Here is a 133,833-nt window from a genome sequence, read left to right as displayed (position 1 = left end):
ACCATTTGATATGATGTTGGAACACATGTCATATATCTATAAGGCTGCGTTTGTTTGCAAACATGGGGTGAGAACAAAAAAACATATGGGCGTCCCATGTGTAATGGGGTGAAGGAGAAAGAAAAGAAAAGATAAGAAATGGTTTTGTGGAAAAGTGATAGTCGTGGGTCTCACTTCTTACTTTTTCAAACTTTACCACAAAATATCACCAAATTGGGGTTTTAAAAGGCCTTGGGGTTGTAAAGTTAAAAAAACATATGGGCGTCCCATGTGTAGTGGGGTGAAGGAGAAAGAAAAGAAAAGAAATGGTTTTGTGGAAAAGTGATAGTGGTGGGTCCCACTTTTTACTTTTTCAAACTTTACTACAAAATATCACAAAATTTGGGTTTTAAAAGGCCTTGGGGTTGTAAAGTTGGGCGACCACCTCACCAAACAAGTTTATTTGATTCAAAAAAATTTGTCTCTCACTTTCTCACCCCAAGCAACTAAACAATATACATATTTAGAAAAAATAGAAGGAAAAAAAAAAAAAACACTTTTTTAGGGCCTGTTTGGTTACATGAATCCAGAGATTTGAAATCTCTGGATTCATGAATCTGAGAATTATACCCATTTGGTTGTAAAAATCTACAGATTCATGAAATCTAGAGATTCACTTTTTTACACTAAAAACGTGAATCTGTAGATTTATGGGTAAGGGTGAAATCCAAATATTTCAAAAAAGCTATACATTTGCACATTCACAAAAATCACGTCGATCAAATAGTTTTTTAGGATAAATCCACACATTTCATTCCACAACCAAACATCTAATTTTATAAATTATAACTCCATAGATTTGAAATTTATAGATTTAAAATCTCTAGATATTTGAAATCTCCATACTCATGTAACCAAACAGCCCCTTAAAGAATTTTCCCATCCCACCTTTATTATAACAAACAAACGCAACCTAAATAAATTGATGACAAATAAATGAACCTAATAAATTTATTCCATTTCCTTGTAGATATATGTCATGTGTTCCAATATCACATCAAATGGTTGAAATTCATTTATCAGTCAAATCAATCAACTATTTAACGTGATTTATAAATAAATTTCAACCATATGATGTGATGTTGGGACACATAGTACACATCTACAGGAAAATGGACTTAATATTGGTGTCCTCCATGTGATCAGATGGGACACCCACCAAAGTTTTACATATTTCTAGAAATCATCCACCATCCGGATGGTGCCAATTCGTTTACTAGAAGGCTTTAGTTACGTCCATTCAGGTCTATAGGATCCCAATCCAACGGCTAATTTAATCAAGGACCCCACAAATTTTTATTTATTTTTTTGTATAAACTCCACAACATTGAACTATATCATCTTCCTGTTAGGGAGGCACAAGCTATTGATTACAAATTATAGTGGCCCATAGGATTAGGTGACGTGTTTTTTTTTTTTTTTTTGGGCCCCACATAGTTTGTGGTTGTAAAGCTGTCAAAAAGCAAGGTTTAAAGTATCGATATCGAGTATCGTATCGGTCATGTGATTTTAAGGGACGTATCGTCCTGTATTGAGTATTGTATCGCTCTGACTAATGTATTTTAGTGTAATTCAATGGAGAGACGTATCGTATCGGTTGAGTCAAATATGGATACGTATTGGTAGTATCATATGGTATCGTGGGATACTTTAAACCTTTGTCAAAAGAGTACAGAGTGCTCCCATTAGGGGAGATGATCCACTCTCAAATATTCACATACGCATTCTTGCATTACCACAGAAGCATAGAAAAGAAAAAAAAAAAAAAAAAACATCTACGCATTCTTGGTGGGCTTGGGCTAGTCCATGATAGTGGCCCATAAATTATTGGGAACAAAAGGTAGTGAGGTATCGACATCAAAACAAGCAAATCAAGATAAACTCAGGTGGGCCTCATTTTAAGTAGCCCAGTGATTGTAACTGAGAGTCTTTGTTTCTGGTCGTTATGCGGAAGATGCCGCACAACTCTTAGAAGGTGACATGTAGATCTGTTAGGATCCAACAGTTGTAACTATAAGGGTGTAGGAGATCACACTAATTGGATTCTAGTGCAACTATATATCACCTTCCCAAAGCCGTGTGGGTATTTCTCTTATGCGACAACAAAAAGAAAAGTCACATTACGAACCACCTCATCTCCTTTTTCAACTACACCCAAGGAAGTAGTTTTATATGCTATGTATATCTATGATGGAGATTCGCCCTTGACTATAAGAGAATCCGAACTCTTGACCTCACATTACGAACCACCTCGTCGTTATGCGGAAGATGCTGCACAACTCTTAGAAGGTGACATGTAGATCTGTTAGGATCCAACAACTGTAACTATAAGGGTATAGGAGATCACAGTAATTGGATTCTAGTGCAACCATGTAAGGAGTTAGAGACATTGTTTTACTTATATGTAATTTGCGTATTAACTAGGTTGTAATCTTTTCAGATTGCCTCATAGCTATAAAGGCCTTAAATGGCCAGGTCCAGTCTCTAGACTGGCCAAGTCACAGGCTTAGTCCAGGAAATTATGAGGCTCTCTGCTAGTTTGGTTTATGTAAGATTTCGCTTTGTCCATAGATCTTATAACTATCTTGCTAATTTCTTAGCCCGTGGCTCTAAATAATTTCAGCTTAATCAAATTTGGTGGCAGCCCTCACCTTGTTTTGTAAACACTAATTTCCTTCCCTCTAGCATTAGCCTAGAGAGTTTAATATAAATTATTATTTGTTAAAAAAAAAAAAAAAAAATCTCGACCTCACACTAAGAGAAATTGATCTGACTTTAATTTGTTCATCCACCAATATTTTGTAATCCACTTTGTTGACTTTTAGCTATTTTTTGCCGTGGTCATCTTTTCTCATTATGGAATCGTACCCCCAATAAAATGCAAAAACAAAACCTATTGATATATGGACTTATTCTTATAGTCAAACTTATGGATATGGTCACCTTTTCACATCATATATAATGAAGAAAAAAAATATTAATTAGTTATAAATGAAAAAATACTATTATACGTTACTGTCTTCGAAATGTATTACCTTGAAGCACAAGCAATAAACAAGAGGACCAAGAAACATTCTATTTTTAGTTATTTTTTCTATTATCTTAAATCTCTAATTAGTTATTAATTGTGCCTGTCATTAACTAACTTTCTTTGACAAACTAGACCTTTTCTTACGTGACCCATTTATTGAGTCTAGATAACGTAGATTCTACTTTCTTGCCGACCATGTAAAATTGCAAAATTTCCCTTCAACACGCATGTATGCTTGAAGACTATTATCCATTCATAACACATAAGTGCCTTCTTTTCTTCTTCCAGGAAAAAATGCCTTTCTTCTGTACAGAAGAGTTACATAGTTTTAGATGATGTACATACCACAATACCATTTCATGATTTTCCAAGCTTAGAATATTCAACATAGGGGAAGTCAAAAATGGGAAGCTAAGTAACAACTAACTAATGTAAAGCCATTTAAGGTAAAGTTTATGGTTCAGTTAGTAAATTCATAAAGTATAGGGAATAAGGTCGTAATTAAGCTATAGTACAAAGTCATCCATAATTCTAATGAAAGGCAAAGTGGATATTACATATCTAAGCTTAACAGTCTCTTAAAACTATTAAAAGAGCCGTCGGGGGAGGGGGTGATGGTAATTTTATAAAGAGTATGGTTCGATTGATCATTATAAATTATAGTACATGAAAGAATGTTAATTATCCCTTAACATGCCAACCCATAAGCAACTCAAAAGAAATCCAACATTGATTTGGAAGTCATTGAAATAAACTGAAAATCACAGAAAAGATGAAGCATAGATCTACCGTGATAGATAAACTTGGTAAATTATGGTGCATGTCTGACAATTGAAAAAAACACTGTCTTGATACAATGAGAAAATAGTTATTTGACCATAAAAAATTAACTCAGTTGGCAATGACTATTGCATCCTAGTGGGAAGGTCAGGATTTAATCCTCTATAATGGTATATTGTATAATCTACATTCCCTATTCCCAGTAAATTAATGTAAACATACTTACCAAAAAAAAAAGGAAAAATTTTGACCGGATAGCAACTACTCAATGGGTGAATCAAATAGGCTCTCAGTTGGTACATGGTCGATCCAAAATGAAAAACCTGAGGTTCGTAACCAACAAAATGAAGAAAAAATTGGCACTGTGGAAGGCGGCGGCGAGCCTTTCCTTTGCAGGGAGGGGGGTACTACTACAGTATGTCCTTCAAGCGCAATCATTGTATCACATGCAATGCTTTAAGTTCCCAAGGACGTTGTGCAAAGAAATTGATTCCCTCTGCCATAAATTTTGGTTAGGGAATACAGCAAAGGAGAAGCAACTAACGCTAATCTCATGGGATCGATGCTGTCAACAAAAAGAGCAGGGTGGTTTGGGTTTTCAGAAAATGGAAGATATCAATAATGCATTGCTCCTAAAACAAGGATGGAGAATTCTCAAAAACTCTGACGCATTATGGGTGTAGATACTGAAGGCGAGATATTTCCCAAATACCACACCTTTCGATCCCAAGGTTTTGAAGAAAAAGGGCTCTTGGACTTGGAACAGCATCCGTGAAATCTTACCTACCCTCGAAAAAATGGTCTGGAGGAAAGTTGGAAATGGAAGGACTACATCATTTTGGTTTGATCCATGGATAAAATAACCAATGGATCAATCATATCTAACACCAAATACCGATCTGTGGGCAAGAAATGCGTCAGTTGAACAAGTGGCAGTCAACCATCAAAACAGGGAGTTAATCTTTCCTCAACCTTCCCAAGTTTATAGCATTTCCAATCTAGTTTTGAATAACGAACATGATGAGTGGGGGCTCTTATTTCTAGTAATGGGGAGTTCTCTGTCAAATTGGCAAGGAAATCCCCATTACAAAGAAGAGAATTGCCAGCAGCCCACTCTCTTACAAAATGGTGGTTCTTTTTTTGGAAACTCCCCCTTCATCCCAAATTTAAATTGTTTTTTTGGCTCCTGTTAAATACAGGGCTTCCAGTGAAAGAAATTCTCTCTAAATGGATACCAATGAATTCGATATGTGAGATGTGTGAAAAAAATGTGGAGTCTTTAGGGCATATTTTCATGTCCTGTGACTGGACAAAAAGAATATGGGCTGCTGGACCCTTAGGTTTAAGGACTGAAAGATTGACACAGGGGTCTATTATGGATTTCTGTAGCTCTTTTATTCTAAACCCTAGGTTTGGAAAAGACACACAGCAATGGATGGCATCGGTTTTCATAATAACATATTATTTTGTATGGAAAGAAAGGAATAATCAAATCTTTAATAAAGTCAGTCCCAATCCAAGCAGAGTGTTACACAACACAACTAGATGGACCCAAGACTTAAATTTATTTCTTCCTGATTACCAAGATGCCTCAAATAGTGAGACCAGTGTCATAAGTGATAAACCAAACACTTGTATTTGTAGAATTTTAACTAATATGAGTCAGTTGTCTTTCTTGATATGTGCAGGGGTACATAACACATATCTAAATAGCGTGGGATGGAGCACTGGCCTTTTTGCGAAAGGAAGACTAAGTTATGCTAGTACTGGAAGAATAGGGGAAAGAAAGGTAGACAAGGCCATACTAGTTGGGATCAAGGATGGGTTGGATCAAGCACAGAAAAGGAATATCTTACTGGATGAAATTTGGTGTGATGACAAGAATGTGCTACATCTTCTCTCATCACGGAATCACAACATTTGGCCAATAGCATATGTCCCCATTTTGGTTAACATAGTATGTAATATTAAAGACTCTCACCTTAGTGGGTGTAGCCAGCCAATGCTCCAACAATGGTTTAACCATATAGCATATGAATCTTCTGCACTAGACTATCACAACAGAGTGGTTGTAATAGATACAACCAAAATATGTAGTTGTTGCTTTAACTAATATAATATATTGCTTATTTAGCAAAAAAAACTTCAGTCATGCACATTAAATTCACTTGATGGTCGAGCGAGATTTCGGTCTATCAGATTTGAAATCTCGATCAAGATTTTGCTAATGGACCAAAGTGTTTTGCTTGACGATTCTGCGCTTGAGACTGTTTCATGATGGTTTTTGTTTTTGTCTTTTGTTGGTAATTAAAAAGAGGGGATGCAGTAGCAACAACCTAGCGTCCTCCCACTATGCAATATTCAGACTTTTTATTGAGTGCAAACTATGCAAACATTAGCCCTATGCACTACCAACGCAAGCACTGACCCCGTCAACGGTGCCCCACCGGAGGCCTAATATAGTTCATAGAGGCCGGTATGACTCATGCCCAGGCCAACGAGCACACAACTGTTCAATGCAAGAACAGAGGAGCAGAGGGGATTCGAATATGAGATATAAAGTTTACCAAACCACTTGAGAGTGAGTTTGGGACCACTAGACCACCACCCCTTATGGTTTTCATGACGGTTTTTTGATAAGGTAAACACGAGCATTTTGACCAAAGTACCCGACAACATATAAGAAATTGAAAAACAAAACTATACTAAACGTTAGCAGAGATTGCTTGCCGGATCGATAAATGTTCAATGATCTCACTTTCTCTTCCTTCCCAATGATGTTTGAATATTTAAAAAAAAAAAAATGTAGCATATCATTAATATTATACGAACAAGATTCCATTGAAATTTCACTAGTCACGTGACATGTTTGACTACACAACCAAATCCATCATAGATGGTTGTCATCAAAATATAATATAGTATCCAATGCTCCAACAAGTAAAGAAAATCCATAGAAGGTTAATAGTTACTTATTTTTCTTAACTTCATCTAATCTCGATTGTGATGATTCAAATAAAAAAATAAAAAAAAAAACTCTATTTGTTTAAGGCATACATTGCCCAACCGTGAAACTGTTTATAAAATATTTCATACTTTATTGAGATCCGTAAGTATTTGATCTCCTATTTTGTCTTTCGTTTCTTCCTATATTTGCATGTTAGTTTTATTTAAATCTTATTTCTTTTCGTATAGAAATAAAAGAAAGCAACATCGCATAGACAATTTTCTCTTCATAAGTAATTTCACTCTCCTTAATAAAAGAATTTTTTTTTAAATGGTCAAATTTTTAAAAATAATTTATTTAATAAAATTGTTTTAATTTTTTTGTTTTACTCAAATTAATTATATTTATTAAATTAATTATTAAATCTCAAATTTTGTGATAAATTTTTTGCCCAACTAATATTTCACTATTAAGTATTAACTACCTAAATTATCTTTGAGTATTTCATTACAGACAATGAAACCAATAAAGATAGGAAAGCTTAGAGCCATAAAAGATAATATGTTATCAGCCCTAGAATTGTCAAGAGACTGAAGAAATTTGTAACCGTCTCTCACAAGTTTTTTATACAAATGACTTGAAGGTAATATGGATAATTCATGGTAGAATTTTATTTAGGCAAAAAAATTACCATAATATTTGAAATTTGATAATTTAAAAAAACATATAATTTATCTATATATATATATTTAATTTTTTTTTTTTTAATTTGACCACGTGAGAAATTTTCCCTGATAATTGCCTTTAGAAATGAAAATAATGTTTGCTCGCACTTAACTAATACTTGTTTTAAATATCATCTAATATTTTTTTATTAATTTAATTAATTCTCAATAAATTTTCTATATGCTCAAGCATATTTTCCCTACTTTTCTTGAATGGTGAAAAATTAAATGTGGGAAATATTTGTCCATTATCGTTTGAAGTAATTATGGTCTTTAAGCTTACCAAAAAAAAAATTATGGTCTTTAAGCACCATAAAATTCTATTTAATTTAAGTCTTAAATATGGATATTAATAAATTTGATCCTTGACCAATAACCTTCAATGATGTAACACATCCAACATTTAGGACCCATTCCTTTTATTTCTTCCCATTCAAAGCTACATATATTTGTAAAATAATTATGTTTAATTTTACCAAAAAAAAAGAAGAAATAATTATGTTTAAGGAAATGAGAAACAGATCTAACGGTCGAAACTAAATTGATCATGATACATGCCCACAAGATAGTGATCAATATTCTCCCGAATCACACGTAAGATAAGATATAGATTTGATACCAACCCAATTCCAATAGTGATGTCGGGATAATATATGTTTTTCTTTGTGCAAACATGTAAATTTTGTTTTTGGAGAATAATTTTTTTTATATATTGGAGATGGAGGTAATGCTGATGTCTAATATAAAGCCCTAAAAGGGTTTGAACTCTGATCTCTTATTTCGAGTTGTTAGTTGCCCACGAAGTGGGCCACCTTGGGATTAAATATCTTAAACTTCTTTAACCAAAATTTTGACAAACTGATTTACTGCCGCCATATTTGTTTATGACGTCATCTCCTCGGCCCAGGAGGCCCATAGCGGCCCATCAAAGGCGCAAACATACCTGCTCCTAGGGAAACCAGAAAACGACAGAATTTAAAAATTCCAACATTTCGGAAGGCTATCAAATCCTTTCCGAAAGTGACAAGGGAACGGTCGCTTCGAGATCTCCACTTCGTATCAACGGTCCAGATTGCACCGCTTACACATGTCGGTCTGCATACGCTATCCAGTGTAACAACGACAGCTTTGTACGGTATGTGTTATACACACGCCGATACAAATGAAATACGTACACATGTGTAAATAGATACGCGTAGATAAATAAATCCAGAAACCTCTTTTTCTGGTAAATAAATCCAGAGACGCGTTCGTGGAAAGCAGCGCAGGCTCGCAGCCAATGACTATTCATGAGGGATAGTAGAAATTGTAAATGCTAGTGGGACCTACCAGTGGGGTCTACTTAATTTTCAATTTTCTTTTCTTTTCTTTTCTTCTTCTACTTCTACGGTCGATGTTTTCGCCTTTTTCTTCATTCTTTCTTTCATTCTCCCCTAAGCTCGTGATTTTGTCTACCTGGTCATTCTTTGTAGACACGGCGACGAATTTGGATTTCCTTTATTTTCGGGTAACGACCACTTAGAGCTTGTATCGCTGAAGACTACAGATAGTTGTTTAACTGTTGATCGGTTTATGTTTTTGGCATGCTTGTAGTAGAGGTAAATGTTTGTTTCTTTACTTCCATTTTAAGATTTCTCCTTTTTTTTAAGAAGATTTTGTTTTGGGTTTCTTGTGTTACATTCTGTCTTAGTGTTTAAGAACTGATCTGGGTATGGGTTTGTGGATCTCCTGTTGGGAATTAAGTTTCTGCATGGAACGTTTTATCCCATTTGATGAAGGTGTTTATACGTAGTTTGATATGAATCTAGCAGATTTTTCTGGGTCTTTAGTTTTTTAAATGATGGGACTTTCTGTGAGTTTGGTGGTTGGTTGATTGGTGGGCAGTGCTTTCTTATATTTCTTGCTTCGGAGAAAAGCATAGAGTATACTGGTTTTCACGAATTGTTGGGTGCCAATTGGTTAGTAATTATTTTAAAAAATTTATAGATATATATTTTATAGGGTACAGAACTCTAAGCTTCTAAGTTAAAATCTGATGAGATTTAGGTTATGAACCAAATATTTTAATTGGATTGGATTTTTGGATGATTTTCTTCATTAACGGATAAGGATCATCCTTGTTAAATTTCAGGAGCGCCCCCCCCCCCACAACACACACACCAAAAGAAGAAAAAAAAGAATTGTTAATTTCTGAAGTTTTACACTTATCTCTTTATTTTGATTTTTGAGAGGCCTATTATTTTTTTCATTCTGGTTTTGAATTTGAGTTGTGTCTAGTTTTGTGATATATTTTCAGGTTTTGAATTTTTGAATCTGGGAAGTAGATTTGATTTAACATCTTTTGAGTTTGGATTTCTTGTTTGCAATTTTGAATTTGAACTGGGAGAACACTAATTCTTTATATGAATGTTCTCTTTTCTACTGTCATATTCAGTATGCTGCTGCAGTTCTTAGTTTTAAATTTGAATTTCAGAGAATAGTTTTTTATTACTATGTTTCCTTGTCCTGTTATGATCCACCTTGAATCCCTTTTCTTCCTGCTTCTATTTTGGTATTGATTTTGGCTTCTGCTCGTGATTTTATTCTGAAAATAATTTCAAAGCCCTCCCATTTTTGTTACTGTACCTTCTGTTCAGGTTCACGACTTTATACAATAGGCAACTAGCTCTTGTCTATGTTGCATCTATTTTATTTAGTTTTATTTTTAGAAGTTTATGAATAGATTGTTATCTTAGTTTCATTTCTGAAGTTGAATATGTGGTTCTCCATTGCTGTTTGTGGGCTTGTTGGTTGGTTAGATAATTGAAAAGGAGCTGTGATTTTTACATTTTTTATTAACTTTTAGTTTTGCATGAGCTGATCAGGCGTCAAAGCTGGACCTTAATTGGGTGAGATTGATTTGCTGCACGCTGCTGGAATCAAATGCACAAAATGTGCCATGTTTGTGACGAGGAACTGACAGATTTGGATAACAGAGCAGATGATACGGAAAGTAAAGTAGTGAATTCATCTGTAATAGACAATGGAAACCCTGCCCGTTATTGTGAATTTCATTGTGAGAAGAATGTGAAAGACTCGTCAATGGCAAATGTGTGCAGTCCTTATGAAATACCAGTAATCAATCCAACAACTTTGATGTCAAGGACTGATAGTTTGGTCTCAAGCTGCAGTAATTCCTATTTCCCGTAATGTTTGTTGTGGCATTATTTTCATATATCATTATCTTCTAATATTTCTTTCCATCTTCTATCTGTTCAGGTGAGTTTTCTGTTGATATGAATATGAACAGAAGGTACTTTGCTTTTCTCTTTTTGCTTGCCAATCTGTTGTTCTGTTCATGGTTCAAGAGATATTTCCTGAATTGCCTACTTTGACATTTTGTTGTTTTACTTTGTATTTCCTTTGATAGGGAGGAAGGAGATGCTTGTGCTTCCCAGGGCAATCACTACTTGAGGCTAACCAAGAATATGGAGAATTTGAGCTTTTCAATTACATCAAACGAAATTGATGGACACAGTGTAAGAATGTCAGAAAACCATGAGGGAAGCAACAATAACACTAATACATGTAGCCTTGACCGAGGACCAACAAATGACGTCCAAATTATTGGAGCTGATGTTAATAGAGAAAGAATAGAGGATGTTAGTGAGGGCTCATCCCAATCATTTACAATATCAGAGGTAGGAAATGAGTCATCTCAATCTGTTGATATTGAATCAGATGCAGGTATCTGGGAGCCCCCCGAACCAGAAGATCTTGAGGATGAAGTGGAGGGCAGTGTGGCTAACAATGATGATGATGATGATGAATGTTATGGCACAAAATGGAGCCAGCCGAGTACTCTAAGTAGCTTTGGCAAAGAAGGCAGTGACAGCTTCAAATTCAAGGAAGAGCAGAAGAAGGCACTGATAGAGATGTTGAACAGAGATTTCAAGGACTTCATTGAGCGGCTTATTATATCCGAGGGCATTAACCTCTCTGAGGATCCTGGTGAAAGTTGGGTTGACATAGTTACCTCTTTATCTTGGGAAGCTGCATCGCTTGTGAAACCTGAGGCTATTGAGGCAAAAACCATGGATCCTGAATGCTTTGTGAAGGTGAAATGTCTGGCAACTGGTTCTCGGAGTCAAAGGTAGCCAACTGTATCCAGTGTTTTAAGTAAAATCTTTTAAATATTCATGGGAAGTGATCTCTTAGATAATGCGAGAAATAAATTCACTGATCTCGTATCTCTTTCTTAAATGATATGTTTATTGTTGGATGTCAATTTTCTGATGCTAGCATGTCTTTTTCCCTCAACTTCCCTCCCTTTTTGAATGTCTAAACTTTGGAAGTAACATTGTTTCTGCAGTCAAGTGATTAAAGGCTTGGTATTTAAAAAGCATGCTGCACATAAGCACATGCCAACCAGTTATAGGAATCCTAGATTGTTGCTGATCCAGGGCATGCTTGGACAGACTTCAAGTGGGTTATCATCATTTAATTCAATGGAGCAGGTAACTTGGTTTCCAATTGTGTTTCAAGCCTTGTCTTGAGGATGGTTGTGTGTGTGTGTGTGTTTTTTCTCCATCTAATTATTTTATTGCAAACAGGAGACAGGTAATCTCAAGTCTTTCCTTGATATGCTAGAGATGTGTCATCCAAATGTGGTCTTAGTGGAGAAATCTGTTCCTCGTGATGTGCAAGAATCTCTTCTTGCTAGAGGAATCACATTGGTTTATGATATGAAGCTTCATCGTTTGGAGAGAATTGCCCAATATACTGGTTCCCAGATTGTCTCTTGTACTGACAACTTGATGAACCTAAAACTGAGACAATGTGACTTTTTCCATTTTGAAAAGTTTGTGGAGGAATATGGTAGCTATGGTGAAGGCGGGAAAAAGCCAAGGAATACTTTAATGTTTCTAGAGGGCTGTCCGAGGCCTTTGGGCTGCACGGTGAGTATGGTTTCAATGCAAGCATCGATTCATTTGTTCTGGGGTCATTCTTCTCTGAATTTGGAAATTGTGAAATTTGGGGTTCTATGATAAATACAAATGGTTGAAGATTCTATATATGAGACAAGGCATTTTCTAGTATACACTAATAATTTATTTAAGCAGAATATTCTTGTTATGTCAGAAAATAAATTATCTGGAAAAAGAAGGCTGCCAGGATGCTTGCAGCTTGTGCCCAGCAGCAAGATGAATGTATCACCATTGTTGGACCTGTGGATGCTCTCATTGGTCCCCATGCTGGTGCTGGGTGAAGCAGACTGGCAGCGGTCCTCTCCCTTTAAAAGTTTTAGGTTATGATGATATTTGGGTTTATAATTTTTATAGATTTTTCGGTCTGGTGTGCAATTTATACAAGAGTGTTGTGAAAACGAAATGCTATATTTTTGCAAAAAATGAAAAAGGTCATATGGTGTGAAATATGATCCACATAGATAAGAATGTGGATGCCACAAACATTTGCACTAGATCAACATAAGAGTAAGACGGTCATTAACTTTATCATTTTGCTTCACCAGTGAAAACTGTTTCTTCACATCTGATCAAAGGAGCCTGAGTGACATTTATTGAACAATCAAATTATAATTTTCAGCCAGATGTTGATGCTCCCATGTAAACCCTGTTCTTGACACTTGTTGTAAACCTTATTATTGACACTGTGTTAATGCCCTATAACCCTCTGCACTTATAATCTTTATTTTGGCCTGATCCAGAACTGCCTGACATGCTTTTTTATTTTTTTAAATAAAATTTTTGGGAGAAGTGCTGTTGAACCTCATTTGACTGGCAAGTGCAATTGAGGCTCATGTTTGTGAGCTTGCACATCCTACTCATTTCTAAGATTTTATCATGTTCAATGTGAACTAAAATCCTTTTTTTCCCCCCTCAATCTTTTAGTCTCTCTGATTCAAATTGACTTTGTAGAATCAGAATGCTGAGTGATGGAGAAACAGTGAAATGGTGACCTTTACTTCACTCTCTGAGCAATCCAATGGTTTGGAAACCATGTTTGGATATGCTATGGACCCACTCAGGTGTTGGATGGCTAAAATATGGTAAATAAAGTCAGTTCTGCGAATATATTAGAGTTTACAAGGGGGCAAGCAGCAGGACCAGAAATACCAAAACTTAAAAGGCTAGTTGGTAGTAATCAGGAGGACATAGAAGGGGACTAAAATCATAGATGGAGGATAGACTAGGATTCTTGGAAATAAATTAGTTGAATGGATGTGTAGGCTTAGACAAAAGGAAATGGATATTTGGAAACTAAAGAAAAAGAGGGTTCTTGAAGATAGACAAATAGGTGAAAAGGAGGGAGAGGAGGGTTCTTTTTTTTGTTTGGGGGGGGGGGGGATAAAGGATACCTATTGGCAGAAACTTAAAGGGAGGTAGAAATCAGACCACTTCTGGGAAGAGAACTCACTCATGTAGCCATGGATCAGCATGAAACTATTAAATTTTCAAGCTGGACCGTAGGAGAAAACATTTTTGAATTACCATTGTATTAGTCATCTTTGCAATTTAATTTTAGGGTAATGCAAAGTCTGCTTTGATTTCAGTTTATATATCTTAATTGAAGGGGTTTGGCCAAACAAGGTTTGTAGGGATTTGGTCATCCGAAGGAGGGAAACAAGAATTGATGCTGGCTTTGCATGGAACTGCTATCAATAAGATAGAGTAGGAAAGAAGTTTTTACTGTAATCTTTTTGGGTTTGGGGCAGGGGGTATTTGCACACGATGTCAAATTTCGCCCACATCGGTCATCTTGGCGAAATCCCAAAAGATTTCCTTTTTGAGATTTTGACCCTTTAGTGTTTAGCCCAATTTGACGCCGATAAACACCATGGGAGTATTATTTTTGCCTAAAACCTAACCCAAAGTGGTATTCTTGATCGGCACATGCCCAGCTGTATGCGGGCGAACTGGAAGTCCATAACATGAATTTTAACCATTGTAAATATATATATGATGCAAGAGAACACTAAGATCTTTAGTAAAATGCAACAAAAAAGACAACAACTAAAATTTAATATACAAGTAGTCAAGTGTAGAAGTTAGTAGTAAGTAGTACTGTACTTGAATAGTATAAATTTATAAGTTATGTTCGAATGAATTACAAATTACAAATTTACAATCACATCACACCTATGACTAAGAATAAACTATTAGTAGCTGTTGTGCTGTGGTGGCTCCATCCCTGACCCTGGGAGCTCTACGAATAGTGGGCATACTCAACCCATGTCATTGAACTCATATAGTGGTCCATGTAGTTGCCCACTGCCCTTCTGTAAGTATTATCATCCACATGAAAGATCAACCCATCATAAAGAAAGTGTCATAAGGAAATGATTCTTATAGCCAGGTTTTGGCTTATGTTAAATCCATACCCATCTGACAACATTCTATCATGCATGTTGTAAAAATCTAGTTTGGAGAAGAATGGTTACCTTTGAGATGAAAAACAATGAGATCTGAGTAAAATGCTGCTAGATACATGCGATGCATGTGTTTACCGGCAAGAAACACACAAGAACAACTGGTAGATGTTGAAGATCGACTCAAATAGGGCAAAAATTACTCACCAAAGCTCAAAAGGAGTGGAATTTGCTTTTATTGGTGAGATTTTGACCAAAATCTCTCTAGATTTGAAACATCTTGCGAAGATTGAGAGTTGAAACTTCTTGCGAAGATTTCGTCCAATGGTTGAAATCTCGGAGAAAATCTCACTAGATTTCAAACTTCGCCAGCTATTTCGTTTCGCTGGTTATTGAAATGGCAAAATCTTGGTGAAATTTCGCAGAGATTTCGCAAAATTGAGTACCTTGTTTGCACATGCTTTGAAAGTGACTCCAAGAAAACCTCAATAATCTGTTAATCTCTACCCTGAAATTCATCCTTAACAGAAACAATATACCAGGCATATTGTTGTCTCATGGTGTCTTCTCTGTCTTTCTTCTAGCCGATGTGTCACTTGTTTGAGGCTTAGGCTTTGTTCTCTTTTTGGTTCTGTTTTCCCCCAGGAGGAGGGGATCTCCGTAGCCTCTTGTTCTTTGGTAATGAATTCTTTAATTCAGGAAAAAAGAAGAAAAAATTACAATAAAATAATAAAAGAAACTATTTAACTATGAAAAATTGAAGGACGGGAAAGTTACTGTTGCTGTGCAGAAGAACCTTTGGCAACAGCTCGTTTAGTTGAGAAATTTGAATAAAACCAGCTTATGTCAGGAACTTGAAAGATATCTTTGAAGATGCAAGCTTCAATTAGAACCTTTTAGGCTTCACACCACATTATGGTTACTGGCTTAAACATCAATGAACCACCCAGTATTCACATCATGGTTTGAGAATTTGCAGAGATCTCAGGACTATTGGTTTTTTATTTATTGCATCAGATATGAATTAAGAAGATGGGTTCAACTTGAGATCTCTGTAATATCTCATTATCTTGGCCATGTCTTAGTACTTGCTGCAATTGTGTGCTCCCACCAAAACCTAGCTTTGATTTTGTTGGAGGGCATTTTGGGCAACAGAAAAGAGTCGAGATTTAGCAACAGGCACTAAATCTTGAGCTGGGATCTTTAGTTGAAGAGTCCATAATGGACTCTTCCTCCCTTGTTTTTGAGTTCAATTGTAAGTCTGCACCTATTTATAAATATTAGAGATGTTTTGTTGGAGACTCTCACTTTATTGAGGCTCCTCTCAATCTCAATCTTCTTCCATTCTTTCCTCTGTTTTTCTGCAACTCTTCTCCTCCGTCTTCTTCATCTCGACCTTTCTCTCTTTACTTTTTATGCCATAATTTACAGATTTCAATAAAGAACAAGTACACCTGCTTGCTGAGATCACATCTCTCAGTCCGACTTCTGTAGTCTTGATGAACCATCTTGAATATAAGAATGTTTGTTACTTTTATTGTGGCTATTGCACCTTTTGATGTAGCCTCAATGAAATGAGGCCAAAACTGCCAAGACCTTTGGTCAGAGTTAACTCCAGGCTCCAAAAAGAATGAGTTAGGTCGTTAGGGTAGGTTTGGTTATGGCCTATGGGGTAGGCTTTGAGGTAAGGGGTTTGAACTTGTGACGGCCGGCGCTGAGGGTTTGATTCAAGTGTTGTAATAACATGTATTGGATGGTTGGGTTGAGTTCGAAGATTTTAGGATAGGTTTCAAGAAAATAGGGTAAATCCTTGATGGGATGAAATGGGGGAGGAAACTCTAATTGCTTCTGTTACCTGGTGAAATAGGATTAGAATTGGGTGAAACCCTCTTTTTTTCTCCTTTTTTTTTGGGATGAAGAAAAACTTTACTGAAACAAGAAAAAGGAATGTACAAAGGGACTTTGAGTCTAAGGTTCACTGGGTAGGTAATATCCTCCTAGTTTGGAAGGACTTTGGATGGTTGCATTGAAAGTTATGAAGTCTCTTGATTTTGGTGTTTCGAGATGTGGGTTCAAATCAAGGACTGCAATAACTAGGGTTTGGCTGGTCAGTTTTGGCTGCAATTAGATCCAAAGTTAAGGCATATGGTGGAGAAGGTTGGCAGAATCTTGATGGGTAGATTGGCAGAGATATAGGTCCTTGATCATGGATGGAAAGAAAGGATGGTATGGTGCCTGGGGATTGGGGATTGAGAACAGAATTAAGGTGATTATGATGGGGAACAGGTGCTGTAAGTTACCTGGACGGGGGAGCCTTGTGAATCTTTGGATTGAATGATGATGGAGTTTGTAGGCTGTGAGTTCAGCCACAGCAAAAATCCAGGCTTGATCTCATCATGGAACCTTAATTTTTCTTCACTCTTGGACCTTCTCCAACCAAATTGAACAAAACCAACTTGCAGCAGAAAAATGCCATATAAAGCACTCAGAAGTTCAAAGAGAGAGAGAATTATTTATTAATCTGAACTGCAGAACCTCCCATTGAATTTGGGGGTTCTACATATTATATCATGGAGGATTTCTAGTTGGGTTAGGACTTATAAAACAGGCTTAGACTAGGAATGAAAAACAGCAGCTGAGAGGTCTTTATAGTTAGACCTGTACAAGGACTTGCAGGCCCAAAGTCATGGGCTCCCTGATGCAGAATTGGCAGATATACAAGGAAGAGAAAAGCCCAATGGTCAAGCCCATCAAAGCCTAAAGATATGATCCAAAACAACCCATTGCTTGCATGGGCTAGGACTATTGTAGTGGGTTAAAATGAGCCTATGGTTTCATGGGCTTGGATTACTTTAGTGGAAGAAGACCAGCCCACATGTTTTGAACTAAGCCCAAGTCTAGCTTTGAAAAGTCAATAAAAGGAGCTAGTAGTGGGGTGTAGTGGGTGGATGTTTCCATTATTGTTTTGACTAGTGGTGTTGTGTAGTTGAGTTATTAATAGGTAGGTGGTGTTAGCTAGTGGTTGGATGTTACCATTAGTGTTTATGTCTCTTTAGAATGCTATATAAAGAGACTTATGTAAGAGGTGAAGACACAACTTATGAATTGAAATCAAATTGCTTGCTAGCATTCCTCCTCTTTGGAGAACCCTTGTGTTTGATCAAGGTAGGTTGGTGTTCGATCCAGTCGATCCACCTTGCGGTGTGAATCCCGGGTGTTACATGTTACATGTTACATTGTTATTGTCACTTTCTTCATTACAGTTTTGCCCCTATTTGAAGATCTATTCAGCCCGTTATAATACCATTCTAGTTTCAGCCCTCTTTCCCATCTAAACCTCGTTTCACTTTAAGTCCATCAAATTTGCAATTGTCTCCCTGTGAAAAGGTCCTATTTGGGTACTGTTTTGATCAATCAAATTGGTATCTACATTACTCCCTATTGAAATGAAAGACAGACTTAAATAAGCCTACTAAAATGACTAAATTGCCCTTATGGTTGGCTAAAGGTTAAACTTGCTGGCACAATCGAAGTTAGATACTAATGATAAAATGCTTAGTATGGAACAAGTTGCTTTTTGTAGCTTTAACCTTCCACTTGGGGTGGAACTTTGCTCCTATGTTACTCTTGTTTGGAAATTAATCCATGCACTAGAACTGCACACTTTCTTTTTGTCATTGCATTGCTATGCATGAATGAATGGTGGAGTGAGTGTGCTCCATGGGTAGGATTTCAGCTAGACAGGCTTCTGGGTTGGACACTGCCGAATAGTATCAATATGAGTTGCTTTTCCTAGCCTTAACCTTCCATTTGGGGTGGAACTTGGCTCCTGTGTTATTGTTGTTTGGAAATTGATTCATGCTTGAATTGCTCATTTTCCTTTTGTCATTTCATTGTCTATGCGTGTATGAGTGGTGGATTGAGTGTGTTCCATGGGTAGGATTTCAGCTAGATAGGCTTTTGGTTTGGACACTGCCAAATATTATCAAGATGAGTTGTTCATATGCACTGGCAATATGTGGGCCTGTGGGTCGAAGCTGGGAAGAGTCAATGTGCTCCATGAGATGTAGCTTTAAATGAACAAGGCCAATTCTTCCATGATCTTTTAAGAGAACCAACTCATACAGGATAAGTAGGTTTTGGTTTAGAGGAAGAAAGTTAGGTTAGAGCCATATGGGTAAAAGTGGTGTGCTCTTAAATGATGGCTGGGTTCCAAGGATATTAGCCTCAAATGGAACTTAGTAATATGAAATGAATATTTGAGAGACGGTGATGTAGGAGAAACCCTAGAAACTAGGGGACCTACAAAGTGGGCTGCTAGACTCTTAGAATTAAACACCTATTTTTGACAAATAGTAAAGAAAGGAATTTGCAGCACTTGAATCAATAGGGAAACAAGGGGATGGGGATCTTGGCACCATAACACTAAATTGAATGCAAGGATATTAAGAAACTTAAAGAAAAATAGAGCTGTCCTAATCAATATCAGATTTCTAACAAGGAATTCAATGTAAAAGGAGTCTTGGGAAGTTTTTGTTTTAAACAAAACTACTGCCAAAGAATAAATGAGAAATATTTTGGGAGAGATAATGTTACCTACTAATCCTGGCTGCAAAATAGGGGTTGGAAAGCATCTAGGAACAGAAATAAGAGAGAGAAAAAAATATTTTGAAGTAGTGGTGAATCCAAGGAAAGGAGAAAAGAATATTTTGAAGTAATGGTGTATCTGAGGAAAGAGAGTAGGTGATAAGATAGAGGGAGGGAAAGAAAAGAAACAAAGAGAAGGGAAGGGAGACTAACAAAAGAAAACTAGACTGCCGTATAAGGGAAAGAGGGAAGAAAAAAAGCAAAGGTTTTTTTTTCTGCAAGAAAATTATAACAACCGTGGGTTTGGAGAAGAAGAAGAAGATTTCCAGGAAAGAAACTAAGGTATTTTTTTTGAAAAAAAGAGAGTAGATCTTTGTAGAAGAGAGCGAGGGGAATTTTTCTAGTGGGAAACAAGGGTGAAAGGAGGAAATAGAGCTTACTTGGAGAGAGAGAGAGAGCAGCGTGAGCTTCTTTTCTAATTCTTTTTTTTTTTTCATTCATTGATTGCCAAAAACGAATTCCATACAAGGTTTAAATAAAAAAGTTGATCCCTCACAACCCTACATGTTTAATTCCCAAAATAACCCCAACTTAAGTTGTATATATAACCCAAACTCAAAATAATTCAAAATTGGGCCAAAATAGACTCTAGGCCCAGCCCATAAAGACTCAAACATGAAATTAAAATATTTCAATAGTAAACTACTACTCAACCCACTAAGACTAAGGAAAATAACATGACAAACTGCCTATGAGCAGTGTTTCTCATCGAACCATAGGATCCTAGCAATCCGATAACCTCCGAACTCATCATCCATCCACACAGATGCTGTTGTGAGATGATCTCTAAGTTGGCATCGCCGGTAAACTCGGAACTGCTCACTCATGTCCTCATCAGACGGGGAACTGGGGTCTTTAGCTGTTAGAATGCGTTGAAAGTTGGAAGGAATGTAGGTAACAATTTAGGAATAGGATTCCCGAAGTTTGGTTGGGTTTTGATGGTTATATTAGAAGATATGAAAAGGTTCTTGTCTTGGGGAGTTTTAAGGAGTATGAAAATTCAAGAAAGTATTTGTATCCTGAAGTTGGATGATCAAAATGGGTCATATTGGGATCTAAGGTCACTAAGGCTTGGGGATGATGTGCCTAAATGGTGAGTCATATTTAATGGTTAGATTGGTATAGATCTGACCTTGAATTTTGGGTGTCTTGGGAAGTCCAAATAAGATATGGAAGGGGGATGAGTTGTAGGCTGAAGGTACCTGGATGTGGGCCTTGTAGATGCTTGGATTGAATGGAGATGGAGTTGTAGGAGGACCCTAGTTCATGGGCCTTTTAATTACTTAATTGACAGATTAGTGAAGTACCCCTTGGATTGGGCAGAATTACAAAACTGCAACTGAAATTACTGATACTGAAGTACAAACTAAGTGTGGGAAAAATTAATGATTTGAAGTGCTGCTTGGCAGCAAGCCTTGGGGTTTCACTTGGGCTTCTGAGAGCAGAGCAGCAAGTCAAAGTGCCTTAATTTGGGCCTGGATCTGCACCACCATGGCCATGCTTTGTTATTTTGTGTAATTTTTTTTTTGAGGGGGGGGGGGGTAGGGGGAGGAGTGGTAGTCCAACATTGTTAGAGGAGTGTGTGGACCGGGCTTATGACCTTGGAAGTCCTCTTCCTGAAGTTAAGGCTCTTGGATTTGTCATCATCAATAAGTAACCTGTTTTGCTCTATCTGGATCTCACTTTTTTTAATTTGCTTTTTGGGAACTTGAGTAGCCCTTTACCTGATAATAGATGACCTTCGTTTCTTGCTTCCTTAGATCTTTTTCTCGTTTAAATGAAGTTCACATTCTGCAAATACCCTTCGTTGGAATTAAAAACATTCTGAGCAATCATGTTCCTGTTAATATGTTATCTTGTGTCTTTTTTTTCCTTGGTGGAATCTCATATATTATTTCTGATTGCAACCTACTGCTTCTGGACTAATTAATTACATTTGTAATTTGACATTGCAGATTTTGCTTAAGGGAGCTGCTAGTGATGAACTAAAGAAGATAAAATCTGTGGTCCAGTGTGCAGTTCTTGCAGCATATCATCTAATCTTGGAGACTTCTTTCCGTGTGGATCAAAGTGCCATGTTTCCTGTTTTTCACCATAAAGGCCTGGAAAATGAATGCTTGACAAATCAACAAGCTGTTGTTGGGTCTGAGAATTGCGAGGCCAAAGTTGGTCAGCGCTGTATGACTAATGGTCCCCTATTGGGTGAATTCCAAGAAAATTTTGTGCATGAAAGTTTGACTACGGATCCACAGGTGGTTTTGCAACACAATGATACTTCACCTGTCCCTAGTCCTAGCATCGTCATGTACAATCATGGTAGTGAGGAAAATGGGTTGACTAGTCATACTAAATCTGATAGTGATCTCCATCATCCTGAGACATGTTATGGGTCATTTTCTCCAACAATTCTTCCTGGGCCATTATTGCCGTCACTCTCAGCCTCTCTCAAGAAAGTTACTGGGGGTGGATATCCTCCTGTTTCCTCCTCTTCTGACCCATCCATCCCCACTTACCTTGGGTTGAATGCAAGACAGCAAGACACTCAGGATGCAACCATCTTGCCTAAGGTGACATCTCCTGAACAACTAGAGTTCTATCAGATGGAAGAAAAAAGTAGTGCCAGTGAAGTAATGCTACCTGATGGTGAAAAAGTTGAGTCCTTTTCAGCCCGCTATGAAGACGCTTTGGTTCAACCAAAAAATGATGCAAATGATGAAGGACAAAAGCAACAGAATGGAGCGATAACAGTTTTAGATGGTCGGAGCATCTTATTTTTGATGTCCAGTAGGAATATTTTAAAAGGAACTGTTTGTCAGCACAGCCAACTTTTTCGTATCAGCTTCTACAAGGGTTCTGATATGTCCCTTGGGCAATTTTTGCGCAATAAAATACTCAGTCAGGTTTATAAACCACACTTGGAACTGGTTTTCAAATGCACTGTTACATTGTAATATCTACTTTGAGATAGTTACTGAGTGAACTGTTGTATCATTTCAGAGGAATCAATGCTCAAAATGTGGTGAACCACCAGAAAATCATGTTTTGTGTTATGCTCATCATAATGGGAAGCTCACAGTACGGGTAAGACAGCTTTCTGGGGGATTGCAGCTGCCTGGAGAGTCAGAAGGCAAACTTTGGATGTGGACCCGCTGCTTAAAATGTAAACCTGAGAATGGAATCCTAAAACCTACACAGCGAGTGGTGATGTCCACTGCATCCCGTAGGCTATCTTTTGGGAAGTTTCTGGAGCTCTGCTTTTCAAATGACTCTGCTCCTAATATGCTGTCCAGCTGTGGGCATTCGTTGCACAATGACTCCTTGTTTTTCTACGGGTACAACAATAGCTTCATAATAATATTACATCCTATACTTTTTTTGGCTGTTTATAACTATGTTGTCTGTTGGAAATGTGCAGTTTGGGATCCAGGGTTGCGATGTTTAGATACTCTTCAATTGATATTTATGCTGCACATATGCCACCACAAACTCTGGAGTTCAACAACCCAGTTGGACAGGAATGGCTTCAGAAAGTAGCTGAGGATGTATGCTACTGTCTAACAAGAGCAGCTTAATTTTATTTGTTATTTTACGAACTCCTGTTTTCTAAGCTTCTCTTTTGAAACTTATTAAAAGTATCCCCCTTCTCCTCCTAATATTGTCATGTAGGTTCTTAGGAAAGGAGAGGCACTGTTTATGGAAGTCACAAACTTGTTAAAGAAGATAAGACCTGAATTTTCTTCCTCACTTTCAAACCAATCTTTCAACCTTGGAGGTTCAGTGAAGGACCTTTCTGAAGTCGAAAAGATGTTGATGCAAGAAAAATCTGATTTTGAGGTCAGTTGCTGTATTCATTGCAAATTTTGACACATTTTGTTTTATAGCAATTCGAGACTGCCAATTGGGCTTCTTGATTCTTTGAGTTTCCTTTCTTGACATTATTTTAGCGCAAGTGATTTCAAATTTAACAGAGATTATTGTCATCTGGTAAATAGATTTGCTGAGACTTAGTAGATATACTGGACAAATTAGTAGGTGTCTCTTTGTCCTTCCTGAGACAAAAGCATGGCAGCAAAAGTGAAGACATGCTTGCATTTGACTGTGTGGTTTTACTGGCTTTTATCAATTTAGAAGACTAAACTTCTGATTTCTGGTAAAATGATGTGATTATATGGTATATTGAGCCAGTTTCTGACATTGTAAGCACTTATTGTATCGCTTGAAAAGACCTTAAAACATTGAGAAGGAGGATTTACTGAGGTGGGGAAAAGAGGTGGCTGTGGGGTGGGGTTGGGGTGGGTTTGAACCACTAATTCACCAGTTAAACAGAACTAAGTTAATACAACTTTTAAAAAGGCTAACATTAAAGCTATTTTTGTAGTCTACTTAATTACCAATGTTTTAGGCCTATTAAGTTAGCCGTTACAAGTTAAACCCATGGGATCAAAGTCCTATAACATATATAACCCAACCCTATTTTATTTACTAAGAAGAGAAGCCTATTTGGTTATGAGTCTCCGTTGAAACTCCTATGCTGACCTAGCCAAATTAACTATTCATGGCAAATCCTGGTTATTGGCTTCTAGTTGGTCTTCTATCAATCTATAACTACATTATAGATGACAACGATCATTTTGAAGAAATTGTTGGTTGATCATGAAGGATTATTTTAAGTGATGGAAATTTATTTTAACTGATTGAAAACATTGGGATTATTATCCTATTAAGTTCTCCAATCCTAACTGGGCTGAATTTTGCCTTTGAGCCTGTTCCTTGGAGTGTCCACTAAAGGTTTCCAAGATGAGAAGAAAACCTTGGAGAATACATCCTTGAGATGGCCTTCCATATCTGGTTAGAAGATCTGGATTTGAGAAGATTCTGTTCCATCCGAATATGGAAGATACAGGCACCAAAAACTAATCTATCGACTATGTTGAAGTATGTCCAGTTGTCCACCATCAAGGAACCACTGCCATCGAACTCAGGGTCAAAGGGTAGAGGACGTCTATTTCAAGACCAAATGGTAGCAAGGGTGAGAAGTTAGAGGAGCTTAGTAAAGAGAGCAGATGAACAGATGGGGCATACTTTCGTCTGAGAGAGTAGAAGATGCAAGAGGGGGTTGGATTTGGTGATGAATGAGGGACTGGGTGGGGATCCACTGGGAGAGCTCTCCAGATAGTGAAGGATTACCTAGGATCATGGCCTTTGAACCAAAAAAGTTTGGCCCATAAGACTTTTGGGGAAGGGAATCTGATATGATGCCAACCTGAAAAAGGTAGAGATTAAGCCATTCTTAGAGGAGAGCCAGAGAGATTTAGCAATTTTATTATTATTTTTTTTTTTGGGGGAGGGGGTGTTTCCTACTTGAATCCGTTGTGACTTTTCTTGTGTGCTGCAACAATAGGAAGTGGTCTGTTGGGAGATCATTGGCCTGATTGGTTCTCGTGGTAGCCTATATTGCAATATCTTCTCTGTGGCTATAGGATGGTAGAATGGTCTAGGGTTCTGATTTTTGTATCTGATTCTTGATAGAGATATTCGGACTAAATGTAGCATATAATGTAGCCTTACAGATGTAAGGGCCAATAAACCAAGATTTGTGGATGTAACCACCTTTGGGCAAAACTAGGGTTTCCAAAGAGGATTGGCTGAGGCTTCTATGGTTTCTGTTTGGGCTCAGAATCAGATCAATCCTAGGGTTGTGCCTAGGATATGCTTACCAAGTTTTGGGGCTTTCTAATGGTTGAGTAGGGAGACATGGAATTCTGAATTCTAGCGTTAGGGTTTTGGGATTAGTGCATATGAAAGTAAGGTTTAGGCTGGACGGAAAGGGCTGCACTTAGGATTGAGGGGCTTATGGAGGTTATGTGATTGTGGATCTGTAGTTGGGAGGTTTTGATGGTGTTATTGGGAGAGATGGAATTTAGGGTTTGTGATGGTGGAGAAGGGATTCAATGGGGTAAGTTTTCAAATAGGGAAGAGGAAGAGGAGATTGGAGTAGCTTGTTGCCACTTGGGACACTGGAGTGCTGAAAGATGCTGTGGAGGAGCTAGAATGGCTTGAATTCAGGCTGAAATCCACAGCCTTAGGGTACCCTTGTTTGTCTTCATAATGGACCCAAATTCCAGGTTCTTTACCAAAGTTGGAGCACTGTTCTTGAAGGAACAGCAAAGCATATGCGAAACTGATCTGAAATAGCTTGAATATTGTTGATGTATATGTAAATTTGGTAGTTTTACTGTTCACGTGAACAGTAAAAACAGCTTTTACTGTTCACGTTACTGTTCACGTGAACAGTATTATACTATTGTTTTTATTATAGTTTCTATTTTTAATGTGAGAGTCTTGCTACATAAGTTTTGGGAGTTTTTAGAAAGCATAGTTTTTATTTTGGTGGTAGTTTCTATTTTCAGAACTTTCTATTTTAGGAGTTAGGAAGTTACTAAAGCTGTAATATTTTGTTTCCTTTTTCTAGAGGACAATTACTTGTCTCTCAAGTTGTATTAGATTCATTAGAAGCTATAAATAAAAGTGCTCTGTGATTCTAGACTTTCAAGCAAGAATCACAAGCCTCTTCTACTAGTTCTTCATCTCTCTTCTCTTCTTCTTCTTCTCTCTTTTCTTTGTTCAAGTTCAGCTGCTGTTTTGATTATTTAATGCTTGTTTTCTAACATGGCATCAGAGCAAGTTTAATCAACTTAGGGACCGTTTTCTCTCTCTTGGCTGCCCAGTTTTTTTTCTTCTTCTTTTTTCCCTTTTTCTTATCTAGGGTAGCCCCAACCTTCGCTGCAATAATTGTGCATGGCTGTCCTTCTTTAACTTTTAAAGCACCAAGTATCTATGTATTAATACTACAAAAAGGCCCTAAGCTTTCTGGGGATATGTCTACCTATTTGATTCAACTGAGGTTACTACTACCTTTTTTTTTTTGTGTGCAAATCTGAAGTTCAATCTGCACTATACTGATGTCTTGGGATTCCTCTTGATTCTTGCAAAGATATGCCCATAATTCGGATTGCAAGACCTAAGTATTGTCTTCCATTGTTTGTGCTATAAGTTTAGTTGCAAGTCGTATACTAGTACCCTATTTCATTGAATTTCTCTCTTCTGAAAAAATTCTGCTGCTACCGTCATGCTTTACTCCTACTTCCGTTGTTTATTTCAGAATCAAGTTTAGCTTTCTTTTTATCTAATACTTCTACAAAGACCTAAAGAACTACTTTTCCTTCATATCAAGATTTGTTAGAGTTTCACATCTAGCAGAAGTTTGTTACTATGGTCCAAGATCTGATATTATCTGCTACTGCAACTACTGTTATTGCACTTCTTCTGAGTGGATTGCTGCATCGACTACTGCAATTTTGAGATTCCAAGCTGGTTCAGTAATTTTCTCTTGATCTAATTTGCTCCTACCCTATTAAAGGGTTAGTGGTGGTCCATAATTCCCCCCCCCTTGGTGAACAAGACTTTGTCCTATGAGACGATTTTCTACTGCTTGATCAGCTTTATTGGTGAATAATACACTGCTCTGTGGCTGCTACTTTTCCTTCTTGGGTTTCTTTTGTGTTCATACTTAAGATGCTTGTCACTGGTCATCATTAATTGTCCACGTGTAATGCTACACGTGAGGGGGGAGAATGGTACTTTATTCTATATCTACTCAAGATGTGCTGATGGATATTATTTGTGAAGATCTTTGCCCTCAACTTATGGCATTCTACAACAATATCATTACCTATCTTTACCTATATTCCCCTTTTACCTACCTACTTGATTTGTAGTAATCCATACTACCTTACCTACTTGGTATGCAGTAACCTATACTGTCTTTTACCTTGCCTACTTGGTCCGCAATAACCAATATTGTCTTTTACCTTACCTACTTGATCCGCAGTAACCCATACTGTATTTTACCTACCTACTTGGTCCGTAGTAACCGATACTACCTTACCTACTTGGTCCGCAGTAACCCATACTGTCTTTTACCTTACCTACTTGGACCGCAGTAACCCATACTGTCTTTTACCTTACCTCTTGGTTCGCAGTAACCTATACTGTCTTTTACTTTACCTACTTGGTTCACAGTAACTCATACTGTCATTTACCTACCTATTTGGTTCGTAGTATCCCATACTACCTTACCAATTTGGTCCATAGTAATCAATATTGTCTTTTACCTACCCATACTTTGCCTGTTACTTGCCTTCTTGTGAAGCATTTATATGGACTTTGGAGTTACAATTTTGAAGATTTTTTTTTAAGTCGGTGTTGATTATCTCCTGGGTGAAGTTTTCTCAATGTTTATCGACATCTGCCATTGCTACACGATTCAAGATTGGTGCTACTTTTCAAGTTTATTCTTATTGTGCAAGCTGAAGTTTTCTTTGTGTACACTTCAGCTTGAGGGGGAGTGTTGAAGTATATGTAAATTTGGTAGTTTTACTGTTCATGTTACTGTTCACGTGAATAGTATTATACTATTGTTTTTATTATAGTTTCTATTTTTAATGTGGGAGTCTTGCTACATAAGTTTTGGGAGTTTTTAGAAAGTATTGTTTCTATTTTGGTGGTAGTTTCTATTTTCAGAACTTTCTATTTTAGGAGTTAGGAAGTTACTAAAGCTATAATATTTTGTTTCCTTTTTCTAGAGGACAATTACTTGTCTCTCAAGTTGTATTAGATTCATTAGAACTATATATAAAAGTGCTCTGTGATTCTAGACTTTCAAGCAAGAATCACAAGCCTCTTCTACTAGTTCTTCATCTCTCTTCTCTTCTTCTTCTTCTTCTCTCTTTTCTTTGTTCAAGTTCAGCTGCTGTTTTGATTATTTAATGCTTGTTTTCTAACAAATATTATTAATCTTATACTGGCGGATGATGATCCACAATGGCGGCTTCTATAGTAATACAATAAAGAAATCCTTATACAACTAGAAATCCTAAGTGGACTCTAACTAAATTGACTTAATCATAAACTAACTCTGACTGACTTGAACTGAAATTTGAAGCTAACTCTAGCTGAGTTGAACTGAAATTAGAAACTAACTTGGATTGAAATTATTAGTCCTAATTGGCCTGAGATTTTATAATTAAACCCTAACAAGGAGCCCGTCGTGGGGTACTAATCATAACCCTGACTGCTTAGAAAGGCTGAACTACCGTACTACCCCTGCCCAGCAGAAATTACTCTTTGTACTGCTGTGCAGCAACCCTAGGGTTTCCCTTGGGCCTTGGTCTTTCCCTTGGGTAGGTATTGAGACCGACGTCAGCATGGATCCCAATTAGATAATTAGTTTTACCAAAAGTTACATGAAAACAATAACCCCATCAAGTATTTGTGTTCGAGTATAAGCATCAAGAAGGATTCAATTTTTGTTCAACAATCTCCAAACTCTCAGGTCATACTGCAGAGTAAATGAATGTAATGTTTCTAAAAATCATATCTTTGAGCCATCTTTTTCATGTGGTATTTTAGGTGGGACCCATTTGACTTAGATTTGCATCACATGAACCTTTTGTTTTGGAACCCAAGATGCTACACTTGATGCTCACGCTCATGTTGGTGTCTTGAACTTTTGTCTGTACTTGTTACTTTAATAGTTCTAAATGCATAAAGTCATCAACTCTTTATTTTTGGTCATATCAAATATGGATTAAATAATGCTTGCCATTGCTCTTGTTTTTTGTAATAAAATCAGGAACTAGTTCAGAAGGCGCTTGATAAGGGTATCAACCTGGGGCAGGCTGCACATAAGCTTCTCAGCTTGAATTGTTTACTCTCTGAACTTCAGCTTGAATCATATGTATGGGATCAACGTTTGCGTTCTCTTACATTACCTTCTCGGGTAGTTAACAGTTATACAAAGGATAAAATAGCATGCGATGAAAGACAAAATCTGCAAATAGATGACACCTCTGGAGAAAGAATCATGGAAAATAATGCTTCACCCGTTGTTGAGGAAGGCTTAGATGCTGCTGCAGCTTGTGTTGCTCCAGTCAATATTCATATGTTCTCTGACTCCAAAAATGCCAGAAACTATGGTAGTGACCTTGAAGCCAAGCTGGAAACCAAATTTGAGGAAAGTTGTACCATGGTACATGAAATTCCAGTTGCAGAAGCCTCAGTATCTGAACCACTTAGTGAAGGTTTGGTAGATGGTCCTGGGATCCAAAACAGTACAGTTAATAGATCTGTTAATATTGAGGGTAATGGAACACCAGCTGATGGGAGTTCAAATCCTTTTGGTTCATCAAGTGATGATTTAAATGCGTCCACAGCAGGCAGAAAGTTGAGCGACTCTTTTCTAGGTCAAGACTGTTCCACTGTACCATCTTATTCCTCTTCTCCTCTTCCTCCAGCTGGTGATAATCCTCGAGAGTTAAACTGCCCCATTGCTGATCATCTACAGGTGGATCAAACTATTCTAGCTAAGCCAGATATATTAAGACATAGTGAGTCTGCTCCCAATATGGTTCCTAGACAGTCTGCTCCCAATGTGGTTCCTAATGGCACAATGGGTGAAATATCTGCGAAGTCTGGGTTTCGTTCTTTGTCTGAGAATTCAGGGTTGTCATACTTCGCTGATTCTGATGAATGGGTCTGGAATCCTTTTTCAGAAACTCGCAAGGCATTTCGGAAGGATATACACAGAGGTAACTCACAGAAATTTGGGTTCATCAATAACTACACCCCGGAACTCTTACCCTCAGTTAGAGAAATTATTTCCCAAGAAGAATTCAGGTGCCAAATTCCTCTTGGTACTGATGATAATATTGTGTCAGTCTATGAGGGTGAGCTCACCAGCATAATTGCCTACAGTCTTGCTTTCTTGCATGATCGAAATAGTTCAGCTGAAGAATTAGCTGAGGATACAAAAAAGGAGCAAGAAGATGCTGGTAAAATAGCTGAGAATATGCACAGCCTGGATTTTGAGGTCTCAGTTATTCCAACCAGTTCATTGGATCTAGAGGGACTCAATAGAAGTTTTTCATCAGAAGAATCATATAACTCTAGTTCTGATGGGTTGAATGTTGTGGATCCTTTGTCAAGTTCTGAGGGGCTTCATCCAGAGATCCCTGTTGGGGTTGGGAAACTACCTGGGAAGGGTAAATATTCGGTTGTTTGCTTGTATGCAAATCATTTCCGTTCTCTCCGAAGACGTTGCTGCCCATGTGAGCTTGATTATATTGCTTCTCTCAGCCGTTGTAAGAAGTGGGATGCCAAAGGTGGAAAGAGTAAATCATTCTTTGCTAAGACACTGGATGATAGATTTATTGTGAAGGAGATAAAAAAGACTGAATTCGATTCGTTTTTAAAGTTTGCGCCTGATTACTTTAATTACGTTAATCAATCTTTCAGTTCAGGGAACCAGACTTGCCTTGCCAAAATTCTGGGTATTTATCAGGTAAATTTTCTTTTACATCTATTCTAGATAGTTTTATGAACAAATCTTTGGTTTGTGTTGGTTGTCCTTCTCTTTATAAAGCTCTGAATTCCATTACAGGTCATCATTCGACAACCTAAGAGTGGGAAAGAGCTGAAACATAATCTTATGGTGATGGAGAACCTTACTTTTGGTCGAAACATAACACGCCTTTATGATCTTAAAGGTGCTTTGCATTCTCGACATACTCCAGCTGCTGAGGCCTCAGGAAATGTTCTTTTGGATCAGAACTTTGTTGAGGACATGATAATATCTCCTTTATATGTCAGCGGGGAGACTAAGCATCTATTGCAACGTGCAATTTGGAATGATACAAATTTCCTTACTGTAAGTTGCTCACCACCTCTTTTCAAATATTATTTAGTTTTGATTTTTGTTTATTTGTTTATTTATTTATTTTTGATAGTAACAGAAAGATCTACTTTTCTCTGATTTTGACAGTCAATTAATGTCATGGACTATTCTTTACTTGTGGGAGTGGATACTGAGCGTCATGAACTTGTATGTGGGATTATTGACTACCTGAGACAGTATACATGGGATAAACATCTTGAGACTTGGGTCAAGACTTCCCTCGTCGTACCCAAGAATGTGACACCTACTGTTATCTCCCCAAAAGAGTACAAGAAAAGATTCAGGAAGTTCATGAGTGCACACTTTTTGAGTCTCCCATATCACTGGACACCTGGATGTAGTTGCAAGGTTTCTGCTGGTAATAACAGTGATTCTTCTCAGTTGAGAAATGCAGAGCAGGGAGAAATCAAATAATTCAACCTCATGTCATTTACCCATTCTTGACTGTCCACCTCTCTGTTTTGAATGTTTTTAGAAACTGTACATAAATATGATTATTACAGCTGTATACCCCCCATGCCCCCTTGTTTTCTTCTGGGGACATCATTTCCTAGTAGCTGGGGTTGGTATCATCTTTTCAGATCTATTTAGTAATGTCATTCTTTCTTTCTAAATGTTAAGAGTTGTTCGAAGAAGGTTGTAAAAAGTATGAAGCAAATCAATGATAAGTTTTTTGTCTTCTGAAACAATGCAAAATTGAGTTTTCGTTTTCCTTTATGAGATTATGATTTTTTGGCCAATTTTGGCACCAACTAATGCAGGTTGAGGTTTTGGTGGTCATCTTCCTATACTTCTCATTCACTTTTCTTGCTCTGTGTGCTCATCAGTACTTGTAGATGTATGGACATGTAGCTCTTTTGTCCAGTTCCTTATTATAAAGGAAGGTTTGCCACGTGGACAGTGTGGGGGAAAAATCTGCAGAGTACTTGTCTCGAAGGAGTTATACATGTGGACCCACAATTTTGAAGTAATGAAAGATAAATGCTAGGGAAACCGCAAACGGACAGTGTAGCAATCTTTTTCTGGATTCTTAATATTTGATGATGGTTGGTTTTTGAAAATTGAAATGCTTCTTCCTTCAACTGAATTGAATAATTGCATTTTTTTAAAGGTTTTTATAGCCATCCATGATGTTTGGGGGTATATTAGATAATTATTGTTCTGCCAAAGTATGTCTGTCACTTCAGTTGAAATCCTCCATTATGTTGTCACTGTTTAGTGCTTTTGTAGGAATCTTAGTTTGCATTTGTAACAGATGAGCATTAGAAAGTTACATTTATTAGTTTCATTGCAGGTATCAGATCTTGTTGTTTGTATGGTTCTATTTTGCAAGAGGAACTTTTTGTATGATTACTTCCAACAATTAGATTCTAGTATTTTAACATAATTGCCAAATCTTTGACTGCCCTATCCAAATGGTACTGTCAGGTGTGAATAAAACTAAGCCCAGTCAAGAATATGGTGTCTGAATTCCATCTTATAACATCTGAATTAAAACTAGGCCTAGTGCATGTTGTGCGAATTCAGTCTTCACCCTGTTTGTCCAATTGTGTTCGTATATTTTGTAATGTTTTTGGATAGCATATCAAGGTCTGTATTGCTTAATAATCAGGTTTAATAAGTTTTCCAGCACTTGAACACATTACTGCATTTTATTTTGAACAGAAATAAGGAGAGTATTTAAGAGTGCTAAGATAAGTGATGGAAAGGCATGGAATATTAGTTGGTGTTAGCGTCGTATTCATCTCTTTTGAAATTTGAGGTTTTCATGTGGCAAAGATTTTTGTAGTTGAATTCTTATTTGTAGTTTTGTACTTAATGAATATACTTTTGAGTGGCTAACATGCTTGAAATAAGATGTTGCTTGGAAACCTGATCGGACATGGAAACACGCCCCTTATGGATTCAGACTCATTCCAGCTTGGGTGGGTAAGTACCCACCCATTTGTATGGCACACTGTTCAACCTGAACCAAGAAGTATCACAATTTTTGCCAGCCGTATCCTTCACAGAACAAGAGAAGCATCAGAGTTCACTTCAGACAGAAGCTGTACACTTTGGATAGCTGCTTGTATACTTCGGAGTTTATTCACATGCAAGCTGTATTTTATGTGATCTGTAAGTTTTTTTAGTAATATTTACAATTTATCCTAAGTTGACAGAGATATTTTATCTTTTATTAGATGTTGCTTTATTTTGCTCAGGTTGATATGACAAATTACCTTCTAGATACTAGTGTAAGCCCTACATTCAGTGATCATCAGGTACATAGCTAGTGACTTCCTTTATCTACTGAAACCAATCTATTGTGTCATGAATATGGTTATTTGCTTTTGTATTTTCAGTTGGAGTCTTATGCTGGAAGTCTATTCATGCGTAATATTTATTAGTTGTTTCTTAAATGGATATCTCAAGGGTAATTGTGCAAGCATTTGGACATATTCTCATCACAGGCAGAACTTCCATTTCTAGAACTTATACATTAATGTAAGAGCTGGCTTATTAGTGGTGTTTTCAGTCTCATTTTCTGGGTGAAATTTTGCTGGAAGGCCATTATGTGGAGCTTAATTTTCTAATTGTCAATATATGGTTTATTTATTTGCTTTACGTGGAGAACTGGATCCCAAAAAATATATGGAATATATGGTGGCAATTAAACTGTCATTTGTGGCATTTTCATTTTTTGTATTTTGTCACTGCATGCTATTACTAGAAATTTATGTCGATCTTAAATGTATTGTCTCTGAAATTTGTTTTGGTTTATGGTATTGCATGATTGCATCCAAGATTGTTAAAACATTATACTGTGAGTATGTGGAAATAGGTCAGCATCTTTTCTTTTTTATTTAGTTCATGGTTTTGTATTTATCTTTTGACAACATATGTTCTTTGAGTGGATTTATCTTGCAGTTTTGTCTAATTGGAAATGGCTACAGCTTCAGGGTACATGAACATAATATGTTGGAAAGTGAAATAATAAAAATTATTATTTGTCTGCGTTTCTATTAACAGTTATGAAGTATAATTGAAAGCCTTTATTGCAATTTATTCTTGCAAATTTGTGGGCAAAGAATTGAGGTAAGAGCAAGAATTAGATCTTCAGTCCAGACTGGCTCCATATACCTCTTATCTTGCAAAGCCAAGCAATCAAATGCAGTAGTTTCTTCTTTTCCTCATGACAAAATGTTTCATGCCTCTAGTGATATTTATTTTTCGTCTCTCTCTCGAACTTCTACTTTTCCTGGCCTCAACCATGTAGGGAAGAAGGTTGGCATTAAAGCAGGTTCTAGAATGAGAGCATATGGTGGGATAGAGTTCAGACTTGTCTAAGGTTAGTAAGTTCAAGAAGAGAAAATTATCTGCTAAGACTACAAACCTCATAAAGCCTCACTGGATGAATTGCAAAAATAATCACAACAACCTCTTCTTGATGAAAGGTATGACATGCTAGTACATTTGTTAGATTGGCATGATCTCATTCTCTGCTCTTGTTTGGTCCTTAAGAAACCATCTGGCAAGGATCAATAGCTCAAAGGTGCAAACCAGGATTTGTACCATGGTAATGGGTGGAATAAATCACCTGGTGGAGAATCCAGCAATCTTGTTAAGCAGCTATGGCAAATCAATTTCAAAGAATGTGTCGTTTCAACTTTCAAGTTTCAAGGAATTTCTCAGAAGAGCTTGTTATGTAGAAGACTACAAGGAAATGCTATCCTGCGATTCATAGAGATTGTATTTCATTGCTTTTCTTGGGGAAACTTTCTCAACCCCCACACATATTTTAGACCCTTTTGCCTTTAGTTAATTAGCTTAGGAAAAGGTTAGACATGCCTCCTGTTTTTGGTAAGCCAGTGGTATACAGCAATCTAAGGGCTGGACACAGAAGAACAAGGGTGTCTTTCCAAAGAGGGGAGAGAGAATGACACATTTTGGACACCCCTGCAGTGTGCCTCTTTTTCTTTTTTCTTTCTTTCTTTCTTTTTTTTTTTTTGAGGGGGGTGTTGTGGATTTGTCCTGATGATTCTTTTGGTACTTGTTTTGTAATACATGGTTCGCGTCACAGTAAAAATACATTCTGTTCTCTTTTTGGTTCTGTGTTTCTGTAAACAGTTCCTGTAGATTGTATTATTGTTGTGGTTATGTGGTATTTGAAAGCACTTGGCCAAACGAGTATTTTACAGAGAGCCGACAAGGAATTCCATTGATAACTGGCCGTGTTGATCATTTGGCACAACTCAATGAATTTAGTAGATCTTCTTAGGAGACCCCAGTGACCATAGATGATAGATCTAATACGAAGAGTAATTGATCAGACTAGTGGGTGTTCCTACAAACAAACACTAATGATATTCAAACTTATGCTTTATCGAGCATGTTATTTCATTTTAAAATTGATTTATTATGCAGCAGCAAATGCTACAGCAAGGGTAGTACTATGAAAAGGTTAAAACCTCAGCATTAATTGCTACTTCATTAATCTTACTGATTAGCTTACCGTTGTATTTGCTTCTCCGGAAGGTTGGTCAAGTAACACAAACAGAGCCCCATGTTCATCTGTTACAGGAGAACAAAAATAAGTTGCAGCAAAAAATTCATGCTTATTTGGGGGTAAGATGTTGTAGTTCCACCAACAAAAGGTGGTTCCCTTAATTCAATTGGTTTGAGGACTGAAAAAGCTTTCTGTAATCCATTTCCAGTAGGGTTAATCTACCATGGTGCATAATCCTTATCTTTATCCTCAACTTTTCAATTTAGTGTAAATCTCAGAAGCTTGTTTGTGAAAAGTGCCCCCTGCCACCCAATTCAGTCCCTTGATTCCCTGTCATTGCTTACCAGATTTCAGTTAACAGCCGTTCAATCCTTGAGCTGCATACAAGTTTTCCATTTTTTTGGTCAATTTTCTCTTTCAATCAATTTTATTTTCAAAGAAGATTCTAGGTTACGTGAATCTTGTTCATGAAGGTTTCTTACGTGGTTCCCGATCCTTCCACAAAGATTTAAAAAACATGGATTTACTGACCTGTTCTATGACGCAATTCAAAGTTTGAAGTTTTCTCTCTTGACGCATTAGACAACCTGTAGGAGGTTTACTACTATAAGTATGGAAAACGTATATAATATTCAAAGGCATTTGTGTCCAAAACAAGTAAAGCCAACCCTTCCATCAAATTCTATCTAGTATTTAGCTATTTTGATCAACTCAGCATTCAGATATCTAGTATTTAGATATTGAGATCAACTCAGAATTCAGATAAAGATGTCTCTGAAGACAAGAAGCAGGAGAGCAACTGCTGGAATTCCAGCAACAGCCAACTCATCGGATGGTGAAGAGATTAAGTCTCCAAAGTCTTCAAATGCTTCCCCATCTTCCCCTAGGCGGTTGCAACGAACCATCTCTGTGACTCTAGCAAGCACTGCAAAGTTAGCTAATCTCCTTCCTACAGGCACACTCATGGCCTTTCAACTTCTCATCCCAATCTTCACCAACAATGGCATCTGTGACTCTTCTGTAACCTGGTGTCTGACATTGTTGTTGTTAATTCTACTCTCAATGTCTTGCTTCCTCGCATGCTTCACAGACAGCTTCAAATCATTAGATGGGCAAGTTTATTATGGTATTGCTACATCAAAAGGCATGTGGCTCTTCGACTACTACCCAGAAGCCACGGATTCTAATGTTCCAGATCTCTCCAAGTATAAACTGAGGGCCACAGACTTCATCCATGGGGTCTTAACGGTCTTCGTGTTCATTTCCATTGCTTTGAGAGATAGGAACGTGTTGGGCTGCTTCTACCCACAGCCGAAATATGAGATGCAGCAAGTTCTGGATATAATACCTGTTGGTGTAGGGATCATCTGCAGTCTTCTGTTCATGGTTTTCCCCACAAGACGACGCGGTATGGGATTCCATACTGTAGCACATGACTAAAAGCTCTTCTCTGCAAGGAATCTACAGATGAAGATAGAACTTCCTGCGATAGCAATCTTTTTATTCTTTCTATTATTCTTTCTAAGATAGGAATCTCAGATATGATTCCCCATCTTATATTTTTCTTATGAAAGTAGTACAAGCAACAAAGGAACTAGAGAACAAAAAACTTTATCATGGTTGCAAACAGTTAACAACTTCAAACAATCCATACAAAAAATCGAGGAAGACTGTAAAAACTCAAATTTGATTGTTCTAAGAAAATCTGTGACCTAATGATACATCTTAATTTCTCTCTCTGCATTACAAGGAATCAAAATGAAAGACATTACCCTTGATGTCTCATGTACAATGACACCGAAGAGGGACTGATACACCTTTAGGTTTTCTCTTCTCTCGAATGATTGCTTCCTTAATCATTGGCACTTTATTGTGAATCATTTTCCAAATGTGGTTCACTGCACCATCCACAGGGATTGGGCCAACACCACCCAGATGGCCATTATCATACTCAAATATAGGCTGAACACGAGCCATATTGCGGCGGAATGTATCCCTCTGTCCTTTAGAGAAACTCTTTAGGTGGCGCACAAGCCAATTTGGTTGCAATGCTTCATTGACTGGTACAAAAATAGAAAAATCCATGTAATCCACCATGCCTTCAAAGGGGAGCTCAATATTGTCACTAACAATCACAGGAATACAGAGACTTTGGATGGCATCAAAAAGTCGGCATGAAGTGGGTGTATCACCAGCTGGGTTTAAGCAGAACTCTGAATTCCTCATCCCCTTTATTGACTGCTCCCTGCCAGTGGCATTAGGGAAACCTTCTTCCATGACAATACCAGGCTCATTAGCCAACAAGTCCCACAATTTTTCACGAACCAGGCCTCCCTGTAAAAAGAGTATGTCATTATTATGAAAACTATTAAAGAAAGCAGTAAAGCAAGAAGGCATCTTAGTGCTGATGGTTGTGACTGATATTAAATACCACATCCAAAACAAAAAGGCACGGTGCTTAGAGGAAAAGGTGGTGATTTATCTCTATACTAGATAAATGGTCAATCAACAGTTGAATCATGATAGTAGCACCCAATTTTTCTTTCTTTTTTCCTTCTTGGGAAAATAGTTATCCAATGTTCATTCAGAAATCTCTGTTAGTAGAGTTTGATGCTCATAGAATCTGATGTTCGTTTTAAAATCACTAGCAATGAATATGGGAAACTGTTTTTGTATTACTTGGCAAAATGCTGCCATCACTCATAAAAAATGGGAAATATTTCTAAATTACTTAATAAAAAATAGAGAAAAGTGGCATTGAATTCTACTAGGTTGCTTTAACAGAGATACTCTCCTCAAACAACCTTTACAATTTTCACCTCTATTTGATGCCAAGATCAAGGAAAATATTAGCAATAGAAAAAACAAAATGGTTGAATTGAACACTAACCCGGTGCCTATGTTTGGCTCCTTTGAAGTAAAGAAGTGTATGGCGAGCCTGATTTTCTGACAAGTACAGTCTAGGCAGTAGGTGAGTGTAGGGCACAATGACATCTTTAAGCAGCGAAACTTGGGTATGTTGTATCATATCAGAGACGTTCCCATTAGATGCCTTTGAATCAAGCCTGTACCAACCACCAAAATCGACCACCAAGAGAACTGCTGGAGCTATCTCAGCTCTAACATGCCACATCGCAACTGGGTCTGTCAAAGAATGCTTCAAGTTTTAACACAACCTGACAATTCAGAGATTGAATCATAAGGTACTAAAATTTACTTGATTTTTGGCCTTGATAAAGCCAGAATTTTTTTTATGTTCATCAACTATTGAAAAATATAAAACACCACACTTGATAAGGAAGATCATAATCCATGATTAATTACCAAAGACTAACAGACTAAATGCTCAAGGTATTCATATACATATTAAAGACAAAAAGAAGAAGAAGTTGCCATCGCAATTAAAAAGGAAACAGAAAAATAAGTTACAAGTCCTCAAAAGATGGAAATTTATCAATTTCAAAGCAATGGAAGCCTCTTCTAATATGGATGTAGGCTAAACCAAAAAAAGACCTTAAAGAAAAATAAAAGAAAAAGGCTTCCTCCTGTCTGGGGAGAAAAATAGAGCACAGAACCAAAATATATAAGAAATGAACTACATCAATGCTAAAACAGATAATAGGAAGTTCAGTTTATACAAAGTTTAGACCATCATAAAGCAACACTGTTGCACATGAGAAAGGAGTGGGAATAAGAGCAAGTCTGGATTAAAAACATAAAACTGAGTGCTATCCCAACTAAATGTGGTTGCCTAATCGGTCCTCATTCACCAATCATTACCATGGGCTGGGCATACCATAATTTTTCTTGCAGCTTATCAAGTACTGGAGCTACTCCCAAATCAACTTTGATATGATCATTTCTAATTATTTCCTACTAGTATTACCAAACATCCACCTCAACATCCTCTTCTCAGCTAACTGAATTTATATACATGACATCTCTTAACTCCAACATATTTCTACCATACATCATAGCTGGTTGTATCTCTCTACTTCATCTATCCTATTTTAGTTCTCTTTGCATCTTCATCTTCTGTTTCTCCTCCTTTGTTAATGATTAAGCTCATATACCAAAAATAATCACTCTGGGATCTCCCTCTCATCAATTGCCAATGCCTCACTTCTGTCCTAGTGTAACTAAAGTTGCACACCATATACTCTATTTTGTTCTACTTATCCTAAGTCTTTTGATTCCAAGATTGATTGATCATAATTTCACCTGGTGGTATCTCTACTTTTCTTTTATCCATGAAACAAACATGATCAGCAATAAAACATTTTTGCTCCAAATTAAAAAAAACAACGTAGCAACCTTTTCTTTAATTGATACATTAAGAATAGCAAAATTTTCAGGCAACTACGGCAGCCAACACTGGCAAAGATTTTTGAAATCAAGTTTAGCATCATGTGAAGGAATTCAAAGTTTAAGAACATCTTTTTGCACTGGATCAATACTTGCAAGGTTGAAGAGAAGAACAAGCATCCCTCAATAGACTCAACAAAAATGTAAGTCCCAGAGAAGAAGCTAGTCTCTTACAACTTACAAGTAATACCGGCACAATGTACTTCAAAGCAAATATATTCAACCTCAAATCTAAAATAATACTAATTAATAATTATGAAGGGGAAAGGAGAGTTGAAAGAAGAAGGAAAAAAATCTTTTCATGTTCTACGTTTTACAAGTTGCCACAGTTCTGATAAAGTACTGTTCCATGTACACAGCTCACATGTAAGTGTACCATCTATGGACGGAGTAGCAGCGAAATCTGGATCCAGAGAAGTTATATTTGATGTTTTAGAAGCATCATTAATAGCAGGCAAGTCATGCATGTGAAATAGAAAAAAGACAAGAAAGACAAAAGCATAACTAAGGAGTTCCCGTGGAACTATGAAGCAACAGATGAGTAAAAAGAACTATCTTTTGTCAGCTTTTAAAAACATAAAACTCGGATCAAAACAACGAACCTCATCACATGAATCAAGCTTAGGACCTCGGAAACGAGCTAACAGATAATACCAAAAAAACAAGGAATACACAAATTTGAGGGAACTGAACAATGGTTCAAGTGGATACGTCCTTCGTCAACAGAGCCTTCAGAAACACGAAACCCAAATAAAATCTACAATTCAGCTCACACAAAGCAAGGTTGCAACACTCAAGACTAACTAATAAACTTGTAATTCATAGATAGAGAGAAACATTTTATAAATCCAGAACAGAATGAACGCATCAAGTCACTGAACGTGTCTAGTTCGTAGAAGGCCTAAAATTAAATTTTAGAACAAGACATACCGGTTAAGACAAAGACATGATCTCTGCCGCCAGACCTTTTCCAAGCATCGGTACCACGAATCAAATCCACCACTTGCCTCTGCCTCTCGTAATCCTCATTTCCCGTTTTCTTTCTGAACACGCCCTTCGCCATACCCAACTGTATTTCTGCACTAAGGGTTGCAAAAAACGGCACAAATATGACATCAGCTTCTTCCACATTAAGAACTCGTCTCGCAAACGACCCACCTCTCAATTCCTCTGGTGTCATCAGATCACCCAAGATCCAGTACTCAGCACTATACTGCTTGATCAATGGACTCTCTGGGTATGGAGGAAACGGAAGCTTCCCTTTCGAAGAAAGCTCAGAGCGTAAATCGTTGTCGACATCGCTGCCCAGTCTGGAATCATCTTTCAAGGACCAGTATTTGTCTAACAAGCCATAATTAAACGACCTTGGGAGATCTGCAACGTAGACTTTCATGGATGGGTTGGAATTTGGGGGGATTTGATCAGAGGAAGTGACGGATGAAAGTGTAGTAAAGGATTGTTGATGGGTTGTTTGGAAGAGGAAGAAGAGGAAGATTGGTAGGACAAAGAGAATCGCCAAAAAGAGCAATACGGAAGGGACTGTACAAGGAAGAGTGTTCCACTTTAGAGCCATGCTCTCTCAGTCACTCGGTTTCCTTTCACCGCTAGTGTTATTTTATCAGGGAGAGATCGGAGGGAGAGATCGGAGAGAAGGGTATTTTCGTCATTCACATGTTCTTACGTGTCTAAGTCGTATCGGTTCCAACCATAATAAGTACAGGCACCGCAAGAGGTGGCGGTCTCAAGCTCACTCTTAAGCGGTTTGATAGCTCTTTTATGTCTTAGGTTTAAATCTCCTCTACTCCTTTGTTTCTCATATGGGCAATTATGTACTCTTTAGCCTGGGCATGGGGTCACTATTGACTTCTGTAGATTATACTAGGCCTCCGGTGATGGGGCAATGCTTGTGCTGGTGTATAGGTCAAACTAAGTGCAGGCGGTATTTGAATAAACGTTTGGATTCTCTACCATCGGGGTAAAGGATCTTAGAGTCTCCAGCTCTGCCCTCCATACATTTTTTCACCACACATTAGAGGTAGAATTCAGTTTTTAAGTGCTAATAAAATGAATCAGAATGAACACCAGTTAATTTGTGGCAGACCTCTACCCTAACCAGTAAACGATCCGGATTCCTGAATTTGGATTTTCTACCTTCAAAGATAGAAGATACTTCACCACACATTTAGTAGAGGACCCAATTCTGGACTCCTGAGATTGACCCACGGGAGATCCTTCCTGTCAACCTTATTCCGTGAATTAAAACTTCAGGCTTAATTTATATGAATAAATTGTGGGAATCCTTTTCAGTTACGCAGTTCTTTAAATGTTAACTTTTATCAGAAAAATAGTTTATTTTTGTTAACTTAAACTGCATGCCAAACGCAGCCTAATCTTTGAACATTCCAAATCACTCCAAAACAAACCTGCTACTGCCTTTCTGTTAATTCAAATCCATTGCTGAATTTCTACATGATCCCAAGCTCATTCCATGCACTAAAAACACAAGTGCCTTTCTGTTAATTCAAATCCATTGCTGAATTTCTACATGATCCCAAGCTCATTCCATGCACTAAAAACACAAGTAAGAGAGGCATTTTCCAAGGAAATTAAAAATAATGCTACAATGGATAAGTTGGTAAAGCTCACATATGAGACGTTCCAGTTGCAATTGTTGACCGGTGTTCTTTGTACATGTTTTCCTTAAATATAATAAAAACAAAAGTTGTTGGAAAACCCCATTTTCCTTTCATTGTAGAATGAAGAAATGCTAAAAATACAGGTACTCTACTTTTCCCTCTTGACAATATGTTCTTGAATTCTATGGCTGCAAAAATCCAAATATCTAATCTTCATACTCAAAAAGTGCTACCAACTCTTGCCTTTCTGTGGCATTTTTTGAGAAGCTCGTCTGTTAAAGACTGAACGGTTTGATTGAACTTATGAATTCCTTTGTTCAATCAGCCTCTGCATGATTATTCCCCTTGTGCGACCTTCTCCTTTTCCTTTTTCTCTTTCCAGTGGCATTTTCACCGTCCTTATTCCCCTGAAAGCAAATTTCAGGAATAGTGAGATAATCACCTAAATAGAATATGTCATGCAAACAAGAATCATTACGATATTTATTATTATGTCACGTGTTTGGGAAACACTTTCAGAATGTATGGGCAGAAAAAACTTTCATATCAATGACAAGGGTATGACCCTAACCTTTGGAATGCCATAATGGCCTTGATAGTATTTCAATTTTCTCCAATATCTAAACCTCAATCGTATTACACATCAAGCTTTAATCTCCTATGTTACATACCTAAATTCTTCTCAGTTTTTCAGTCTCAAGACATTTTGAAACTCATTCAATCATACACTTTTGATTCCCAGATTTATGAAGATAAGGAGATCAAACAGAGGTTAGTTCCCAAAACTCATATTTCATGATTTGTTATCATTTGAATGATATGAATTCCTCATCATTTGGATAACATGCCTGCTCTGTATTATCGTCTTAAAATAACATAGCTTGTGTAAATCTAATATAAACCAGACCTATTGAACCAATCCCTATTGGAATAATTTGTAGTGCATAATCAGAAACTAAACCAAATCGATTTAATCCACAACCAAGAGGAAAAGAGAAAAATAAGAATCAAAATCAAACAACCACAGTGCAACGATACTGCCCAAATATGAAGAACTTCTTCATAATCTCAAAACTAACCCAATAAGAAACTGAACCCAAACTAAACCGCTTATCACTTTGTTGGCTTGGTCTTGGTTTCATAGTACCACATCAATACTGGTCTAACCCAACCAAATCACATAACAAAAAGATCTTTATATGTATTCCATCTCCGGATCTCTAAGACAAGATTTCCTCCTCCCTCCCATAATTTTTAACTTCAATAAACATTTACTAAAAGCAAAAATCAGTTTTAAGACAACAATTGTTTGATAGCATCGAGAAATAAGATCAAAGCAAGAAGTACATTACATTTTTTGCTCCCAAGCACCAGCTACATATATATATTACAGGGATAGATTTCAGAACCCTACAATGTCATGGCTGTATTTCTACCCAAAAAAATGTGATGGCTGTATCAAACAGGGTTTTGACACTGCACAAGGCAAAGTGCAGCAAGGAAAAGAGGTCCCAAGAGAAAGCCTAAAATATTTGTCCAGGCCTCTGAGAACAGTCTCCCCAGTCCCCACTCCCAAGATAACTACAAAATAAATAACAGGATGTACCTACTTATGTTGAGTTCTAGATTGGAAATACCAAATATGTGATAGTTGCAGAAAGGAATTGACCAACAAAGAAAACAATTAAAGATTGTCTTGGATTTGAAAGTAATTATACTTTTTGAAAGAAAAGAAAATCGATAGACATTTTGACCGGTTGTATTTTTTTAAGGGAAAAAAAGGAGACATTTTCTGTCAACTCTAAATCTTAGAGAAATTCAGTCAATGTACTTTCTGTTGCCAACAAAGTAGCTACCTCGTTATTCACTTGAAAAACTCACATTAATGTTGACATTTGGAAATATATGCCACTTTGCCATTACTGCTTCACACATGGGAAAGAGAAGACTCAAAGGCTGTGTGGCATATGCAGGCCTCTTTCACTCCTCCCAAAATCAGATACATCAATTTATAGGAAAGAAGGAGAAGAAATTAGGGGGGGGGGGGGACAAGAGAAAAGAAGGGGGTGATGTAAGCAGGGTTGAGACCCCCTCCCCCTTATAATGGGGCCCAAAACACAGACTCAAAAGGCCCAATCCAAAGCTGGCCAAATACCCCAGGGGTAGCTTGGTCATTTTTCCAGCCCCTTTGGGCCTCAAGAAGGGTCTCGTTGGAAATTGGAACCCCTTCAATTCAAGGCTCATGGATCTAACTTTATTTTCTTATTTGGATTAGTATATTGTGAGTTATGATGGAGCCCTATTCCATGTAAGACGCTGAGTTAGAGTTTTTTCAAGAACAGCTCCTTCACAGAGTAATTTGATTCCTTCAAGATGTCTTATGTATGAGTCCAATTAGAGTTTCGTTAAGAGTCTTTTCTGTTATTAATAAGTTGAGTCCTTTGCAAAGGGTATTTTTTATGGATAAGTTTCCAAGTTTGAGTCTTAGTCAAATTGCTTAAGTTGTAATGCTATAAAATCCACCCCCTCCCATTATCAGGTATGTTGAAACTGATGAATAAAATTATGAGGCTGGAGGCAAGTAAGGTCATGGTATTCTTTGGAGGGTCACCCGGCCCACCCCGGATTTGAATGTCCATCTTCTTCAATTTCAGCAACCAGTCTTCAAGTCCAGCAGCACTTAAACCCTAACTGCAGTGCCAAGTTTACAGCAACCCCAGCAGCTCCCCCCCCCCCCCTCTTTCCCTTCCACAAGCATGCCTCATTTCCCCTTCCAGCAATAACAGCCCACCCCCTTCCCTTGAAACTCCATTAAACCTATCCCTTAGCCCCTCCACTCACCCCTAACAGGATTGCATCCCTCCCTAGGCCCTAGTCCTAATCCTAGAACCCCCACCCGATCCTTTCCCATAACTCCCTAAACCCAACTCCAATCACCCTGCCCATTTAGGATTAGCCTTCCCACCCCTTGCCTAACACTTGATCCAAACCCTAGCCCAATCCAAGAATCCTAAACCACTTAGGACTCTTTAAAACCTATCCTAACCCAACTTGACCTGACCTCAATGTATCCTACTTGACCTGAAATTACAAAACACTAACAACAGCCCCTTCCTAACCCAACAGAACCTGAAACAGCAATCCCTTAAACCCTAACCTGGAATTTCAATTCCGGAATTACATTACAGCAACCAATAAAAACCCTAAGACCCTTCTATTCGGCCTAAACCCAAAACCTAATCCTATACTTAATTCCCAAGTCCGAAAACCAATTCAGCATGGCATTAACCCCTAAAACCCACACTCCTTCAACACTCAGCCTGAGCGAAACCTCCAAGACCTAACCCTAACCTTTTCCCAGCCTCAAGTGCTCTTCAATTACAAGCTTCTACAATAAGACTGCTGGTTCACAGAAAGAGGATCCTGGAGTGACCCAATTTTAGGGTTTAATTTCAAAATCTCAAATCCTAGAATTTTGGTTACATCAGGCCATCAAGGGGGAGGGCAAGTGTTAGCATACAACATGCAGCCTAATTTTTCCTGAAGTTACAAAGCAGTAGAAGTATGGAATCATAAGCTCTAATCCAACATCCTTTAGCCACAACGTAACACACCATTCTAATAAAGAGAACATCATTGGCCCACACAAATGAAAACGAGGATTGCACAGCCAAATAGAAAATCAGAACCATAAAAAAGAGATTTACCTGACTTGGAGCATGTGATTTATCACCCCGATTCTGCTTCTTTCTGCATGAAAGTGGGTTTGGTGCCTGGAAAATTCAAGCGAGTAGACAACATCAATAGCAGTTGTACAATGACCAACCTTAAATATATAATTTTGAGGCTTAAAATGCTAAAAGATCAAACTTGCTGGAACAAATTTAAGCATTTCTACAAAATTGATTCTCCAGTTGGTGCCCAATTCATTAATACTGTCATGTCCATGATATAATTACCAAACCTTAGTCAACGACTGATAGAAACATGAAATTCCAGTCCCACCCCCTTTTGGCTTTTGCTTCTTCCCATCCATATGTAACTTAGTAAAGGAGAGATGCCAAGAGATCAAGCAAATAGACTATGCAACCAACCAGATAAATGATGATGGTAATATCTTCTTGTAACCAAAATTGGCAATAGAGTTGTAACCCTACTTTTTCCCCTTTTAGTATTACACAATTTTCTTTACCAAGGGTTAATCTTGTAATTTTATATGGAATTTCCCCCCTCTTAAATCACTTACAATACATGTTTAGCATGGGCTCATAAGAAAATCATTTTTATTACTTAAATGGAAAAAAATGTGTTTTCAATTAAAAGTTCAGATACACGAATAATACCGTGTATCATACGAGTATTCACTAAGCTCCAGAGAAGTTGGGTCTCCCATCTTTTTCAGATATTTGTGATCATAGTTGTCAAGGTCTCTAGGTGAACCAAGGCTGTTTAAAGGGCAAAAAATCTAAGGTTACACCAGCTAACAAAGCCAGAGAAATGTCCCTAAACATCTAAGTGATGCCTTGACAACCTTCTTTGCAATTTTTTCTTTTTTGAGAAAATTTATCATACTCCTATCGAGATTCTTTTTGCCCCAAAGAAGACAACCTCAACCCAAGAGAGAGGGGGGGGGGATCATGCAGTTTGTTTGGGAAAAACCTCCAGGTATGGCATTGATTTCGATATCCATAAGTAGTGTAGTACCACTCTCAATTTTTAAAGGCAATGCTTTTGCAATATGAAGATTACCCATGCTTTTTTTTTTCTTTCTTTCCCTGATGAATAAAATATATTAAGGGAGAACCAAGAAAACAGAGGAGAAAGAAGAGGGCTACAAACAACACCAAGGTCATCAAGGTTTATTCCTTCCAGCCAAGTAACTAGGCACTTTAATAATGTTAACATCAACATCAGATTCATAACAACTTCAAATGTAACTCTGGATTTAATGATAGTCTAAGCCTAATAAAAATGAGATGACAGGAAGTTTTAAATGCTGTGAAGTGCATACAATTTACAGTAACCGAGATGTGTAAAGTTGCTGATATTTTTTAACCATATAATAGTCCAATGTAAAGTAAACAATAGAACACCAAAAGAAAGAACAGAAGTGTGTAGACATAACCTTAGCTTTCTTTCTCTTAAACTGAGGTTCGTCTTTCACACCTAAAGTCCTTCTCCGTGCTTTGGTCCCAGCCACCACTTTTTGCACCACGATGTCGTCTGCAGAACCTTCAACTGCCCCAGCAAAGTCTGTTTCTAAATTGGCACTGGAATCATTCTTCTTCATTTTCTGTAACATCGCACGTTCCAATTCAGTCACATGCAAGCGTTCCTCCTCGGCAGATTTAACATAGTGCTGTTGAAATTCTGAAGGTTGCTCAAGGAACAAGGAGTTTCGCAGACCAAATATGATAGGGACACCAGGTATCTGTAATGGAGGAAATAAAGTTTATATTGTTAGAAAGTACTCTTGGGGGGGTGGAACACCCACACCAGGACACAATGGGAAGCAACATGAATGCCCCGTCACCATGATGTTTCTGCATACTCTCATTGGCCCCTGCACACTTGTAGTGGCCACATTCCTCCTATTGTTATATAGCAGTCTCACCTTAAAAAATGTGCAATAGAAATATAAGTGGTACAAGTGATAAATTCATCTCCAAAACTCTCCCTCCAGACACATGAGAGAGAATATACTAAGAAATCAATAAATGCCACATGATTTCATATGCTTGTTGTCCAAAATTTCTTAGGAGGAATCTGTTCCTGAGCTTAATTCATTGTCCCAGGCAACAGAAGTTGGTCAAAGTAAGCAAACCTAAATGACTTGATCTAAGTACCTTCTGATCCAATCATTTTTCAGTTTTGATATGCACAGATGGAAGAAGAAATGCCTAAGGTTATTCTTGGACCAATTTTGGGCTTATGGTAGTTCTTTTCCTTGAGATCCCCAAATGATGGGGCCATGTGGAGATCATAAAGTTTATGGTTGCTATATCTTTTAAATTCCTTAAAAAATGTAAAAATCTTATCAAACTATGGAAGTCTCATTAATTTGAATTTTTGTTATTTTACTGCTTATAGAAGGCTGAACAGGTCTCCTTTTATTTCCAGCTTCAGAGAAGACTTGCTTGAGTTGTAAGAAAAACTCCCTACGCACGAGAGATTTCCATTATGTTATTTCTAAGATTGTGCAAAGTCCATTTGGCACATTTTCATTTCTTGTGAATGGACTACGCGTGTTTTGGTGGCAGGACCTTTGGGATTTAGAACCGAGTTTCTCTCTTAGAGCTCCACTGCTTCATCTCTGCAATGCACTATTGACTAATTTCAATCTTGGATAAACCTTCTCTTTAGTGGATGTACTCTGTTATTATGAATCTATGATTACATGCTACTCTGTCTGCTCTTTACGTAATGATGTGTTTTTTAATAAGAAACCACCTGACCGTGAAAGGTTGTTATCATATCTGGCCAAACGGATCAATGACCAAGGAATTCATCCTCATGGTGCTGCGAAGCTTGAAAGCTTTGAACCCTGTTTATGCAGTTTTGAAGAATACATCTGCTATTCCTCACAAGATCCAATGATGAGTAATTCTACTATTTTACTGTCTGCAGGGGTTCATAGTACACGGTTGAACTGGACCCGGTGGCTTTATGCTCTTTTTTTGTGATGGTTCATTTTAGATCATTTCTATGGGTTTCGTTGAATCTGATAATTTTTTTCAAACCAAGCCCTACTTTCCCAAGTCCAGGTTTCTGAGATCTGGTGTAATGAGCAGTCCTTGATCTCCTCCCAAAGCCTCGAAGTAGGGCTTGGCCACTTCAATGAACTAGGATATTGCTGTCTCTACTTAACAGAATTCGAAAATATCCCTAGATTAGTTTAGGAATGACTTTCTGTTAAAATGGTTCACAAATCTTGCCCTCCAAAGCAGGTATGCTGCAACACATAGGACTTGTATCTATATCTGACTAATGTACATGTTTATATATTGGTAATTTCTTTCTCAGCAAAAAATAAAAGTTTATAAATAAGAAGGGGTAGATTTCTCTAATGATTTGAAACTGGTGTGAATTTTGCTTTGCTCTGATGTTCTGCAAGATACAGTAAAATACCTAGTAAGACGCTGGTCAAAGCTTAGGTGACAGACTCCAGTCATTTCTTTCTTTCTTCTACCCTAATTCTCCCTTCTGTTACTCAGTTTTTTATGTAACTATTTAGACTTATCCACTGTAGTTTCTGTGTCTGTCTAAAGGCATAGAATTTATATTCAAAAGGAGCACAACAGAACTTGGTTTCAGAATACTCTCATGATGCCCAACCAGTACCTATAACACCCTAAACTTTTTTCTTGTTGGCTCATCATCAACCAGTCACAAGGACTGAGGGAGGGGAGGAAGGTGTGGAGGGACAGACGCTTGAACCTGAGACCTCCTTGGTCTTATTGCCTCTGTATAGGAGACTGCCATCACCATGCAAAAAGCATGTTCGCTATGAGTCTATGACACCTAAACTTGTTTTCTCTGATAATCCTATTCTGTTTGAAGTCTTGAATCTGCAACATCTGGCCATCATATTTAGCTTATATTTGGGTATGTTGCTATTATCCATTCTACGGGAATAATTTGACCAGATTAGGGTGCTGATCTGACATAGATCTAAAGTTTTGAGGAGTAACTATATTTGAGAACTTTTGAGTGTCTATTTAAGAGCATCTGTGGCCTTTCATCCAACAATTGGGGACTAATACAGTTGTTTCAGACCCAAACTAGCCCACATTTTTTACCTTGAACTGAAAACCAGGGAGTTCTATTACCTTCTCTCATATCCAGGTCGAAAAGGTGCTTGTGCTCCAGCTCGTTTGCTATATTGACATCTATGTTGGAATATCAAGGGTGCTAATCTGGTTCTCAGACCACCACACATTCACTTTACATAGACCATCCCACATTCACTTGGCATAACCGCATAACCCAACCATCAAACCCCAAGTGCCAGTAAGCTCTACCACTAATATGAACTAAAACCCCAATCTTGACCTAACTGAAGTTACTAGTTCAACTTAGAGTAGTTATTGGCTTCAGGTTGGATACTTTAATATCTAAAGCTAAGTAAATTAGGTGTTGGGGAAAACCTTCACAGATAATTTTTGTAGATACTGACTCACACCTTACTCCCCTCCCACCCCCAACGTCAAACTTGGGAACATCTGTTTCCATTCCCCACTTGTTGTTAAAACATTTAAAAAAAGGAGACCATTTATGGGTTCATATTAATTTTTGCATCACACACGGTAGGCACACTTTGCATGTGCAATCCAACTGGTGAATATTTAAAAGATCAGGATTTTAAGCTTCAAAAAATGGACTTCTTATGGTACATAATCAATCACTGGTGATCGGATTTGAAAGAGTACACAAACCTCCCGAAACTTCTCACGGAGATCAGTATCTTGGGTAGCAAGAAAGAAGTGCTCATGATTGTGCTCTCCAATGACCTCTTCAATGCATGCAACCGCACTCTTCCTCTTCTCATGGTCACATCTGAAAATTAAGCAATTGAACCAAATAAAATGTAAATAAAATCAAGCTTTCCCAATTTTGAGTTTAGATTTCATTCTTAAACGCATCAACGTCTCCTTCAAAAGCATAAGTCTTAATTTCCTAGGGGAGGAAGCAGAGAGGGTAGAGAGTTGTAGGTTTATTCTCAAATCCATCCACTATCGTCTCCTCTAAAAGGAGAAGTCTAAATTTCCCAGAGAGGGAGGGGTAAAGAGGCTTACCTTGCGGGAGTAAGATACTGAGCCGCCTGAACAGATTCCGAATAAGCGTCTCCTAGGCTTCTCAACTCTGCAATAATACATCTACAAAAGAAAGACCAAACTTAGTTTCTTGTGGTATTAGTAGGTTTTCTCAAGAAAGAAGTGACAACCAATCTTAAAATGGAAAACGAAGAGAAAATAAACGAACTTGGTAGTGAAGAGTCTGGTTTTGGCACGAAGGATATCCGAAAGCGCATCGCCTGCAGACTTGATTTTATTAGCTACAAGGTTATGAATGAATGTTCCATCACAGAGGATCTTGAAGGGCTCCCTGAAGCCAAAGCATGTCGTGTAGAACCTCACACTCCTGCGGTGACGCTTCTGCTTCTTTACCTTCATCTACATAAGTAAACAAACACTCTAAAACAATAATCTAAAGTACCATCACAAAACTATCACTAACTTAAGATATGAATCCCCAACTTATCTCATACAAGAAGGGGCGACAACAAATTATAAGTAGAAGAAATTACAGACCTCCTAAAAAAATTTCTCCTCCGATGATATAACAAAGCGATACGAACTGCAACCTAAAGATATTTAGGGTTTTTCCCTTGTAATCCTTTTTCAAAATTCTAAGGTCCAGTGTTAGTTAAACCCAGAAACCCTACAAATTACAATGGAGCTGTATAACAAAATACTCAAAAGCAAACGAAAAGCAAGAGCGAGCGAACGGGATTTACATCAGTGGCCCGCTGTGTTATTGCAGAGCCTTCGCTCACGGGCGGTTTAAAGTATCGGTTTGTATCGTTTCGGTACAATACGATACGATAAGTCTATGAAAGCGGAATTGAGATCCCCTCAGTTTCTGGTTTTGGCTCAAATCCGTAGGTACTCAAACCTGTAAATAGATAGTTGAATTCGCATTTGCATTCGTATTCATTTAAGGGTATCTCTATTGGATTAAGATTCAAATAATTACTTATTGGATCGAACAATAATATCAGAATAAAGTATTCAACATTTTTTTTTCTTTAATTCGAAAATCAGAAATTATTAGTTAAAATAAAGTATTAAATATTTTTCTTTAAAAGAATGACTTTTAATTGCATTTCAAAACGAGTAATCGAAAATTGGAAATCAGATATAAAAAATAAATGGTAATTACTAATCAATAAGATAGTTTATCAGATCGGATAATTATTATTATCGGCCAATAAAGTTTGGTGTTTGAATTCGGATGTCTTCTCTAAATTTCTGCTGGATTCAAATGGTTTTGCAAATTGAATTCGAATATTGGTGTATTATGGCCAAATCTTTTAAGATTACATGTCTTTAAACATCGTCTGCATGGATCAGTCAGTGCCAAATTTTAGATTCTGATCTAACGGACTGCAACACTCTAAAGTTCTAAACCACGTGGCTCATGAAGCAAGTGCAGAAGATTGAACAGTCCCATGATGATCATGAAACAACGACAAAAACAAAAACAAAAAACAAAAAGTGGGGTCCTTGTGAAGATTGAACGGTTCATATCAATATGTTGTCACAGAGTGTCTGGCTAACTACCACCTGCTATGGATCCTACAAGATTGTTGATTACATTATATACCCGAGGAAATCATGCACTGAAACTTGCCCACTCACACTCACACCACTCCGTCGAGCGAGGAGCGAGGCGCGAGCATGGCTTTTTCCGTCTACCGTCGTCCTCTCATTTCTTTCTCAGAAACCCATCCCAGCCCTTCAATTTTCACACCCCGGAGGCTCTCAATCTCTGTCCCGACAAAGGTTTGGAAGGTCTCTCCTGTTAAATCTCTTAATGCAAAACATGAACTCCCCTGTGTTGTGTCTGAGAAGCCAAGATGGGTAAAGGTTCTTGACACTGCAGCAAGTCTTTATCCAGTCTACGTGACCGTTGGAGGCATCGTTGCTTGTGTGAAACCTACTGCTTTTTCATGGCTTGTAGAGAGAGCCCCTGCTTCCTACAGCTTCTCTCTTGGGTTCATTATGCTGGCAATGGGTCTCACCCTGAAGCTGAAGGACCTTTTCGGTTTGTTCATCCAGAGGCCCTTTTCAGTAAGTCTCCAACCACAAGCGACTCTATTTGGGTATTTTCTGGCTGGGATTCTTTCTGATTTTGATTGAATCTCTGTTGTAATTCATGTATAAATCCTTGAATTGCAGTTAGGTTGAATTCCTTTTGTGGGTTCAGAAATGGGTTTGATATAATTTGTTCTTTCATCAGTTTATTGTGACTTGTGTGGTGAAGAGTTGATGTATATTTTTTGGGAATCGAAAGACCGAATTGTCCAGTTTGAGATATTCGTCTATCTTATCTCATGATCTGTATTTACCAAATTCCTAATGGCATGAAAGTGGTTTTCCTTATTATTATTATTATTTTTAATAGGTGTGATGGCATGAAACAGTAAAAGTTGTTTTCTGTATCCTACTATTAATAGCTTTAGGATGAACTTGATTTCCTAACAACCAAAGCAATCACACCACTAATATATACTTAATTTGACAATGTTCCCATGTCCATGGAGATATGAAAGCCGTCTTCATTAGCAATGAAGAAAAACATTACAAAGAATTCCTGTAACCTAATAACCTCTATTACTAAATGTTTAGATGGAAAACTAAATAGATACAATTAATATATTACCCTATACAAGCCCTAAGGGGGTTACTGGGCGGGATTTCAAAACAGAGATTCAAATCTGACTTCAAATCTATGGAGTTATAATTTATAAAATTAAGTGTTTGGTTGTGGAATGAAATATGTGAATTCATCCTAAAAATTTATTTGATCGACATGATTTTTGTGAATGTACAATTGTATAGCTTTTTTGAAATCTCTGGATTTCACCCCCCCAAATCACGATTCACCTTTTACACTAAAACGTGACTGAAGATTTTTACCTTGATAATCGGAGATTTGAAATCTCTAGATTCATGTAACCAAACAGGCCCTAAAATAGTTCCTCATGATGAAGCCCTTTGAAGGCAACCTACGATTCAAAACCGCAGAATACAAGACATCAACACTCAAAATTCCATGTTTTATATTCAATTTAATCATTGAATAATTATAGAACGGAACTCAAAGTTATTCTTTGTAATAAAATTCCAGAGTACTTTTGACGGTATCACAGTACTATAGCCTGCTATAGCAATTAAGTGCCAAACTCATGTGCTGCCTGTTATAATATTAAGACATGTATGGAATGTTTACAATTATTACAATGACGATATCATTAATCTTTGTTGGTGAGTCAGTCTGTTTCTTTGGAGATCAAGGAGGCATTTCTGTCTTATGAAAGCTTCCTTACATGCTAACATTTTCTAGCTCACAAAGTTGTGGTTTATTCCTTGGTTAGATACTAGTCGGATGTGCTGCTCAGTACACAATAATGCCATCATTGGGAATGATTATAAGTAAATCCCTTGGGCTTCCTCCTTCTATTTCAGTGGGCTTGATTTTGCTTGCTTGCTGCCCTGGAGGTACTGCATCCAATGTGGTAAGATTTGTAACTTTTATTTCCACATCCCTATATTTTTTCCTTGATTAATGATTTATAAAATATAGCTCTTAGAATTTACAAGAATGTGAAGTGCCAAATGTCCATTTGCTTTTGGAAAATGCTGCATATTTTAATTGGATCAAATGACTATTCATTTGAAGCCAAGAATACGATGTCCACTTTCCATCTGGTATCTTGGTTTCTCTGTGGACATGAGAAGACATATGGCGATCCCCCAAAAAAAAAAGAAGGAGAAGTGTGGAAATGACATGAGCTTCTACTGATAAGATGAAATACTTAAAAGACTTGCTTGATTCATGAAGGAAATTGAGGAGAGTGATGGTAGTTGCAAAAATTGATGGAGGCTCTGCCACACACCCCAAAAAAAAGGGGGGGGGGAATTGTAATGAAAGTAGCTTCACCCTTGTGACAGTATCAATTTCTAAGTATTGGCAGCCAAGACAGAGAAAATGAAAGCTTAAGGAAGGAGGACTGCCTAGAGAATCAACAGACTTGATAGTTGATAGGCAGCAGTCCCCTCCTTACGTTGATATACCTGTATGTGAGACCAGGAGTACAAAACAGTAGGACTTCCTCCTTGCAGTAAAAATAAAGAGAAAATGGTTACCTAATCTAACAGGGAAAGTATCTTGTTAGGAAAGTAAACAACATTGTCTATCTAGAGAAGGAAACAAAATATTGCAAGAATAAAATCCCCATCCTAAGACTTCTCCCCATGATGGGTTATCCTGCTTACTATGGTACATACAAACTGTACTCCTGACGGTAAACTTAACTCTCTTCTTTAAGTTGGAGCATTCAAGTCATCCATGGCCAGCTTATAAAAGAACTTTACAGAAGGCAGGCCCAATCAGAGGCATGGTAAAGACATCACCAAGTTGATCAGCAGAAAAAACAAATGGTGCAACAATCAGCTTGTTCATGATGACATTACATACAAAATGACAATTAACTTCAATGTGCTTGGTTTTCTCATGAAGCACCTGATTACAGCTGCCTGGTTCTCGCATATCATCTTTTTTGGGGAGTGACCAGCAAAGTGGTCAAGGTACCAACTAGACATTCATGTGCTACAGACTACAGTGGCGCCTAGTGTCCAATGTTGCCTTGTTGCCTAGCTGGTATCGCATTAGTTTTTATCACCCCTTGGGATGCCTATGTGCCATACAGCTATGATGAGTGGAGTACCAACTCTTGGAGCAACGATTTCAACGATATTGTTAGAAAACAAGCTTTAAACAATCAAAATAGCAGTTGAATATGAACAGATAAAAGAGAGAAGAAGAAGAAGAAGAGAAGAGAGATGAAGAACCAGTAGAAAATACCTGTGATTCTTAGCTAAAGAGTCTAGAATCACATAGCACTTTTATTTATAGCTTCTAATGAATCTAATACAACTTGAGAGACAAGTAATTGTCCTCTAGAAGAAGGAAACAAAATATTACAGCTTTAGTAACTTCCTGATTCCTAAAATAAAAAGTTCTGAAAATAGAAATTATCACCAAAATAGAAACTATGCTTTCTAAAAACTCCCAAAACTTATGTAGCAAGATTCCCACATTAGAAATAGAAAATATAATCAAAACAATAGCATAATACTGTTCACGTGAACAGTAAAACTCCCAAATTTACGTATACTTCAACACTCCCCCTCAAGCTGGAGCATACAATCTCCCATGCCCAGCTTGCAACAGATAGACTGAAAACTTGGTCTGAATAGAGCTTTGGTGAACAAATCAGCTAGTTGGTCAGTAGAGCTCACAAAAGGAGTTGCTATAAGCTTCTTCTTCACTGCATCATGCATAAAGTGACAATCTACCTCTATATGCTTCGTTCTTTCATGGAACACTGGATTACTAGCAATGTAAGTGGCTGCCTGATTATCACAAAACATTTTCATAGGGGCAGAAACTGGAAATCCTATTTCCTCTAACAATGAACGAAGCCATATCAATTCAGCAGCGGTGTGAGCCATAGCCCTATACTCAGCTTCAGCACTAGATTGAGCAATGGTGGACTGTTTCTTACTCTTCCAAGTCACAAGATTTCCACCAAGAAAAGTACAATAACCTGTGGTTGACCGGTGATCAATGACGGATCCAGCCCAATCTGCATTAGAAAAGGCAACCAAGTCCATACTCTGATTTGGTCGATAGATGAACCCTTTTTCGGGCGCACTCTTAAGGTACCGAAGCACTCTTATCGCTGCATCCCAATGAGCCTTCCTAGGAGACTGCATAAACTGACTCAACACACAAACAGAATAAGAAATATCAGGACGAGTAACAGTAAGATAAATAAGACTCCTGTAACGATGGACATCATCTAACAAATCACCATCATCACGTCCTAACTTCAACTGAGGATCCATGGGAATGTCACTAGGTTTAGAAGCAAGCATGCCAATCTCAGTCAAAAGATCTAACACATACTTTCTTTGTGACAAACTTACTCCTTTTTTACTGCGGATCACTTCAATCCCTAAGAAATATTGTACATCACCTAAATCTTTGGTTTGGAAAGATTTTTGTAAGTGTGCCTTAACTGTATGGATTGCATCAACATCATTGCCTGAAAGGACAATATCATCAACATAAACTGCCATAATGACAACACAATCACCCTGTCGTCTAACAAACATAGAGTGATCAGAATAACACTGTACAAAACCAAAAGACTCCATAGTCTTGCTAAATTTCTCAAACCAAGCCCGTGGAGACTGTTTGAGTCCATAAATCACTTTATGAAGCCTGCAAACATGACCATTGTCCTCCCCCTGAGCAACATACCCCGGGGGTTGCTCCATGTAAACTTCTTTATGAAGATCACCATATAAGAATGCATTTTTTATGTCAAGCTGAAAAAGAGTCCAATCATAATTCACAGCCAAAGATATCAAGACACGAACAGAATTAAGTCTTGCCACAGGAGAAAAAGTCTCAAAATAATCTACACCATATATTTGTGTATAGCCCTTAGCCATCAAGCGGGCTTTAAGCCTTTCAACCGTACCATCAGAATGGTACTTAATAGTATACACCCACCGACAGCGGACCACATATTTCCCAGGAGGTAAGTTGACTAAAGACCATGTATGACGAGAATGTAAAGCATCCATTTCCACATCCATAGCGGCTTTCCAGCAAGGAATTTTAAGAGCTTCGGTATGATGGGTTGGAACGGCAGACATAGACAAAGCAAGGCAACGAAAGCTAGGAGGGAGATGAGAGGTAGAAACAAAATTGGAAACAGAATAAACAATGTTAGAGTGTAAAGTGCAAGTACGAGTACCTTTCCTTAAAGCATTTGGTAAGTCATCTGAAGGCATAATGGGATCTCCACTAGAAGAACCCGCCGGTGGAGAGGATGAAGAAGGAAAATCTTTAGGGCCAGCTTCAGGCTCCACTAAAGGAGAGCCGCTAATATTTGTAGGAGGAACTCTACTATCCACAATATGTTCTGGCAACTTATGTCTTCGCTGATAAGCCTGTAGAGGAACATTGCTAGTGGAAGGAACTAAAGAGGGAATAGGAGGAGTATCATCCAAAACACAGTTTTCAACAGACACAGATTGACTTAGATAATAAGGAGTGTCTTCAAAAAAGGTCACATCCGCACTTGTAAATTGTTTGCGAAGAACCGGATCATAACAGCGAAAACCTTTTTGAGTGCGTGAGTACCCAAGAAAAATACACTTAATAGAACGGGGGGAAAGTTTATCCAAAGGATGTGGTATGTGAACAAAACACACACAACCAAAATTTTTGGGTGGAACTGAAAACGGTTCTCTATTGGGAAAAACAATTGAAAAAGGAGATTTTTCAGAAAGCAAAGGCATAGGCATGCGGTTAATTAAATGACCAGCAGTCAAAATTGCATCACACCAGTAACTCTTTGGAACATTCATCTGAATCAAAATAGCGCGTACAACCTCCAGGAGGTGACGATTTTTGCGTTCAACCACTCCATTTTGTTGGGGAGTGAATGAACAACTGGTTTGATGAATCATTCCAAGAGAATCACACAAGTTAGATATATCATGTTGCACATATTCTAAAGCATTATCAGACCGAAAAATTTTAATAGGAAGAGAAAATTGAGTCCGAATTTCATGAATAAAACTTTTAAATGTAGTTAAGAACTCTGTCCGATCCTTTAAAAGATACAACCATGTAAGACGGGAGAAATCGTTCACAAAAGTAACAAAATATCGAAAACCATACCTATTACTAATTCTACAAGGGCTCCAAATATCGGAATGAACAAGAGAAAATAAGGACTCACTACGAGAGATAGAGCGTGGAGGATAGGTGGCACGATGATGCTTCCCAAACTCACACGCTTCACAATTTAATCTAGACACTGATTTAAAAGAAGGAAATAAATTTTTAATCTAGGTAAAGACAGATGGCCTAAACGATAGTGCCACTGGAGAGCATCTACACAATCATCAGAAAGAGCCGCAATAGGGGTTGCATAGTCCACATAGTAGAGTCCGTTCCTTTCACACCCTCCACCAATCGTCTTCCTTGTGTGAAGGTCCTGGAAAACACAATAAGTGGGAGTAAAAGTCACAGAGCATTTTAGTGCTTTAGTTAATTGACTAATAGATAATAAGTTAAACGGAAAGTTAGCAACATGAAGTACGGATGATAAAGTAAGAGAAGGTGTAGGAGGAACACTTCCAGAGCCTAGAATAGGTGTGGAAGTCCCATTAGCTATGACAACAGAATTTTTAGTGGTAGATTTAGAAAAAAAGCTAAAAAGTGATGACTTACTAGTCATATGGGAAGAGGCCCCTGAATCGATGATCCAAGGGGTGGGAGTAGAAGTGAGAAGTGTTGTGTTACCTACATAAGAAAGTGTGGCAACAGAAGTACTAGTGGATGTGGAAGCGCCAGTTTCAATATTTTGCAATCGGCGAAGGATTTGGCTTACATCATCTCTTAGAGTCTTAGACAAGTCCCCTGAAGAAGATCTAGAACCACTATCGCTGTTTGCTACAGTATCAGTACCACCATCAGAAACGGCATGATTGGCAAGGTGCTTGGCCCACTCTGGTTTTCCATCTTTGGCCCAACAAGCTTCCACTAAGTGCCATGTTTTACCGCAATGAGTACAAAGTCGAGATGTCTTATCAGACAGTTGAACACCACGACCTCTAGAAGACCTACTAACTCCCCCTTGAACCACGACCACATCCCCTTCCATAAAAGGTAGTGAAGGCTGAATTTTCTCCTTTAGAATTTTTAGAGAACTCCCTTCAGGCAAGGCAATACGTTGAACTCTAGAATATGCTTCACTAAGATTAGGGACATGCTCATTAGCAAGAAGATGTCCTTTGATAGATTTCAGTTCAGGGTTCAATCCTACAAGAAACTTAGACACAAAAAATTCATTCCGTTGGGCCTTAAGCTTCTCTATATCAATGGTGAGAGGTTGAAAGACATTCAACTCCTCCATCATGCCTTTAAAGGAGTTGTAATAATCCTGCAGAGACTTGTTAGCTTGCTGAAATTGAAATAGTTTTTCATAAATACTAAAAATCCGAGTCATATTTTTAGCTTGGGAATAAGTCTCTTGCAAATCATCCCATATTCCCTTTGCAGTCTTATGGAACATAACATTCGCTGCAATATCAGGTTCCATACTATTCCACTTCCAAATTTTGATGATTGCATCATCTTGGATCCAACTAAAATAAGATTTGTCAGTCTCATCAGGAGGTTCATCCTCAATGAACTTAAGCTTACCTTTTGCAAGTATGTACACCCGAACCGCTTGTGACCACAACAAGTAATTAGAACTACCTTTGAGCTTGATAGATGTAATTTGAACGTTTACATGATCTCCTTGAGATCCTTTTGATTCAGCCGTACTCATGATTGAGTCACGTGTAAGTGAAGACATTAAACTGAGGTAGATATCACTCAAATCAATTTTCCAAAACTTGAAGTAGAAATAACACAAAAAAAATTCTGCAACCTTAGGACAGAATAGGAGAAAAAAAATAGGTAACAAAGGTATTTAAGTTCTGGAACGTGTAAGAGTAAGGTAATAGGTAGAGAAGATCAGTTCACATGAATATCTGATCTAATAGTCCATAATATACAGCATTAGGTGGCTGCACACCAAGGAAACAGAAGAAAGAAAAAAAGAATTTCAGAAGAGAATATTGAGAACAACACTATTTTGATTCAAAAAAGTCTGATGACATGTTAGAAAACAAGCTTTAAACAATCAAAATAGCAGTTGAACTTGAACAGAGAAAAGAGAGAAGAAGAAGAAGAAAAGAGAGATGAAGAACCAGTAGAAAAGACCTGTGATTCTTAGTTAAAGAGTCTAGAATCACAGAGCACTTTTATTTATAGCTTCTAATGAATCTAATACAACTTGAGAGACAAGTAATTATCCTCTAGAAGAAGGAAACAAAATATTACAGCTTTAGTAATTTCCTGACTCCTAAAATAGAAAGTTCTGAAAATAGAAACTACCACCAAAATAGAAATTATGCTTTCTAAAAACTCCCAAAACTTATGTAGGAAGACTCCCACATTAAAAATAGAAAATATAATAAAAACAATAGCATAATAATGTTCACGTGAATAGTAACGTGAACAGTAAAACTCCCAAATTTACGTATACTTCAACAGTAAAAAAGGGATACTCTTAACGTTTACTTTGGAATATTTTAAAAGATTATCTCTTGTTGTCTGTGTACTAATATCATTGGCTATGAATCTAGACTGGCTTTTCTATCAGATGGACATCAGAAATATATTTTCCCATGGTGTCCTACAGGAGGGGGAGGGTCTCTATGGAGCAAACTTGTGATTATGTTATTCGCTGGGGGGGGGGGGGCAAACATCTCTATGGAGCAAACTTGTGATTTTTTTGTAAAGCTTGCATCCTTTACCTATGGAGCAAACTTGTGATTGGGAAGATTTTTTTGTAAAGCTTGCATCCTTTACAATGTTTTTGGATAACATTGGGAAAATGCAAGCTTTACAAAAAAAATCTTCTGGTTAAATGCCACCTAGAGCATTGATTGACAAATTCAGCTCCATTTTCCCAATGTTATCCAGAGTCCGGAGCCAAGGCTTAGGGATGATTGTCCTTCTTGTCTATGTGGATGGTATTGTGATATCTAAAAATGATGCATGATGCATCCAGAACTGCAGTAAGTAAAGTCATACTTTCACAGGCAGTTTCAGTTGGAAGACTTGGGGACTCTCAAGTATTTTTTGGCATTGAATTGTATGGAGTAAGACAAGAATCTATCATAAAGGAAAGTATGTATGAGTCCTTTTGACTGAAAAATGTAAACTTAAACCCAAGGCAGTTGATACTCATATGCATCTACATCTTTGTGACATCAACACCCATATAGGAGACCTGATGTGAAGCTTATCCATCTCACTATAACTTGACTAGACATTGTGTTTATTGTTGGTGTTGCAAGAAGGCTTATGCAATCACTGATGAAGGTTCACTGTGAAGCAGCTTATAGTGTCTTGAAATAGCTATCAGGCGCTCCAGGAAAAGCGTTGATTTATCATCAGCATTATGGTTTTTATTTGGTATATTTTTCTAATAATGACTGGGCTGTTTTTGATGCTGCTACCACAGGGTACTGCATGCTTATTGGTGGTAATTTAGTCACCTAGAGAAGCTATAAGTAAATAATTATGGCTAGGTTCAGCTCCAGGGCTGAACATGGGATTTATGGCTCAAACTGCAGCTGAATTGATATGTGTTGAAGTATACGTAAATTTGGGAGTTTTACTGTTCACGTTATTGTTCGCATGAACAGTAAAAACAGCTTTTACTGTTCACGTGAACAGTATTATGCTATTGTTTTGATTATATTTTCTATTTCTAATGTGGGAATCTTGCTACATAAGTTTTGGGAGTTTTTAGAAAGCATAGTTTATATTTTGGTGGTAGTTTCTATTTTCAGAACTTTCTATTTTAGGAGTCAGGAAATTACTAAAGCTGTAATATTTTGTTTCCTTATTCTAGAGGATAATTACTTGTCTCTCAAGTTGTATTAGATTCATTAGAAGCTATAAATAAAAGTGCTCTGTGATTCTAGACTCTTTAGCTAAGAATCACAGGTCTTTTCTACTGGTTCTTCATCTCTCTTCTCTTCTTCTTCTTCTCTCTTTTCTCTGTTCAAGTTCAACTGCTATTTTGATTGTTTAAAGCTTGTTTTCTAACATGGCATCAGACTTTTTTGAATCAAAATAGTGTTGTTCTCAATATTCTCTTCTGAAATTCTTTTTTTCTTTATTCTGTTTCCTTGGTGTGCAGCCACCTAATGCTGTATATTATGGACTATTAGATCAGATATTCATGTGAACTGATCTTCTCTACCTATTACCTTACTCTTACACGTTCCAGAACTTGAATACCTTTGTTACCTTTTTTTTTTTTCCTATTCTGTCCTAAGGTTGCAGAATTTTTTTTGTGTTCTTTCTACTTCAAGTTTTGGAAAATTGATTTGAGTGATATCTACCTCAGTTTAATGTCTTCACTTACACGTGACTCAATCATGAGTACGGCTGAATCAAAAGGATCTCAAGGAGATCATGTAAACGTTCAAATTACATCTATCAAGCTCAAAGGTAGTTCTAATTACTTGTTGTGGTCACAAGCGGTTCGGGTGTACATACTTGCAAAAGGTAAGCTTAAGTTCATTGAGGATGAACCTCATGGTGAGACTGACAAATCTTATTTTAGTTGGATCCAAGATGATGCAATCATCAAAATTTGGAAGTGGAATAGTATGGAACCTGATATTGCAGCGAATGTTATATTCCATAAGACTGCAAAGGGAATATGGGATGATTTGCAAGAGACTTATTCCCAAGCTAAAAATATGACTCGGATTTTTAGTATTTATGAAAAACTATTTCAATTTCAGCAAGCTAACAAGTCTCTGCAGGATTATTACAACTCCTTTAAAGGCATGATGGAGGAGTTGAATGTCTTTCAACCTCTCACCACTGATATAGAGAAGCTTAAGGCCCAACGGAATGAATTTTTTGTGTCTAAGTTTCTTGTAGGATTGAACCCTGAACTGAAATCTGTCAAAGGACATCTTCTTGCTAGTGAGCATGTCCCTAATCTTAGTGAAGCATATTATAGACTTCAACGTATTGCCTTGCTTGAAGGAGTTCTCTAAAAAAAATTCTAAAGGAGAAAATTCAGCCTTCACTACCTCTTATGGAAGGGGACGTGGTCATGGTTCAGGGGGAGTTAGTAGGTCTTCTGGAGGTCGTGGTGTTCAACTGTCTGATAAGACATCTCGACTTTGTACTCATTGCGGTAAAACAGGGCACTTAGTGGAAGCTTGTTGGGCCAAAGATGGAAAACCAGAGTGGGCCGAGCCCTTGCCAATCATGCCGTTTCTGATGGTGGTACGGATACTGTAGCAAACAACGATAGTGGTTCTGGATCTACTTTAGGGGACTTGTCTAAGACTCTAAGAGATGATGTAAGCCAAATCCTTCGCCGATTGCAAAATATTGAAACTGGCGCTTCCACATCCACTAGTACTTCTGCTGCCACACTTTCTCATGCAGGTAACACAGCACTTCTCACTTCTACTCCCACCCATTGGATCATCGATTCAGGGACCTCTTCCCATATGACTAGTAAGTCATCACTTTTTAGCTCTTTTTCTAAATCTACCACTAAAAATTCTGTTGTCATAGCTAATGGGACTTCCACACCTATTCTAGGCTCTGGAAGTGTTTCTCCTACACCTTCTCTTACTTTATCATCCGTATTTCATGTTGCTAACTTTCCTTTTAACTTATTATCTGTTAGTCAATTAACTAAAGCACTAAAATGCTCTGTGACTTTTACTCCCACTTATTGTGTTTTCCAGGACCTTCACACGAGGAAGACGATTGGTGGAGGGTGTGAAAGGAACGGACTCTACTATGTGGACTATGCAACCCCTATTGCGGCTCTTTCTGATGATTGTGTAGATGCTCTCCAGTGGCACTATCGTTTAGGCCATCTGTCTTTACCTAGATTAAAAATTTTATTTCCTTCTTTTAAATCAGTGTCTAGATTAAATTGTGAAGCGTGTGAGTTAGGGAAGCATCATCGTGCCACCTATCCTCCACGCTCTATCTCTCGTAGTGAGTCCTTATTTTCTCTTGTTCATTCCGATATTTGGGGCCCTTGTAGAATTAGTAATAGGCATGGTTTTCGATATTTTGTTACTTTTGTGAACGATTTCTCCCGTCTTACATGGTTGTATCTTTTAAAGGATCGGACAGAGTTCTTAACTACATTTAAAAGTTTTATTCATTAAATTCGGACTCAATTTTCTCTTCCTATTAAAATTTTTCGGTCTGATAATGCTTTAGAATATGTGCAACATGATATATCTAACTTGTGTGATTCTCTTGGAATGATTCATCAAACCAGTTGTTCATTCACTCCCCAACAAAATGGAGTGGCTGAACGCAAAAATCGTCACCTCTTGGAGGTTACACGCTCTATTTTGATTCAGATGAATGCTCCAAAGAGTTACTGGTGTGATGCAATTTTGACTGCTGGTCATTTAATTAACCGCATGCCTATGCCTTTGCTTTCTGAAAAATCTCCTTTTTCAATTGTTTTTCCCAATAGATAACCGTTTTCATTTCCACCCAAAATTTTTGGTTGTGTGTGTTTTGTTCACATACCACGTCCTTTGGATAAACTTTTCCCCCGTTCTATTAAGTGTATTTTTCTTGGTTACTCACGAACTCAAAAAGGTTTTCGTTGTTATGATCCGGTTCCTCGCAAACAATTTACAAGTGCGGATGTGACCTTTTTTGAAGACACTCCTTATTATCTTAGTCCATCTGTGTTTGTTGAAAACTGTGCTTTGGATGATACTCCTCCTATTCCCTCTTTAGTTCCTTCCACTAGCAATGTTCCTTTACAGGTTTATTAGCGAAGACATAAGTTGCTAGAACATATTGTGGATAGTAGAGTTCCTCTTAACAATATTAGCGGCTCTCCTTTAGTGGAGCCTGAAGCTGGCCGTATGGATGTTCCTTATTCATCCTCTCCACCGGCGGATTCTTCTAATGGAGATCCCCCTCCGCTTTCAGATGACTTACCAATTGCTTTAAGGAAAGGTACTCATACTGGCACTTTACACTCTAACATTGTTTATCCTGTTTCCAATTTTGTTTCTACCTCTCATCTCCCTCCTAGCTTTCGTTGCCTTGCTTTGTCTATGTCTGCCGTTCATATTCCAACCCATCATACCGAAGCTCTTAAAATTCATGGCTGAAAAGCCGCTATGGATGTGGAAATGGATGCTTTACATTCTCGTCATACATGGTCTTTAGTCAACTTACCTCCTGGGAAAGATGTGGTCCACTGTCGGTGGGTGTATACTATTAAGTACCATTCTGATGGTACGGTTGACAGGCTTAAGACCCACTTTGTGGCTAAGGGTTATACACAAACATATGGTGTAGATTATTTTGAAACTTTTTCTCCTGTGGCAAGACTTAATTCTGTCCGTGTCTTGATATCTTTGGCTGTGAATTATGATTGGACTCTTTTTCAGCTTGACATAAAAAAATGCATTCTTATATGGTGATCTTCATGAAGAAGTTTACGTGGAGCAACCTCCAGGGTATGTTGCTCAGGGGGAGGACAGTGTTCGTGTTTGCAGGCTTCATAAAGTGATTTATGGACTCAAACAGTCTCCACGGGCTTGGTTTGGGAAATTTAGCAAGACTGTGGAGTCTTTTGGTTTTGTACAGTGTTATTCTGATCACTCTATGTTTGTTAGATGGCAGGGTGATTGTGTTGTCATTATGGCAGTTTATGTTGATGATATTGTTCTTTCAGGCAATGATGTTGATGCAATCCATACAGTTAAGGCACACTTACAAAAATCTTTCCAAACCAAAGATTTAGGTGATCTACAATATTTATTGGGGATTGAAGTGATCCACAGTAAACAAGGAGTAAGTTTGTCACAAAGAAAGTATGTGTTAAGATCTTTTGCCTGAGATTGGCATGCTTGCTTCTAAACCTAGCGACATTCCCATGGATCCTCAGTTGAAGGTAGGACGTGATGATGGTGACTTGTTAGATGATGTCCATCGTTACAGGAGTCTTATTGGGAAACTTATTTATCTTACTGTTACTCGTCCTGATATTTCTTATTCTGTTGGTTTGTTGAGTCAGTTTATGCAGTCTCCTAGGAAGGCTCATTGGGACGCAGCGATGAGAGTGCTTCGGTACCTCAACAGTGCGCCCGGAAAAGGGCTCATCTATCGACCAAATCGGAGTATGGACTTGGTTGCCTTTTCTGATGCAGATTGGGCTGGATCCGTCATTGATCGCCGGTCAACCACAGGTTATTGTACTTTTCTTGGTGGAAATCTTGTGACTTGGAAGAGTAAGAAACAATCCACCATTGCTCGATCTAGTGTTGAAGCTGAGTATAGGGCTATGGCCCACACCGCTGCTGAATTGATGTGGCTTCGTTCATTGTTAGAGGAAATAGGATTTCTAGTTTCTACCCCTATGAAAATGTTTTGTGATAATCAGGCAGCCATTTACATTGCTAGTAATCCAGTGTTCCATGAGAGAACGAAGCATATAGAGGTAGATTGTCACTTTGTGCGTGATGCAGTGAAGAAGAAGCTTATAACAACTCCTTTTGTGAGCTCTACTGACCAACTAACTGATTTGTTCACCAAAGCTCTGTTCAGACCAAGTTTTCAGTCTATCTGTTGCAAGCTGGGCATGGGAGATTTGTATGCTCCAACTTAAGGGGGAGTGTTGAAGTATACGTAAATTTGGGAGTTTTACTGTTCACGTGAACAATATTATGCTATTGTTTTTATTATATTTTCTATTTCTAATGTGGGAGTCTTGCTACATAAGTTTTGGGAGTTTTTAGAAAGCATAGTTTCTATTTTGGTGGTAGTTTCTATTTTCAGAACTTTCTATTTTAGGAGTTAGGAAGTTACTAAAGCTGTAATATTTTGTTTTTTTTTTTCTAGAGGACAATTACTTGTCTCTTAAGATTTATTAGATTCATTAGAAGCTATAAATAAAAGTGCTCTGTGATTCTAGACTCTTTAGCTAAAAATCACAGGTCTTTTCTACTGGTTCTTCATCTTTCTTCTTTCTTCTTCTTCTTCTTCTTCTCTCTTTTCTTTGTTCAAGTTCAACTGCTATTTTGATTGTTTAAAGCTTGTTTTCTAACATTTACCAACCAGGTATTGAGACATTCAATAGAGCCATCCTGATTGTACTTGATTGAGTATACCATCGACATTCCACTTTATCTTGAAACTTCAAACTCTAATAACTCTAGATCTAGCCCTTGGAAAGTTATTTCCTTCTGTCAAACATAGCAGCAGGATCTTTGTTCCACTTGATCTCAATCCCAGTCCAGTTGGAACCCTCAGATCCATTGACCTAGAAATCACTAAACCAACCCTGCAGGAGTCAATCTTACCCAAAACTTTCCGAACTTCAGTCATTTCTAGACTCTTGTTTATCAATCCTACCCAAGTCACGGCGCCAAGATACACCTAGAGCACCCTAAAGCATCACTCACAGTGCCATTCAAAATTTCCATTAGCTGGTTCTGTTTCCAAGATCCTGGTTGTTTGCTGCCTTGCTTGGATTGCATTCCAAGGCTGCATCACCTCTGGAAACAAAATTATCAAAACCTTCCATGCTCCACACCATATATAGGACATTTGAGACCTCAGACTCTGAAGTATCTTTTCAATTGTTTGTTTATGTTTAGAAAGATGGGAATGAAGTGATAACAATTTGGGGTATTCGCTTGATCTTATTAGGTATGTTTGCGTTTCTTCTAGTACTCAATGCTCTTTATTTTTTTTTTTTTTTTTTTTTCTTTCGTGTTGGTGGGGTTTTTTTTTTTTGGGGGGGGGGGGGTGGGGTGTTGAAGAAGAGACATGTTTGTTTGTTATGATGACAAAGCTCCTGGGAACAGTTCACTGAAATCTAGCATCTGCTTTGTATATCTTTCTCTTTTAGGTCTTCCTAAAGAAAAATGCAAATCAATTGTACGTATAAAATCTTGAAGATGAGATGCTATTCTTGCTATGTTTTACATTTCTTTTTCTTTTTCTTTGTTGTAGTGTTACAGGTAACATTAATTGCTCAAGGGGATGTTCCACTATCCATTGTAATGACTGTTTGTTCCACACTTGGAGCAGTAGTTCTCACTCCTCTCTTGACCAAGGTTCTAGCAGGGACTTATGTTCCTGTTGATGCCATCAAGCTTTCCATCAGCACCCTGCAGGTGAATTGAATTTTGAGAACTTGTCAATTTTATTCATTATACTTTTTTTCCTAATTGCCCCTACTTCTACAGGTTGTTGTTGCTCCAATTCTGCTAGGTTCTTATATGCAGAGCTCCTTTCCAGCTGCTGTAGATTTTCTTACACCTTTTGCACCACTCGTTGCTGTTTTAGCTTCATCGTTGCTTGCTTGCAGGTCTGTGTTAAAGAAAATTAGCTTCATAATTTTTATGATTATGACTCTTAGTACACTATAGATGATTTTTTTGGGGATTGCTCTTCCTCAGTGTATTTTCAGAAAATGTTGTTCACCTCAAATCAACCGTACTGACTGCTTCTTGGCCCTCGGATCTGTCTCCACTGCTTTACATTCAAGAAATACTATCTGGAGAGTTCGGTGTTGTAATATTTTCTGTGCTGCTACTGCATTTTGGAGGCTTCTGTGTGGGGTAAGATATACCTTTTTCTTTCCATGATTTGAACCGTTAATACCAGCTTTGTGATTTACATTTGAGTCATGGCACAGTACAGGACTCACCACAGGTAAAACTAGAGCTCTTGATTTTGCACAAGTGATGATTGATGACCCTGAATTTAATTAGAAAGATTTGAGACTGTTTATCTGAAATATGAAGTCATAGTTTATCTCCGATTTGTGGAAGTGTTAATTATACAGTCTCATGTAGTCTGCTATGAAGCTCATTCATTGCTTGCTTATTATAGCGTCCTTGCACTCTCTAGAGTTGCTTCATTGAGCTCCTGAGTAAAGTGCACACTACACCCATTCACTTCATATATCGGATGGAGAAGGATCAGCAATGTTACACTGGAAACCGTAAGTTTCCACTTTCCTTGACTGTGGCCCTCATCCATTATCCTTTGTCTCTGTTGGAAAAATATGCATGGAGTTTCACTCCTGCAAGCAAAAGGGAAGAACTGCTGGAAGTGGACAAGCTTTAGGACTCAAGGTAGATCCCCATATGGCATTGCAACCTTGTTGAAAGATTCTTGCACTGTTGCTGCTCAATTGGGCTACTTGTAGCTGTTGAAGTTTCACCTATATTGACAATAGGAAAAAAAAGAGTAGTTTATGCACACTTCACCTTCTATAATTGCCTTAAATTAAATTTGTGAGTAGGAGGGCTGTACCCCTTCAATTTATATTTGGGTCTCTGTCCTATCAAAAAATGTAAATCATTTGGAAGAGAAAACAAAAGGAGAAAAAAAAATGTTGATATTTTTGGAAGGTTACCCTTATAAACTAGCCTAGTGAGTGCTCAATTTGTTGCACATATCCAAATGGTATCTGTTGGTATCATGGTTGAGGAATGCTATTGCTAAATGCTAATCCCCCATACATGTCATCAACACGACAAAGGTAATCTCTCATAATTAGTTAATTACTATAGAATTCCGCCTCTGGAACACAAAACGCGAACTGCTGTGTCTGTTCCTCTTCCTGTGGATCCTGTATAATTGACAATACCAAGTTCTGATCTCCAAGTTGTGGAAATTTTATCTCATTCCCCACCCATGGCTTTTATGTGCATTACTTAGGATTGATCCTGATAAACCATGTTAAATTTGTGTTAAAGGATCTGCTTACCCAACCCTATTTCGTTAGGATAATGCTAAATTGATGTCACCTGATAAACCATGTGCATGCTCAACAAAGAAAATCAGAACTTTGGTCTCTACATTCCTCATCGCCTGGTTCTGTTTAACTGATAGTTTCTAACTCTCTGTCATTGGAACTTTATTGCCGTCTCCCCACTCTATGGCTCTGTTGTGCACAATCTATGCATCACATCTCAATGAACCTGGTGTATGCTCATGAAAGAAAATCTTGTAAACTTAAATGTGCACTCATGGTGATGATAAGTAATGCTGCTTTGATATGATATGAATTTAATCCGTGAAGAATTTACAGTTCTTTGTTTTCAACTTTTAAGGTTTTAGACTATTGGTTAATTGCTGGGTTCATAATATAAAGTAACAATTTAATCATGTATTTCATGCTGCAGATATATTTTGGCATATATTTGTGGGTTTAAAGAATCGCAACGTCGAGCAATTTCAATTGAGGTGTGTACAGCTAACATTAAGCTTGGCCTGGTTTGTGACTCATTTGACACAGATCATGTCAATTTCCATTCAAGAACACAGTGAGAAGAGCATCTGAAATATGACATTTACTTCAATATCTTTTAGTTTCCTAGAAAATTATTGTATACATTACCAGTGGTCGCTAGTGTGAACAATGAATATTGGTCTGAGGTTGATTTTATTTTTATTGTTACACACTTGTACTCAGGTTGGCATGCAGAATTCGTCATTGGGTGTAGTCCTCGCCACCTCTCATTTCACCTCTCCACTGGTTGCTTTGCCTGCTGCAATGTCAGCTGTGATTATGAACATGATGGGTAGCAGTCTGGGATTAATTTGGAGATATATTGATCCTCCTGATTCCAGAATAGTACCTAAAGTTTAGAAGGTGTGAAGGAAGTTTTGCAGTTCTTTCTTAAACTCACCATCTTCATCTTGGCCAAATAAATCATCTTCTCTGCAATTGTTTTCTCATTGGTGCTCTTATTCAACTTTTGAGTGATATGTGATGGAGGGAATTGTAAGTTTGTGTACAAGCAAAACAATTTGGTTTCTCTCTCCAGCTTCAGGCTGCTCTGCAACATTAGGTAGCTGTGGCAATTTCAAATCTGCCAATTTAACCTTAATAAATCAGAAAGTGAGATATTACATGACACAATATGATTAAATAAGAATCTGGGCTACCTCTCTTTCTCACTCTCTCGTCAGATAAGAAAATTAATGCTCTGATTGAAGTAGGGAAGATACAAATCAGAAACCAAATAAAGGAGGAAACAAGATCTCTGAGTACCAGAGAAGGTTGTATGGGTTACAATATTCCTCACTCACCAACCCGTCCATGAGCACCACCCCATAAAATTGATGTTTATGGCTAACAATAAATATACGCTCCGCCAATGATTATGGTGTGCTCACCTGTGAGCAAGCTGGGAGATTCAAAGACAAAGATTGTATAGCAGAGGGAAGAGGTGAATGAGTTGGATATGTGCGTCCATCAAACCCAAATCAATTTACATTTCTTACAATATATCTAGTAACCATCTTGGGATGTGATTCAAGAATATAACAGGTGAAAACTCATATTTAATGTGTGTACAGCAGACCCACAATTAAACCAATCGTGAAAGCAACTCAACCCAATCCAACTGACTGACTGTCATAGGGGTGTCATTGTGTCATCGGGTCGGGCTAGCCTAAGGCCCTAAACCCTAGGGACCGAAAATCCCAAACCCAAACCCTACCCAATCCTGTCAATATTTGGGAATTTTGAACCCAAATCCTACCCGAGTAGCCATTGTTTTGATCTGGAAAACCTGAGTGACATAAATAAAGGAGATTTGAATTGTTGATCTCTTATCTTAATTATGAAATGTTCGTTTTAACCAGCTAAGCTCATCGATTGAAATTGTTACTTAGATACTTGGTTAAATAATTATTCAAATTTAATTTTTATATAATTGTAATTTGATTGAATTAACGTAGCGTCAGCTAAGGCCGGGTTGAATGGGCTCGAGCGCTAAACCTGAGCCCTAACTGACCCTACCGGGGTCAATTACTTTGTAATCCAAACCTGTACTTTTAAGTTAAAAATATAAAGCCAAGTTTTGCGAAATTGCTTGAGTCATGCTCATTAATTGAGATTTCAGACCGTCAGATTCAAAATCTCGGTCGAAATTAAATCTCGACCATAGAATTTCAATGGTCCAGGCCAAAATTTTGAGCTGACGGCTCATAGTGTATGGCTTGACGGTCTTGCGCATTAAGTAAAGTCCTAGATTTTAGGTGGGGGCTGGACCAATTAAGACCAGACATGAGACACCCCTATCGATGGAGACCTTTAGTATTCTTTATTCTTTGAGGGGAGAGTTTAACTCAGCGGACTTCCACATCAGCCTGAGCGAAGTGAGAATTGAGAAGTCAGTGAAAGCTGAAACTACCATTACTACACACAGTTACCTCGTGTATGAAGAAGGAAATGACGTACGGGGCAGGGCCCACCATCTGATAGAGAGCACGGAAGAGAGGAGGAATGGCGGAGTGGCTCTTGACTCGTGTATAGCGAGTAGAGTAGTAACGCAAACTAATGGGTAGTAGGTGAGTCAATAAGTAGGCGTTAGTGTAGGAAATCCGTATTTTCTCTGTCTCTTTTAAGGAGTTCTCGCTTTTCCCCTGAAAGCGGACACGAAGGTTGCATGAATGAATCATGAATGAAAGAAGAGAAACCGAAGAGTCATTTGAAATGTGCACGTGCCCTATTTGAAATAACTCCCCCCTCCCCTCGTCGTTTGTTTTCACCTCTTGATGATCACCGCTGGTCCACTTCGTTCATATCTAGGCTTTCGCCATCGCCGCTACCGCATCAGTTAACTTTCACTTTCACCCTCTCTCTCTCTCTCTCTCTCTCTGTCTCTCGACCTCCATTTCTGTGAGTGCTCCCCTTCGCAGTGCCCTGAGTTGGTGTTTTGCTTGCTTCTTGTTTCCAAGTAAGTCGTCTACTCTCTCTCTCTTTGCATGTTTATGGTTTCCTTTCTCTCGCATGCAGAAATTCGTACATAATATTGGTATCTGAGAACCGAGCTCGAATTTCTTTCAGAAACCTTTTAGTTCCTTAGTTCATGATCTGCTGTTGTTGCTACAGTTCTATAACTCTGTAATTTGAGAGTAAAGTTGACTATCCTGCGATGCATGCTCTCTCTCTCTCTCTTGATAGATACCCATAAACTAAATTTCTCTCTCATTGTTCTGATAGAATCCCATAAATATAATTTCGCTCATTTTCTCCGAGATAAAGAAAGCCAAGCTCGAGCTCAATCCGCGGCAGAGCACAGCCCTGCGCATGGAGGGCAATAAGAGCACACACATTAGCATTATGGCCCTATGGAGTTGGATTTCTCATTTCGTTCTGTACAGCGTTTCAGGACTACTTAGTAAATTAAACTGTAGCAAACACCCAGTAGCAACCACATCATTCCACCAAGGCCTTTTTTGTCATTGGATCTTGCATTACTCATCAATAAAAGGTGATTAGATTATTTAGGTTTTTCATTCATTCTGATCAGTTCCTATTGGTAACAAATTAAATACATAAAATTTGCATATTAACACCTTAATTAAGGGACTTCATTGACTGAAATCCCTAGCATTTTCATGAGTTTTTTTTCCCTTCTCCCTAATCAACTTTGTTGAGCCTCAGGCAATACATGAATAATCATCTCACATTTGATTACCGGATGACATTTATTTTAGGAACATGCCTCAGAGCAGTTATTTGTTTAGGGAATACCTCACTGACAAAGCCCAACGTAATACAACAAGAACAGATGTTCCAGGATCTAAAGCCATTGCTACTTTGCAAAACGCTTACTGTTTGAAGCAAGGGTCATTCCCCACAGATAGGTAAACATTTCTTATAGATCTCTTACTTGTTTTAACTATTCATTGATGTTTGTAATCTCATATCAATTTTATCTACACAGCCCAAGCATAATGCCACCCAAATCATCCTACAGTTCCTCAAAGGCACAGCTTACCATTTTCTATCAAGGGAGGGTTTATGTTTATGACAATGTTCCTGCTGATAAGGTACTTGATAATTTTCATCTCCTACTTCCAGCGTTAAAGAGTAATTCATGTCCTGTGTTTCAGTGTTGTGGTTTAGTCCTATTTCATCCATCCATATGTCTTAAAACTATCTTCTTCTTCTTTTGGTATTTATTACTTAGCTGGGAAGCTGATAGTTTACATTGCAGGCCAAGGAAATTCTGCTTCTTGCTAGAGAAAGCTCTGTGTCAAATTCAGCAACAGAAATGCAGAGCATGCATTTGACAACACCATCCGTTCCTAATTCCAGTTTATTATCGATTTGCAAGCTTGAAGGAGGTAATGTTTCTTGTTCTGTTTTTGTTGAATTTCTTTCCAAAAAAAAAAAACCAGAGACCACACAGAATGCATGACTGAACTACATACCTCCTAAAAAAATTCACTCCCCAAACACCCAAACAAAAGGCAACTACCCAGATTTATATAAAAGTATCTGCTATCCTATAGAATGATTGATTTATTATTATTGTTGTTCTTTTTGGCTGGGGGGAGGGGTGGGGGGTTGAACGCTACCTAATTGCACAACTTGCATGGTGGCCATGGTCATATACTGAACCGTCTCAAGGTTCCATGAAATTGTATTTTTACATGGGAGTTTAGGGGTTAACACTAGGTTTTTCATGGTAGTTTTGTGTCTAAGCATGGTCAGTGTACTAAGCACACCCATATCTCATGCCTACAACCCTTGACCTATACAGCTTCAAATTCTATGAACATTGAATAAAGCCTTATAAGTAATGATTGTTCTTCAGTAACATATACTAGTTGCAAATTCTGGTTGCAGGTATTGATGTTGCAAGAAAGCATTCTCTTATGCGTTTCCTTGACAAACGTCGGGCAAGGTACGTTAAAAAGCCAAAGTTGCAACTAAATTGAATAAGCAATGCTAGCTAAGCAATGGACTCTTGTATTCTTGGTATATTTAGGTAAACTTAGTTGATTGCATCTTGAATTGGTTCTTTTTTCATCGAACATCTTTAATTGATTCACTACAATAGGGAATCATAATGAAATTTTAAAGTGATTCTCTTTGGGTTATCAATTTGTAGGTTGACAAACAAGTCTACTTGTGGCTTTCCCATTATAAAGCAAGAGAATGGTAACCCCACATCTGATGATTGCATGGTCGACAGTGAAATAATTTCTCCAGCAACTTCCCTTCACATTTAGAATGCCTCTTTTTCCTATTCACCTGATCATAGTGGTTGGTTAAGTTGTTTTTCTGCTTTGGTTAGTCGTGGGATGCTAATTTCAACATTACTAATTGGTTGTCACTTGTGTGTGATCATGACTTGCTAAGATCAAGGAATCTTTTTACCTTTTGGAATAGATCAATATGGTGACTAATGTGTATTCATTTCCGATGTCAAAGCTATAGATTCTGTTTGGATAGGTGGATTGATGTTATGAAACATAAAAATCAACTAGGAAACATCTTTTTGCAAAGATAGCATGAGTGAGAGTGTGTGCATGAGAGAGATTCACAGATCAAGCTAGACAAGTCATCAGTACCTGTACAGTTACTACCAAGGAGATAATACTCTGTCCATGCATTACACAAGTTTGAATGAAGCAAATATGCACAACTGCTCAATTTCTTTGTTTTTTTAAGGAAAAATTAAGTTCTAACTCCTGCTTCATTCTAAGGTCTACCAAGGGAACAAAGCTCTAATCTTTTTACCCTGAAAGAAGCCAATTAGAGCTGCATTGCTAATTCATCGAAGTTCCAGTCCCTCCTGATAGCACGGCTCCGCACTAGCCTTGGGGTTCCTGTAACTCCCGGACTGTTGGCCATAATTGGGTATACCTTGGCTGATGTGATCACATTACTGGGTGCCTCTGTTCCGATAGATGCCTTATTGATCAAACAGTTAATGATTATAGAACAACGTCCCTCATTATCTGAACTTGAAACAGAGTAACTCCTAAAAGATTGGGACGGACTTTCAGTACTATGGCAAACAAGACAAGCTAGACTCATTGTAGATTTGGAGCTAATCCCAACAGCAAGCTAGCTTTCTGCAATCAAAATGCGAACAGAAAGAAGAAAGAAAACATACCATTAGCAAACAGTTTTCCCTCTTAGCTGGCGAGGGTTTGTAATGAGAATAGACTCCTTGAGAAGATAAGAGATCAGTAGGAGATTAAACTAAGCCAGCAATGCAAAAAAGAAAGTAACCGTTGTTTGCTGTTGCATGTTGAAGGAAAACAAGCCATGCCACTATGACAAGGCATACCTTAATGTCGCCATTAATGTATAAAAGGCTTGACGAAAAGCACAAAATAGAGAAGAAACACTACGTAACACACTACTATATCCCAATCTCTAAAGGAAACACAGCATAACACACTGTACCCCCAATCTTTAAGATCCCAGATTAGTTCTGCAATTGATTTTAGACATAAGCAGTTAGCGTGCTTTCCAACCAAAGGGGAATCCTCATATAGACGACATAAAACAAGTCTTTGGGTGACAGACATGAATTTTTCTGTTGCCAAAATCTTTAGCTAATGGCCTGAGCAGCGGTTGAAATCTTGGCTTTGTGCACATTTCCACATGACAGCCCTGTAAAAAAGCTCCTTTGGGTACTTTCTAACCAGGATCTTAGAAACTACCATGCATTTCAATTTGATATCTTCTACTAGTTTGAACCACTTTTCCGTAACTGCACTGATACAATGGTTCAAACTGGACAAATTTCATCTGGGCATGCTTTCATTGCGACTGTATTCTAGCTACTAAACCAAAATGTTACACAACCAGACCACTATTCAACTCATTTTCGGAGACATTTCAATTGGGCTAGTTGCCCTATAAGATCATTTCTTCCAATCTTTACTGCAATAAGCACCGCAATCTGTAAAAGGTGGGAAAGGGTCTTGAGCTTCCAAAAACTCTGCTCCAAAAAAAAAAAAAAAACCTTCCCCAGAAAAGATAATAACTATAATAATGACAATAATAATCATCAGAACGCTTTTAGAAGTCAGGAAATAGAAGCACAAGAACCTAATCCAGAAAAGCACAAATAGTACTAGATCAACAGCAAGAAGAGGCACGAAGGACCATAGAAAGTGGCATGGACTAGAAGTAGGACAAGTTCCCCAACTCAATTGGTGCCTAGACACCCCCAGCATTGGCAAATTCATCAGCTAGACAACTCCAGACATCTACTTCAGAACTTGTTATGAGTAGAATTAAGGGTTCTACCTTTCTGATGAGGTGTGAGTGCATCCATGGGTCCCCATCATCGGTAGTTAACCACTTAAAGAGCAAATCTAAGCCCCTTCAATGTTGAGATCCTTCTGTCATCGATTAAATAGATCACTTTAACCTACAGCTTGCCATGATATAATCATATACCCCAATCGGACCATAAAATACCAACCTAAAATTACCATCACCCCCTCCAATACCTGCAGGTCCTGGATTATTCGAACAGCTGCCATCAATGTTCATATTTGGAGTTGGGAAAGAGAGAGAGCAGAGAGGAGGGGTTTAGAGTATTGCATGCAAGTTGAATCTGGAAAAGAAAAAAAAAAGGAGGAAATTACTACTCTTGGAAGAAGCAAAATGGCAGTTAGCTTGGACATAACCCTTGAAATATAGAAACACTCTGTTTCACTTAACCAATCTCATACTATTTCTCTTGTGACCCATGAGACAAACTTAGTATTTTGACTCCCAACCACAAATAATCAACCCCTTAGAGAGCTCCCGAGTAATGATAATAGAAAACTGATCTTTCTATAAATAGGTTTCCAAATTAGGGTTACCACCACAGTATGACATACTCTCAGTAACCCGGTCATAAGTTTCCCAAAACAGCCCTAATTTATGAAATCCTAGCCTTGCTGGACAGCTAGAATAACCTGCTAACTGGCACCAAAGTCATACCATCAAATTGGTTTGAACCTCAAACATGCGACCCAAAGAGGGGTGAGAAATTCACCAAAATCATGGCTTGATAATCTTTGAACCTTAAGATGCTCCAACATCATCAATCAGACCATGCTCTGAACATCCAAGGGCAGCTATCCCTGAAATAGCCAAATGCCTGCCACACACCACATGACCACATATCTCAAAAGCAATTCTCCTCCTCTTCCAAGGTAGAGCAACAAGGAATCCCTAAGAAAGCCAATTGATTTCCTAAGTGAAGAAAGTATCAATGTTCTGGTGACAGGTTAGGGAAAAGGTTCTCTGCCCCATTGGGCCAGGGTAGGCTAGCAGCTTTGAGTCTGATTTTCACCTCTCCCTTCCAATTTATGATAATGCTTTGTCACATCTTTTTGGTGCTCTCGTCTATGCCACTTGCTAAAAGAACCCTCCCCATATATGTGTATGAAAACTAAAAAACCAACCACAAAGCAAGAAAGGAAATAAACATATCAAAAAAGACATAGATATATCCATTTCCTCACACAAGGCACTAAACCCTTCAATCTATCGATCAGTGATTCATGCTGGTCTTTCAAACACAGCCGGTAAGGGTGTACACAAAACTCATCCAGAAATTTTCTTTTGCAGTGGAAGGAGATTTGTCAATCAACTCAGTCCCTATGAATCCAAAATCATAATTATGTTACCTAGCTTCTGACTTATAAGTAAACTTATAAGCAGTGTAAGTGCCAATACGATGGAAGAGTTGTATCAACCATGCATCCACCCTTTCAATTTAGTAGAAGCATCTGAACAAAGAAACCAAGACTAGCAGAAAGCATGAAAAATGGAAAAGGTGTACCTGCTACTACACCATTTATATTGAAGTAAAATAAATGAATGACAAGAAACACTGTAAAAAAATATACTTTGATAGAAGAAATATAGAAGGCGAGAACACCCAGCAACAACCATCATAGAAAACCTAAAATCAGGACTGACCCTAGAAACATGCGAGCACAACTAATGATCTTCACCATGTCCTCTATTCCAACTACCAATGATCTAAGCTAATACACATTTACACGCGACCGCACCATGAAAGTGTGTTGCAAATCAAAACTTTCCAGCAGATTTTCTCCATTGCAGATCTTCCCAAACCTGCAAAATGACCGGTACCCATATGCATACATCTAATAATCACCTATCCTGAACGTGCACCAAGATTAATTAATTAAATCAAACTCGAAAGTTAGCCATCGGTTAGAGGGGAAGGGGGAAAGAATATAACTTTCTTTCCCAAATTTAGAACAACCAAATCTTCAAGCTCATACGCAACACTAAACAACAAGATTCAGCAAACCATCAAAAGATCACATCGAACAAACGCAATTTAATTAGAGAAAACTAGGAAAAAATTTCCCATCATTTTAAACAGATCTCGGAAGCACGAGACCTAGCAAATTAACTTTCAGTTCAAGCAGAGACTCACAGTAACTACCCATTTTCCTTTTACGGGTGTTGAAGCCGTAGAATCTTACTCCCACGGAAGAAAACCGAGAAGAATCAAGAACTTATCTCAAAATAATTGCAGCTTGATGGAAAAAAGAGAGATCTGAGGAGACATACCTCACTGCCCTGCAACTGTTTTCAAGTCTTGGAAAGTCTTCAGAGAAAGTTCAACGGTGAGAGACGAATTTGCATAAATAGATGGGAAACAAATGGTATCAATTATTGTAAAAGAAATGTATAATATGGTTTGGTATACGATTCTTTTAATGTATTCTTCATCTAATCATTCATGCTTCGGTTTTAATTTATTGTTAGAACTTAATAATTGGATTTAAATGATACTAATGAGTGATGAGTGATAGATTGCCCATCGCTTTCATGGGGAAGTCAATTCAAATGGTAGTGAGGAAGCTCTTGAAAATGAAGTGGAAAAAAAAAAATTTCTTTTTTTGTCAAAAAAGGAAAAAGTATTGCAATGGCAAATGAGAGCTCAAGTCAAGTCAATTACGTATTAAAAACTATAAATTTGTTTTTTTTTTTGGTAAGAAAAACTATAAATTTGTTATTATCTTTGTTTTTTGTTTTTTTTGGTAGAAATTTGTTATTATCTTTGAAAAGAAGGAAAGTTCAAATCAGTCAAGCTTTGAAAATTGAAATTTCCTAGACAACTATTTTCTTTCACAAGCTCATATTTTGGAATGTTTTAAGGCCGTTTGATTACATGAATCCAAAGATTTGAAATCTCTGGATTCAATAATGCGAGATTTATACCTGTTTGGTTGTGAAAATATCTAGATTCATAAAATCTAGATATTCATATTTTTACACAAAAAACGTAAATCTGTAGATTTATAAGTATGGGGTGTCCTACTATAAAAATGCTAAACATTTGCACATTCACAAAAATCACTGATGAATCCATAGATTTCATTCCACATATCCAATTAACCAAACAATTAATTTTATAAATTATGACTCCATAAATTTGAAATCTCTAGATATTTGAAATTTTCAGACTCATGTAACCAAACAGGCCATAAAGCCATTGAGCCATTAGCTCTTAAAGAATATTTTGTCAAATTTGGTAAGCCAGAGGATAATTCTAGAATTGGCTGTTAATTTGTGCAATTTTTTATTTATTTATTTGCTCTTTCAACTACAAGATAATGATTAGAATGTAATAGATCCATGGTCCAACATGTCGGTCCATGTCGCCGTGTCGGACCATGGCAACACAGTAACTCGGGCGACATGTTGCCAGATGTAGGCCGACTTTTGGCAGGGGTTTGATGAAAAATCGAACCCCTGTTTCGAAGGGTATTTCAGGTCATTTTGACATGAAATTTGACGTGTAGCCTAATTTGAGGCCAATAAACACATTGGGAGTGTTATTTTGACCTAAAACATCACCTAATCTAAAGTTTATAATTAGCACATGTCCGGCTATATGTGGGCAAAACTGGAAGTTTGAAAAATTCATATAAACTAATGTAAATATGTAAATAGAACACAAGTACACAACTAGTAAATAGATGTACTAAAGTTTACAATTCATTATACAATTATGTTAAGTATGGCTCATGCTTCACATATTGTTGTCAACAGACACGGGGTCCCGCTCCCTGGTGAGCGGGCGGGGGTCCGGGGAGGCTGCTTCGGAGGGGGTGTGGGGGTAGTGCCCCCGAGACTGTAGAAGTCATATGTCACTTTTGCAAAAATTGGCGAAAAACGAATGAAATACTGTTATATATGCGAATGTAGCAATATATCATCGATTTTTCGGTGATATATCGCCGATATATTGTAAATATCGTGTCGCTGGGGAGAGTCGTGTCGCCCCCCAGCGACATGACAATATATCGCCCTGTGTCAGCGATATATCGCCGACACAGTGTACCATGAATAGATCTCCAATTTATTTACATTTCAATTACGTTCCTTATATAATTAATTCTAAAAATGTTAAAACTATTCTCTTGTCCAGCCAAATATTTATAATAAAAAAATTAGTGAGACGGTAAAGCCAAGAAAATAGAGTAATAAAGAGATTATAACGAAGGAGTGGATATGGGCCACGTAATTGTGCATACCAGTGACTTGGCCTTCCAGGCTAAGTGAACAGCATTACGGCAACATCATTGATCTCTCTAAGAACAGGATTCGAAGTAAACCACATCTATCCGTTCACCAATGGCATACAACATAATCATCCTCATTGTTTAGCCCCACCCATTATGATATTTTGGAGTCTAAACCCATATCTAGGTTATATTTAGTGAGCAAAAATTTTTTTTTGGTCAAATTATTCACTCAATAATTTAAGTCTATATTTTTTTATCAAAATATTCGGTCAATAATTTAAGTCCATATTATTTTTGTGAAATTTATGTCCATATTTTGCTCATATATTACCATGATATCAACCAAAATCTTTTATAAGTGATAATAAAAGAGTTTGAATCCTCCACCACGAAAAAGGGTAGAGGATTGTGTTCTTCACATATCTCTTGATGGCTGGCCACATATTTAGGAGGGTATTTATTTTTAATCCACTTTGTCAATGTTTAGAGGTAAATCCTCTCTTAAATATATGGGGGAGAGGTATAAAGAAAGCACAATACTCTACTCATAAGGGAAGTGTTGACTCGAGAATTGGTGGGAGGAGTTGAGGAGTCTTTGGACTGGGTTTTTCAAAAATGGGTGGGTATATGGTAAATGGGTCTCAAATCTGAGTTTTTCCCATTTGAAATCAGTCTTTTAATCTTAGTTTTCTATTTGATATATTACACGTGTTGCTTCGTGGTGGTGCACTGCTGCACAGCAGATAGATGTGCAAGCAAAGGATGTTTTTCCTCCTTTACCCACATGGATAAAAGTAGACTTATCATTCAAGCCTACAATATATTACAATAGCAATCATCACTTTCCTGTTTAAATTCTGTAAAATTTACAAATAATTTATCAAAATGGTACAAATTGAAATTATATCCAATCAAACAAATATTCTCTCAATTAGGCCAATGGTTTTTTTCCTTTCAGAGATCTCTTTCTAATAGGATCAAACAATATTAATCTATTCAATGATATATACTCTAGGAGAAATCAGGATCTCCATTAGAAACAGGAGCTCCTCCAACCTCTTTCAACAGGATCTCCATTAGGAACCTCTTTCCTGCAGACCTCTAACTGTAATATCTTCGAAATATTACAAAACAGGAAACCATAACCACACAAAAGGTATATGATCTCGCTAAGAAAATGGAAATAAAAAGGGAAAGAGATGGGGTTGACTTGGAATCAGTTACTCATTTTCACTGGTAGATTCATCTACTTATGGTAGTGGAATCCAATCCATAAATTTCTTTTATTCCTACCTTAGTTATTCTTAAGATTCCTTCATTGCTTCTCTTTTACGCTATAAATCACAAGTAGAAATGAAAAAAATGAAGCAGAAAGGCAAAAGACAAAATGGGTTTCAAAGCTAGCACTTGGGTTGTTTTTCTCTTTTGTTTTTCAGCGTTTACTGAAGAAGCTCTATCAAAACCTTTCTTCAATGTGATTAAGTATGGTGCAAAGGCTGATGGCAGAACAGATATCAGAAGGGTAAGGTCTATGAACCCTAAAAACCCTTTTCTAGTTATTCTTCTTCTTAGTTTAGAGTCATCATAACAAGATTATGTGTTAAATGCTTGGGTCAGGCTCTCACAAATGCTTGGAAAGATGCTTGTGCTTCACATGTAGACTCTACAGTTCTGATCCCAAAGGGGACTTACTTCATGGGTCCTGTTCTTCTTGTTGGACCTTGCCGGAAACCAATTGAGTTTCGGGTTGAAGGCAAGGTGGTAGCACCGATGAATCCGGACATCTTCAAAGCTACTAATTGGATTAATTTTCAGTACATCAATGGCTTGATAGTCTCTGGAAGAGGAACATTTGATGGCAAAGGAAAGATTGCTTGGACTAAAAATGATTGTCACTGGAACTCCCATTGCCAGCAATTCCCTTATGTAAGCTTTTGAGTTTCCATTTCACTCTTTTTTCATACTCTTCTGTTTTTTAATGTTGTTTATGCATCGTCTCTGACCAACAGAATTTTAAATTTGATTTCGTCAACAACTCAAGGGTGGAAGGCATCACCTCTTTGAACAGTAAAAATTTTCACATGAGCCTTTTTGGATCCCATGGTGTGAGGATGCAAAGCCTCATGATTATTGCACCAGAGAATAGCCCCAACACAGATGGAATTCATATAGGAAGCTCATCTTTCATCACCATTACTGATTCAACCATCCGCACCGGCGATGATTGTATCTCCATCGGTCCAGGGAGCCAGGACATAACCATCGCCCGTGTGTTTTGTGGACCAGGACATGGCATTAGTATTGGAAGCTTAGGTAAGTACCCAAATGAAAAGCCTATTGTAAGGGTCAAAGTAAAGTCTTGTATCTTAAGTGGTACAACAAATGGTTTAAGAATCAAGACCTGGCCTTCTTCACCACCTGGTCTGGTTTCTGATCTCACTTTTGAGAACATTTTTGTGAATAATGTTTACAACCCAGTGACAATAGATCAAGAGTATTGCCCACATCTGAGGTGTGACAAGAGTTCACCATCACTTGTTAAGCTGAAAAACATTAAGTTCAAGAACATCAGGGGGACCTCAGCTTCAAATGTTGTGGTCAGTATTGTGGGTAGCAAAGCTGTGCCATGTGAAGTGCACATCGGAGATATGAATTTGTTGTACAAGGGAAGGAATGGACCTGCCAGATCAATATGTTCTCATGCTAATGTTTTTCTTTCAGGCAAACAAAACCCTGCTACCTGTAGGTCATAGGAAATATGAGAAATAGCTTTATAGTTTTTGTAATTAGTTCTGTAATGCTCTGGGAAATGTATGTATTGACATAAACAACCAATGAAACTTGCCCAACCCCTGGTGGTCAAGGGCCACAACACTTAATAATTTCTCAACCTATCTCTTTACAACATAAACACAACCAAAGATTCAAACAAAATGCCTTGTCAATAGAATCAAAATAAGGAACTTTTTCTATGTTACCACTTACAAACTCGAATCTCTAGAGATTCAAGCAAAGAATGAAACACTGAAAGCCTAGCCAAAAGTGGGTATGTACAACCTAGGAAAACTAACTGGAAGATGGAAACAATGAAAACCCAACAGTTGCTATTGAGGTTAACTTCATGTAAACACCATAGGATAGTCTTCTTCAAAGCACTTGAATGTCTCCTTTGGTTAACTGAAATAAGAAAATGAGAAATCAAAAAATTAGACGGCAAAGAAGAAGAAGAAAAAAAGGGGGGGGGGGGGGGGGCTGCTAACTAATGAATTAGTAAATCCATGCTAGCACTTACCATGCGTTCATCAAGCTTCTCCAAATTCTGTAGTTGCCCTTGATATAGCAAAATTAATCATGTATGTGTACTTTGTTCATGCTAATGTCTCAAAAACTAATCATGCATCTTTATATTCTTTTCCATGCCTTCAAAATTTATATTCCTTTCGATGTATCATGCATCCCTAACTTGTGTTCCTTCCATGTCTCGAATCTGATCATGCATCTTTATGATCCTTCTATGTCACAAATCTAATCGTGCATTTTTAACTTATGCTCCTTCCCATGTCTCGAATCTGATCATGCATCATTAACTTACATTCATTCTCATGTCTCGTATTTGATCATGCATCTTTATCCATCTTCTAAAATTGATTATGCATTCGTACATGATTCCTTCCCATTTCTCGAAGCACATCATGCATCCATGCCTTATTATCCTTCTCATGTCTCGAATTTGATCATGCATCCTTATCTTATAAAATTCCGCATGTCTCGAATTTGATCGTGCATGGAAACATGATTACATTTGTAGAATGATAAAAATAATGTGAAAAAACATGCAGTATCAAGAACCAACTGCATGTTAATGCATCATAACTTATTTTCAACATCTTTTTATCATTATATGGCGGATATGATCTCTAGTTGTTATGATGATCCTACTTCCTGGACCAAACCAATTTCACTTATCCGCCATTACACTTAATCTACTAAACTGCCTACATCATCAAGAATAAGAAGGATTTCTTTTCACTTTCTCTAAGAATAATGAACAAGCTACTTCCTTCAAATATTCTCAATGATGTTATTGTAGACAGCCTTAGCGATTAATTCTATTGCCGAGTCTACCCACTCCAAAGGGTCATCAATAAAAAATATAGATAAAATTCAAATGCAATAAATATAATAGGTCTTCCCATCCAACATCAAATTCAGCAAATTTTGATTTGTCCCTGCAAATAGTAAAGCAAAAAGGAAATCATAAGAATAACTAATAAGACTAAGTCCAAATATTGAATCTAAAAAGAAGTTAAAATTCGTGTTTCTAACAAAAACTAGCATAAAATCAATAACACTGGTCTTGATAGAGAGATGCCCAATTTTCTTAAACAGCTTCAATCATGACCAAGATTCAAGTCCAGGGCTAAAGATCAAATAAGGATATCACTAGTCTGGAGAAATTCAGTGTTTGAAATCTCAATTCAGAAAATATCCATGCTCAGAGATGAAAGAAGCTCTGAATGGGTATTAGTTACTGAGAGATAAAAGCATAATTAGATGCAAACCCAATCGAGTTTTTCTAGACTAAATCAAAAACCATTACTCACTCACAATCAACTGGCTGCAGAAACCAGAGAGCTATGCTTAAAATAAAGCAACCCAGAAAGCTGTTCTAATCAAATTTAATGAATCACATGCCCAGGGATGATAACAAACCAAACCCTTGGTCTTTTAATATGGCAAAACCAAAACAGCAAATATTTTTATCACAAAACACTACAGATCTCACAAGTCTCTTGATTAAAATCTTCTGAAATAGAAAAGAGAGCAAAAGAATTCGAAAAAAATAAAGCCTTGGTTACCTATTTGCAACTTCTACTGGTAACAGCAAAGGGTTCTTCTCTTGCTTTTCCCATAAATCTCCAGGGAAATCAGAGGAAGAGACCCAGCCATGTATATCAGTCATAGCTACTGAGATCTTGGGTAAGTGGTTCTTCTTCAGAACATAACGGAATTTATAGAGAGAGCCTCTTTGAGCTTGAAACTTGAACAAGGGTAAAGCTATGAAACCCTAGCAATTCTAGCTAGTGGGGCTCTTGCACATGGATTTGCAGAGGTACCAAGACCTCGAAATGAAGTATCTTATCCCTTTTTTGCGGCCCAAAAAGAAAGTTGTTGCTGTTTATGGTCCACCACCATGACCAGTTTTTCAGAAATTTTTAATACCTGTAGATTTCCCCCCACCTACATCTCACCCATCAAATTTTCCTGGTCTTTCTGTTCAAAGAAAAGGACTTTAATGGTTTCTAACTTTCTTGATACGTTTTTCTAGTGCAAGCTCGAATATGATCCAATGGAAATCTGACAATTTCACGTGAAAATTATTCTAAACCCGTGAGTGGGGTTTACGGAACTTCTCTTTTCTTGAATCAAACCAGAAACTTACAAGTAGAAAGTTAATGGTTGAGCACTAAACATTAATAATTTGTTTTTAATCACATCGTCTAAATAATTTCTACTTAATGCCAGCAACGTGCCGTCTACGCTAGGGTTTTAATCTTGTTCTACCCATTGAAAGAACGGCTCTTAATTTGTTTACCCAAAAAAAAAACACCACCGCTTTACCTAATCGATCAAACCCTAAAATTTTTTAAGAACTGCATCAAACCCTAAAATTTGTAAGCGCTGTAGAAAATGGAAAACCATATCGCATGTGCCCATGCTGCGTAGGGAACAACTAGAATCTTCTAAAAACTCACAATCACATGCAAATGTTTAAACATAGAACAAGTTTTACTGGGTGAAAAGCCGCCCCCCCCCCAAACACCGCCGAACCAACCCGCCACGCGAACGCCCTAGCCTCCCTCCGCCTCCGCCGTTGAGGCGGGAGACCGCCCGGCGCTCTCCGCCCCGCCTCTCTTTCTCCACCTCTCCTCCTCTTCCCACCTCTTCCCTCCCTCCTCGCCGCACCGAACTTCGGATCGGCACTTTTTTCTTTTTTATTTTCTCTTTCTCTGGTTTCGCACACCAGATCTGCAGTTCTTCACTGTCTACTCTCTCCGCCTCTTGTTTTACCTTCTCTATCACCACCCCCACCCCTCTTCTGCCGCTTCTCCTCCCGTGACGGGTTTGAAAAAAAAAAAAAAAAAACCCCTCCATCTCTCCTGCTTCTCCTCTCCCGTTAATCTTTGTCTCTCCACCAGATCTGCCGACGCACACCAGATTCGGTCTCCACAGATCTGGTGTTTTCCTTTCCTTTTTTATTTTTCTGGTTCCCTACCTCCACTACTCACTTTTTTTTTCTTTTTCTTTTGCTTGCTGTTTCTATCTTTCCTGTCTGGCTTCAATAACCAGATCTAGGGTTTCCCCTTAGTTCTGTTTGTTTGTTTTTGTAGTTTTCGTTGCAGTACTTCACATAACAACTCCTTTGGTTGCAGCATTTCTTTGGTACACACACAGAACAACTCCAACACTGGGTACAAGTTCTTCTGTGTCGAGCTTGACAGTACGCCATGCGCGAGCCGGATGGGAGGTTCAAACCTTCTCCGCACTTCGTTGCTACCATTGCCACAACTGAGGAGTTTTGTCGCCCTGCGGCGTTTGTATCCCCAGTGGGTGTATGTAAGTCCCCATGTGGGTGTATGTTTGTTTAAGGGTTTTGTGGACGTGATCATTTGGGCGACCCAACCACCGCGGCGCATGCATGACGACAGCTTGGTCATTTGCCGCTCCTGGTTCGGTCCGAACCTTGTGTACTCATGCATATGTGTTTGTACTTTTTTTAGCTATCTGAATGAAGTACTGTTTACCAAAAAAAAAAAAAACAAGTTTTACTGTGGCTGGGGAAAAAACGAGCCCTTGCTAAGGTCTGTGTAAGCGAGCATCAATGAGAAAATTAAAGTTGTTATACATGCCAGTGACCCTATACTTCGGAAGACGTGAAAGAGTTGTCCTAATTCTCAAACTCGTGTTCAACTTGAATGTTATGCATTTATGCATTAAATGTGCAATATCTGCTCTTTAATCTGTTTCATAAGTGGGTAAAAAGCAAAAGATTGAGAGTTGCGCATTTAATGCACAGCACTGAAGTGAAACAGCTCAGACTCATGACTTCTAGTAAAATTTGGTGTAACTTTTACCATTAGTTATTAAAACTTTACCTGTTCATGCAAGTTTTCATTTTATATTTTTTTTGGGGTATTGTCGTTCACTAATCATAAGAAAACCGTGATACAGCCGAGGCTATAGGATCAGAATTTGGCCAAACTGTTGCACACGAAAACGACAGGGCCTTACTAGTGAGAACGTCCGCACCTACGTTAACCATTCTTAAAATATAACAAAATAAGCAAGATAGAAAAATAAAACTTTGCTCTTTAATATCTTCTACCAGCAGAGTGAGTTGGTGGGGGGTTTGATTTTATTTTTAACATGCTGCATAAAAGATTTACAATCTTTGTTGAAGCAATTAAAGAGGACTCTGGCAATGCTGTGCTGGAATCAAACAATTAGGCTGTGTTTGTTTGCTGGAATAAAGGTGGGGTGGGAAAAAAGGGGTGGGAAAATTCTTGAAAAATGTGTAGATTTTTTACTTTTCCTTTAAATCCTAAAATGGTAGAGTGTTTGGTTCTTGGGGTGGGAAAGTGGGCAGACAAGTCTTGATTCAAGGAACCTTGTCTACTGATGTGACAGTTCAACTTTCCCACCCCATGCTATTTTAAAACCCCACATATTTGGTGGGATTTTGTGAGAAAGTTGGAAAAAGTAAAAAGTGGGACCCACTCCATCACTTTTCCACAAAACTCTTTCCTTTCAATTCTCCCTAACTTCAATCCATTACTGTGAGTACCCACATGTGTTTTTTTTCACTCCTTTTTTCCCACCCCACCTTTGCAAACAAACGCAGCCTAAGGTTTGCTTCAACAAATTAATGGGTTTTCTCATTATTGACATATTTTTTACATTTATTGTTTACAGAAGTCCTATTATTTATTTTGTGTGTTCAACAGTGTTTTTTCACAGCTCTATTATTCAGTGGAAATGCTTTTCAAAAAAAAATACCTTATAAATCAGACAATTGACTGAAAAAACTACAATATAAAAAATTAATAGTCAAAGATGTAAAACTTCATACATTGCATCTCATACACCCAAGTACAGAGTGGGGTCTAGCCAACTAGCCATGGTACACTTAGGCATTAGCTCTTCTCATGTAAATTAACAAGTAATTTCCACAACTTTACACCTATAAAGTATTCTCCACTTTAGAAAGTAACTCATAGAAAATTTTGGTAGGATTCCCACTTGATACCTTTATTGTTTTTTGATGCAATTTGGAAGTTTCAACAAAAAAAAATCGTGATACCCAACCCTTTAGGGAATGTTATTTATATATCCTTTTGTGATGATTTAGCGTGAAATTTCTACATAAGTAAATCAATAAGTTACTTGCTTTTACTAACTTCTTAAATTCGCATTATGTGGGAACAAGAGAGTCTTCGTGGATATTTGACTTATATATGCAATGATAGAAACCCTCCAAAAGAAAAAGTAATCATATCTTGTTTGGTTGCAAACTTGCACCCATAGGGACGATTAAAGGTCAACAATAGGATTGTGACCTAGCTGTGCATTGTGGCGGTACTTGTTTATCTCTTTCTTATAGATATGAAAAAGACATTTTTACCCCCTTTAGATTGATGGTAGGTAGAGATAAATACGTGTGCAAAATCGACATAGATTACAAAAACAACATAAACTCTTCTAATGTTTCAAATAAATCTAGTGATGGAACTTGTCGGGTAGATTTTCTCTTCAAAATCTAAGATCGCTTTTTAAGAGAAATAATTAATGCTAGAAACTTAGACGAATATAAACACTTGTCAATAAACGGACTGCATTTGTTTGCAAAGGTAGAGTGGAAAAAAAGGATGGGAAAAAAAATATGTGGATTCCATGTGTAGTGGGGTGAGGGAAAAGAAAAGAAAAGAAAAGAAAAGGATTTTGTGGAAAAGTGATAGTGATGGATCTCACTCTTTACTTTTTTCAATTTTTCCACAAAATCCCACAAAATATGTTGGGTTTTAAAATGACATGGGATGGGAAAGTTGGACTGCCACATCAGCAAATAAGTTTTCTTGAATTAATGAAACTTGTCTCTCACTTTTCCCACCCCAATCAACCAAACAATCTACCATTTTGGGATTTAAGAAAAAAATAAGAAATCTACACTATTTTAAAGAATTTTCCCACTCCTTTTTCCCACTCCACCTTTATTCTAGCAAACAAATGCAGCCCAATAGACTTGTAGAGGGGAAAACATCTCTAATAGCCTCCAATTCCATAGATAAAAGAATTTGTTGTTTATCCAGATGATGGAAAGATTGAAAGATCAAAAGCCTTAGGCCTAGGTGACGTGGCTGTCATCCTCAGCTTCATTATGAATTGAAGCCTTTTTTTTTTGAGCCCATTACTTCAATGGCCCATTTTAGAATGGGTATGTTTGGGCCAACAAAGTGGTGAAAAAGCTAACCATAAACCAGTTCTTAGTTAGTAATATATGCACTAGAGGGTTAGAATGACCAGAGCCTGGGCCGGAGCCCAGCCCATACATATGGATTCCATGATTCCATCCCACTTTAGTATGTGGATCTTTTTCCATCCATGTTATGCACATTTATAGTTTACAACAAGGTATTATGAATTCTATAAGGGCTTGTTTGGCTACATGAATCCAGAGATTTCAAATTTATGGATTCATCAATGCGAGATTTATACTCGTTTGATTGTAAAAATTCCTAGATTCATGAAATCTAGAGATTCATCTTTTTACACTAAAAACCAGAATCTGTAGATTTATGGGTATGGAATGAAATCCAAAGATTTCATCCCTACTATAAAAGAGCTACATTTTAACGGAACTCTCTGAACTTCAACTTCGAACGAGAATGAAAATATCTCTAAGGTTTTCATTCCACAGGTCAAGGTTACCCAACCAGTAAATTTTATGAAGTATGACTCCATAGATTTGAAATCTCCTGACTCAATTAACCAAACAAGCCTGTTCTGAATCTTCTACAATTCTTACTATCAAAAAAAAAGAAAAATGAATTTCTCTACAAGTCTTAGTTCTTACTAAAATTGTATCCTCTATAATCTGTTTTAATTATTGGAATCAATCTCTCACCATCAATGAAGTGTTCATATTCAATCTTTGACAAAAAAAAATAATAAATAAAAATGAATTGTTCATCTCATTCTGTCAAAGATAGTTCTCATGCCCCCATGGATTGTGCAGCATCGAGTCTAATAATTAAGGGGTTTATGGTGATATTTGTATTTCTTGTGGTTTTTTTTTTCTTTTTCCTTCTTTTCTTTTTCATATTTTATGAGCAAAAGCATTCCAAATCATGCATGTGTAATTTGGTTTGTTTCTCATTTTTTTCACCTTCTCGGCATTTTTCAAACAAACTATGACTTTGATACTTGAACCCCTTCAGAAATACAAAAAGGAAAAGATTTTCTTTTGAAAAGATGGAGCTACCTTCTTCTCTTTTTTTATATCAAAACTTATCCTTTTATTCTTACCAAAAATTGTATCATCTACATCTTATTTAATCATCAAAATCAATCTCCCACCATAAATGAAGTGTTCCTATTCAATCTTTGACAAGAAAAATAAAAACGAATTGTTCCTCTCATACCATCAAGGATGGTTCCCATACCTTACAGATTGTGCAACATCGAATCTAGTAATTAAGGGGCTGTATGGTACTGTTCATGTTTCTTGTACTTTTCTTTTTTACATTGTTTAAATGAAAATATTCCAAATCATATATGTGTAATTGGATTTGTTCTTTTTAAAGTTGATTTTTCGGCGATATATCGTCAAATTCACCATATTTACAAGAATTTCATTCAGTTTTTCACTGATTGAAATTCAATAAACCAAATTTGTATGAAATTCGATTTTTGCCAAAGTGATGTAAGACCTCTAAGGGCTCCAGGGGCGCTGCCCCCACACCCTTGTCGGCAACAAAACGTGAAGCATGAGTCATACTTAACATAATTGTATAATGAATTGTAGAGTTTAATATTTCTCTTCACTAGTTGTATATTTGTATTCTTTTTACATGTTTACATTAGTATATATGAGTTTTCCAAACTTCCAGTTTTGGCTGCAGCCCGTATATAGCCTGGCATGTGCCAATCAGAAATTTTAGATTAAGTGATGTTTTCTATCAGAATAATGCTTCCAGTGTGTTTATTGGCTTCAAATTAGGCAACACAACAAAATTCAAGCAAAAACGGCCTTAAATACCCCCTGAAACCGGAGGTCGAATTTTCATTGACACCCCTGCCAAAAGTCATCGATCGACATATCAATGAAATGTTGTCGTGTCAATGGTGTCGCCAGTCACTGACACAGTGACACTGTTCGATATGTCGGACCTTGTGTAGAACGACTTTCTTGTATCTTTAATATCAAAACATAACCTTTTTTTTTTTTTTTTTGGAACCCAACCCTTATTGTAACTTGGCTGGTTGAGAATTATATATCAATAGTTTTTTCATTTTGGAGACGTTTTTTGCTGTTAGAACGTGGCCAATGGGGATATGCACAAGTGTCATTTTATAAATATTTGAAGTTTTATTATCTATCTAATTATTTAATTAACTCTTAATTTTTTTATTAATAATAAAGATTTCTTTTTCTTTTCTTTTTTATTATTTTAAAACCCCTTATGTATCGCATGGTTTCCCGCCACTGAGTCTTACAGGCAGAACAAGACAAAGAAACGGTCTAAGCAGGATTTGAAATTCGTAGGAAATTCATTGCCACGTGGCAAATTCTAGAAAGAGAATGTGAAAAAACCCTCGCACGTCAAAGGTGGTAAGTAAAAAAGAAGTTAGTTAGTCAATTAATTAATTAATTTAATTAACTTAATCCATTTGAAGATCTTAATAATTAACGAACCACACGCTAAGGCATGCTCCTTGCGCTCACTTTGCTAGTTTGTTATCAGCGATAGGTCAATGTGACTTTGTAAACAAAATTAATTAAATCATTAGTTACTAAAAATTACACTCGATTAGGTAAATGAAATTTGATTAAAGACATATAATTGTTAATTATCATTAATGTATTCCTTAATTAAGTTAGTGGAAAGATAATTAATAAAAATGTCACCATATTCTCATTAAATACACTATTTTCTTTTAATAATTTCCGGATAAGAAACTTCCATTTTCGTGCTCAATATATTCCTTTTTTTTTTTTTTTCAATTAACAGAGAATCTGAGGCGGTGGATATAGTTGGTAAAGACCAACACTTCATAAATATAACATTAGTTTTGCTCTTAATTTTTTATTTTTTAGATTTTCTTTGTATCATCATCAAAACTAGTCATCAGGTCTGATGGCCTATAGGTTTATACAAGGAAGATGGGGAGTTGAAACCATAGGCTTTCTTATTCTTATTATCTTTGCATAAAGAACTACTATTGCTATGCTAGAAGTACATCCTGTTAGAATCAGAATCCCAGAAGCACCGTATAGACAAACCAATATCAGACGATAAGAAACAGAATCACAAAGTACTATAATTTTATGTCAAAAGCACTTATTCGAATGAAACAGAAGACAAGAAAATTAGAACAGCACGAACTTGAATAGGATAAGTTGAGGCGTACGTACAATACTTTTCCTTTAAGGTATTTGAATGCCCCTCAAGTACTTTGTGATTATGTTCCTTATTGTCGGGTAGTTCTATCTATATGGTATTTATGGTATTCTGATTCTAACAAATCCACATATTTGATGCATTGTACATGAGGGGATGAAAAATAATTAACTTACTTAAACGCGTCCGGAGTCCCAAAGAAATTTGGACCATCAACCTTATACTATAGATTATGGGGGGAAATGACAGCTCATACTATAAGGCGTTGGTCGAAAAATCATTTAAACAAAGTGTTTTTTTTGCTCTCTTTCTTTCTTTTCTTCTTTTTATTTTTTTATTTTTTTATTTTTCCTACTCTTATGATCCTCGGGTGACTAATATCTATATAACACTATTGAACACTATTAAGGGCAGATTTGGGAGCTGGAAGCATAGCTGCATAGTTCAAACTTCAAAGAACAATAGATGAAAACAAATTAATTTGATTGGACAGATCAACTCTGTCTGCTTAGCTCCAACCATGAAAGTAGGTTGAGAAGGAAATATTAACTTAAGCAAGGTTATTGTCTCTTATTGGTTCCAAGACATGTTCGAAGTTGACATTCTTTGCCAGCATGGATGATGGGATTCAGAATTTCTAGAAGGAGTCCACTCCAATGGAGTTTGAACAGTCACCATTACTTTTCAATAAACGAATGTGAGAATTTTTGGGTATTTTAGCACATTCTCTTTTTTGATAATTTATAAAAGTAAGTATTATCTAACTAATTCAAGGGTTTGCCATTGGAGATTGTTTTGTTTCTTGAATAAGCAGATAACCCAAGTTGGGGTTTGGAATCATGACAAGTTCAGAGCTGACTTCATTGCCAGAATGGAATGGGAATTTAATAGTGTGCACAATTTCCTTGAGAGGGTGAGTCCTCACGTTTTATCAAGTACTCTTTTTCTAATTTTATATTTGTTGACCAGAGAAAAATTGAGTTATAGCTCGTGCTATATCCACGTTAGATTCGAAGATCAAGTTTCGGACAAATCATTACAGGGATGGAACGAAAAGCGAGTATTAATGGGACCTTATATTTGAGTTCTGTTTCACTGAACTCTTTAACGGTTCATCAACGACTGGAAGGGGTGTTCACTGTTCAGTAACATTCTAATTCCAAATGTTGGTTTTAGAGTCTGTATTCTTCCAGTTACAAAGATTTTAATATTTCTTGGCATCTTGGTTTGTGGGTTTTTTTGTTTGATTGCTTAGTTCTCTGTTTAGTCTACAATTCACACAACTAGCTTGAAGGACACAATTCATGATGAAGCCACCACTTTTCAATGCATGGTAGTGAAGATTAGAGAATCTCCCTGCTCTCCAGTGTTTTTGTTTGGGTACGTACTAACTTTCCTCATTCTTGGAGTTGATTATGGTATTTTGCTTGATTTTCTTCTTTATTGTTCCTTTTTAGTTAATAATGTTGCTACTGAAGAATTTTTTAAATGAAAAACGTTTTTGAATGCTCCTTGAAGCTCCAAGAGGAAACCACTTTCACCTTCCTCCCTTCACTTCTCCCTATGAATCAATCGAGATAACTGATTATGATTGACTAAGGGTATTTTGTGGATCATATGCTACTGGGTTAGTTATAATTGCTTGTAATAATAACTTAACTTCATCGTTTAGATTTTTCCAACACAAGCTTCATAGTGTCTTACAAGATGAGAAGACCTTCTAATAAGGGAAGAGGTGGAGAGATGGCAGTAAACACTGTTTAGCCGCTTTAATTATAATAAGGTTTTGTTGATATCTTCTATTCAATAACTTCTGCTTTTGGGTTTTTTTTCTTCTTCCCTTTCTTATTTTTAACTAATTGAAGATATGACATGTATTCTGGCTATCCCAGGAAAGTACTGTTTATCTAACTAGAAGTAATGACTTATGTGAGCTTAAATTTTCATGTGCTTCAACAGCAAAGTCCTAGTAGTAGGAATCATTTGAAATTTAGATTGAGATTGACTGGCCTTTTATATTAGCTTCATGAAGGCTTACAAGATTTTTTTTCTTCTTGGGATACTTCATTACAGTTTGTCTGATATGGATTGTTATTCGAGTCCCCTAAGTGTATAAAGACAGAACAATGATCACAGAATAATTTATTATATTGCATGATGTCAGTAGTTAATCTAGTTCCTAAAATGTGTTATAAGAAGTATGTGCAATTTTCTTCAAAATGAAAGTGGAAAAACAAAACTAATTGATTATTCATTAGCAGGCTCAACTGATTCGATGATCTATTCTTACAGGTGTCTGCCCATTCATTGACGAGAAACTATAGTTGGATTGCAGAATTTCTCAAGTTCTTCAATACTTGGCATAAGATGGGAGAACAGTATTTTGTAGCATGGTCTTCTTTTATTGCAATAATATTCTCTACTGTTTTACTCACTAAATGTCTACTGCACATGGTAAAGGGAAATGCTAGAGACATTCCCAAATTGCCACCTGGGAGAAGAGGTTGGCCATTATTGGGTGACAGTTTTGGCTGGTATAGTGCCGTAGCAAGTTCTCATCCACCTCGTTTTGTTGAAGAACAGGTTAAAAGGTATGAACAGATGTGAAAAAGAATTATAAAAGCAATTCCATCTCAGTTCTTCTTAGTGATTTTATTGTTTGTTTCATCTAGTTATAGCGTGAGTAAATCATTGGCTTTTTTTTTTTTTTTTTTTTGGGGGGGGGGGGGGGGGAAGGGGGAGTGAAGCATATAGAACTAAGCAGTTAATTGTTCAGAATGTAGGCCTAGGTTCACATTGAAATCATGCAAAAGAAGGGCTCAGAATAAAATAGAATTTCTGACAAAAGGCATGTTCTTTTGTGCTTCACAAGAGGATGATATACATACACTATTATTAAGATGGTTCTGTTTAGAATAAAAACAATCACCATTGAGGGGAAGAACTCTCATCTCGCGCTTGTCCATCAGAGTCACAAAGTGATGTATTGATGACAATACAGAAGTTACTGATATCTATATAACTCATTGAAGGAGGTCATCAACAGCGGGATCAGTGTTAATCCAGATTGATTCAGGTCCTCTTGAGCCAACCACTAGTTGAATGATCAGATACGGGCAATTTTTGGGTTGTCACTAGGGATTCTTAGGTGTGGAAAAAATCCTTGCAGAAACTGACCATTTTATATTCCTACTAAGCATGAAACTTAGGACAAGTAAACAAGCGTCCACAGAGTGTAGGGCCGTGCTCTTGGGAACTGAAAAGAAAAAATTCGGTAAAAATGAACTTCAAGTTGACCTGCAAATCAGTCTATTCTTTACTAAACTCTGTTTTCTAAAGCCACATTCTTCTGAACTAAAAGTTGAATTTATTTCATGGAGCCTGTAAATCTCTCTAAAAATGTTGATAAGGTACCTATCCAGTAATTGCTGCTCAGAAAATAGTCCTTTTCTGATTTGTTAAGCTCACTCCTCAATCTGGCAAAGTGTAAAATTGACTAGTCTTGAATATGTGCATTTTTAGTTTACTTTTCTTTGTTTTTAGTAGTCTGTAGGCAATCTTAAGCTATACATTGATTGCTGCAGGTTTGGAAGGATATTCTCATGTAGCCTGTTTGGTAGATTAGCTGTTGTCTCAGCTGATCCAACGTTCAACCGCTTTATAATGCAGAATGAAGGGAGATTTTTCAAATCAGGTTATCCCAAGTCTTTTAGAGATTTGGTTGGAAAAAATGGGGTGATCATTACACAAGGAGAGCAGCAAAGGAAACTACACGGGATGGCTGTGAACATGATGAGGTTTGAGAGGCTCAAGTCTCATTTCTTAAAGGACATCCAGGTGGTTATGCTTCAGACCTTGAATTTCCATGATGGTCAAGTCATTCTTCTTCAGGATACTTGCAGAAAGGCAAGTAAAAATTTCCCATATTCTATGGTATTATTGCTTCTTCATTGTCTTAGTTGGAATCTTGGATGAACCTTTGTATGTGGTTGGCGTTATTCCTGAATGTGCATAAACTTTGATTCGGGAACGGGTGATACTTGGTTGTTCCATAGACCAACAAGAAATGAATTTCTTAAATTCAGTGTTCTGCTGTTTGCATCTGAACACTTAAAAGAGAACTGAAGTGCAATCACCTTTGAAAATGATGAGGTAAGTTTTGCAATCATGATCATGTAACCTACCTAAACCTGTTACCATGTTTGATATATATGCTTTTCTTTTTTCTTTTGAACAGAAATAAATATGCCTGTCAATGTAAATTAAATTTGACTGCAAGATAAAGTGAAATTTAATACCTGAATTAGGTGGGTTTAAAGTTATTTACACCATTTTGTGAGGTAATGATTCCCCTTTAGCATTGATTTGATTTTACTTCTTTTCCATTTATTCCATTGCTGCCAAACAGAGTCCTTAGGGATGATATGGATAATAATTTGGAAAGAAAAAGAAAAATGAATTGATGTTATCTATGATTTTCTGAGTGTAGGTGGCTATTCACCTGATGATTAATCAATTACTGGGAGTATCAGATGAATCAGAAATAAATGAGATGGCACAACTTTTCTCGGACTTTGTTGATGGTTGTCTTTCCATTCCCATCAAATTGCCTGGTTTTGCTTATAATACTGCAATGCAGGTAAAATGGGTTGAAAGCTTTCATCATCTGATAACCATTCCTATCATATACAAGTGGAACGATTTCTGTACCTTTACGTCTAAATATATCCCGTTTAAAGCAGTAGCCTGTCATTCGGAAAGTTTCTGACAGAATGTATGTATTACCCTTTTCAGGCAAGGGAGAATATCATTAAAAAGATCAACAGGGAAATAGAGAAAATCAGGCAACAACCAACATCAGAAGTTGGTAATTGCATTCTTGGGAGATTACTAGTGGAAGAAAACCTACCAGATGATGCTATTGCAGATTTCATTATCAACTTAGTATTTGCTGGGAATGAAACAACAGCAAAAACTATGCTTTTTGCTGTATATTATCTCACCCAATCTCCCATGGCGCTGAAGCAGCTAATGGTAAGATGTTAATCCACTCAGTCTTGTCATTTGATTTTACTCTTGTATTTTTCTTTTACAAATTGGTCCTTGAGAAGTGAGAATGATCCAGGGCTGGCCCTTCCAAGTGCTGCATTGGTTCTATACTTGCATGGTTTTTTTATGACTTGGTCCTTATGAAGTAAAAATGTTACAGAGCTGCCCCTTCCCATGTGCTGCGTTGATTTTTCTGTGCATGTGGGAACAGGGTGACCTTAGGAATATTTTATGCCGTTTCTTTACTCGGAGGGTTAGAGCTATACTTATTCTTCATTTTGTTCGGCTTTTGGAGGGTTGGGTAATGGGCCAGCAGTTAAGTGGTTCGGAGATGAAGACAGGTCTCAAGCCCAAGTTTTGTGCTTGAAACTCACTATACTTCATCTAGTAGAATTGTCACTGCCTATGCATAAATCATTCTTTGGTTAGTGATGAATTCTCAAAATGAAGTAAAGCATGTTTCTCATCCTTCATAGGCTAGAAACCACTTCTATTTCAGATGTTTTGTCCTTAAGTTGTGTGCTTGGTTTTTTGACTTTCCAAACTGAACCTGATCTCATAGCGTATATACATCTTTAGTGGTCAGTGAGACATCTAAATACTGACCACCTTTGAAAATTGGAACATTGATGTTGGACTAGCTGCCTTCTTTGAAAACTTAAATATTGAGCTGGGGTTGACTTCTGACATTCACAACAGGGTTTTCTGAAATCTTTCTCTGCTTTCCAATCAACAGGAGTAAACTCCATTCATATAATCTCTCTCTCTCTCTCTCTCTCTCAGGACGAACATGATAGCCTGCGAGGAACTTCTAATGGAGACATGCTTGCTTGGGAAGATTACAAGAATATGCCATTCACACAATGTGTAAGTTGCATGCCTCATCTAATTTGCATTATTGATGGCAAAAGTGGAAAATGTAACATATTTTCATTCACTTAAGAAAAAGGAGGAGCGGTGTTATTTATTTAATGCATGTTGTATACTTGTCTCTTGGTCACATCTAGATCTGGACCTGGTTTCTGCACTGAAAGAGGGTTTACACCTGGCCATACAACCCATACCGATTTTATGATCCATTGAGATATCAGACATGGATTCACTATAGTTGTTTGTGCAGGATTTGGATTCAACTTAGGTCTGATTGAATCCCCTTTCCTAAGAACACCATCACACATGCACACAAACACAGATAGGGCTCCCACAAAAGGGGGGGGGGGGGGGAGGATCAATATGCTGATGCATGTCTATTTAGCTATCTTCATGTAGTACATAAGTGTGCAGCTTCATTACTGAAACCACCAGTTGGGTATCCTAACGTTTTATTTCAATATGCATTCCCTGAGTTGTAGTTATAATCAGTTCCCATTTGTAATACTATTTACTCTAGATTTTCCTCTTTTGAAAGTTATGATTGTACTTACCTTTTCTGTGTGGGACTGAAACATTCAGGTTATTGATGAAACACTTCGGTTGGGTGGGATTGCGATATGGCTGATGAGAGAGGCAAAAGAAGACATTTCCTACCAAGGTAAATTCTCTCATAATTGTGTCCTCTCTTTCTCTCAAGTGGGTGTGTAGACACATCCATGCTCCTACCCCAAATATCTTCAAGATTAAAATTTTCATCTGAAATATTGGAATTACATGCATTGAGAGGACAACGAATGAAAAAATGAATGCACTTTGTCGCTTTTCTGGATGGCTTGGGCAAGGAAGATAAATTAGAACTTACCTGGGACCTAAGGAGCATTACATTAGCTCTGTGTATTCTGTCATTGTCCTAGAACTAAAACATGCCATTCCATCTCAAGGAATGATATTCTATTGAGATGGACCATGTGTAACTCTGGTGTTTTCATGTTATACAACGTTTAATAATATAGTAACCTCCGTAAGCAATCAGACATTAACTCTCTAGTGAATTTTTTTTCTGTTCTTTTGAACTGATATATTGTCAAGAAAAAGAAAAACAAAGTTAACTCTGTTTGTCAAGTCAAATGTATGACTCATCATATTTGAGGTGAATTACATTTGATGATTCTAAAAAACTAGTGTCCTAAACAGGGTTCTAGCTGTTATCAACTCTAGTTCATAGATAAAATCTAACCAATTTTTTTATGGAAAAGAAGTAGTGAATTAAGAAACATCAAGCTGTATAAAATATATATTAAATCAAGTAGTCAAAATCAACCATTTACCTTACTATATCCATTATATATTAAATCACATAACTGTGTTGCAGATTACATAATTCCAAAAGGGTGTTTTGTAGTTCCCTTTCTTTCAGCAGTTCACTTGGATGAAAGCTTTTACAAAGATGCTCTTAAGTTTGATCCTTGGAGATGGCTAGACCCTGAGAACCAGGTTAGCTCTTAGAACTAACCATTTGAGATATTAAGAGTTGTTGAATCAAAAGTGTCCTTGATCTTTTTAAGGTTTAGCAATTTATATAGACCATGCACTTGCTTCCGCCTTTCATTTATTTCTGTATCTCTTATGAATAATGATATCTGATGTGGTGAAGGCAAGGAGAAACTCAAGAACCAGCCCTTTCTATTCTCCCTTTGGAGGAGGTGCTCGATTTTGTCCAGGAGCTGAGTTGGCTCACCTTCAAATTGCTCTCTTTCTCCATTACTTTGTGACCAGATACAGGTGTGCTCTCTCTCTGTCATATGTATGTGTAATATTCTCATGATGCAGTAGCTTCCAGTACCATCACACAGTAGAATTTGTTTTCCACTTCTCTATTTCATTCTAGTGAGATAGATTAGATTGGATGGTTGGATGGTAGATCAGCCTTCCATATTACGTAAGAGAATGAAACATTAGATTCATAGATGGCTAACCATGCTTATGAACTTTGTACTGGTCAACAACTGCTATTATGTTTCTTATAACTGAATCCATTGATGCATTCTTTCAAATTAAGTTACAGTGGTGTAGAAGATAATGAAGATCATGTAGAAGCTGGTATCTTTTTCATTCTACCACGCAGTTTTTATTATAGTGTTCTTGCTCCAATAACCCATTTGATGCTTTTATCAGCTGGAGGCAATTGAAGGAGGATCGTATGTCTTTCTTTCCTTCCGCTCGCCTGGTGAATGGCTTCCAAATCAGCATAAGTATGCGGACAGATGAAGCTCCACAATAATGACTGAATCATTCTTTTGGGTATTTGTAATGGGATTTCTTTCCCTTCAGCATTTTTCTTGTGTTTACCATGTTCATTGTAGTGTTTGAATGCTGTGTTAATCGTCTGTATAGTTGTAAATGTTATAACTGGAAGTTGTATGTTTATACTTTTGCTGTGTTTATGATAGAATTGTAACTGTTAGCAGCATACATGGTTTGTAGAGCTTTGAGTTATGATCTAAAAGATGCATTGTTCAAGCCTTTTTCTCTGTTTTGTGGTTCTCCATAGATAACTCCTTAGAGATTGTAGAAACAATTGCTAACAAGCGGAGTCATAAGTATTTTTTTAATGGATATTAGGACAAAATTTCAAATTACACTCAATTGAGAAGCTCCCAAGAGTTGACCCAAAAAATAAAAAGGAAAAAAAAAAAGCTCCCAAGAGTCAATTTGGAATTGAAGCCAGAAAATCCAAGAAAAGATTGTCCATTGTAACAAACTGAACCAAATTGAAACAAACTGGTTTGGTTTTGGTTTTCTATTACTAGTAATGATGCACTAATCTGTTCTCAACTTTATTTATTTATTTATTTTTTTTTTTAATTTAAAATTTGTTTGTTTGTTTGTTTGAATGGACATTGAAATGCTTGAATGTAATTAGTTGGTGGTTGTTGAGTATTCATTTTTTGGGGTGCTATTACAATTATGCAGTTGTACCGTATGAGCTCTTTAAAGCCATGAGCAACATTGTATACATGCTTTCCAATGCCAATATTGTATAATTTTCTTCACCAAGCTCGACTAATTTGTAGTTATAACGCGGTGGGGGGAGCATAGTGCTCCCCGTCAGGAAAGATGATCCACTTTGAACCCTAATAGATGGTCCATAATTCATTCAAACTTCAACCTATCTCATGCTAGCTTGATCTGATGCTTATAGACTAAATCTAATACCATTACTCACAATCAACTGAATGTGAAAACCAGATAGCTGTCCTTGAAATAAATCCACCCAGAAAATCAAATTTGTGTAAATTTCAAAAGCTGCTCAAATCAAACTTAATGAATCACATGTGAATGGATGAACAAAAACAAACCCTAAAACACTACAGATCTCACAAGTTTCTCCAATGAAATATTCTAAAATAAAAAAAAATAATAATAAAAAAAAGAAAGAACAGAGCAAAGATTTCTCAAAAAATAAAGCCTTTGTTCTATCTTTGCAACTTAATAAACCCTGCAAACATTAAAATGTTGGAGTGAACAATATCCAAATCTTGTAAAGAAACTCAAATATGCCATTTTTTTGTTGGAAAATGTAAATACACCATTCATTGTTGCTCAATGTCTGTTTGGGGCTGTCACTAGTGCTCTCGCATCTCATGTTTAAGTGCAAGTCTTTTATCCATTTGGATACATTGAATAAGATTTTATTGGGGTCAAGAGATATCCTATTGAAATTCTCAGTATTTTGTTGTAACAAACAAAATAGCTGGTTATTATAAAAATTCGAACAACCCATTGGGCTGAAATGAAAGATTTGCAAAGATGAAGCATGAAGCTTTGACAGAGAACGCTCCCTAAAATGAAAGATTTGCAGAGATGGAGCATGTAGTTTTGTTTTTAAATTGGACTTGTCTTAAGCATCTAATCATAAATTTTTTTATCCGTATGAATGGATGATCTAGGCCCAAATTATGGCGGGTTTGCTCTTGCTCTTGAGCTTGAGTCCCGATTTGTGACCTTGACGCCCCAGACAATTTTGGACATAAAATATGGGGCCACAGGTATTCGTATGGGTTCTACTCCTTAATTTTTATTGCATTTTTTATTAGTGAACTTCAGTTGAGAAGTGTAAGGAGAGCACTTTATGCTCTCGGACAAGGGTGATCATCCTAGCTCCTCCAACTTCTCCACGTGCTATGGTAGGTACTATAATTATTGAGTTCGGATCATCTCTCTGACGGAGAGCACTCTGTGCTCCTCAACGACTATTGACCATAAATTATAGGGGCATATAAGATTAAGGTGATAGGGGATTTAAAAAAAAAAAATAAAAATTTTGTAGTTGGAATGTGAGAGGTCTCAATGGGAATTGTGATCTGTGAAGGACATTTGGGTCATTACAGAAGCTCTTAAGTTTTTCCGAAAAAAGAAGATTAAACAACGAAAAATGATTTTAAGACAACCTGTCATTTACTTGTGTTCCATTTTATCATCTCCTTCTTCTCGTCTGTTGAAGTCACTGTTCACCATTCCCAAACCCTACTTTTCATTTTCCTCCCTTCAGAGGAGAATTTGGAAATATGAATCACACTCTTCTCCTTTCTTCTCATTCTTCGTCTTCTTCTATGTCCTCTCATTCATTACTCTTACCTCCGTCTCAATTCATAAACCCTATAAGAAACCCCAGAAATTGTTTAACCAGAAGACGCCGTAAAGTATCTGCGATTCGAAGTTCTGCGGAAGATGCAACACAAGAAACTACTAAAGAGAATTCCGAGATCTTCGGGGGTAAGAAGGAGCTGACAGGATTGCAGTTCCTTGCTGGAGGGTTGTCACCCCCAGTTAGGATAGCGAGTTCGGTAATAGTCGTGGCTGGTGCTCTTGCTGCTGGGTATGGACTTGGTTATCGAATTGGAGGGTCTCGAAATACGGGATTAGGTGGTGCTGTTGCTCTTGGTGCGGCTGGTGGTGCTGCTGTCTATGCGTTGAATGCTTGCTTACCGGACGTTGCTGCTGTGGATTTGCATAATTTTGTGTCAAGTTCTGATGATCCAGGGGCTTTGGTGAGGGAAGATGTTGAAGGGATAGCCAAAAAGTAAGCTAATTACATTGACTTCTGAATTTGCTGATCGATTCTAATTGATGTACTTGGTGGGAACTCATGGGTTATGTTAACCAACATTTACCAATTATTATCTAAGTATAACTATCAAGTTTGTCAGAGCTTTGGGTATTTAAGCATTTTTCTCTGCCGGGCCTGTAATGAGATTATGGATTTTTTATCTTCTTTTGTGTATTTTGGGAACGGAGAAAAACATTCTGTCAGGGTTGTTAGATTGTTAATTGAGTCCTATAGTTTTGTTATTTTCTTTCATTCTCGGGCCTTTCAGTGTTTGTTTTTGGACGTTTCAGATATGGGGTTAGTAAACAAGACGAGGCCTTCAATGCGGAGCTTTGTGAATTGTATAGCCGGTAAGTCTGACATTCATTATTTCCTCAGCTGCAGATGCATGGTATTTGTTGATACGCAGATATACTGTTATAAACAAGTATATAGCATTCCTATTTCAAGTTTCGACATGTAAATAATGGAGTAAATATTTGATGAGTTGGAGGGCCAATGGTGCTAGAGACATAAGGCATTTTCCATGACCTAATGTTTTTGGAACGCTGGTCCGCTTTCATGATCACCACAAATTTACTCTTTCTTATCAGAGGTTGTATAATGGGCTCCTTTACAATGTCTAGTTAGAGAAGCATCTCTTAGTTGTCTAAATACCTTGGATTTTGTAGACATGCCCATGCCTCCGTCTATCTATCTGTTAATTTGACCCAACCTACTTTTTCCACATATGAATGTGGCAATTGTTAGATGGTTGAAAAATTCTACTTTTATCTTAAGGTCATACTGGCCATGTGGTTGAGAACTTGAGATGGGTTTCTGGTTGGACACATGGCTGATCCATAGGTGTGTACTTTCCTTTGTGGCGCTCTCTCGGAAGAGCTCAATCTCCTTGTGGCTCATAATGGTGGGCCATGTTAGCATGCCTATCTCAGAGGCTATTAAGGAAAGATTCACCCATGTTTATTATAGTCCTCATGTATTAGTAATTTAGTACCAATATTTACTTCTGATTATGGTATCATTATCTAGAATCTAGAAGAGAAGTTCCAATGTCCTATTTTTCTTTTGCTTCTATCATTTTTTATTTATTTTATTATATAAGAAAGAAAACTAGCTTTTAGTACTAGTATTTACAAGTGTCAAGTATGTTGTTTTGAATGACCTGAGTTCCTTGCATTCTCCAATCCTGTATGATGTTGCATTCTGACTCATCAACTGTCTGGCTTCTACCTGTTGACTTCCTTAATATGATCTTAGTGTTTTGTCTGTTTAGATTTGTGTCTTCTGTTATTCCACCTGGAAGTGAGAATCTTAAAGGCAATGAAGTAGAGACCATCGTGAAATTTAAGAATGCTCTTGGCATTGATGATCCAGATGCAGCTTCTGTGCACATGGAGGTAGCTAGTGTATATATATTTGGGTATTATTATCATTATCATCATTGTATAGTAGTTGTTCTTTTATTCCTTCATTGATTGAGTTTTGTGTGCTTGATGCGTAGATTGGGAGGCGTATCTTCAGGCAAAGGTTGGAAACTGGTGACCGTGATGATGATATAGAGCAGCGTCGGGTAGGATTCTTGTAACTTTTGCCATTGTGACTTGTTATAGTGGTTTGTAAAAGATTGTTATTGCATTGGGACTTGAGAGTTTCTATGAAGCTTGACCATTATTAGTGAGTCTCCAGTGCAGGCATTTCAGAAGCTAATTTATGTTTCCACACTTGTCTTTGGGGAAGCATCAACATTCCTTTTGCCATGGAAGCGTGTGTTCAAGGTTACTGATTCTCAGGTATTACATTTTTCATCTTCACATGATGTTGTTCGTAAGTCTCTTATAGTATTTCAAACTCTTTATTCTTTTTGAGAGCTACATTTGGTATTCAATAGTCATATTTCTCTCACATGGAAACTAAAGGAATATGTAAATTCACTCAACAAGGCCAATTAGTGATCTTCTAGTCTACCATCTATTTTTTTTTTGGGGGTTGATAAGTCTTTTATACTATAACTTAGTTGCTTGCTGCTTTCGAACTCATATTTTTATTGCTACTAAAAGCCTTAGTTTTTTCATTGTTAAGGTTGAGGTTGCTGTCCGGGACAATGCCCAGAGACTCTATGCGGTGAAGCTAAATTCAGTTGGCAGAGGTGATTCAAGGAACTTTAATGTGATGAATAAAGTGCTTGTTGGTTTATTTTATTGGCTATTGCTGTATCGAAATAGAATTACTTAATTCATTCAATTTACTTGTTTTAGAAAGAAGAGAAAAGAAATCCAAGAAAGAGAAATATTTTATTTGGCTGTACCTTTGTTTTATTATTCTGTCATTCGATTAGTTTGTTTTTTCAGCTTCAGTAGTATGTACAATGGTCATTTTTGGTTTATAATTCTAGTAAGCACCTTTTAGCTTGTGTATTTGTCTCTGCATGACAATCTTCATTGATTGTTCAAATGTAAAATTTGAAATTTTTTTTTGGGGGGGCGGGGGTGTGGGTGTAGATATTGATGAACATCAGCTTGTTAGCCTGAGGGAAGCACTCCGTCAATATCAACTTTCTGAGGAGGTATGCATTCTTGTATGTTGGTTAACATAATGACTTGGAGATTTTTTCTATAGATTTCAATTTTTATCAACCTTTATAGATGCAATAGGTTTTGTTTCTTCACAGCTTGCTGCAGACATGTTTCGGGAACATGCAAGAAAATTGGTTGAGGAGAACATTTTCAAGGCACTCAATATTCTGAAGACCAGGACAAGAGCAGTGTATGGCACCTTTATTTTAATTCATGTTTTCAATCGTACCTTGAGGTTGTGTAGTTGTGTATGTATCTTTGTTCCCTGTTTAGGAGGAGCAAAACTATGAAGGCGGAATAATTCTTCTAGCCACACCACTGAAAAGAATATCTCTTTTGTATCATACCGCATTTGGGACATATTGAAGCTTATTTGGCAGTTCAAATTGTTAAATATATGTGGTGTGGTCTAAATCAGCAGCGGGTGAAATTTCATATCCGCATTCAGTAAATGTCCTCAATTATATTCATTTATCACTGTACTTTTCAGCTGAATGTGACTCTGTGTACTCAGCATTCACACTTCCCATTTTCCTAGATTTTCTGAGCTTTTTTAAGCTGGAAAGTGACAAAAATGCTGGGAACCTTATGATTGACCAGTCTACTAATTTGGAGACCCTGAGCTCCCACATACAGACATCTGCCCTCCTGGAGCTTTCTAGGAGACCCACCAATGAATAATGGCTTCTTCATTGAGCTATAATGTTCTAAGCTACTGCCCTCTTGATCTTGGTCTCTTTTCCTTTTCTATTTTGTCTCCATTCTACAAGTGGTAGAACATATCCTGTTCAAAGCAATGCATTAGAATGTTGTCAAAATAGAAGTATTTCAGTGGAGTGTCCTAATTCTCGTTGGAGAATTTACAATGAGCTTTTTGAATAAATAATGAAAATTGAGTATACAAAACATTCATATCATCCATTTTTGGCTAACAATACTTGGGTTTCCAGCAGGGGAGCAACAGAGGTGGTGGAAGTGCTTGATGATATTGTGGCATTTAATAATTTGCTTGTGTCATTAAGCAAACATCCTGAAGCTGAATGTTTTGCTCCTGGGGTTGGACCTGTTTCTTTAATAGGTAGACATGCTACTTTAGACTAACTGGAGCTTTTTGTTCCTTACGTGTACTAAGAGCAAGTACTGGTTTCCTTGTTTCTCTGGGATAGGTGGTTCATTTGATGGTGACAGAAGTATGGATGACTTGAAGCTCCTTTACAGAGCTTATGTGGTAGAATCTTTGTCAAGTGGACGGTTGGAAGAAAATAAGGTGTACTCTCTTTCTCAACTTTCTCTGTGGATTTGGTTACCATATGCTTATGTCTTAATGACATTAATACGGTGCTCTAAGATAGAGGGTTTTCTTTAAAGTACCGATCTCTTCTTACAAAAAAATATCTTAGTTTTCGTTAACCTTGAAATTCCAACTTTTTTTTATTCTTTCTTTGGGGTCAACTTGAAAGTCCGACTTTTGGTAGTACGAATTATTTTACATATTCGTTGTAAGATTGATTCTTTCAAACTTCAAATATTATGGCACAAAATTTCTTTAATGGCTTTTTGTAACATCATCATACACGTAGTGGATGGTAATCTGTATCTAGGGTTGGATATGCTTATTTTAGTTGCTGCCGTTGAGTACATCTATTTGGCAATTTTTCATCTGAAAGATATAGACCTTCCTTGTGGAGCAATACTTCCTATGGGGTCAGTCTACCCCTTGCCCAGATATGTGGGAGGGAAAGTGACAGCCAAGGTCATACCTAGGGCAGAAGGCTTCGCATTTAGCATTGGAAGGGATCAGATACAGATGTACCTGGCCTTGGTTTCAAATGTTTGTTTGTTTTTTTGTTTGTGGGGGGGGGGGGGGAGTCAGATGACCACCCTACCCCTGTAAAATGCAAAATGACCTGTTGTTTCTTTTGTGTTTGCTTCTATTGCCCTCTATGCAAGTTTTGCCACACTCCCAGACAGAATACACTTCCCTTGGGTTGGGTATGTAAGATGTATGTGTGAAAGAAATAAGATGTTTTGGTGCGAAGTAGAGAGTTGGTCAAAACAGCGCATATTGATGCTGGTTTGGGTCGGGTTACTTCTCAAATTGTGCCGGCCTACCCAAGATTTAGAAATCTCAATTCATAAGCAGTGATGGCAAAATAACATATCGTTTGAAGTTTTACGAACCAGTGGCAGGGATTTGAATAAACAGACCTTATAATAGGAATGACAGAATTGTAATTAACATGATGTTAAGGAGAGCAGTAAATTTGTAACTTATCACAACTTAAAGTAGGGGTTCAAGGTGGGTTGGGGTAGAGGTGGAATCTTGGAACTCAAATACCTATAGTGAGGGAAACAGAATAATATCAATGAAGATTAAGGATTTTGCATAAATAACAATGGTGTTCTTGTAATTTCATAAACTTATATCTTCTTCAACCTTAAAGAGAAATTCAGAAATTTAGAAATGTTGAAGGAACCTTCAATGAAAATAACTCTTCCAACAGCTGGACGAGTCTGAAACTTCAAGCATAGGATCTCTAACCCAGTTTTGCTGATTCCTCACAAGCAGAAATCCATAAAATGGTGGAGGATTAAAGCAAAATTCCTGCAACACAGGTCTGTCAGGAAGGAGGAAGTCAATCTGTTTCTAGTTTTGATTCTCACAGTGAAAGGAGAAACTCAAGCCAAAGCTCCATGGGTTTGAGTTGTTCGGAGATGAGCTTCCTTCGTTCTTATTCTCAGAACCATTCTTCAATGCTTAATTGACAGCAAGCTTTTCTCTACTCTGTTTGTACAGCTCAGAAACTCAGAAAATGGGGTGTTTCTTTTTTCTTTTTTTTTTTTTTTTTTTGGGGGGGGGGGGGGGGGGGCTCAGATTCAATTTTAGGAAAAATAGGGAAACTAGGAATAGAGTTAGGTTGAGATGAAAAACAGAAATTGAAGAAGGAATCAAAGAGGAGAGCAGGAGGCACGGAGCTTATGGCAGGCATCATCCTCTATTAAAATCTTCGATTCAAAATTTGTCAAAATTTGTCCATCAATGATGGGGGTACTTCCCTCTTTAAAAGGAAAATCCTCTTCCTAATGTGAAACTAAAACCGAAACAGACTTTAAATTCTATGTAAAAGACTTTCAAATAATTGTGGACTCACCTTCTTAGTACTCTTCAGAGAAAAAATTAGCGAAAAAAATTTGCATTATTATTCTTAAGTATCCTATGCCTGATTGCATATTTGCACGTACCAAGACAATGACCATTTCCAGGAACTGTATAAACCAATGTACACTCTGTCTGTTTTAGACTTCCAATAGGTTGCTCCTTCAGTTTTCTATGTCTCCTAATTCTATGTTGATTTTGATGACTTTGTGTTGTTTAATATTGGTTTCTGGTGACTTGATGTGGCTAAATGTTGATATTTGACTACGTGATGTGTCTTAATGTTGATATATGATGAAAAACTGAAATGAAAAAATAACATGAAGGTGCCTTGAATGCCTAGGTGAGGTTCCTTGTTGCCTAAGTGCTTAGGCACACCTCTACTGTCTTTGGTCGCCTTGACAATAGAGCATTTGTATTCCCAAAACCATGTTGGCTGATGTAGGTCATCACTAAGGTGTCCAATTTGCCAGACTATCTCCTAGGTGTTCTTGAATTATGGTTGACTAAACATATATCCAAACTATGGAGTATTGGACTAGTCCAATATGACAACATGAATAAAGGGGTGAAATTGATAAATGTTAGCTATTTCTGGGTGCCACTGAATCATCCAATGTTGTTGGCATATTTTGATTTTTGAGCCTGTAATAAATTGGTCAGACCTCCATAGTATACCAGCTCCTCTTCGTGTGGTGTTGGGGTTGTCGAGACTTGTAATACCGTCCTTTTGTAGCATTTCATTTCAAAGGCATAAGAACTAAAGAAAATATTAGTGAATGAGTCACAGCTTTGCCTTTTACACATATTGGAAACAGATGCATTTAGGATGCCTGGTATTACTTTACAAGTCATTGTTCCTAACGCAAGAGAAGGAGCAAAGAACTTTCTTTCCGCAACTTTGACTCATTGGACTCTTAGGTGATCTGTCTGTTGAAAGCTTAACTTGTTTGGGGTTTGAGAAATCATCCTATCTATAGAATTCTTCATTGCTTGTATCTTGGTAGTGAGTCTGTTATGTGAGAAAGAAGTGGGGAGTAATAAGGAAGCTTGGGAGAGTTGCTTATTGTCAACATCATCTGTATGGTTGAATTTTGACATTATGATTTATTAAGATAGATTTATGGATGATTCAATGCATGTGGGCATGGATAATTCCCTGCAGGTAATTTCCCAACACCCTTCTGCAAAGAGATCTCTAGTAATTTGGTAATCCCTTACTTCCACCATGCACAAATTAGGTGAATCTCAGACATGCCTTTTTATTGATGGTACTTGGTTTGCTAAATCATATCCAGAGGATCTCCCTTTAATCAACCATGACTTTTTTGTGGGGTGGATCTTAACACTCCTTTTCCTCCCTTTACTGTTTATGTAGCTTGTGTCTTTGAACCATTTGAAGAACATATTTGGTCTTGGGAAACGTGAGGCAGAAATGATTATGGAGGAAGTTACCTCAAAAGTCTACCGTAGACGTCTTTCTCAGTCTGTTTCTGGTGGTGATTTGGAGGCTGCAGACAGCAAAGCAGCCTTCCTTCAGAACCTCTGTGATGAATTACACTTTGATCCACAGAAGGCCAGTGAGATCCACAAAGGTATATTGTGTCTCAGAGCTATATTATCTCAAGCTAACTGTTGGAAGTCCTATTTATTTTATCTGTATGGCCGCCTCCCTTTGAGGGCAAGATATATTATTTGCTTTTAGATTTCTGCGTGTGTTTTGCCAAAGTTGCCTGATGTGTTTTTAAAATATTCTATTGTTCAAGTCTAGTGATTCTACTAAAACTTTCCTTTGTAATTGGAGCAATTATAAAATTTTGCATAGTGCTATTGCTGTCATGTCCTTATATTTCTCAGTACCAAAATCCAATCTCCTTGCGAAGTAAAATTTTATTCTTTTTCATTTCATCTCAGAAATTTATCGACAAAAGCTTCAGCAATCTGTTGCTGATGGAGAACTGAGCGAGGAGGATGTTGCTATGTTGTTGCGGTTTCGAGTTATGCTCTGCATTCCTCAATCAACCGTGGAAGCAGCACATGCTGATATATGTGGCAGTCTGTTTGAAAAGGTGAACTATTATGTTGATTATTTTATTTGTGCGTGAAGAATGTCCCTATTTTTGGCGTGTGTGACATAACTAATTGTCAGTTGTTCGAGTGTGTAGCCTCCCTCTTGGTTCGTTTTATTTCTGTATCAGTTGGATGGAATCCTTCCAGTCCGATGCTATCAGTTCTTTTCTTGGGTTTGACCCTAAAATGTCCTATTTCAGGTTGTGAGGGATGCAGTTGCTTCTGGTGTTGATGGATATGATCCTGATGTCAGAGCCTCTGTAAGAAAGGCTGCACACGGCTTACGCTTAACAAGGGAAGCTGCCACTGCCATTGCTAGCAAAGCGGTGATTATCATCAGTCTTGCTCTAGATGTTCTTTCAGTGGTTTATTATTTGGATCTTTTACTGCTTTGTATGTGTTTTTGTTTATTGTCTTTTGTTCATGAGCTATGAGACATGTCCTGTGTTAAATAATTGAGTTGTCCTTCAATCGTCGAACTCAATATATATCTAATAATTAGAATCATGTATCAAGTTAGGTTTGGTTCACATAGTTCTGTGCCATCATTTGTCCACTTATGGCATCAAGCGCATGAACTTGTTGGACTAGACGATTGTATGGTAGCTAGGCATGTGAACCTCAAAAGAATATTATCTGATTCCTATGCTTTCCATAATCTCTTTGTGGATGTAGGTGCGGAAGATTTTTATGAACTACGTACAACGAGCACGAGCAGCTGGTGGCCGTACTGCAGCCGCTAAAGAGCTTAAGAAGATGATCGCATTTAACACGTTGGTTGTTACTGAATTACTTGCAGATATCAAGGGAGAACCCACTGATACTGCCCCACAAGAGCCAGTCAAGGAGGAAGAGAAACAAATAGATGAAGAAGAGGAATGGGAATCCCTTCAGACTCTGAGGAAAACAAGACCCAGTAAGGAGCTTGAAGCAAAGCTAGGGAAGCCTGGTCAAACGGAGATAACTCTAAAGGATGACCTACCAGAAAGGGATAGGGCTGATCTTTATAAGTCATACTTGCTTTTCTGCATCACTGGAGAGGTCACTAGTATTCCATTTGGAGCCCAAATCACCACAAAGAGGGACAGCTCTGAGTATCTGCTACTAAACCAGCTTGGTGGGATATTAGGTATGACTGGTAAGGAGATTGTTGAAGTTCATAGGAGTCTTGCTGAGCAGGCTTTCAGGCAACAAGCAGAAGTAATTTTAGCTGATGGGCAGCTTACGAAGGCCAGAATTGAGCAGCTTAATGATGTACAGAAGCAGGTAGGTTTGCCAGGGGAGTACGCACAAAAAATTATAAAAAGTATTACAACAACTAAGATGGCGGCTGCAATTGAAACTGCTATCAGTCAGGGAAGGCTTAATATAAAGCAAATTCGGGAACTTAAAGAATCTAATGTGGAATTGGACAATATGATCTCGGAAAGTTTACGAGAGAACCTCTTCAAAAAAACCGTTGATGAGATTTTCTCAGCAGGAACTGGGGAGTTTGATGGCGAGGAAGTATATGAGAAGATTCCAATAGATCTTAGTATAAATGCTGAGAAAGCGAAAAAAGTTGTTCAGGAGCTTGCTCGGACAAGGCTGTCCAACTCATTAATTCAGGCTGTGGCACTCTTACGGCAGAGGAACCATCAAGGAGCGGTATGAACCAAGTAGCCTGCTGCTATTGGATGACCACTGTTAGCTTTTAGCAACTTTTGCTTTTACCCAACTACATGCATGGCTTAGTTCGACTTTTTTTGGTGCAGGTCTCCTCTCTTAATGACATGTTAGCATGTGACAAAGCTGTGCCTTCTGAACCCCTATCATGGGAGGTGCCGGACGAGCTTGCTGATTTATTTGGTATATACCTGAAGAGTGAGCCGACACAAGAGAAGGTTACTCGTTTACAGTATCTGCTGGGCATTAGTGACTCAACGGCTGCTGCTATACGAGAGATGGGAGATAGAGGACTTCCAACCATTGAGGCCGAGGAAGACTTTCTTTTGCCCAAGATTTGATGCATTTTTGTTAAATCCCCGCCCCCTTCTGCATGCTTAATTAGGTACAACAGTAAAGCATTTTTTTTCCCTTGTGTCTTTCTTTTTCTGTTAGTCATCCGATTTAGGTAGGTAGGTAATGGTGATTGTATTGCTTTAGTTTGGGGGTGCTGAGAAATTTTATGAGTGTAGAAGCAAGAGGCTCCTGATAATTCACTGCAGAGAAGAGGTCAATAAATTTTAGATTGCTTCATTATTTCAAATGTGCCTGACTGTACCTACTAAGCTACTATTGCTTTACAAAATTCTCAACTTAGAGCCATTCCCATTACCTGATGTGATGTATCTTAAGACTCTTGTACTGTTTAAATTTCCCATGAAGAATGTTCCTTGAAGCCATCATGTGATTCAATGGCTTACTAGTACCTTAAGCTTCTTCAAGAGTTATGTTAATTCCGCTCAGTATGAAAAGCCATCTCTCGAGGGGAAAAACCAGAGGCTAACATTGGTTCATTGAAGTTGTTTATTTTCTGATCACTGTTTAAGAGGGACTACACTGTTTTCCAGGTCTCTTGTCAAATTAATGGGCAAATTACATATTGATTCTCTGTATTTGCAATCAATTGTGAATGCTCCGTTAGTGGATAGTTCAGCTGAAGTAATAGTTGGGCATTTGTAATTGATTTTTTTTAGTAGCAGTAGATGTAATTAATTGCAAACACAGGGTCTATATGTAATTTGTCCCAAATTAAATGAGGCTAACCTTAGTTCATTAGATGTTTTTTCTTCATTTCCCCTTTTTATCTTTCAAACCAACCCCCCCCTTTTTTCTTGTCTGAAACAATTGAAATATGAATAAGCATACCATAATTCCTGGGACTAGAGGGGAATCCTTCTATGAAGAAGTTGTAGTGTCTTCAGCAACTTGCTCTAGTGTGGCTTTTTCCTTACATTCTTCAGCACCAGGTGTCACCATGCTGGGCTTGAGCAGAATCCCTTCAAACTAACATCGTTCTCTACCATGTAGAAGAAAACCTCTGCCCACACTTTCAAGGCTACTTCAAAGGTCCTGTCAAAGGCTATATATATATATATAACATCAACCCTAAAAAGTTAGATGCAAACCAAAATTTTCTTTGGTAGAAAATACAAATCAAAATTTATTATTTTATGTAGGAGATGCAAACCAATGGTAGTTAACTACCTTTCTAACTAAAGACATTTGATTCACAATGTAAAATCAAATAACAAAATTTACAGAAGAAATAAATAAATAGAGAATTTAAAATCAAATAAAAGGAATAACAAAAAGAAAAAAGAAAAAAATGGAAATGATAAATAAATTGAGAAATAAAATGAATACCTAATTGTGGAGAATATTTTTTCCCCAAAATTTTCTTAATCCACGCATATAAAAAGAAAAGATGATAAATGAGAGAAAATGGAGGAGATATGAGAGAATAAATAGGGATTGAGGAATTAGTTTTTAATTAGAAATGACATTTTTTGAATACCAAACAATATTTTTTTTCTTCAAAAACTTCATTAACCCACGTTTATAGAAAGCGGAGAGAATAAATAAGAATAAAATATAAGAGAGAAGAAATGGGAGAATAAATAGGCATTGTAGAGTTATTTTTTAATTAGGAATGACATTTATACCCATTATTTTACCTTTAAAATTTTTTTATTGAGGGGGTGCTAAATAATGTTATTTCAAATGTGGAAAGAGAATAAACTAAAAAAATTAAGGGAATTAATTTAAAACTAAAAAAATTCAAGCGAATAATATGATTTTAAAAAAAATCAGGGGCCATGGCCCTGGCCCCACTATGGGTCCGCTCCTGTCAACCATACCAACTCTTCGAATTAATTAGGACCCAATACCACATAGTGTGACCATAAAATGTTGACAACAGGAAGGGCATTCCTAGTTTGTTTGCATAAAAAATAGTATGATGGAGAGAATCAAAGATGGAGATAATTCTTTATGTTTGATATTATAAAGAAAAACCATATAAAGGAGAGAATCAAGAATGAAGATAATTATCTAAAGACGGATTATATTTCTAGAAGAATCATTAGGGGTTGGATTTGATAATTAATCATCTTTGATATTTAAAAAGGAACGAATAGGTTTTAGAAGAATGGCTTGGGAACAAAGGAATTCGGATTTTTTTTTTCTTCCTACAAATAACAGTTTATTGTTTTAGAAATCTTGTTTCTTCCACAGAGATAATAAAGGAATTTAGAGCTTTAGTGGACAATAATAATTTTCCATAAATAATGGTTTGAATGAGAGAATCAAGGGAATGAGATAATTATCTATGATAATTAATATTTTTTTAACTTCAAATTAATGGTTAGTATAATGGTTAAATAGTTCCAAATTGAGGAGAGAATAAAAGGAATTTAAGGGTTTAGTGGGCAATCATGGTTTTCCATAAATAACTGTTTGATTGAAAAAAATCTAGAAAATGAGATAATTATTGTTTATTAACTTCAAATTAATAGTTAATATAAGAGCAAATTGCACTGAGAGCTTTAAAGCACTGACATCCCACATTATGTTTAAAAAGCGTAGAGATCCTAAAATTGAATTTTCATTAGATATATTTGTCCAATTTATCACTAAAAATATTTTAGACACTTTTTATTATAGGGATATTTTTTAAAATAAATAATGATTTAACTGTTTTCATTGATAAATTTGACAAATATATTCAATAAAAATTCAATTTTAAAGTCTTTATGCTTTTTAAACAAGTGGGGGGTGTCAATGCTTTAATGCCTCCATTTTGGAGTGTCAGTACAATTTGCTCTTAATATAATGATTTTTTTTTGATAAATATAATGATTAAATACAACTAAAATTGAATGGGCTAATTTTAACCTTATAAGAAAATTAAATTCTTTATGTATATAGCTTTGTGGGTAGCCTTTTAAATAAAAATAGGATCATTTTGTCTAATTAAAGAACAAATGAAAGTAAATGGACAATTTTAACCTTATAAAAAATTATAATTAAAATTTTTAATAGCTTTCTGGTTTGTCATTATAAATAGAAAATATGATCATTTTATTTAACTAAAGATTGCCATTTTTTAAATTACTAACTTTTAGATAATAGTATGATTAACTTCTCTCAAAAATTTTAATAGAGAAAAAGGAAATAAATCGTTGAAGAAAAGATAGAATTTAGGAAAAGGTTTTTATTGTTTTTTTTAAGAGTAATTAATAAGTAATAAAAAGTGAGAAAAATATTTAATAAAAAATAAGTAAAAATATTAAAAATATTTTAAAAACAAAGAAAAATTGGAAAAGATTTGCCGCGAAAATCGACTCAAATTGTGGCGGGTTCCGCTTTTCTTGGAAGGTCTCGTAATTAAAATATTGTGAAGGACATTTGGGTCATTAAAGAGGCACTTGAGTCTTTCCGAAAAAGGGAAAATTAAACAACCAAAAAAATAACCTCTCGTTTTGCTTCTGCTCAATGCCGCCATTTGATCATCTCCATCTTCTCTTCTGGTGAAGCCGTCGCTGTAGGTCTTCACGGTTCATCATTCCCAAACCCTACTTTTCGTTTTCCTCTTCAGAGGAGAATTTGGAAAAATGAATCACACTCTTCTCCTTCATTCTCATTCTTCTTCTTCTTCTTCTATTTCCTCTCATTCATTGTTCTTCTCTCCATCTCAATTCATAAACCCTATAAGAAACCCCAGAAATTCTCTTCTCCTTTCTACTCATTCTTCTTCGTCTTCTTTTAGTTCCTCTCATTCATTGTTCTTCTCTCCTTCTCAATTCATAAAACCTATAAGAAACCCCAGAAACTCTTTAACCAGCAGAAGACGCCCACATGGAGTATCTGTGATTCGAAGTTCCGCCGAGGATGCAACGCAAGAAAGCAATCAAGTGAATTCGGAAATCTTTGGGGGTAAGAAGGAGCTCACAGGATTCCAGTTACTCGCTGGAGGGTTGTCACCCGTTGGTATAGCGAGTTCGGTAATCGTCGTGGCTGGTGCTGGTGTTCTTGCTGCTGGTTATGGGCTTGGATATCGGATTGGAGGGTCTCGAAATACGGGATTGGGTGGTGCCATTGCTCTTGCCACCGCTGGTGGTGCTGTCTTCTATGCGTTAAATGCTTGCTTACCGGAGGTTGCTGCCGTGGATTTGCATAATTTTGTGTTTAGTTCTGATGATCCTGGAGCTTTAGCGAGGGAAGATGTTGAAGGGATAGTCAAGAAGTAAGTTTATTACATTGTCTTCTGCTGATCGTTTCTAGTTTATATACTTGTGGGAACTCATGGGTTGTATTAACCAACATTATCAGATTCGTCAGAGCCCCGTGAAGAAGTTTTGGGTATTCAAGCCTTTTTTTCTGCGGGGCCTGTGATGAGATTATGGATTTTTTATTTTGTATTTTGGGAATGGAGAAAAATATTCTGCCTCCTTCCAACCTCTACGGAAAAATGGATTCCATTTCCTCTAAGACCAAGGCCGGAGTGCTGATTGCTATTGGCGTAGGCTTGATGTGTTCATCGCCACTGGCATCATGCACATGGATGGTTTGCTCCTGAGCGTCTGGTTTCACAGTTTCTTTCTCCGCAGCCATCAACCTCCTTAGGGTTGACCTCTGACGCCTTTCTTTCTGCGGCCTTCCTCGCCTTTCTCTCGGCATCACGTTCAGCCTGCTTCTGTGCCTTTTCTTCAGCAATTTCGTTGCCTTGAGTTCCCTTAGCTTGTTAATTGAGTCCAATGGTTTTGTTTTTTTTTCTTTCATTCTCTGCCTTTTCAGTTTGCTTTTTCGGACCTTTCAGATATGGGGTTAGCAAACAAGACAAGGCCTTCAATGCGGAGCTTTGTGAATTGTATAGCCGGTAAGTCTGACATTCATTATTTCATCAGCTGCAGATGCCCAGTATTTGTTGATATACTGTTATAAACCTATTTCAACTTGTAAAAAATGAAGTATATATTTCTTAGTTGGAGGGCCAATGCTGCTTAAGACGTCAGGCATTTTCCATGACCTAATGTTTTTGGAACGCTGATCTGCTTTCATGATCACCATAAGTTTACTCTCTTATCAGAGGTTATATAATGGGTTCCTTCACAATGCCTAGTTAAGAGAAGCATCTCTTAATTGTCTAAAGACCTTAGACTTTATAGACATGCCATGCCTCCATCTTATCTATCTACTAATTTGACTCAACCTACTTTTTCCATGTATGGATGTGTAAAGGTTGTTAGATGGTTGAAAATTTTCTACTTTTCTCTTAGGCCATGTGGTTGAGAACTTGAGATGGGTTTCTGGTTGGACACATTGCTGATCCATAGGTGTATACTTTCCTTTGTGGCTCTTTCTCTGAAGAGCTCAATCTCCTTGTGGCTCATAATGGTGGGCTATGTAAGCATGCCTATCTCAGAGGCTATTAAGGAAAGATTCACCAAGGTTTATTATAATCCTCATGTATTAGTACCAATATTAACTTTTGATTATGTAATCATTATCTAGTATCTAGAAGAGAAGTCCCAGTGTCCTATTGTTCTCTTGCTTTTATCATTTTTTATTTATTTTCTTATATAAAAATGAAAACAAGCTTTTAATACTAGTATTAACAAGTATATTGTTTTGAATGACCTGAGTTCCTTGCATTCTCCAATCCTGCATGATTTTGTATTCGGACTCCTCCAACTGTCTGGCTTTTTACTGTGGATATCCTTAATATGATCTTAGTGTTTTGTCTGTTTAGGTTTGTATCTTCTGTTATTCCACCTGGAAGTGGGAATCTTAAAGGCAATGAAGTAGATACTATTGTGAAATTTAAGAATGCTCTTGGCATTGATGATCCAGATGCAGCTGCTGTGCACATGGAGGTAGCTAGCGTATATATATTTGGTTATTATTATCATTATCATCATTGTATGGTACTCGTATTTTATTCCTTCGTTGGTTGAGTTTTATGTGCTTAATGCTTAGATCGGGAGGCGTATCTTCAGGCAAAGGCTGGAAAGTGGTGATCGTGATGATAGTATAGAGCAGCTTCGAGTAGGTTTTGTGACTTGTTATATTGGTTTTTAAAAGATTGTTATTGCATTGGGACTTGAGAGATGATATGAAGTTTGACCATTATTAGTGAGTCTCCAGTGCAGGCATTTCAGAAGCTAATTTATGTTTCCACACTCGTGTTTGGGGAAGCATCAACATTCCTTTTACCATGGAAGCGTGTGTTCAAGGTTACTGATTCTCAGGTATTGCATTATTCATCATCAAGTGATGTTATTCTTAACTCTCTTATAATATTTCAAACTCTTTATTCTTTGCTAGAGCTGTATTTGGTATTCAATTGTTGTATTTTTCTGACATGGAAATCGAAGGAATATGTAAATTCACTTAAGAAGGCCAATCTGTGATCTTCTAGTTTTCCAGATAATTTTTTTGTTTGGCAAGTCTTGTATACTGACTTAGTTAGTTGCAAGCTGCTTGGAGCTCATATTTTTATTGCTACTAAAAGCCTAGTTCTTTCATTTCTTTCATCATTCAGGTTGAGGTTGCTGTCCGGGACAATGCCCAAAGACTCTACGCGATGAAGCTAAATTCAGTCAGCAGAGGTGATTCAAGGAACCTTAATGTGATGAATAAAGTGATTTTTGGTTCATTTGATTGGCTGTTGCTGTAGTGAAATAGAATTACTTCATTCATTCAATTTTACTTGTTTCAAAAAGAAAAGAAGAGAAATCCATGAAAGAGAAATATTTTATTGGGCTGTACCTTTGTTTATTACTTTGTTATTCGATTAGTTTGTTTTAGCTTAAGTAGTACATAAAACAGTAATTTTTGGTTTATAATTCTGGCAAGCATCTTTTAGCTTGTTTATTTGTCTGTGCATGACAATCTTCATTTGCTGTTCAAATGTAAAATTTGAATTTTTTTTTTGGGGTATAGAAATTGATGAACATCAGCTTGTTAGCCTGAGGGAAGCACTCCATCAATATCAACTTTCTGAGGAGGTAGGCATTCTTGTAGGCTGGTTAATATGAGGACTTGGAAATTTTTTCTATAGATTTCAGTTTTTATCAACCTTTATAGATGCAGTAGGTTTTGTTTTTTCACAGCTTGCTGCAGACATGTTCCGGGAGCATGCAAGAAAACTGGTTGAGGAGAACATTTCCAAGGCACTCAATATTCCGAAGTCCAGGACAAGAGCAGTGTATGACACCTATTATTTTAATTCATGTTTCAATCGTACCCTGAGGTTGTGTAGTCGTGTATGCATCTTCATTCCTTAGGAGGAGCAAAACTATGAAGGTGGAATAACTCTTCCAGCCACACCACTGAAAAGAATCTCTCTTTTGACATCATACTGCATTTGGGACACATTGAAGCTTATTTGGCAGTTCAAACTGTTAAATATCTGTTGAGTGGTCTCAATCAGCAGCGGGTGAAATTTCAGTTCTGAATTCAGCATATGTCCTCCATTATGTTCATTTATCATTGTACTTTACAGCTGAATGTTACTCTGTGCACTCAGCACTCACCCTTCCCATGTTCCTAGAGTTTCTGAGCTTCATTTTAACACTTTGCCAGCTAGAATTCTAGCTGGAAAGTGGCAAAAATGCTGGGGACCTTATGATTGATCAATCCACTAATTTGGGGACCATGACCTCCCACCTGCAGACATCCACCCTCCTGGAGCCACCAATGAAAAATGGCTTCATCATTTTAAAGTTGTTCTTTGTTGAGTTTTGATGTTCCAAGCTCTTGCCCTTTTGATCCTAGTCCCTTTCCCCTTTTTTTTTTTTTCTTTTCCGGGGGGGGGGGGGGGTGGAAAGGGGGGGGGGGGGGGTGAAGGGGGGGAGGGGGAATAGCACCCCCTGCAACCAAAACTCATAATAAATATATTTAATGTAGAGCCCTTTAAAAAAAAAAAAAAATGATCGACTAGTCTTTACGTTAGATTATGAATTAACCTTTATCCTTAAAACAGGGATGAATGAAACCATTAGATAGAGATTATTAAGACATTTTACCCATCATCTTTATCTAAATTTTTATTTTTAATTTTTGGAGAATAGGGTACTCACATTTAAAGATAGAGAATGGAGAAAACCAAGGATTTTCTATTTCAAAAAAGGGGGGGGGGGGGGGGCGGGGGCGGGGGGGGGGGGCGGCCCCCTGTCTCATTCTATAAGTGGTAGAAGATATCTTGTTCATTGTAATGCATGAGAATGTTATCAAAATAGAAGTATTTCAGTGGAGTAGCCTAATTCTCCTTGGAGCATTTATAATGAGCTTATTGAATAAATAATGAAGATTAACTGAGTGTACAAAACATTGATATCATCCAGTTATGGTTTCCTGCAGGGGAGCAACAGAGCTGGTGGAAGCTGTTGATGACATTTTGGCATTTAATAATTTGCTTGTGTCATTAAGCCAACATCCTGAAGCTGAATGTTTTGCTCCTGGGGTTGGACCTGTTTCTTTAATAGGTAGGAGGCATGCTACTTCTGACTGAATGGAGCTTTCTGTTACTTATGCGTACTAAGAGTAAGTTACGGTTTCCTTGTTTCTCTGGGATAGGTGGTGTGTTTGATGGTGACAGAAGTATGGATGACTTGAAGCTCCTCTATAGAGCTTATGTGGTAGAATCTTTGTCAAGTGGACGGTTGGAAGAAAATAAGGTATACTCTCTCAACTTTCTCTGTGGATTTGGTTGCCATCTGCTTATGTGTTGATGACATTTATACTGTGCTCTAACATAGAGGGTTTTCTTTAACCGTGAAGTTCCAACTTCTAGTTACAAAGAAATAACTTAGTTTTCGTTAACTTTGAAAGTCTGACTTTTTTTATTCTCTTTTTTGGGTTAACTTGAAAGTCCGACTTCTGGTATTACGAATTTATTTTACATATTCGTTGTAAGATTGATTCTTTCGAACTTCAAATATTATGGCACCAAATTTCCTTAACGGCATTTTGTATCATTGTCATACACATTTCCCCCATAAAATGCAAAATGACCGCTCTGTTGATTCTTTTGTGTGTGCTTCTATTGCCCTCTATGCAAGTTTTGGAGACACACTCAGACAAAATACACTTCACTTGTGTTGGGTTTGTAAGATGTACGATGTGAAAGAAATAAAATATCTCGGTGCAAAGTAGAGAGGTGGTCAACACAGTGCATATTGATTCTGGTCTGGGTCAGGTTACTCCTCAAATTGCACCGGCCTACCCAAGTTTTAGAAATCTCAATTCATAAGCAGTAGTGGCACAACAAAAAATATTTTGAAGTTTTACAAACCAGTGGCAGAGTTTTTGAATAAGCAAACCTTATAATAAGGATGGCAGAATTGTAGTTAACATGATGTAATGGAGATTGTAACTTATCACAACTTAAAAGTAAGGGGTTCAACGTGGGTTAGGGTAGAGGTGGAATCTTGGAACTGAAATACTTATAGTGGGGGTAAACAGAATAATATCAATGAAGATAAAAGGATTTTGTATAAATAACGATGGTGTTCTTGTAATTTCATAAACATATTTGTTCTTCAACCTTAAAGAGTAATTCAGAAATTTAGAAATGGTTGAGGAAGCTTCAGTGGAATTAACTCTTCCAGCAGTCGGACGAGTCTAAAACTTCAAGCGTAGTATCTCTAACCTAGCTTTGCTGATTCCACACAAGTAGAAATCCATAAAGTGGTGGAAGATTAGAGCAAAATTCCTGCAACACAGGTCTGTCAGGAAGGAGGAAGTCAATCTGGTTATGGTTTTGATTCTCACAGTGAAAGGAGCAATTCAAGCCAAAGAGCTCCAGGGGGTTGAGTTGTTTGGAGAAAACGTCCTTTGTTCCAATTCTCAGAACAATTCTTCAATGCTTAACAGACAGCAAGCTTTTCTCTAGTCTGTTAGTACAGCTCAGAAACTCTGAGAAAAGGGGGATTTGGGGGGCTTAGAATTCAATTTTAGGAAATACAGGAAAACTAGGAATGGACTTAGGTTGAGATGAGAAAGAGAAATCAAAGAAGGATGTAGAGGAGAGCAGAAGACATGGAGCTTATGGCATTCATCATTCTCAATTAAAATCTTTCATTCAAAATTTGTCCATCAATGATGGGGTTATTTCCCCCTTTAAAAGGAAAATCCTCTTCCTAATGTGAAAGTAAAACTGAAACAGACTTTAAATGCTATGTAAAGGACTTTCAAATAATTGTGGACTCACCTTCTTAGTACTCTTCAGAGTTCAGAGAAAAAATTAGTGAAAAAAATTTACATTATTATTCTTAAGTATCCTATGCCTGATTGCATATTTGCATGTACCAAGACAATGACCATTTCCAGGAACTGTATAAACCAATGTACACTCTGTCTGTTTTAGACTTCCAATAGGTTGCTCCTTCAGTTTTTTATGTCTCCTAATTCTATGTTGATTTTGATGACTTTGTGTTGTTTAATATTGGTTTCTGGTGACTTGATGTGGCTAAATGTTGATATATGATGAAAAACTGAAATGAAAAATTAACATGAAGGTGCCTTGAATGCCTAGGTGAGGTTCCTTGTTGCCTAAGTGCTTAGATGAGCTTCCTTTGTTCTAACTCTCAGAACCATTCTTCAATGCTTAATTGACAGCAAGCTTTTCTCTACTCTGTTTGTACCGCTCAGAAACTCAGAAAATGGGGTTTTTTTTTTGGGGGGGGGGGGGGGGGGCGCTCAAAATTCAATTTTAGGAAAAATAGGGAAACTAGGAATAGAGTTAGGTTGAGATGAAAAACAGAAATTGAAGAAGGAATCAAAGAGGAGAGCAGGAGACACGGAGCTTATGGCGGCCATCATTCTCTATTAAAATCTTCAATTCAAAATTTGTCCATCAATGATGTTTAAAAGGAAAATCGTCTTTCCTAATGTGAAACTAAATCTGTAAAAGACTTTAAATTGTATGTTAATGAATTTCAAATAATTGTGGACTCTCACCTTCTTAGTACTCTTTGGAGGAAAAATTAATGAAAAAATTAACGTTATTATTCTTAATTAAACCTATGCCTGATTGCATATTTGAATGTACCAAGACAATGACCATTTCCAAGAACTGTATAAACCAATGTACACTGTCTGTGTTTCAGACTTCCAATAGGTTGCTCCTTCAATTTTTATTTCTTCTAATTCTATGTTGATTTTGATGACTGTGTTGTTTAATATTGGTTGTTGATGACTTGGTGTGGCTAAATGTTGATATTTGATTACTTTTTTTGGATGAGTCTTAATGTTGATATATGATGAGTTGATGTGTCAAGTACTGTTTTTTGATGATATAGGATACATATTGTTGCATATGAAATACAAACAAACAAACAACAACAATAAGCCTTTTCCCAACTAAATGGGGTTGGCTATATGGATTTTTGCCCTCCAATCAATTCTGTTTGAGGTCATGCTAGATAGAAGGCCTAAGCTATGCCTATGCATATCCTTTTTCACCACTTCTCTTAAGGTTATCTTAGGTCTGCCTCTAGCTCTCCTAGTTCTTTCAATTTGGATTATATCACTTTTCTATACGGGGGCATTTAAAGGCCTCCTTTGAACGTGGCCATGCCACCTCAAACGACTTTCTGGTAGCTTATCACTTATGGGAGCAACTCCTAGACCAACTCTAATAACATGAAGGTGCCTTGAATTCCTAGGTGAGGCGCCTTGTTGCCTAAGTGCTTAGACTCCCCTCTGCTGCCTTTGGTCACCTGCTGCCTTGACAACTGATCATTTGTATTCCCAAAACCATCCTTACTGATATAGGTCATCACTAAGGTGTCCAATTTGCCAAACATCCCCTAGGTGTTGATGAATTATTGTCAACTAACATATCTCCAAACTATGGAGTATTGAGATTATCCAATATGGCAACATGAATAAAGGGGTGAAATTTATTTGTGTTAGCTATTTTTGGGTGCCACTCAATCATCCAATGTTTTTAGCATACTTTGATTTTTGAGCCTGTAACAATTTGGTCAGACCTCCATAGTCTGCAGCATAGTTGTCACGGCGACGAGGCGATGCAAGGCGCGTTTAGCTAGTTGAGTCGATGAGGCGCCCTCCGAGGCGCTTTTGAGGTGGTCGAGGCGTTTTAAGTGAAATTTTTACTTTTTAGTGTACATCTCATACATTAATTCATTATAAACCTATCTTATATATAATAAAAAAAAATTAATATTAGCCATTTAGCTACCTCAAGTCATCCAACATACTACAAACCACACATAGTAAGTCCTAAATAAATTCCAAGTATCATACTATCATTAACAAGAATCAAGATACGATAAAATGTAACTAAATAGTAAACACATAGATGCATGAGCAAAACAAATAGACACTAGACAAATAGAACTTGGTCAAAGGAATAGATGAGCAAATAATTATGGTTGAATGCCATTCTATCATTCTATGAGAATACAATCATTGCTGAAACCTCACCTAGATCCAACAATCAATCAAGCAATTGTATAAGCGTAGTCCAATAAAAAAACAGCAATCCAGATTCTCTTGCAGTAAAAATATGAAGAGAATAAGAGGAATTTGTATTGAATTACAGATCTACCAAATTAGTAGTAATCATGACAAAGAAGACATAATGGCTGCAACATCCTCTATACTAACACTGAAAAGCAGAAAGAAACACTTACCAAAGACTGCCCAAATAACTTTAAGCCTAAACAATAACAAAAACGGGAAACAGCCAATGCAGACTTAAACCAAGAGGAAATCAAAACCAAAATTCCAGAATAACAGAGGAGTAAGTCAAATAGGGCACACTTGACATGTAACTATCTAATCAGATAACAATATCCAAACAGAAATTAAAAGTAGCAACTTATAACATTGTTACAATGCAAAAAGAAAAAAAAAAGCATTCCGGCGACATACCGTCGCTTGAGATGGTGACCAAAGTTACCGGAAGCCGTTGCAACTTGGTCACTGCAAGCTCTGCAACTACGGTGGCTTTCGTATGAGCCTATGAGGGGGGGGGAAGAAGTAAGAGAGTAGCAGCAAGCGTCGATCAATTTTGGACCTCCCAAACTGAAAAAGAGAGTATAGTGGTGTCGCCGGTGATGTTTCTGGCTGTCGCTGGAGTAGCTGGATGTCGCCGGAGTCGCTGGATGTTGCCGTCCATCGAGTGGAACTCTGGAAGATAGTAGCAGGCATTGATAGAAGAAATGAAAAGCTGAGAGAGTAACAGCATCTCTGGCTGTTGCTGGTGATGTTTTTGGCTGTCACCGAAGTCGATGACTGTTGCCGGAGTTGCTGATTTCGTTGTCGATCAAGTGGACGCTGAAGAGAGTAGCAGAGGGAGAGGCAGAGACGATGAGAGATTAGGGGCTTAGGGCTCGCAAGAGTGAAGAGTCTCGAGTGAAATTCTCAGGGTTTCTTTTTTCTTTGATCCCATGTATTTCATGTAAAACTTATAATAAGCACTCAACCATTAGATGATCCCCAATTGGAATCTAATTTCTTTTGGCCTTTGATTTGGAATAAAAATATGGTGGTTTTTAAAATCCACAAAGGCGGTCGCCTAGGGTCCGAGGCGTTTGAGGCGACATCCTTATGGACTCCACATGAGGCACTTCTCGCCTCATCCCCTCAAACTCCGCCAGGACGCCAAGGCGTCGCCTAGGCGACACCTTGACAACTATGGTCTGCCAGCTCCTCTTCTTTTGGTGTAGTTGCTGTTTAGACTTGTTAATGCCATCCTTTTGTAGCATTTCATTTCAAAGCCATAAGTACTAAAGAAAATATTAAGGAATGATTCAGAGGCTTTGCCTTTTCCACGTATTGGAGGCAGATGCATTTAGGATGCCTGGTATTGCTTTACAAGTCATTGTTCCTTAACTGCAAGAGAAGGAGCAAATAACTTTCTTACTGACTTGACTTGTTGAACACTTAGGTGATCTGTCTGTTCAAAGCTTGACTTGTTTGGGGTTTGAGAGATCATCCTATTTATAGAATTCTACATTGCTTGTGTCTTGGTAGTGAGCGGATTATGTGAGAAAGAAGTGGGGAGTATTAAGGAAGCTAGAGAGAGTTACTGATTGTCATAGTCATCTGTCTTGTTGAATTTTGACATTATAATTTATTAAAATAGATTTGTGGATGATTCGATGCATGAGGTCATGGATAATTCCCTGCAAGTAATTTCCCAACACCCTTCTACAAAGAGATTTATAGTAATTTGGTAATCCCTTACTTCCACCATGCACAAACTAGGTGGATGTTAGACTTGCCTTTTATTGATAGTACTTGGTTTGCTTAAATCACATCCTGAAAATCTCTTTTAAATTTACCATAACTTTTTTGTGGCATGGATCTTAACACTTGTTTTCCTCCCTTTTTTTGTTTATGTAGCTTGTGTCTTTGAGCCATTTGAAGAATGTATTTGGTCTTGGCAAACGTGAGGCGGAAGCGATTATGGAGGAAATTACCTCAAAAGTCTACCGTAGACGTCTTTCACAGTCTGTTTCTGGTGGTGATTTGGAGGCTGCAGACAGCAAAGCAGCCTTCCTTCAGAACCTCTGTGATGAATTACACTTTGATCCACAGAAGGCCAGTGAGATCCACAAAGGTATTTTGTGTCTCAGAGCTATATTATCTCAAGTTAACCATTGAAAATCCTATTTATTTTATCTGTATGGGCGCCTCCCTTTATGGGCAAGAGATATTATTTGCTTTTAGATTTCTTCCTGTATCTTACAAAAGTTGCCTAATGTGTTTTTAAAATATTCTATTGTTCTTGTCAAGTAATTATACTAATACTTTTGTTTTTGTAATTGGAACAATTATAAAATTTTGCATAGGGCTATTGCTGTAGGAAAGGCAAAGTACCATTTGGCATTGGCTGTTTCTGTAGCGTCCTTATATTTCTTAGTACCAAAATCCGATCTCCTTGCTAAGAATTTTTTTTTCTTTTTCATTTCATCTCAGAAATTTATCGACAAAAGCTTCAGCAATCTGTTGCTGATGGAGAACTGAGCGAGGAGGATGTTGCTATGTTGTTGCGGTTACGAGTTATGCTCTGCATTTCTCAATCCACTGTGGAAGCAGCACAAGCTGATATATGTGGCAGTCTGTTTGAAAAGGTGAACTATTATGTTGATTATTTTATGTGTGTGTGCAGAATGCTCCCTATTTTTGTTGTGTCTGACATTAACTATTGTCATTTCTTCGAGTCTGTAGCCTTCCTCTTGATTCATTTTAATTCTGTATCAGTTGGAATTTGGATGGAATCCTTCCAGTCTAATGCTGGCTTCTTTTATTGGGTTTGACCCTAAAATATTATGTCCTATTTCAGGTTGTGAGGGATGCAGTTGCTTCTGGTGTTGATGGATATGATCCTGATGTCAGAGCCTCTGTAAGAAAGGCTGCACATGGTTTACGCTTAACAAGGGAACTTGCCATGGCCATTGCTAGCCGAGCAGTGAGTATCATCAGTCTTTCTCTAGATGTTGTTTCCATGGATTATTATTTGGATCTTTTACTACTTTGTATGTGTCTTTGTTTATTGTCTTTTGTTCCTAAGCGATGAGACATGTCCTGTGTTATATAATTGAGTTGCCCTCAATCATTGAACTCAATATACTATATCTAATAATTAGAATCATGTATCAAGTTAGGTTTGTTTCACTTTCACATTAGTTTTGTGACTTCATTTGTCCATTTATGGCATCAAGTGCATGACCCTGTTGGACTAGACGATTGTATGGTAGTTAGGCATGTGAACCTCCAAAGAATATTATGTATCCAATTCTTATGCTTTCTGTACTCCATATGTGGATGTAGGTGCGAAAGATTTTTATGAACTACATACAACGAGCACGAGCAGCTGGTGGCCGTACTGCAGCCAGTAAAGAGCTTAAGAAGATGATCGCATTTAACACCTTGGTTGTTACTGAATTAGTTGCAGATATCAGGGGAGAACCCACCGATACTGCCCCACAAGAGCCAGTCAAGGAGGAAGAGAAACAAGTAGATGAAGAAGAGGAATGGGAATCCCTTCAGAGTCTGAGGAAAACAAGGCCCAGTAAGGAGCTTGAAGCAAAGCTAGGGAAGCCTGGTCAAACAGAGATAACTCTAAAGGATGACCTACCAGAAAGGGATAGGGTTGATCTTTATAAGACATACTTGTTTTTCTGCAACACTGGAGAGGTCACTAGTATTCCATTTGGAGTCCAAATCACCACAAAGCGGGAAAACTCTGAGTATCTGCTACTAAACCAGCTTAGTGGGATATTAGGTATGACTGGTAAGGAGATTGTTGGAGTTCATAGGAGTCTTTCTGAGCAGGATTTCAGGCAACAAGCAGAAGTGATTTTAGCTGATGGGAAGCTTACAAAGTCCAGAATTGAGCAGCTTAGTGATGTACAGAAGCAGGTAGGTTTGCCACTAGAGTATGCACAAAAAATTATAAAGAGTATTACAACAACTAAGATGGCGGCTGCAATTGAAACTGCTATCAGTCAAGGAAGGCTTAATATAAAGCAAATTCGGGAACTTAAAGAAGCTAATGTGGAATTGGAAAATATGATCTTGGAAAGCTTACGAGAGAACCTCTTCAAAAAAACTGTTGACGAGATTTTCTCATCGGGAACTGGGGAGTTTGATGCGGAGGAAGTATATGAGAAGATTCCAATAGATCTTAGTATAAATGCTGAGAAAGCGAAAAAAGTTGTTCATGAGCTTGCTCAGACAAGGCTGTCCAACTCATTGATTCAGGCTGTGGCATTCTTACGGCAGAGGAACCATCAAGAAGCGGTATGAACTGAGTAGCCTGCTGCTGTTAGATGACCATTGTTAGCTCTTAGTGAGTTTTGCTTTTACCCAGCTACATCTAAGGCTTAGTTTGACTTTTGTCTTGTGGGTGCAGGTCTCCTCTCTTAATGACATGTTAGCATGTGACAAAGCTGTGCCTGCCGAACCCCTATCATGGGAGGTGCTGGAGGAACTTGCCGATTTATTTGGCATATATCTGAAGAGTGAGCCGGCACCGGAGAAGCTTAGCCGTTTACGGCATCTGCTGGGCATTAGTAACTGAACAACTGCTGCTATACGAGTGGTGGGAGATAGAGGACTTCCAACCATTGAGGCACAGGAAGATGTTCTTTTGCCCATGATTTGGTGCATTTTCCTTAAATCGCCACCCCCTTCCTCATGCTTAATTAGGTACAACTGTAAAGAATTTTTTTTTCCCTACTGTCTTTTCTTTTTCTGTTAGTCATCCGATTTAGGTAGGTAGTGGTGATTTTATTGCTTGGTATTTTTGAATTAAGTGTTGGGGTGCTAAGAAAATCATTTAGTGTAAAAGCAAGAGGCTTCTGATAATCACTGCTGAGAATAGGTCAATAAATTTTAGATTGCTTCATTATTTCAAAATGTGCCAGACTATATCTGTTGTTGCTTTTGAAGAGAAAAATTGAAAACACAATTCTCAATTTAGTGCCATTCCCATTACATGATGTGGCAGAGGTTTCTGTTTTTTGGTTTCAAGTCATGGAATATAGTGAAAACTAATGTATTTTGCAATGGCGAGCTCTTCTATGACTCGCTTGAGGGCTACTACATCTACACCATGCCATCAAATGATCCTCAAAGCCTGCGAAGACAAAGTTGAGTCATCATTTGAGACAATTTTTAGTCTGTTTCCAGCAGTTAAATTAGAGC

General features: G+C 37.4%; 9 protein-coding genes, 1 long non-coding RNA gene and 1 pseudogene across 12 annotated transcripts; 7 read left to right on the top strand and 4 right to left on the bottom strand.

Moving 5' to 3' along the window:
- The first annotated feature begins 8,923 nt into the window (after nt 1-8,923).
- Nucleotides 8,924-35,132, top strand: FAB1D (FORMS APLOID AND BINUCLEATE CELLS 1A). Of its 2 annotated transcripts, none has more exons than XM_089149515.1 (13): nt 8,924-9,029; nt 10,387-10,691; nt 10,781-10,814; nt 10,932-11,654; nt 11,874-12,018; nt 12,115-12,459; nt 21,494-22,438; nt 22,536-22,870; nt 22,954-23,080; nt 23,205-23,372; nt 29,233-30,939; nt 31,039-31,305; nt 31,420-35,132. In XM_089149515.1, the coding sequence occupies exons 2-13, from the start codon at nt 10,445-10,447 to the stop codon at nt 31,744-31,746; spliced, it is 5,370 nt and encodes a 1,789-aa protein (XP_089005641.1). In that variant the 5' UTR covers nt 8,924-9,029; nt 10,387-10,444; the 3' UTR covers nt 31,747-35,132. The 2 variants fall into 2 exon arrangements, with proteins under 2 accessions (XP_089005641.1, XP_089005640.1); XM_089149514.1 differs by having other exon boundaries at nt 8,924-9,120.
- Nucleotides 35,133-36,541: 1,409 nt separating this feature from the next.
- Nucleotides 36,542-37,261, top strand: LOC149021255 (protein DMP3 pseudogene; annotated as a pseudogene).
- Nucleotides 36,891-41,782, bottom strand: LOC149021254 (Exostosin family protein). The gene is made up of 3 exons (XM_089149513.1): nt 41,117-41,782; nt 38,712-38,965; nt 36,891-38,155 (listed from the first exon to the last, which is right to left on the bottom strand). The coding sequence occupies exons 1-3, from the start codon at nt 41,757-41,759 to the stop codon at nt 37,604-37,606; spliced, it is 1,449 nt and encodes a 482-aa protein (XP_089005639.1). The 5' UTR covers nt 41,760-41,782; the 3' UTR covers nt 36,891-37,603.
- Nucleotides 41,783-42,751: 969 nt separating this feature from the next.
- MEE21 (PIN domain-like family protein) lies at nt 42,752-52,343 on the bottom strand. The gene is made up of 7 exons (XM_089149512.1): nt 52,134-52,343; nt 51,805-51,995; nt 51,618-51,698; nt 51,258-51,378; nt 47,948-48,253; nt 46,530-46,595; nt 42,752-43,229 (listed from the first exon to the last, which is right to left on the bottom strand). The coding sequence occupies exons 2-7, from the start codon at nt 51,993-51,995 to the stop codon at nt 43,140-43,142; spliced, it is 855 nt and encodes a 284-aa protein (XP_089005638.1). The 5' UTR covers nt 52,134-52,343; the 3' UTR covers nt 42,752-43,139.
- Nucleotides 52,344-53,196: 853 nt separating this feature from the next.
- Nucleotides 53,197-72,482, top strand: LOC149021252 (putative sodium/metabolite cotransporter BASS2, chloroplastic). The gene is made up of 7 exons (XM_089149511.1): nt 53,197-53,675; nt 54,983-55,123; nt 69,312-69,467; nt 69,540-69,661; nt 69,753-69,914; nt 71,490-71,550; nt 71,780-72,482. The coding sequence occupies exons 1-7, from the start codon at nt 53,283-53,285 to the stop codon at nt 71,954-71,956; spliced, it is 1,212 nt and encodes a 403-aa protein (XP_089005637.1). The 5' UTR covers nt 53,197-53,282; the 3' UTR covers nt 71,957-72,482.
- A 1,482-nt stretch (nt 72,483-73,964) lies between these two features.
- Nucleotides 73,965-76,608, top strand: LOC149021251 (protein TIFY 3-like). The gene is made up of 6 exons (XM_089149508.1): nt 73,965-74,054; nt 74,818-74,967; nt 75,048-75,153; nt 75,321-75,450; nt 75,956-76,013; nt 76,221-76,608. Exons 2-6 carry the CDS (start codon nt 74,822-74,824, stop codon nt 76,339-76,341), a joined length of 561 nt encoding a protein of 186 aa, XP_089005634.1. The 5' UTR covers nt 73,965-74,054; nt 74,818-74,821; the 3' UTR covers nt 76,342-76,608.
- Nucleotides 76,609-76,665: 57 nt separating this feature from the next.
- LOC149021250 (uncharacterized) lies at nt 76,666-80,787 on the bottom strand. 2 transcript variants are annotated; one of them, XM_089149509.1, is made up of 2 exons: nt 80,681-80,787; nt 76,666-77,190 (listed from the first exon to the last, which is right to left on the bottom strand). In XM_089149509.1, exon 2 carries the CDS (start codon nt 77,150-77,152, stop codon nt 76,868-76,870), a length of 285 nt encoding a protein of 94 aa, XP_089005635.1. In that variant the 5' UTR covers nt 77,153-77,190; nt 80,681-80,787; the 3' UTR covers nt 76,666-76,867. The 2 variants fall into 2 exon arrangements, with proteins under 2 accessions (XP_089005635.1, XP_089005636.1); XM_089149510.1 differs by lacking the exon at nt 80,681-80,787 and adding an exon at nt 80,544-80,653.
- Nucleotides 80,788-84,302: 3,515 nt separating this feature from the next.
- Nucleotides 84,303-87,796, bottom strand: LOC149021249 (uncharacterized). Its single transcript, XR_016172306.1, has 3 exons — nt 87,504-87,796; nt 85,937-86,873; nt 84,303-85,821 (listed from the first exon to the last, which is right to left on the bottom strand). It is a non-coding gene; the product is annotated as an uncharacterized LOC149021249 (long non-coding RNA).
- Nucleotides 87,797-96,351: 8,555 nt separating this feature from the next.
- Nucleotides 96,352-103,749, top strand: LOC149021248 (Cytochrome P450 superfamily protein). Its single transcript, XM_089147075.1, has 10 exons — nt 96,352-96,704; nt 97,617-97,915; nt 98,909-99,230; nt 99,814-99,963; nt 100,119-100,358; nt 101,157-101,240; nt 101,826-101,904; nt 102,619-102,740; nt 102,901-103,028; nt 103,422-103,749. Exons 2-10 carry the CDS (start codon nt 97,692-97,694, stop codon nt 103,525-103,527), a joined length of 1,455 nt encoding a protein of 484 aa, XP_089003201.1. The 5' UTR covers nt 96,352-96,704; nt 97,617-97,691; the 3' UTR covers nt 103,528-103,749.
- Nucleotides 103,750-105,708: 1,959 nt separating this feature from the next.
- Nucleotides 105,709-116,920, top strand: TIC110 (translocon at the inner envelope membrane of chloroplasts 110). Its single transcript, XM_089149507.1, has 15 exons — nt 105,709-106,329; nt 106,647-106,706; nt 107,633-107,756; nt 107,861-107,929; nt 108,051-108,149; nt 108,439-108,505; nt 108,858-108,922; nt 109,028-109,122; nt 109,883-110,010; nt 110,099-110,199; nt 113,468-113,684; nt 114,004-114,158; nt 114,360-114,485; nt 114,835-115,806; nt 115,914-116,920. Exons 1-15 carry the CDS (start codon nt 105,815-105,817, stop codon nt 116,163-116,165), a joined length of 3,045 nt encoding a protein of 1,014 aa, XP_089005633.1. The 5' UTR covers nt 105,709-105,814; the 3' UTR covers nt 116,166-116,920.
- A 2,692-nt stretch (nt 116,921-119,612) lies between these two features.
- On the top strand, nt 119,613-133,604 carry LOC149021246 (protein TIC110, chloroplastic-like). The gene is made up of 15 exons (XM_089149504.1): nt 119,613-120,388; nt 120,962-121,021; nt 121,895-122,018; nt 122,122-122,190; nt 122,295-122,393; nt 122,687-122,753; nt 123,088-123,152; nt 123,258-123,352; nt 124,507-124,631; nt 124,723-124,823; nt 130,525-130,741; nt 131,101-131,255; nt 131,468-131,593; nt 131,956-132,927; nt 133,040-133,604. The coding sequence occupies exons 1-15, from the start codon at nt 119,757-119,759 to the stop codon at nt 133,205-133,207; spliced, it is 3,075 nt and encodes a 1,024-aa protein (XP_089005630.1). The 5' UTR covers nt 119,613-119,756; the 3' UTR covers nt 133,208-133,604.
- Nucleotides 133,605-133,833: the final 229 nt, after the last annotated feature.

Source organism: Hakea prostrata, chromosome 3, assembly GCF_041222555.1.
Source record: "Hakea prostrata isolate BN-2017 chromosome 3, UWA_Hpros_2, whole genome shotgun sequence".
In the NCBI taxonomy this organism is placed as follows: Eukaryota; Viridiplantae; Streptophyta; class Magnoliopsida; order Proteales; family Proteaceae; genus Hakea; species Hakea prostrata.
Note: the sequence above shows the minus strand (reverse complement) of the source record. Positions and strands in the feature narration are given on the sequence as shown.

What these genes read in the sequence shown, in the direction of transcription:
- MEE21 (XM_089149512.1), bottom strand. Translation starts at nt 51,995, where the DNA reads ATGAAGGTAAAGAAGCAGAAGCGTCACCGCAGGAGTGTGAGGTTCTAC. An exon ending in ACCAGACTCTTCACTACCAA is followed by an intron (nt 51,699 to 51,804) that starts GTTCGTTTATTT and finishes TTTCTTTTGTAG; the next exon opens with ATGTATTATTGCAGAGTTGA. An exon ending in AATCACATGCTCCAAGTCAG is followed by an intron (nt 43,230 to 46,529) that starts GTAAATCTCTTT and finishes ATTTGCTTTCAG; the next exon opens with GGGAATAAGGACGGTGAAAA.
- LOC149021252 (XM_089149511.1), top strand. Translation starts at nt 53,283, where the DNA reads ATGGCTTTTTCCGTCTACCGTCGTCCTCTCATTTCTTTCTCAGAAACC. An exon ending in GAGGTACTGCATCCAATGTG is followed by an intron (nt 55,124 to 69,311) that starts GTAAGATTTGTA and finishes GTAGTGTTACAG; the next exon opens with GTAACATTAATTGCTCAAGG. An exon ending in TCATCGTTGCTTGCTTGCAG is followed by an intron (nt 69,662 to 69,752) that starts GTCTGTGTTAAA and finishes GCTCTTCCTCAG; the next exon opens with TGTATTTTCAGAAAATGTTG.
- FAB1D (XM_089149515.1), top strand. Translation starts at nt 10,445, where the DNA reads ATGCACAAAATGTGCCATGTTTGTGACGAGGAACTGACAGATTTGGAT. An exon ending in CGAGGCCTTTGGGCTGCACG is followed by an intron (nt 12,460 to 21,493) that starts GTGAGTATGGTT and finishes TTGACATTGCAG; the next exon opens with ATTTTGCTTAAGGGAGCTGC. An exon ending in ATGATACAAATTTCCTTACT is followed by an intron (nt 31,306 to 31,419) that starts GTAAGTTGCTCA and finishes TGATTTTGACAG; the next exon opens with TCAATTAATGTCATGGACTA.
- TIC110 (XM_089149507.1), top strand. Translation starts at nt 105,815, where the DNA reads ATGAATCACACTCTTCTCCTTTCTTCTCATTCTTCGTCTTCTTCTATG. An exon ending in ATGATATAGAGCAGCGTCGG is followed by an intron (nt 107,930 to 108,050) that starts GTAGGATTCTTG and finishes TCTCCAGTGCAG; the next exon opens with GCATTTCAGAAGCTAATTTA. An exon ending in TGGACCTGTTTCTTTAATAG is followed by an intron (nt 110,011 to 110,098) that starts GTAGACATGCTA and finishes TCTCTGGGATAG; the next exon opens with GTGGTTCATTTGATGGTGAC.
- LOC149021251 (XM_089149508.1), top strand. Translation starts at nt 74,822, where the DNA reads ATGCCTCAGAGCAGTTATTTGTTTAGGGAATACCTCACTGACAAAGCC. An exon ending in GATTTGCAAGCTTGAAGGAG is followed by an intron (nt 75,451 to 75,955) that starts GTAATGTTTCTT and finishes TTCTGGTTGCAG; the next exon opens with GTATTGATGTTGCAAGAAAG. An exon ending in CTTGACAAACGTCGGGCAAG is followed by an intron (nt 76,014 to 76,220) that starts GTACGTTAAAAA and finishes ATCAATTTGTAG; the next exon opens with GTTGACAAACAAGTCTACTT.
- LOC149021248 (XM_089147075.1), top strand. Translation starts at nt 97,692, where the DNA reads ATGGGAGAACAGTATTTTGTAGCATGGTCTTCTTTTATTGCAATAATA. An exon ending in CTTATAATACTGCAATGCAG is followed by an intron (nt 99,964 to 100,118) that starts GTAAAATGGGTT and finishes TACCCTTTTCAG; the next exon opens with GCAAGGGAGAATATCATTAA. An exon ending in TGGCGCTGAAGCAGCTAATG is followed by an intron (nt 100,359 to 101,156) that starts GTAAGATGTTAA and finishes TCTCTCTCTCAG; the next exon opens with GACGAACATGATAGCCTGCG.
- LOC149021254 (XM_089149513.1), bottom strand. Translation starts at nt 41,759, where the DNA reads ATGGCTCTAAAGTGGAACACTCTTCCTTGTACAGTCCCTTCCGTATTG. An exon ending in TCATGTCTTTGTCTTAACCG is followed by an intron (nt 38,966 to 41,116) that starts GTATGTCTTGTT and finishes ATTCTTTGACAG; the next exon opens with ACCCAGTTGCGATGTGGCAT. An exon ending in GAGCCAAACATAGGCACCGG is followed by an intron (nt 38,156 to 38,711) that starts GTTAGTGTTCAA and finishes CTCTTTTTACAG; the next exon opens with GGAGGCCTGGTTCGTGAAAA.
- LOC149021246 (XM_089149504.1), top strand. Translation starts at nt 119,757, where the DNA reads ATGAATCACACTCTTCTCCTTCATTCTCATTCTTCTTCTTCTTCTTCT. An exon ending in GTTGAAGGGATAGTCAAGAA is followed by an intron (nt 120,389 to 120,961) that starts GTAAGTTTATTA and finishes CGGACCTTTCAG; the next exon opens with ATATGGGGTTAGCAAACAAG. An exon ending in GCTAAATTCAGTCAGCAGAG is followed by an intron (nt 122,754 to 123,087) that starts GTGATTCAAGGA and finishes TTTGGGGTATAG; the next exon opens with AAATTGATGAACATCAGCTT.
- LOC149021250 (XM_089149509.1), bottom strand. Translation starts at nt 77,152, where the DNA reads ATGAGTCTAGCTTGTCTTGTTTGCCATAGTACTGAAAGTCCGTCCCAA.